This window comes from Perognathus longimembris, chromosome 12 (assembly GCF_023159225.1).
Source record: "Perognathus longimembris pacificus isolate PPM17 chromosome 12, ASM2315922v1, whole genome shotgun sequence".
NCBI classification, from domain to species: domain Eukaryota; kingdom Metazoa; phylum Chordata; class Mammalia; order Rodentia; family Heteromyidae; genus Perognathus; species Perognathus longimembris.
In genome coordinates this window covers 65,585,925-65,728,874 of record NC_063172.1, presented here as the reverse complement: position 1 = coordinate 65,728,874, position 142,950 = coordinate 65,585,925, and the positions used below count along the sequence as shown (strand labels likewise).

Genomic DNA, 142,950 nt, shown 5'->3' with positions numbered 1-142,950 from the left:
TTCAAAAATTGAAGGACAAGGGGCTGGGAATATGGCCTAGTGGCAGAGTGCTTGCCTCAGATACATGAAACCCTGAGTTCGATTCCTCAGCACCACATATATAGAAAAGGCCGGAAGTGGCGCTGTGGCTCAAGTGGCAGAGTGCTAGCCTTGAGCAAAAAGAATCCAGGGACAGTGCTCAGGCCCTGAGTTCAAGCCCCAGGACTGGCAAAAAATAAAACAAGTGAAGGCCAGGAATGTAAAGCAGGTTCCCTATGGGATGGAGGTACTAGTGTATGTGTGGGAAGAGGGAGCAAATGGAGAGCGGGAAGAAGTACATGTGGTCAGAATGCATTAGAACCATGAAGCTTGCTAAGTTTGGTTTGGGAAGGGGGAAGAAGGGAAGGAGAGACAGAGAGTGATTCTGAACAAGATACATTGCAAACATATATGAACAGGTCAAATTTAAGATCTCTTTTCATTTCCAGAACTCTTCATTGTGGTCATTTGATCTATGTTAGTTTATTTCTAAATTTGTGATTCTATTTACTCTCCTGGGACCCGTCTCTTTTGCTTTTTTTCTGCTGGATATCATGTTTCCGTGATCTCACGACGTCTGCCTTCTTGATTGACTTGGCAGGTGGGAGCCTATGTCGGATAATTTTCTAAAACACAGAGTTGCTCCCTAGATGTGTGGGACTTCCTTCTCTCTATGTGAGTCACCAGGCATGATGACATGACTGTAATCTCAGCACTCTGGGCCCAAACAGGAACATCGCGAAGGCAAGGCCAACCTGGAATACCTCCACAGTGAGACCTGGCTCAAGAGAAGCACTGTAAAACTCCAAGCCACACGCCTATGTTGGAGTGCAGAATTTTATTGAAAATGGCTCAGAATAGTGAATAGAAATGAAGTCATCTATGTTATTCAGCGAGCCTCTGCACACACTCTTCATAGGGTCCAAGTATCATTTATGTGTTCTTTGTTGTTACAAGCACATTCTTGACTAATTTCATATCTCCTACCGTGAGAAAAGAGTAACGCTACTGTTATTCAGTGCCTCGTTCTTGGAAACCTGTTGGCCCAGAAGCAATATATATATTGCTATTGTTTTTGTGGTGCCATTTGCTGAGTTCTGTTTCTATTATCCGTTACGATTGAATTCTAGCTTCCAGTGTCTCCCTCAAATATTGCTGTGCTTCACTGATAATGACCGAAAGTGCAGATCTTATCCCGAGTGTACTCAAAAATATAAGCAATACTCTTTTGTTATATTGAACTTATCACTCAGAATTGTATAGCCTGCACCCAGAGCAAGCTTTCTTCCAACGGTGTGTTCTCTTGAACTCCTAATGCTGTCATTGCTACAGCGCTAGAGAGTAATTCTTCTAATGTCGCGGCACTCCTGCCTGCCACTCCATGCCACCGGTGGAGAAGATGGCTGAAGGAATCGGAAGAGGGGCCTCGCTGCCCGGGGCGTCTGTTTTCTAGTCAGGGAAGGCTGAGGTGGGTATGGGAATGCACGCATCCTGTCGGTGGAGGCAGACGGGAGACAGCCACAGCAGAGTCTATTGGAGCTGTGGAGGGTGGAGTCTTGGGGTTGCAGAAGACTGCTTGTACGTGAGAGGGAGGTGACTACCTTAGCCGTCAGCCGTGGGGTCACCGTGAATACGGCATGTCTGTGCCACTCAGGCTGCCTTTGGGTGCTGGGAATCAGAGTGGTAGTCCCGCTGGATGAAGCCAAGAGAGAGCTAACTGCCTCACAGGCCTACCCGCACCGCCCAAGCCGAGGGCCAGCGGGGACTGTCCATGCAGAGTATGACACTTCTGCCGTGTATGGCTTGTTTCAACATGTCATGTTTGATATTGGTTAAGTGTCCCCAAAGGTCCATTTGTGATGTAAGCCTTGTTACACAGGGTGGCGTTGCTGGGGAGAGGCAGAAGCTTTCAGAGGTGGGCACACTGGCAGCTCCTTAGGCCAATAGAGGTGCACGGTGTTTCTTGTCTGATCCCTTTGTAGAGCTCCTGAGGGTTGATAGGAAAGGAGCATGCCTGCCTCTGCCTGTTCTCTGCCTCTCTTCTTTGTGTACGTCTACCATGATTGTCACCATCTACTGACCTCACAAGAGCCAAATCAACAGGGCCTGCCCATCCTAGGGCTTTGAGCCTTGGTAAGTCTAAGCCTTTCGCCTTTCCCTTTATAAACCAGCTACCTTGGGTAATGTTATAGTAATGCAAAGCCAATGCAGAGCCAGCCTTCCTTCCTTCCTTCCTTCCTTCCTTCCTTCCTTCCTTCCTTCCTTCCTTCCTTCCTTCCTTCCTTCCTCCCTTCCTCCCTCCCTCCCTCCCTCCCTCCTTCCCTCCCCTCTCTCCCTCTCTCCCTCTCTCCCTCTCCCTCTCTCCCTCTCTCCCTCTCTCCCTCTCTCCCTCTCTTTCCTTCTTTCTGGGGAGTCGTGGGGCTTGAACTCAAGGCCTGGGCACTGTTCCTAGCTCAAGGCTAGTGCTCCACCGCTTTGAGCCACAGCACCTCTTCCAGTTTTCTGGTGCTTAATTGGAGATAAGAGTTTCACGGACTTTGCTGTCCTGGTTGCCTTTGAACCCTGATCCTCAGACCTCAGCCTCCTGAGTAGCTAGGATTGCAGGCGTGAGACCCCAGCCCCCGGCCCTTTGTCATTTTTCTTTGATGTTTGATTTTTTTTTGTCACTTCAGCTTGATCAGATATGAAGCTTCTTGGCTTGACCCTCTAGCTATCTGTTCCCTTTCATCTTCTCACATCTTTTTGTCTTTACAGCCGGCTTCGAGCGCGCGCTGCGGCCCTGCTAACACCCGACGGTGGGGCTGTGACCCCGAACCCCCTCCTCCTGCCGGTCACACGCGGCCCTCGGGGGCTGCAGAGCACGCATGCACCGCAGGCCGGGGCTGGGCAGGCGCATCGGATTTGGAGGAAGGCGCATTCACGGGCGCCGTCCTCCCCCTCCACCTCTCCTTCCCCGGCCATTGCTCGGATGGCTGCCAGTCGGTAACGCGGGCTGGGTCTCTGTCCTGCTAGCACCTGCGGGAGTCCAGGCGTGTCCCCTGCCCGGTTCCAGCCAAGCCCCCCGGCCAGGGGTCTCGGGCGTGGGGTCCAGCCCCGGGGGAATCGGAGCCACCGGGGCAGCAGCCCTGCTAGGGGCGGCTCGGGGTTCACGTGCTTCCCGGGGGGGGCCCCCTCATTCCTCCTGACATTAGAACCCCGGTGCTTTCTCAATGCCCCGCTTTGCTCCTTCCCTTCTCCCAGCCTTCCTGTGCGCATCCCCCCATTTCCCCCTCTCCTCCCCGCCCAAAGGTTCCCTGGATCCATTTTTACATACGTATACCGAATACTGTGATTACATTTGCTCGCCCTCCTTTCCTCCCCTTCTGCACCCCTCCTTTTTCCCTCTAGGAGAAAAAGAAAGCCCAAAGCAAAAAGAGTGTCCTTGTTCTTGATGGACCTCGACGGATACATTAATCAAAATTTCCTTAATCCCCAAACCAGTGGCTACCATCTCCCAAATGCTCTATCGCTTCTGTGGAGCAATTTTGCTTTCTAAAAAGTATTCTTCTGGCCTTGTGACACCGTTCTTTGCACGTGTGTGTGCCTCAGGGCTGTGCATCATCTCGGAGCTCCTTTGCTCAAGGCTAGCACCCTACAACTGGAGCCACAGCCCCATTTCCAGCTTGTTGGTAGATTGTTGGAGATAAAAGTCTCACAGACTTTCCTCCCCAGGCTGGCTTTGAACCATCCTCTTCAGATCTCAGCCTCCTGCATAGCTAGGATTACAGGCGTGGGCCACTGGTGCCTGGCCGATGACACTATTCGTTTTTTATCTTGCTTCTCAGCTCGGTGTCTCCAGTGAGGACTACCAGCGATCCTCACACCGAGGTGGTCCTCTGGCTTCTCTCTGGCGCTTGTCTCTTCTTCCTCCATTCTCTGGGGGTCACTGAGACCCACAACTTCAACAGCTTGCTGGGAATTCCAGCTCTCCAACCCTTCCCCTTTCCTGCTGTCTCGGCCTCACAGTCCTACACACAGCTACTGGTTGCACACTTCTGCCACGGAAGGTTCTGATTGGAAGCTCTCTGCTTCCACTATTTCTCAGATAACTAATATCACCTTCCCATCCACAACCGCTCTCCTCCTGTGTTCACCATCTGTCTCGCTGCCCATGTCAGAGCCACAAGATTCATTGTGATGTCTGCCTCTGCCCTACCTTCTGCCTCTCCTTCTTCTTAACCATTTCTCCAGGCTCTGGCTTCTGTCTCCAGCTTATGCAATGGACTTCAGAGGAACACTAACACTGCTAACGTGCGTACCCGGGTTCCAGACAATGCACATACATCAACTCACTCAATTCTCATGACAATAGCCGCAGGCCTGGACTCTGTCTTCACAGGTGAAAAACAGGCGCAAGGCAGTCCAATTGCTTGCCCCGTCACATGTGTAAAGACTTAAAGAGCTGACATTTGGACCCCCCAAAGCAGGCTGCTAATCATTCTGCTTAATGGTTTCTCTACTGTGTTGGGCTGCTCTCAGTTTTCCTGAATTGGTCCCATAATTTTTTATGGACGCCTCTATTCTTCTTATCTCCAGTGTTGTGCTCGGCATAGTAGACACCCAACATGTTTCCTATCATCATGTTTTCACATGTTATCCATTCCGCCTTGCCCAACTAGCTTGAAAGTGTTTTCTAAAATCCATACCTTGCTGTGTCACTTCCCTGTTCAAAGTCCTCACTGTCCCTCCGATGCACATTTCCAGTCCCGGGCCCTTCGGGACTGACCCCCCATTGGCCCCTCCAGCTTTAGCTGCAAGGGCATTCCTCTCTTGCACAGCCATCCGTGAAGGACAGGATGGACACGTCCTGGAATCCCAGGACCTTGCTCACAGCTCCACATCTCTCTATTCAAAGCTGTGTCATCCTGTGCGTTGCTCTCTGTCCCCCTGCTGTTTACCTCCTCCTGCTCTTCCTTCCCTTAGGCCCGGCCCCGCCTCCGCCGGGGAGGACTGCTCTGGACCACGCAGAGTGCTCAGCACAAACGTGGCTTTTAGCATGCCTTCCTCCGTGAGCAGCGAATACTTCAAAGGCAGCAAGGAGCTTTACTTCTTCATCCAGGGAAGCAGCCCTGGGGACAGTCACAGAAACAGAAGTCACCAAAAGCCTTGGGTTGAATTTGTCAGGCGAGTCTGGACCGTCTGGAATTCCCTACGATAAGAAAACATGGCAAGACACTGTGATCTGCCCCAGCTTTAAAGATCCTACCAAATATTGGAGAAGTAAGAACTCTCACAGCAAAGACAGAATGCCAATCTGTTCCCTAGGCCTTGTCTCAGTGGTAAGAAAAAAGAATCATGCAAATGATGTATAATTGTTTTGTTCTCAGGATGAGAACTTGCTCCCCACTCACTATGCACAGAATTTGCATGCTGCTTTCTTGTTATTTCGAATAGCCAATTGGCAATTTTTGCAAAAAGGTACACATCAATTAGCACATCTCTATACAGTAAATATAATTTAGAAACAGGTGTGAGGCATACATCCGTCCCTAGCACCCCTAATCTTTCCAGGGCTCAGAGGTATGTGGAGGCTGGAATCCATTCTGCGGCTCAGCGTGAGCACTGTGGACAGCAGATTCTCCCCATAGCTCCCAGGAAGGGCTGCTAAGGATGGACAGACCAGGACGCCCAGTATGGTTGACACAGAAGAGGTGTGAGGATTAAAACCGAAGAGGAAATGTAGTAGCAAGCCGCAGAATGGTAACAGCCAGGCATGGGTCAGTTTCCAGGTGTGGTGCTGCAAATTCCAGCTGTTTGAGTCTTGTAGAACGCAAAGCACGGAGGGCAGGGCACTGTTCCCCACGGTCACAATGGGTGGTGCTGCTGAAGAGAAAGCCCTCTGGGAAGCATGGCGAGTGTACAGGGCGTGTTCCTTCAGAACCTTGGGACCCCTGCACCCCACCCTGGAGCTCAGGGGAGGCCTGAGTGAGGACAGCAAGAGAGAGATGCCCTCTGCTTCTCAGCTGGGAGATGTCATCCAGCTCACCCACCCATCTGTGCTGAGCTTCTGCATCTTCATCTGTGTAACATGAATACTAATTCCTACCTTCCAGCAGGGACCTAGGGTCAGGGACTAGAGACAAGAAGGTAAAGCTTCTGAAAGAAGCTGTCCTGGTGCTTGACAAATAGAAACGGAGCTCAGGGTCCCAAATTTCCAAGAGAAAGAAAAAGGTCTTAGTATCTGGGTTCTGAGAAACTTCCCCTCCCCTTTTAGCTCTCCACTGTCGACTTCTGATAAAACACCAGCCAATACAAATATGGCGGATTTTAAAATATATGTCACCAAAAATCCCAAAGGCCAATTGAACCACAGCACAGTTTACTCTTGGTTTCGTTCCTGCTTCTTTGTCCTTTCCTCAAAGGTGGTGCGGAACGGTATGGCGTCTTCTCTGACGCCCCTCGGGAATGTGATCTGACGCTCGGGTGCGTGTGAGCACCCCACCTTGAGCCATCCCATTCTTCTATTGCCCCTCCGACCTTGATTCCTCCTCCACCTCACTCTGTGTCAGAGAAGAGCTTCCGTGGGGTGGGTGGTGGATGTCCCAGCGCCACTGTGGACACGGTCAGGAAATGGAGGAACGAGGAGACTCCTTTAGAGAAATCCAGACCACCCAGCCTCACGTGGTGGGTGAAGAGCCTTGTCTTCCTGCTCCTCACTGAATGCCCGATGACGAGTTCAAGGGCCCAGAAAGATGGCTTTTAAGAAAATACGCAGTCCTGTAATCTTGGCTACTCAGGAGGCTGAGCTCTGAGGACTGAGTGGTTCAAAGCCAGCCAGGGCAGGAAAGCCTGTGAGACTCTTATCCCCAGTAAACCACCAAAGAGGCCAGAAGTAGAGCTGTGGCTGAAGTGGTAGCGTGCTAGCCTTGAGCATAAAAGCTCAAAGACAGCACCTACGTCCTGAGTTCAAGCCCCAGGACTTGTACACATACACACACACACACACACACACACACACACACACACACACACACAGAGAGAGAGAGAAAATAGTTCTGGACATGGTGGCTGTAGCTTGTAATCCCAGCAACTTGGAAGGTGAAGACTGGGAGGACCACATTTTGAGGCCAGTCCAGAAAACAAGTCAGTGAGACTTCATCTTAACCAACAAGCGTGGCATGACGGTGAGCATCTATAATCCCAGCTATGCAGGAGACACAACAGGCTCTCAGTCTGAGGCAGGGCTTAGGCAAAAACTTGAGACCCTATTAGAAAAATAAAACCAAGAAAATGGCTGGGGTTGTGGCTCAAATAGTAGAGCACTTGCTTAGCAAGCTCAAAGCCCTGATTATAAACCCTAGTGACACCAAAACAAATGAATATATATACACACATACATTTGCATATTTTCTATGTAAGACCAGTGGGGTGTTTATTCATACTTGAAAGATGTACACTTTAAGAAGCTAAGGGAAAGCTGAAGGGCCGTGGAAGAAACCGTATCTCGAAGAATTCTGTACAACAGGATGCACGTGAAATGACAGAGGAAATTAAGCCCGGGAGAAGACTGATGGTCCTGGTCTGGTCTCCTGAGGAGCCCAAAGGCCTCCATGCCCGCCTGCGGTGTGCTCCCCTCTCCTCCCACCCCCCCCCACCCCACCTTCCTCCATCTGGAGGGAGGACAGGCCTCCGGGGACCCAGCCAAGGAGACAAAGAAGATGAGGAAAAGGGGAATTTAAAAATGCGTGAAGAATTGAAGGATTCCTTGTTTTTGTTTTTGTTTTTCCCTTGAACAGAGCAGAGACTAAGAATGGATGGATAGGAAGGCGGTCTAGAAGCTGCAGGAAGCCCAAATGAGATCCCAGCTAAGTGACACGGTGGACACGCAGGTCAAATATGGAAATCGGACCTGTCTGTGGCCGACTCGTGGGACAACAGACGCTCCTAGCAGGAAAGAGCAGCTTTCTTGATGGTGCAATAAATAAAGGAATAGGCACGGACCCTTGCATTTTATTTTTCTATTAGCATGCGATGACTAGCTGTTTTTAACCCCTCCTTCAGATGCCAAATGATCCCTTGGAGTGCAGGTGTGCAGTCACATCAATACATGATTAGTCTGAGAATAGAATGGAATGCAGAAATAGAGTTTAAGCAAGGAGGCATTTACTAAGTAGAGAAATTAACTGATTGAATAATCCTCAAGTCAAAAGGACACTATTCCTAAGTAAAAAGATATCTTCATTTTAATAGACATTCTAGAATCTGAAAGAGTTATTTTGCAGCTGAAAGGAGCCAACAGTAGAGAATACACGCTATGTGATTTGTATCCTATCACATCATACGTATCATTCCGGAAAAAAATGCAGAACTACAGAGCCAGTAAAAGGCTTGGAAGCTGCCGGGGGATAGGAAGAGCCCAGGGAAGCTTTGGGAGCGTGACACCGTTCTGAACAGCACTGACACACGGCACATGGGATAGCGTGCGTTTGTCAAAATTCACAGAATGTACACCTCCAAGCGTGAAGCCCCGTATAGACGGTGGACTTCGGCTCATGATGGTGCATCCACAGATAAGCTACCTGAAAGGCAAGATGGCAGTGTGAAGGCAAAACGAAGACTCAAGATGGTACTATCAAGGCAAAACTGGTGAGAGCAGGCAAGAAAGAGTGGGTGGGAACGCTGGGTCCTCCGCTCCATTTTTGTATGAATCTAAAACAATTATTAAGAAGAGTTTATTACTGTAAAGTGTTCCTTAAGTTGGGTGTACTGGCTCAAGCCTCTGGTCTTCGCTACTTTACAATGGGAGATGGAGGGAGTGGCGTTCAAAGGCCGCCTAGGCACAATGCAGTCTGAGAGACTCCATTCGTCCTTGCTCTGTGGCTGTCACGGATGAGCCGCGGTCTCGGCCGCTGGCTGGGAGAGGGGGTGCGAGCCAGGCATCTCTACGAGACCCGGGAAGGAGGCAGGCCGGGTCTCTGCAGGCACTGGAGGAGGAGGATCGCCCCCAGGGCCCGCCTCTGGGTCACGTGAGATCTTAACCCCCCAAAAACAATCAAGGCAAAAAAGGGTCTGAAGGGATGGTTCGCGTGACAGAGTGCCCGCCTTGCCTTCGTGAGCCCCGAGTTCAATCCCTAGTACTGCCCAAAAACCAGCCAACAGACGGAAGTTTCTAAAATCAACAGGATGACTGAAAAGCTTGCGGTGTTGGAAGGTGAAGGCCTAATAAAGTGTTGGTTTTTTATTTCCTTCACATACAATTCACTAAGCACAGTAAATCCTGAGCACAGAGTTGGGCTCCTTGAAGAACTGAGATGAGGTTGGCTACCTTCGGCACTAACGATGCCCACACCATGGCCAAGCAAAATGAGTGTGTTGGGTGAGCGCTGGTTAGAGCCTAGGACCCCAAACGCACCATCTCATTCACTCCCGGAGACCTAAGGAGGAACAGGAAAGAGATTTACATTGTATATTGGTTTGACAAATAAGAAAATAAAGTTAGAAAATGTAAATAACTTGTTTAAGACTCTTATTCAATTAATATGTAATGGAGGCAGATTGCATTGTGACACTTCACAAGGCCACACTCAGAGGCCTACCCTTGGGAAGGAGTGACGAAGCTGTCTCGAAGAGCTTTGTTCTTAAACAAAATCTTCAAGTAAAACTATCAGAACAGATTCCGTTATGACCAGGAGTTCTGTGCACTCTTTGTTTTAGTCAGTTCAGGCTGCTATGACAAAATACCATAGGCTGGGCCAGCTTAAACAATAAACATTGAATTCTTACAGTTCCGGGACAGGGCTAGAAATTCCAAGATGGGGGCGGGGGTGAGAAAAAGACAGGGACAGAGAGAGGGGGGAGGAGGAGGATGAGGAGGAGGAGGAGGAGGAGGAGGAGGAGGAGGAAGAGGAGGAGGAGAGGGAGGAGGAGGAGAGGGAGGGGGAGGAGGAGGGGGAGGAGGAGGAGGGAGAGGGAGAGGGAGAAGAAGACATCAATTATGTACATTTTTATGAGGACACTAATCCCACTGAAGAGGATCTTTACCTTCATCATCTAATTATCTTCCAAAGGCCCACCAAATCTCCTCACATCCAAGATTAGGCTTCAACACAGGAACTGGGAGAGCATTCACATTTTCATTACATAGACTGTTCTTCTTTAAAAGCTGAATAACACTTTTTACAGAAGAAATCTATCCGATTAAGTAATTGTATTTCTCCATTCAAATAAAAAAAAATCCCATTATTGCAATTACTGTTTCTGAGAGGATAAAAGTACATTAGCAGATGGTAGGATTTTACAGCTACTTAGAAGTAAAGTGCAAAGGAAATAAGTTGGAAAGTGAGGGGCAACTGTAACTTCATGTGAATAAGAACTAAATGTCACTGCTGCTCAGATCACTTCTCCAATTTACACCAAGAGAAGGACGAAGAAATGCCCTTCCTTTCCAGACACACATTCGGCTCTCCTAATGACAAGGCCAGCTGCTCAGCTTCCTCCCAAGCAGGACACACCGTACATCACCGAGATGACAGAGAAGTGGGAGGTGACCCTCGCACGAGCGGAATTGCAGCTCACGGTAGACGCGAGCTGTGAAGCCTTGAAGAAGAAGAGATCTTCACAGCAGGCCTGCGGCCAGGCCCAGCAGCCGGTCTGGAGTCCCTCAGCTTCCACACGTTGGCTGCCCCCAGGCTCGGTTCGCCTCTGCAGACTTCTTTGCGTACTGCCTCTTGAATAATCCAACTTCCTTTTTGAATTTCCAAAAGCCCAAGGCAACCCATTGCAATGAATTTTCTAGAGCACTTCTGCCTAAGTTGATTCTCCTTTGCAAGGCAGGTGCATAGATTTCCACGGGGCTAAATTATTGTACAAACCAATACCTTTCCCCTGCTTAGGAAGCCGACAGACTCGACCCTTTCCCGGGTGGCCAGTGGGGGAGGGGATGGGGGGGGGGGCTCAGGAGCTCCTGTACAGTGTGGAAACCTTTCCCAGAGCCGCAGGCCCCAGAAGACTTGGGAAAGACGAACCTCCATATTCTAAGACTCTTTTCAAAATAAGCCATTTTTAGTTTTCTCCTAGAAGTAGTACAAAATTACCAGTAGCCCTAACCATGGACTTAAATGTTAAATGGTGAAGAACAAAATCATCTGGATTCTTCATGAAATGCCTCTGGACTGCTTATGCTTCTTCTTGTTTCCCAATTAGTCACATAATAAACGGGTTCTGTGGGCAAAACAGTGTGGGAATTTTGACTAATTTTTTTTTTGGCCAGTCCTGGGGCTTGGACTCAGGGCCTGAGCACTGTCCCTGGCTTCTTCTTTGCTCAAGGCTAGCACTCTACCACTTGAGCCACAGCACCACTTCTGGCTGTTTTCTGTATATATGTGGTGCTGAGGAATCGAACCCAGGGCCTCATGTATACAAGGCAAACACTCTTGCCACTAGGCCATATCCCCAGCCCCAAGTGTGGGAATTTTGAAACCCTGGGGATTTAGGACAGTGCAGACTAAGAAACAATTCTGCAGTAAAATAATGTATTTGACTTTTCTTTAGCTCTCTTTTTCCTTTGTAACATCAGTACCATTTCTCGGAGCTTTCTTCAGGAAATCTTTTTTCTGAGTCCAGTGATGGTCATGAATATAAATACGGAGTCAGGATGCTTGGTGTGATGGATTTCTTTCTTAGGCCCAACTATTGTCAGATGATTAGTTCTTGCAAATTGCCCTTCCTGAGAGAAAGTTCACACACATCCTTTTGCTGCCCTCCATCCATTATCTGGAGCCTAAAACAGAAAATTCGATGTATTATGATGTAAATAGAAAGGTCAGTCTTGTCTATCATGACGGGGAGCTTGTTAGAGAAGCAGAAACGTGGCCCCTTCCCTGTGCTCTGAGTCATCACCCCCTGTCTGTTATTCCCTAACTTAGGGAAAAACAAAGGGGCGGTGGCAACAATGGCCTCGCCACTTTCTGAGGAGAGGAGCTCAGGCGTCAAGGCGTGACTTCTACATGCCTAGAAGATCACTGAAAAGCCCTGCCCCACGCAAACCCAGACAGCCGCAGGGCCACCCACGGGCCGCGGCCTGGGCTCCTTGGCTGCTTTGGGGTGACGCTCATTCCGTAGGTGTCGAATTGTAAGAACCGGAGACTCCTACTCATTTTCCTCACTCACTCCCACTTGCTTTCTACACTGTGCTCAGAGGCATCTTGTCCACATTCGTTTGGATTTACCTCCTCCTCCTCCTCCTCCTCCTCCTCCTCCTCCTCCTCCTCCTCCTCCTCCTCCTCCTCCTCGGCAGCCTATCCAGTATCAATCCTAGGGGATACAGAGAGCAGGGGAAGCAAACTTCCACCACAAGGGGATCAGAGGACAGCAGCCAAGTGCGGCCAAGCAAGGCAGGGGATGCCTTGGAGAGGGTGAAGGAGGGAGGGGTGCCCAGTGAGCCCTCGGAGAGCCAGAGGAAGAGGCTGTAGAAGGCACGCGAGATGGGAGAAGCTCGGGAAGGAGCCAATCCAGAAGCCAGGAAGGGCTTCAGGACACGGAAACTCCAAGTGTTATCATGGGCTGGAGTGGAGACAAAGGTGCAAAAATAGGGCAGTCCCTGCAAGTCTATGCACAAGCTTCAGAGCTTCTCATCCTAGAGTAGAATTCAAATGCTTACCTATAAATAAATAAATACACATCTGCAAAATGGTATGGGTTGAACGGTGTTCTTAAATTCACCTGTTGAAGGCTTAGCCTTAGTATCTCAGAATGGACTGTATTTGCAGGCAGGGCCTTAAATGGGTACTTAAGGTAAAATTAGGTCGCCGGAATAATATGACACCAATATGACTGGTGTCCTTGTGAGAGAAGAAAGCTGGCATGGACAGTGGAAAGACTATGCCAAGACTGAGAAACAGCACAGTCATGACGAGCCAAGAAAAGAGGCCTCACAGGCTGGGAATGTGGCTTGGTGGTAGAGTGCTTGCCTAGCACGCATGAAGCTCTGGGTTCGAGTCCTCAGCACCACACAAACAGAAAAAGCCAGAAGTGGCGCTGTGGCTCAAGTGGTAGAGTGCTGGCCTTGAGCACAAAGAGGCTCAGAACAGTGTCCAGACCCTGAGTTCAAGCACCAGGACTGGTTGAAAAAAAAAAAAAACCAAGAAAGAAAGAAAAACAAAAAAGGCCTCAGGATAAACCAACCGAACTAGCACCTTAGTCTTGGATTTCCAGTCTCCAAGACTGAAAATAAACTTCAGTTATGTAAGCTACTCAGTCATTTATTATGGCAGCCCTGGAACACACCGACGCCTATTTTCCTTTCCTTTTTTTCCTTTCTTGCTAGGCAGACACTCTACCATGAGGCCACAACCCCAGCCTCGCCTCTTTTTCCTGAAACAAAACCATAGCTCCTGATCACGACTCTCGACTTTGGCCTTCATGTCCATCCCCAGGGGCGTGGGTCCCCATCCGCTCACCCTAAGAGGAAGGCCGCTGGGCAGCAAGCACTCTGTGTAGTTCCCAGACAGCCTGCGAAAATCAGATCCTTAAACACAAGGCTGCAACCACGCCGTACAGTGCATCCTCTCAAGAGATTCAAGGAAGATCTCCAACGCAAAAAAGAGAACTCAAGATACATGAGAACCTGACAGTGACTATGAATAAAGCAGACAGTTCAGGAAAAGAAAGAAAAGTTAGAAATTTCCTACTTGATCGTCTAAAAGAATTTGAGAGAATATTACATCAAAAATTAATAGCAGTTGTGAGAAAAGCATGCATACAGAACTAGATGATGGGAAATTGACCCCCTGTGGTCACTGTAGATGATTTTGGTACACTGGATATTGTATATATGCTTATCTGAACTAGGGAAGGGAAAGAAAAATGAGGGAGGGTGTAACAAATAAAACAAGAAATGTACTCACTACCTTATTATGTAACTGTACCCTCTCTGTACATCACCTTGTCAATAAAATTTAATTAAAAAAAGAAAAGAAAAAGTAGAACATTAAGACTAAAAAAATCCTTTAGAACGGTACAAAGAAATCCCTAAGAACAGTAGATCACTATATGTATTTTAAGGAAGTAAGAAGGTGTGTAGGCTTTCAAGAAATATTAATTAACTTTCTATAATTATGGATAAAAGATATATGAGGGTTGGAGAGACCACGGCAGCTAGACTAGAGTTTTAAAGCATGTCCTGGTAACATGAAGTTACTAAAGATTTGAGTAAAGGAGTAACATTAGATCTTAGGAAATTTCAGTGACTGCAAAGTGAAGAACAAGCCAAAGAAAAGAAAAAAAAGATGTTTGAAAATCCTCCCAGACAGTAGGACCCCAGAGTCCTAGCAGAAGTAGACAAATAAATACAGATGGCCAGTAGAGAAGATATATCTCATAGTAGAAGCCCAGAAAGAAAGAAAACAGAGAACTGAGGACATTAGCATAGAAACAATCCAAAGAATGGAGAGTAACATTATTTAAATTAACATTGATAAATTAAAAAATAAATCTGCTGGTTGTGGTGGCACATACTAATAGTCAATGAGGAGGATGAGGCAGGAAGAGTCATAAGTTCCAGACCAGCCTGGGCTACAACTTAATGAAGAGAGGAAAGAGGTAGGGAGAGAATGCAGTCCTAATATTTAATCCATCATCTATGAAACTACAAGACTGGAAGGGAGGAGTTGAAGGGAGGGGTAGGGAGGATGGCGGAATAGCTGAACCTATCATGATGCATGGTACTTACAAGTTGACATGCTGAATGGTAACAGCTCTCGATGACTATTTGAAGATAATAAAAATATAATGAAAAGAAAGACCCAAGCTTCGTTGGAAAACTTCAGAATGTGAACATTAAGAAGAGATTAAAAGCTTCAAAGGAGAGGGGAAAAAAAGAGAGGAACAAATTTGGGGCATACAAAAAAGAAGATGATATTGGATTTCTTAGCAGCACTGGACAGCAGAACACAATGGAATAATTCTTCAAGTTCTGGAGGAAAATTATAATTAGTATGAAATTGTATACCTTACTTCTGTTATTTAAACTGTTTCCAGAAATGTAAGAATTTGGAAAATATAACTATCAATCACGGTCTTTCTCAAAAAGTTATCTGAAGATGCACGCCAACAAAATAAAAACAGCAATCAAGAAAGAGCAAACGCAGTCATTATATCCGAGGTAGATTATGTGAGAATTGAGCTACATAATTTGAGGGTAGGGAGGAGAGGAGGAAAGAGGGGAAACGAAGCAAGAGAGGAGATGGTCACGATGCATTGTAGTCCTCACCTGATGGGAATGTAAGTGCTTTTGTAAAACGACTTATTTTATTTATTTATTTATTTATTTTTGCCAGTCCTGGGCCTTGGACTCAGGGTCTGAGCAATGTCCCTGGCTTCTTCCCGCTCAAGGCTAGCACTCTGCCACTTGAGCCACAGCGCCGTTTCTGGCCGTTTTCTGTATATGTGGTGCTGGGGAATCGAACCTAGGGCCTCGTGTATCCGAGGCAGGCACTCTTGCCACTAGGCTATATCCCCAGCCCGACTTATTTTTTTAAAAAGAATAAATCATGTGATTCGGGGGAGTGGATATTTAATGCAGGAAAACAGAAAAGAGAAGTTCTAGCAAGACATCCGTGATTTAATAGATTTTAAAAATAACTAGTCTTGGCAGGGTGCCAGTGGCTGGTAGCTTACACTGGTATTACATTCACATTCCTAGCTACTCAGGAGGCTGAGATCTGAGGTCCACAGTTGAAAGCCAGCCTGGGCAGAAACTCTATGAGCCTTTTTCTCCAATTAACTATCAAAAAGCCGGAAGTGGGACTGTGGCTCTTGTGGTAGAGTGTTAGTCTTGAGCATAAAAGTCAGGGACAACAACCAGGCTCTGAGTTCAAGCCCCAGAACCAACATCTCTCCCTGACACCCCAACACACATACACACAAAGCAACTTGTCTAAAAGCAACAACTTAGAGTACTCATGGAGAAGTCTCAAAAAAAAGAAAGCTCTAAATAGATTACATCATTGAAAATCCGAAAGCCATTTTGGAGACAAAATAAAGATAACAATTCTGGAAGAAAAAAAAACACCACAAAGTGGGGATATAAAAATGATTGTTGAAAACTGTAGGAGAAAATCAAAAGCAAGAAAAGAAGCGTAATCGGAATCCAGGGCCTTTCCTGTAATAAACAAGTTTTATACCGTCAATAATTAAAAATGATACTGTTTCTCAACTTTTTGAATCAACCTGTGGTCAAAGCATGGAAGACTTAATATCTAGACAAGCTACGAGCCCAAGGAGAGGAGAAGGACAGGGAGTTCAAGGTGCAGGGGCGTGGATGGAAGGCGGGCAGGACACGCGTATTCTCATCGCATAGTCTGGGAAGTGAGTGAAGGGATAATGTTTCTATCTGAAAGATCGTGAGACTATTCTGTGTGTATTACTTAAAGCTTCAAGGTGCCAGGGTGAAATGTAGAAGAATAAAAATCAGGTTATTAAGATGGTGATTAAGAGTGAGAAGTAAACAGAAATTTGGCACATTCCCTTGGGTCATCATGGAGCCAAGAAGACAGAAGGAAAGAAAAAAGAGAGGAAGGAAGGAAAGGGGGGAGGGAGAGGGGAGGGTGGGGGGAGGGAGGGAAGTGTTACTTAGACACAAGGGGATGTTCACAATACAATTTTAAATGACAAAAGGAGATTGCAGAGTTTTAAGGAAGGTTCGGCCAAGAGGTGCTTGCATATCTACTGTGTGGAAACTAAACAACTGGATCTGAGGACTCTTCAGAGACAGTCCAGACCCTACCATGCCATTTCCACAGCGTACCAGTAACTAGAACAGAATACAAGCTTTATAATAGAAGACATGCATGAATTTTAGACAAACACAAAGCACAGATCCTAAAGCTTTCACTTAAATAATTAGTGTACCAATGGGCAAAAATTGTATACATTTGTAGAGGATACCATGTCTTGATATATTTGATGCATTGTGAGATAGCTCAAGCAAGGTAATTAACATTCTTTCTCTCTCACACACCCAACTTTTTCCTGTGGTGAGAACATTTAAAATCTACTCTCTTTTTAACATGTAAGCTTTATAATAAGTTTTAAAACAGAGATTCATAACTAACAGTGCTATCTCAATTTTTAAAAACACATTATGAATTTAGGGAAAACAAGAAAACATTAAACACAATTATCTTTAGATTCTGATAGCCTAAGGGACTTTGTATTCCCCTACCACATTTTATCAGTAGACATTGCAGAACAAGATTTCACTGTGATATTTCCGTGTATGTATAAAACGTGCCCTCATCAAATACACCTCTGCGGTCTCTTCCCCTCCTTCTCCTCACTTCTTAAAACAATTCCGTGGGTTCCATCGCTCGGTGCTGGTACACGAGGATTAAGTGCTTCAGCCATATTCATCCCCGTTTCCCTCTACACCCCTCTGTCCCTCTGGTGTCCACCCCCAAGCAGAACTTGTTTTATATTCCTGTCCATCATTTTTAGGAACCACATTCTGCATAGGAAAGATAATGTGTGTTATGTGTCTTGTTCAGCCTGGTTTATTTTGTTTACCATTATGATCTCTAGCTCCATCCATTTTCCTGCAAGCAACATTTTATTCCTCTTTATGGCTGAATTATATTCCATTGTGTATATATACCACAAATCTTTATCTACTCATTGGTTGGAGGGAATCTATGCTGATTCTGTATTCTGGCTATTGTGAATAATGCTTCTAGAAACATGGGCATACAGGTGATCTTGACTGACTATGGACTCATCATTCCTCTGGATAGATGCCCAAGAGTAACATAGCAGGACCATATCAAAGTTCTATCTTTAGTTTTGAAAAAGAACCTCCATGCTGATTTCCATCTATACCCTATATTGTTTCCATATTACATTGTTATTGAAAAATGATTTTATGCAGAAAATAATCACTATTTTGTGCTCATGTTCTTGGACTAGGTAGCTTTTATAGGCCTTTAAACTGATTGGTCAATGACCCCTTCCATGAGTTATTTCTCCATCTGTGAGTGGTGGTTTTTAATGGGCTTAGACATTTAGTTTAGTGTATCTAGGAGACCACTGTAGTGTGGTTCCGGCACGTGCATAATAAGTTCAAGAACCTCTTTCCCCCTCTATACTTCATTTTAAAAAACATTTTTTGCGAGGGCCACGTGAGATGAAAAAAATCAAAAGAATGTTTTGTAAGTTGGAAATGAAATTAACAACTTCATATCATAAGATCCACTGGAAAGTAAATTTCAGTGTGTACACACAAAGATATTAAAGTTAGTGCTGGGGCATCAACACAGAGAATTTCTACATCCCTATGCCTTAGGAGATTTACCAATAGAAGGAAAGTCTAGGAAAAGCTACCCCATGGATTGGTGAGTGAATATGTTGCTTGATTTAAGATCCTTTTCCTCTTCCTCCTCCTTCTCCTCCTCCTCCTCCCCCCCCCCTTCCTTCTTCTTTTTCGCCAGCCCTGGGGCTTCTTTTTGCTCAAGGCTAGCACTCTACCTCTTGCGTCACAGTGCCACTTTGGGCTGAGGAATCGACAGGGCTTCATGCATGCTAGGCAAGCACTCTACCACTAGGCCACATTCCCCTAAGATCCTTCTCTTAACTTGCTCATGTGCCTCTACCAGAAAATGAAGTCCAAAGATAGTTTTTTACATAGTGTAACTAATACAGGCTGGTAATAGAAATAACTGGGTTCTAATTCTGTGGCAGTATTTTGACTGAGAGGTTTTAGGGAAGTCACTTAACTTCTCTGTTTCTCATTAAAACCAAACAATCTAATTTGAGTGCTGATTTAATGTGTCAAAATTATGGACCGCTATAATTTGTCCTCCAGGAAAACCCACAGCAGGGATTCAAGAGTGATGAGGTAGCTATATTAAAATCCTATCTCCTAGAGAGCTCAGAGAAAGACGGGAAGCAGGACGAGGGTTAGTCAGAGCTCACAAGTTGTTGTTTGTTTTCTCAGGGGGTTTCTAGACCTCCCTGATAAACTCCTGTCCACCTCTTTCTTAGTTCCTCTTTTAACCATTTACCTGCAACTGTGCCTTCCAAGTACATTTTTTGTCTTCAGATTGGTTTTGACCTGAACTCTGTGGATAAGGACAGAGAGAAGAAATCATCAAAGAAACTAAGCAGCCAGGTTGCCGGGGGCTCATGACTGTAATTCTAGCTACTCAAGGAGGCTGAGACCTGAGGATCTCAGTGCAAAGCCGGCAAGGGCAGGCTTACCTCCAATTAATCACAGTAAAGGCAAGAATTTGTGCTGTGGCTCAAGTGGTAGAGTGCTAGCCTTGAGCAAAAGGAAGCCAGGGACAGTGCTCAGGCCCTGAGTCCAAGCCTCAAGACTGGAAAGAAAGAAAGAAGAGAGGGGGGAGGGGGAGGAGGGGGAGGAAGGAAGGAAGGAAGGAAGGAAGGAAGGAAGGAAGGAAGGAAGGAAGGAAGGAAGGAAGGAAGGAAGGTCAGGGACAGTGCCCAGGCATAGAATTAAAGCCCCAGGACCAGGATAGAAAGAAAGAATAAAAGAGGAAAGAAAGAAAGAAGCTAAGCAAAAACACTAAGATACATTTCAATTTAAGAAAATAACTTCACAATAACAGAAACGAAGGTTCTGTCCGCCCTCTCCCCAACGCCCACCCATGTAAATCGCAGGCTTCCTCCAGAGGTGTATCCGTTTTCCTAATCATGGTCTATTATCAGCTTACATCTTCGTGGAACGCACTTTGCTTTCTCTGTATTCTGGGTGTGGTGGTCCCTGGCTGGAATTCCAGCATTTGGGAAGCTGAGTCAGGAAGATGGCGAGTTTGCGGCCAGTCTGGGCCACTTGGCAAGACCATAACAAACAAACAAGCAAACAACAATAACAACACACACACATTCTATAATGCAACACTCTTACTATGAGCTGAAACGTCTCAGGAACGGCCAGCATTTCTCTCCCTACCTTTTTTGTTTGTTTGTTTTTTGTTTCTAAGAGCAGTTGTGGATTAGTATAGACTCAAAATAGGAGTTGGAATATGTGTTACATCATTTGTCACATTATCTACAAAGGTAGCAGCAGAGGTAACCAGAAACAAAGAACAGGAGATTTCAGATAAACAATTCTGGTGGTTATGTGAAAGCTGAATTGAGTCACAGACACCCGAGTTTGTACCAGCCTCTTCAATTGCAGAATTAAAGGTAACTGCCTCCCACTTCTACGAGACTGACAACCCCAAGTCGGAGAGTGGTTTTATATGCTTAGCATTCCATTCTGTAGTGCTGTCAGGGAGCACTTACTTATGATATTCATGTGTAATGCATTCAAATCTGGAAGCAGAAAGGATAGAGAACAATCTCTCTCTTTCTCTTCTGAGCATTTGGAGGTAGAATAACTTTTTTTGTAGGCTCAGTATTTACCAATGAAAACATGCAGCGGGTTTGGGGCTCCTGTGATCACGCAGTGTGAGCCTTCTCCCACACAGAACAAGAAGTTAGAATTTAACGAGTTCAATCTCTCTCCTTAGGTTTGCACTGAGGAAACGTCAAAGAAAGATTGTTTAACGCACGCACCTCTGAGCGGCCCTCTTTCCCTTTAATTTATGAAGAGAGAAGTCCACAGTGACTGTTAGATGCTGGGAGGAGAAACAGGAGCAATGGGATTCTGGTTGAAGCTCTTCCTCACTGGAGCAGAAATTGCCATGATTTACATAGGGAATCTTTTTTTTAACTTTTTTTTTTTGTTTTTGCCACAGGTCCTTTGGAAATTTATGACATCATCATGGGCCATAGAAAATGATCAGTGCAGGCAGATGGGCCTGGGCAGTGGAGAAGTATAGCTGTCTGTCCCATCGTGCAACATGACTTTGCAGACCCCAGCATTTAAAAAAAGACCGGAGCTAGATGTCAAGAGACTTGCTGGTTTCCTCTCTGCAGGCTCACGCTGTTTTCAGCTGCTCTTGGGAGGGGAAAAGAAAAGGAGATGAAAGTAAAACCCAGTGACCCACACATCTATCTTCTGGTTCTTTTGTCTCTCCAGGCAGAAAGACGGCAGTAGTGTTTTTATTTCCCAGCAAAGAGGTCATTTCAGATACTGAGATGGTCCTGAGATAATTGGCCAGAGAAGTTAGGAGGAGAAAAGACTGGGGGTCCACATCACCCCCTTTAGCCGGTGGCCACTTGCCCAGCAGGACTGCTTCGGTAGACCTCCTTGCCTCCCGGGTCTCCTCCTCTCTCCTCTGTCTCTTTCCTGACCCTCCATCTGGCCTTCTGTAGTAAGGGGTCAGCATGTTCACACTTGGGAAATCTCATTCAAGAATTTTTGTGAATGGACAAGTCATAAGAAGCCCTTCCATTTTAGGGCTCGTTGACGTCACCCAGGAGGCGATAAATATCTGTTGATATAATTGGATGTGAGATTCAGTGTTGAAATAGCAAACCTCTGTCCCTCGCTCCTCGGCAGGCCCTATGATTTATGCAGGAGCAAAGGCAGCACGCAATCGAGCTGTCAAGAGAGCGTCAGCTTATTAGGCAAACGCTGCGTGCTTTCTGAAGAGGGTCGACACTATAAAATCCCACTCCAGGCTCTGGTGTGGAGAAGATCCGACAGTTGGAAGAGTGAGGAGAAAGAGACAGACAGTCACAAGGCGAGGGGAAACTGAGACGAGAGGAGGAAGAACACCTTCAGAACCAGCCTCGGAGCCCACCCTCTGCAGAGAGGCGCTGCGCCCCGGAAGGTAAGGGCCCACCTAGGCAGAAGGCGCCACCGACTCTACTGCAGCCTGGTGTGTGTGCGTGCGTGTGTGTGTGTGTGTGTGTGTGAGAGAGAGAGAGAGAGAGAGGCTGTGCCTTAAAATTACAACCACAACTAGGATGTGCCAAAATCAAACTTTAGACGGCTGCTCATCTTTACCTGAACTGCCAGTTGCCATTCACTGTCCGTATGAAGGACCCCCTGACCCCATATCCATCCATCCACGCATCCATCCACCCGCCCTCCATCCATCCATCCACCCCTTCATCCATCCCTCCATCCACCCCTCCATCTATCCATTCACCCACCCCTCCATCCATCCATCCACCCCTTCATCCATCCATCCCTCCATCCACCCCTCCATCCATCCATCCAACCCTCCATCCATCCCTCCATCCACCCCTCCATCCATCCATCCACCCCTCCATCCATCCATCCATTCACCCCTCCATCCATCATCCATCCACCCCTCCATCCATTCATTCATCCATCTATCCACGCATCCATCCATCCATCTATCCCTCCATCCATCCATCCGCCCCTCCATCCATTCATTCATCCATCCACCCACCCATCCCTCCCTGCATCCAGACAGACAGAGGGCAGGAGGGCAGGGGGCCAGGGGGGCAGGAGGGAAGGAGCTCTCCATCTGGATTCTGGCTGGAATGCTCCGAGGGGGACGGGACGGGCTCGGGGAAGTGCGGTGGAGACCGGGTTGGGGCCGGGGCGCTGGGGACGCGCGGCGTGCGCTGCCCGGGGAGCTTCAGCACCGCGGACAGCGCCCCGGCCCCGGGCGCCCCGGGCCCCGCTCTGACCGCCGCTTCCTTTCTCTCTCCTGTCTCCCCCTCGCCTCGCCTCGCCTGGCCTCGCCGCGCGCCCAGCCCGCGCCCCACCATGCGGCTTCGCCTGCTGCTGTCCGCGGGCGTCCTGCTGGCCGCCCTGCTGCGCGGCCCGCCGTGCGGGGCCCTGCTCCGCCGCCGCCCCGCGCCCGCCGCGCCCGCCGCGCCCGCCGCCCCCGGCGCCCCCGGGCCCCAGCCGCCGCTGCGCGCCGGCGAGGAGCTGCTGCTGCGCCTGGCGGGCTCCGCGCGCCCCGCCGCCCCGGACGCGGCCGCCCGCGCGGGCGGGGCGGGCGGGGCGGAGGGCGCGGGGCGGCGGCGGGCGCGGCGGGCGCGGGGCGGCGCGGGGCGGCGGCGGCGCGCCGAGGAGCCGCCCATCTCGCTCGACCTCACCTTCCACCTGCTGCGCCAGGTCCTGGAGATGGCCCGCGCCGAGCAGCTGGCGCAGCGCGCGCACAGCAACCGCAGGCTGATGGAGCTGGCGGGCAAGTGACCGCCCCGCGCCCGGACCGCCCCGGAGCCCCGCGCGCCGCTCCCGCCCGCTCCCGGCCGGCACGCGCGGGGGAGGCGGGGCTGGGGGGGGTCAGCCCGCAGCCCCGGGAGCCGTCCCCGCAGCCCGGGCCCCCCGCCGGCCGCAGGGACCCTCGCGGGAGCCCGCGCCCCCGCGCCCCGCGCCCCGCGCCCCGGGCGCCCCGGCCTCCCGAGCGGGCGGGCGGGTGTCTGGGACCAGGCGGGCCCGCGCTTTCACCCCACCGTCCTCGCCCGCGAACGCATCGCCCCCCGCCCCGTCCGCGGCCGCGGGAAGCCGGGGTTGAATTTGTAATAAACGCTGCCGAGGGGGCTGAGCTGTGGTTGGTCCTTTCCAGCGCGCGCGCGCCGAGCCCCTGCGGAGGCGCCGGCGGGGGGTGGGGTGGGGGGGTGGGGTAGAACCCGTCCCACTTCCCGCCAGCCTCGGGCAGAGGCCCCCGCCCCGCACTTGCCCGGGGCCCCCGCGCCCCCTCCCCCGCACAGGTCTCCCCTCCCCCCACCCCACCCCCAGCCCCTGAGGTGGGGTTCCCTCCTTGGGGACGGTTCCTCCAGCCTTGTCACTTGGTAACTGCACAACCCCCAGGGAAACAACACCTCAACCCCATCAGCCGTGGGAGGGAGGGACCCCCCCCCCCCAAGCAGACCCGGGGAGGTGGACAGACGATTGGGGAGCCTGGCAGGCGCCCCTGGAAACTGCAGGCCCAGGGCGGCCTGCTCCCAGGCTTCGCTTCGGCACTACACAATATGCTCTCTAAGCTATTTTTCAAAGATGATGGATGACCTCCTTACTTAAAATCAACTAGATATAACATTTAGGGAACTTTTTTTTTTTAAAAAAAGAATATATTAACTTTGCTAGCTATACAGATTTATGTCTTTGCCAACCCGAACTAATTTGAGTCTCAAATCTATGAACTAGCTTTACTGAGTAGTGCATCTTATTAGTTTTATGGCACATTTGTCTTTGGTCATTTAGTGATAGCTTTAAAAAACTTAGTTAACTAAGCAGTTTCTACTTCAAAATTTATATAGATGAAGATACTTCTTTCTTAGAGATTCTTGAAGTACCCTTGATTGATACAGTAATAATCTAATATGAAACACCGAGTGAATTGTAATTTTTTAAAAACAGCATTTATTTAAGAGTTCATACAGAGTAAAATTACACTTAGGTTCTGAAGGAGGCCTCATAGTGGAACCAGTGTATGTGTGTGTGCATGTATATATATATATATGTATATATATATATATATATATATATGCTCAGCCACACAGTTCAATGGATACAGGAGAAAGTAGGCAGTTCCTGCTAGAAAACCTTTCCCAATTAAATAGTTTATAGAATATCTAAAACTAAGGTTAGAAAAAAATGTCACAAGAGCTGTCCTAGGCCTTTGAAAGTGTCACCAAATTCAGAGGACATTTCCACCGAGTGACCTCCATGACGGAAAAGAGAAAAACTCTGCAAAACTTTTCACGGCTTTGGCCAACCACTCATCTTTTGTCCATGAACTGATGAACCAGTCACTTCTGTGGACACTGGATTCCGCTGCCCACCTGCCTGGTGCGGAGGAGACGGGGTGGGAACTGCTGTCGCCTGAGGAGAAGCCGGCGCCTAGGGGGGGCAAGCGTGCCATGCCCACTTTTCTCAACACTTGCCACATGTAACTGACACGCACACGAGTACACACCTACATGCCCTTCACGTTTCCCACACGATAAAAGCTTCGCCTAAGATCAAGTTTCTCTTCCCCCCCCCCCAGTACTTTCTGAAGCTATTTTTCTGAAAGTTCTTTTCCTCCACGCATTAGGTAAGTTCTCTGGAATTAAAGGTCTCTCTCTTCTTTTTCTCTTCTTTTCTTTTCTTTCTTTCTTTCCTTCCTTTCTTCCTCTCTTTCTTTCTTTCCTTTCTTTCTTTCTTTCTTTCTTTCTTTCTCTCTTTCTTTCTTTCTCTCTTTCTCTCTCTTTCTTTCTTTCTTTCTTTCTTTCTTTCTTTCTTTCTTTCTTTCTTTCTTTCTTTCTTTCTTTCTTTCTTTCTTTCTTTCTTTCTTTCTTTCTTTCTTTCTTTCTTTCTTTTCTCTTTTCTTTCAGAAATCCCGTCCAGAGGTGCCCCTCGTCATTTGCACCTTCTGAATGTCCCCTGGGCCAGCCTTGGGCATCTCAGCCAGGTAGACAGAGGCATGGCAGCTGGAATGGGCTTCATTCACTCAGGGAGTTCAGCCAGGAGAAGGAGAAGACGTGGCGCTCCGGCTCCGCGATGGGTCCGCTCCCGCCCCCGGGGGCTGCAGCCCGGGCCTGGGGAGAGGGAGGAGCCTCAGACCCGATCTGCAACGGGAGAGAATGTGCATCAGAGGAAGCGCGTCCTGACCTGGCGGGCTTTTCCCGAGGAAAATGACGACTACTACTATTATTATTAGATGGTTCAAAATCATTAATAGGGCATGGGAAGCAAGCTCTGGTTATCTTTGCTATGCTCAAAAGTCATGAAAGTAATTCACACTCATGATCCCCCCCCCCAAAGGACAATAGGAACACATGCACTGGAAGGAAGTCCTTGAGGAAAAGAGTCCAGTAGGTTCTACTTCTGACCGTCAAACGAACCTGTTCATGACTTACTGAGACGAGTTCTCAGTAAAATGCACAGGGATCTGGATTTAGAAAAACCTGCAGAATTTACAGACAAATCCCACTGGGGGTACAACTCTGATAGCGCGTGTGGCTAGCGTGTGTGAGACACAGAAAGCAGGCGCACTGTCCCCTGCTCTGTGAAAAGGAAGGGAACGAGGGAAGGGAAGAAGGGAGGGAGGAGGGAGGGAGGAGGGAGGGAGGGAGGGAGGAGGGAGGGAGGAGGGAGGGAGGAGGGAGGGAGGAATTAGTTTAAATGGCAATGCTATATGTATGGCATTATTCACATACACTCAATTACGAACTGTGTTTCCAAACTATAGATCATTAGAAATTTCCTTATTGTGTGATCACCATTGAGAACTCACACAAACTAATCAGGTGACAATTTCATTAGGAGATATATATCATATGAACACCATCGTATATGGTATCTATGACTGAGGGAAAATACACAGAGATAGATGATAGATAGATAGATATGTTTTTTTTATGTCCAGGTCCTGCGGCTTCAACGTAGGCCCTGGGCACTGTCCCTGACCTTCTGTGCTCAAAGCACTTGAGCCACTGCTCCACTCCCAGCGATTTGGAGGTTAATTGGAGATTAGAGTCTCAAGGACTTTCCTGCCCAGGCTGGCTTTGAACTGTGATCCTCAGATCTCAGCCTCCTGAGTAGCTACGATTGGCAGTGTGAGCCACCAGCACCCAGCTCATATCTATATAGCTATACTTTTATATAAGAATATATATCTCTATGTATATCATCTGTATTTATATCTATCTAACTGTTGTATAGATTTTTAAAACAAAAGTCTTAAGTTCAAGGATATCATGAAAGGCTACTTTTCTCCGGGCCAGGAGACACTCCGGTGTCCAGCAACATCACTTGTAATAGCCAGGAAGTAGAAGTGATCCAGTGTGTGCCCGTGGCTCAGTGGAAAAATAAAACATGGCCTACACATACAATGGAATATTGCCCAACCCTTAAAAAGGGAAATTCTCCTATCCTATCCTATTCTGTTCTGTTCTATCCTCACTCATTGTACAGACGAGCAAAGTGGGGCACTAACTCTATATGGAACTATCCCTGAAGATAGAGGGTAGAAGGTCATAGAGCTAGCAGGCACCTCTAGGCAGTATTTCACAGAAGCTAGTGGAGAAAGAAAATGTACCATACTGGGCACTGGCGGGTCACACCTGCAATCCTTAGCCACTCAGGAGACTGAGATCTGAGGATCACATGGTTCAAAGCCAGATCAGGCAGGAAGGTCTGTGAGATCCTTGTCTCCAGTTAACCACAGAAAGATCCAGAGGTGGCTTAAGCGGTAAAGTGCTAGTCTGGAGCTCAGGGACAGCATCCAGGCCCAGAGTTCAAGCCCAGGACCAGAAAAAAAAAAAAAAAAGGAAATTCTGACATGTGCTAGAACATGGACTTTGAGCGTCTCAGGTAACGTGAAATAAAGCCAGACACACAAGGACAAACGTTGTATTGTTCCACTTAGTAAAGTAGCCCAATATCATAGAGGCAGAAAGGAGAGGGCAACGATGCATTTCATATTCTGTATTTTCTTTCTTTCTTTTTCCTTTTAAATCAGGCAACTTCACATTCAAAGCTGAAGTTCCAAGTTCTCTAGGCAAGGTAGAAAGGTGTAGGCCAGAACTGCATGGAGAGCTGGGCTCACTGTCCTGGGCTGGGCTGCTGCCCCAGTGCCCACAACTGCCTCCCGCCCAGGCGCCTCCCCCCTCCCTCCTCCCTCCCCTCTGCCTCCCTCCCCTCTGCCTCCTGCCGCGCCCCCCCCCTCCCCCAAAGCTGCTCTCTGCAGCTGTCCCTCACGGTGCTGGGCCACGTTGCCAGCTTGCTTACAGGCTCTGCAGCCTGGGGGGGGGGGGGGTGGTCACCATGAAAGCCGCCCCAAATAGAAACGTGAGCTCAGGTTTCATCCAGCTGCTCTGGGCTCCCCATGGTCTCGGTGGAATGCTAGCATCTGCCCTTCTGGCCAGGACACCTTCCCTGTGTTCAAGTCCAAGTGATAGCACTCTGATAGAAGGCATTGCTGGGGATGGCCATGGCCTAATGTGGGCACCTCGCCAAACACCACGTAACCTAGTGATGTCCGCGTCTTGTCACGAGCGATGGGGGACGCCAGGGGGAGGGAGGAGACGCGTGTCTCGTTGCAGTGGATGCCAGTGAGAAACTGGGCTGGACAGAGCATCCGGTGACCGCTGCACGCTGCACGTGAAGTGCCAGGCTTTCTCGGCCTCGTCAAGACTCCTTGCACATCTCTAGTACAATCCATGCGCCTTGAAGGAATACGGGTGGGAAGACTCAGGCTAGACTTGAGGCTGCCAACTGGCCAAACACCCAGCACCCATTCTGCTCCTGCTGGGGCGGCTCAGTGAACCAAAGCCAGATGCTCGAAACAGGTGTGAGCAGCAATGCTGAGATCATGCTTAGAATATTTATTCAGAAAGAACAAACGCGAGCCATGGCCTGCTTCCCCGCCTGGCATTCCTGAACCTCGGGGCCTTGCACAGCTTGAGCATTACAGATTCCCGGCCAGAAAGGAACCTAGGATAGTCAGCAGTGGGGAGAAGCAACACGGGAGACCCCGTCTGTAGCTCTCAGCCAAGGGCCTTGGAGACCCAGCCAGGCAGCTCCACCAGCATCAGCAATGCTTTCACAGAAATGGAGACGTTTCTGCCTGGGACAGAACGAGCAGCGTAAAACACAGAGCTGAGAAAAGATAGGAGGGTCTTCATGATTGCCAGGGGAAGATGGAAACGGGGATCCTCAACCAAACTCAAGAGGAAAAATGCTAGCTGGGTGCCGTGGCTCGTGCCTAGAATCCTAGCAACTCAGGAGGCTGAGATCTGAGGCTCAAGGTTTGAAGCCAGCCTGAGCTGGCAAACAAACAAACGAACAAAATAAAAAGCCTACAAAGAAGCCAGAAGTGGCGCTGTGGCTCCAGGAGCAGAGCACTAGCCTTGAGCCAAAAAGCTCAGGGACAATGGCCCAGCCCTGAGTTGAAGCCCCGGACTGGAACAAAAAATAAAAATAGAAAAGGAAGGGAAACCCGCACGAAAAAGCATTCCCGCCACTCGGTCTCATTGATGGGCGTACATGATGAGTGGCCAAGGCGATGGATGGAGGGAGTTGCTGCCTCCTTCTGACAGAGAACATCAGAAGCCAGAACACCCGCCTCAGACTCTTCCTACAAGAAAATGGTGAATCCCCTCCTCCTTCCTCCCTCCTCCCTCTCGTCTTCTGAACCTGGAGGAGGAGGAAGCGATATATTCTATTTAGACCATTTCAAGCATGGCGTCTAGGAATTCACAAGGTAAGGCGAGTATCATATTATAGACGTCACTAGCATAGCCTGGCTCGTTTTTTTCTCAGCTACAGATCCAACAGCTATGTTCTGTGCATAGAATCCACGAGTGTTCTCACTCTTTCAGAAGAGAATTAGGCCCTCAATTCTTCACAGGGGCTCTGGAACCTTGGGTTAGGCTAGACAGGCCAAACAGGTTCTCAAGGGCCATGAGATATCAAATTAGGATTTCCTATGCTAGATCCAATTTACTGCTAGAGCAATTCAGACTCAGGAAGTATGAAGAACTTGCTAGAAGTATCCCTAAGGACAAGATATCAAGACTTGCTCATCATGCTCACAATAGAGCTATCTAGGCAAGGGGAAGTAGCTAGTGCTATGTGAACGTATGAAACTTGGGGCAGGGATGACCCACCACCGGAAGTCACAGAGACTTAAGTGTGGAATGCAATTGAAGGCTTAGATCCCTCCCATTTGCAATGGGCATCTACATCTCAGAAAGCAAGGCAGGCTTTCTGAGAAACCCCCACTTGTGCTTGGTGGGACTGTGCCAATCTGCCCCAAGTGGCGAGTCGGATCGGAAGAACACCTCATCGTCACACTGATTCTTGCCTCAGCCACATCTCAGATGCTGGCCTGGCCTCCAAGTTACTGTACACCCCACTCTGAGGGGTGGGGGGAGGGACCACGCCCAGAAGGTAGCAAGCTCACAGCTAGTCTGCAATCCTGAGCAAGCCAGGCCTCTTCAAAGATCTTCCTCTTCCTTCACTACAAACGGGAAGCTTAACGGCCCCCACTGTACGGGGCTGTTAGAGAGTTTAAAGGAGAAAACCTCCACATGAGAGACTCTGTACATGACGAAGCAACAGGTGCCCATTTGTTCCGTCCAGTGTGCACACCCGTGGCTTGCGCATCGGAACAGGGGTGGGCTGTCTGGTCTCTACCGTTCTGCACTGGGGGAAAAGGGAACTTTGTGGAAACCACTGAGATACACAAGTGAAGACATGAGAAAAATGCCACAAAATACGGGGCCCCAAAAAGGATTTGAGGTTAAATCAGAATAATAAACAATTATAAAGGACGAGAAGCAAAAAAAAAAAGTCCAACTAACCACATCATAATGCCATAAGAAGCCATAATAGCTTCTTAAGACCTCTCCCCAGAGCCTGTTTTCAGGGAATTGTTGAGCTGTAGGCACAAGTTACCCGGGACAATGAGTTCATCACATGGCTATGCACAAATTATATGATATTTCCCTCTTTAAAATGGATATATCCACTAGCTTCCTATTAAAGTGACATTTATTTAGAAGGCTATGTGATGCTGAGAAATGCAGCTTACTGCTTTCTTTGTTTCTACCTTTCTTCACCTTTCAGTAAAACCGCCAAATTGGCCAGTATTAAGCTGGCACTTTCCCAGCAGTGAAAAATTTCTAAAAAAAAAAAAAAAATAAAGCATTAACAAAATTTAAAAGCATTCAAAATGTTAATATAATAATCTCATTAAAACTAACATGCTAAAAACAAACCTTAGTCCCTCCTGTAATTTTTCCTATGTAACAATGCCCGTCCTTCATTATAACAACTTCTTGTCCTTTCCAGGCTATGAAATCCTGACAACATTACGAAGTACCTGTGGGTCACTTGGAGAAGGGATCAGTCCTCTCTCTCCTTTATCAGGCTGAAATTCCAGCACAGCCAGGGTGCCTGGCAAAGCAGCAGTTTGTACGCTTGCATCGCATTGTAAAACAAGAAGCATTTAGTCTCTGTAGAGATTCCAGTTGCATTTAGAGAACATAGTTACATTTCCAATCACTTCAGTTTGTCTTGGAAAATTAAATTGATCATTTCCAAGAACACAGGAGCCTATAGTCACATTCCTGGGAAATCAAGTTCCCAGTCTCCTGTTGATGCTTTTCAGGTGCAGCGTGATACCTTGTGAAGTTAATCCCACAAGCTTCCCAGCTCTCCAGCCTCACCATCTCTTGAGCCCCCATCTCTAGTGGAGTGGATCGTGTTGCCTGAAATCTGAATGCATGCTTTAGGCTCAAGGCCATTTGCAAGAAAAGGCTTTGACCTTTTTGCTGGTTCCACGGAGCAGAGAAGCAGAGCTTCCCAGTGACTGCCTCGCTTTGGAACTTTAGCACATTGTTCATCCCTGCGTAAGAGACGGAGAATATTGTCAAGGGGACTGAGTGTGTGTGGGGGGGAGCATTTGAGAAGGGTTCCGAGTACACTTCCTGCTGTCTTTCCAGAGTCTCAACAAAACCCTAAATAAACCTAGAGTCTAAATAAACCCTAGGCTTCGAGAAAGAAGAAGAATCTTTCCTCATATCTCTTATAACCACTGCCAGCCAACCTTTTGACCAGTTGACCCATTATTCTGTTTTCCATTGTTCCTTTCCTTTCCTTTCCTTTCCTTTCCTTTCCTTTCCTTTCCTTTCCTTTCCTTTCCTTTCCTTTCCTTCCCTTCCCTTCCCTTCCCTTCCCTTCCCTTCCCTTCCCTTCCCTTCCCTTCCCTTCCCTTCCCTTCCCTTCCCTTTTCCTTCCCTTCCCTCCCCTCCTCTCCCCTCCCCTCCCCTCCCCTCCCCTCCCATCCCTTCCCCTCCCCTCCCTTCTCCTCCCTTCCCCTCCCCTCTCCTCTCTTTTCCTTTCCTTTTCCTTTTCTCTCCCTTTCCTTCCTTCTTTCTGTTCCTTCTTCCATCTATTTATACTATACAATACCTTTTACCCGTTTAGAACTTTATAATTTCACAGACCTTTATGATTTCAGGGAGAACTAAGATGGCATGGTCTGGTTTTTCTTGGGGACACTTTCCCCGCTGCTTCTGTCTATAATAAGCTACTGGCTTTGACCTCCACACATGCCCTCTGCTATTTTAGGGTAAAGAGTGCTAAGGCTCTGTATCTGAGCTAATAATATACCAGATAGAAAGGAATTGGGGGCTCCAGCTAAGAGAAAAGCCACAGCCCTCTTCTTGTGGGCATGGGTCAGATCTTCTGAGTCAGGAGGACAAACCTAGTAATATAAGTCATTAGCCCATAACAGGGATGTCCTCTGAGGACAAGGAATGAACTAGAACACAGGTGTGTCATGAAAGTGTACAGAGATATTAGCTCATAAAACAACTTACATCCAAATTAAAACTAGGATCCTACCCAATGGTGACCAGGGATCATCTGGCCATAAAGCTCAGCTGAGTCACGTAGAAGTATCTCGATCATGCTGGCCCTTGCAGTGCTTGGCCCTGTGTGTGGATACGGGAAGAGGGAAGACGGACTTGCTGGATTCAGACCATGACCCCTACCCTACTTCCTGTCATGTCATCTGGAACAACGCCTTATGTACTGTAACAACATTCTCCTCCAGGCCACTCCTCTCCACCCTCATCTTCCTAGAGCTAGCTAGAAAACAAGTTCCTGTATACATGAATGAAGACTTACAGTACTCCTCCTGAACATTCCGTCACAAGAAGAAAAGAGGTAGGTAACGAGTTTTGTTTTAAGCAACACTTATCTGGGATTCAATTCAACAAGAAAATATAACAATTCTAAATATGACTTTCAAAATATATGAGACTAAAATGGATAGAACTTAAAGGGGAAATCAGAAAATCCACAGTTGTACTCAAAGATCTCAAAACTCCTCTCAGAAATGGATAGAACAGGTTGACAGAAAGTCAGAAGAAAAATAGTAGAACTGATTCCCGCCAATAATCAACAGTCTTAAACAGCATTTAATGAAAACTTCACCCAACAGTACAATAACATACTCCTGTTTTCAAGAATTTTTACCAAGGTAGATCATGTTCTGGGCCACAAAACAAATCTTAATAAACTTAACAGAATTGTGAATACATGAAGTATATTTTATATATGATAAGCACAACATATATATTTTCTCTCCATAATAGAATTAAATTAGAAATGAAACAAATGTCTAGAATTTAGCACCATTCATCTAGCTAGCCCATGGGTCAACAACAACAACAACAAAAACATAAGGTAAAGGGGAAAAGATTTTGAGCACTCTACCACTAGGCCATATTCCCAGCCCAGGGAAAATATTTTGAATTAAACAAAAAGGCACAAATCAAAACTTCTGGGATTGTACCTAAATCATTGATTAGAAGATGTACAGCATTAAGTGTTTATATTAAAAAAATAAGAAAGATATCAATCAACAAGTTAAGTTTTTATTCTAGAAAACTAGCAAGATAAGAGACAAACCCCAAAGAACACACAAGGAAGAAAATAATAAATATCAGAAAATACTGAAATAGAAAAGCAAAAATGGAGAATAGAAACAAAATCAAGCTTTGATTTTTCTTTAAAGATTGGTAAAACTAGTAAGGAGTCAAAACAATTTTGAGGCCAGATCAAAGCTGGAAAACTGTTCCTTTGTTTGTCAGCTTCTACGAAACCATGATAATCAAGGCAGGGGTGTGATCACAGAGACACAGATCCCAAATGAAGGGATCAATTCATTTCCAAAGGAAATCATAATCCTTTCAACAAAAACAAAAACTCGTTGCCAGAACAAGTGGATGTCTTTATTAAAAAAGGAAAAAAAATACAAAATATAAACCTTAATTCTTACGTATGTAAAATTTAACAAAATATTTTAGAGTTTACTTATGAGCTGAAATGATACAAATTCTAGAAGGAAGCATGTTAGTAAACCTTCAAGAGAACAACAAAAAGCACAAAGCAAAAGAAAAGGGTGATAAATTAGGCTCTATGTATCTATGTATCTACCTATCATCTACCTATCTATCTACACACACACACACACACACACACACACACACACACACACACACTTGAGAAAATGAACAGGAAAAGCCACACACTAGACGAAGATATTTACAAGGCGTATGTCTGAGAAGAGAGTTTTTACTCAACATGCATATAGGACTTCTAAGAAGACAAACAACCCAATAAAAAGTGCATAGAAGAAAGTGAACAGGTACTTCACCACAGAAAATATTAAACTGATAAATAAGAGGAAAAGTTGCTTAATGTCATTATTGGCAGGACATGAAAAGTAAAGCCATATATATTAATATATATTCTAATATATAAATATATATTCTTATATATACATATATATATTAGAATGTCCAAAATATACAAGATCAACACAACGCTGTTCTGGCTAGAATGTAGAGTAGCTGGAATTCTCCTACATTCCTGGTGGAAGCACAGAATTGAATTAATGACATGGAAAGAACTCTGGCAGTTTCTAATGAAGTTAACTGTACATTTATTAAATAATCCAGCAATTCCACTTGTAGGTATTTACTCAAGATAATTGAAAAGATAGTTACACAAAGACCTGTTTGTAAATAATCATAGCGGCTTTATTGATAACAGTCAAAGCGGCTAAGAATACAAGCATGCATCAAACGATAAGTGACAACTAAACTGCAATATGTCCACACTTGGAACACCACTCAGAAACAAGGAGAGTTCAACTACTGATATATGCAGCAGAATGGATGAGTTCTGAAAGCATTACTCTGAAAGAGAAAGGCCATTTACACAAGGCCACATACCTCCTGGGGTTCTTTTATGACCATCTAGAATCGACACAGTTCCAAGATTCAGTGATTATCAGAGGCTGAGTTTTGCAGAAGGCATTAACTGTATAGGCATGTAAGGGGATTCTGGGTGGTAATGGAACTATTTGGAATCTCAATTGTAGTGGTAGCGACAATGCTACCACGACCATTAGCGAGTGTCAAAACTCACTAATCCTCAATGAGTACATTTTAGAGTAGGTGCATCTCCATAAAACCATCCTTTAAAATAGTATACGTTTTGACTTCTTCCTCTACCTGATATTCTGTGACTGCCTTTAATGTGTATACTTTGTCTTTGTGCTAGAAGGCAATGAGGGCCCTTGAGGGAAACTTCGGGTGCAGTCACCATGGAGTTTATGGCATCTGACAGAGGTCAGGGTGTTTTCCCAGAGATCTGGAGATCAGTTTGAGAAATAGGGGTTATAAGACCGGAAATACATATTGAGAAATGCAACAGACTATTTCACTGAAAAACTATTTTATTTTTATCACCCAGAATGAGCGGTGAGTCCATCACCCTCTTTAATAAAACATTCTGGAACAAATAATGAGACTCTTAGTATGAGTCTTTTCCACCCAGTGTTGTATAAATAGATGAATCTATTCATGTGTTGGCTCTCTTCTCCTGGTGAGAGAACTGACCAGAGTCAGATACAGACTACAACTGAAGTCTTTTTCTTCTAGTTTCACTGACCTTTCTACTTCCCTAGGCATGGGCAGAGTTTCACGCAACTTAGCTGTCTGTTTTCAAGCTTAAAGAATGAAATGGGAAAAGGAAGTATTCTTTATTCCTAGAACAGCAAATAGCGAGCCTCTAATAACGTGTCTAGGTTCTCAACACTACAGCTGAGCTGGTGAAATGGCTAAAGTGTGACCGCTTTATAGGAGCCCAAATTAGGGAGATTTCAAGCCAGCGTTTCCATCTCCAGTGTTCTTAGTTGTCGCTGATGCCTGTGTAGGGCTGGGGTGGGGTTGGTGAAGCAGTGACCGGCAGGCAGCTGCCATGTGCGGCTCAACTGTCAGCCAGAGCAGCTGCTGAGTTAATCCACCGAGGCAAGAGACGTCGCTCTGGAGACTGCCTGGCTTGGAGGAGCTCTCAGCAAGTGCTTTGGACAGAGTCTTCCGCAGCTGGACACTAAGCTACCCTGACTGAAGAGGAGGGGAAACCGGAAGGTCGCTTCACTGCTGCTGAAACTACTTCTGCCCATTTTTTTGGGGGGGAGAGGTCAATTGTGCAGGTTGGACTTGGGACCTGGACGCTGTCCCTGAACTCTTGGCTCAAGGCTACAGCTCTACCACTTGGAGCCACAGCACCACTTCCAGTTTTCTGGTGGGTCCTTGGAGATAAGAGTCTCATGGGCTTTCCTGCTTGGGTTGGCTTTGAACTGTGATCCCCAGATCTCAGCTTCCTGAGTAGCTAGGATTACCGGTGTGAGCCACCAGCGCCCAGCTATCTGTCAGAATACCATCGCCACACATATTCCCAACGAAATGCCCAACTGTCTGTGGGGAGTGTGTGAGGGCAGGGGAAATTCCTGTGTTAACAGTCGGGTGTCATTTGTGGGAAAGCACTGTAGGAAGAGGAAAGGCCATGGATGGAAGGGAACTAGATCAAGCAAGGGCCAAAACCAAGCGAGTCCACGAAATGAGGCTTCACAGGGATTTCCAAGGGCAGCGGTTTTCTTTTTAATGTGTGCCTCCAAAATTTCATGTGTTGAAAACATTTTGCTTTGGCAGTACTTAGGTTTGAACACAAAGCCTCTTGCTAAGGAGGTGTTCTGCCACTTGAACCAAGCCTCCAATTCTTCAAAACGTCTTCAACTTCATATACTGTGGCTATGGGGAGTTAGGGCCTTTAAGAGGTAACGGGGACTGGATGAGGTCACGTAGGATACACAAGATAGCGCAACTGAATTTATAAGAAGAGAAAGCGAAACCAAAGCAAGTATGCTTTTTCTCTCTCTAGCTGTAGGGTGCTGTCCACTTACTATGACACAACACAAAGGCCCTCACTAGATCCTAGAGCCTTGTTCTTAAACATCCCAGCACCTAGAGCTCTCAGGTCAGTAAGTCTCTGTTCTTTACGCGTCACCTGCTCTGTAGTAATCAGTTATAGCAATAGCAAATGGTCTAGAATAGCAGTTAGTCTGTCTCACAATCACAGGATTGTTTCTTTGCGTGAAAGGTCCTTCCTCAAACACACAACTACGCAAGCAAGGTGCTTTGCAATAGTTAATGTCAATCCAGTGCAGCCAAGTCCCCGCCCCCAATCAGACTCCCTCCCCCCCCCCCCCCACCTCACCACCCAGGCACCGGGGACCCCAGTGCAGGTGACAGGGACGCGGTGGGTAGCAGCCATGAAGCGTGACAAGCCCCCTGCAGCCTCGGAGAATACGCGTAGGGTGACAAAGCCCCCAAGCCACATTCTCAGGAGGTCAACGGAACTCCGCAGACAATTATTCAGATCCACACTCTGCCCTGCGTGTTGTTTTCTCTCGCCTCAAGTTCGACCCCCGGGGCTCATGAATAAGGCTCTCGCTCCTCTCTACCACAAACGCTGCCAGGAGGCAGCGCCAGGCAGCTGAGCGGGCTGGGTGGAGGCTCAGGACACCGGAGGGCACCCAGACGCCCAAGGGGTTGTTACACGTGGGGGTGACCTTGCTTGCAGAGGTAGAGATGGGGCAGGAGCTCATGGAGAGTCCGCACCATTGCCCAGCAAGCAGCTGAGACAGCAAGGAAGTCGTGGTGGGAACGCCACGAGAGCCAGCGTTAGGAAAGGTCAAGGAGCCCGAAATAGCTGTGCCTTCCAGCGCCTGGGACCCGGGCCTGCTTTTGAGCTCGGGACAAAGACAGTGTGCACTTAGGCCAAGAGGGTCATTTACTCGAAAGTCCGTGAGGTCTGGATCTTTAAGGATGACCTTCAAAAGGCTGCTCAGAGCAGGAAGTCAGTCCCAAAGCCAAGCTCACGAGAGTCAGCGAGCGAGGCATGAGGTGGGTGAGTCAGAGACGGCGGGGTGACGTTCCGGCTGTGAAGTGTGCGCGGACCTTTGCCTGTGATTCCTCCAGAGCGTCACGGCACTCCTCTGGTGGTGGCTGTGCCCAGAGATCTCTTGCTCAGGGACTTCCTCTCTCTAGCACGACCCTGTAGAGACTGAGGGTCCAAAGGGAACAGAGGAGTGACCCAGTCCGTCAGTTCACTCACACGGACGGGTACCGCTTAGGACAGTGCTCCTGAGAGAAGCCATCCGGCCACCGCCTGGACATCACTGGACAAGCCGAGGAAACTCGGCTCCTTAATCCATGGTCACCTCGTCTGTTCCCAAGGGAGCCGGTCAGTGAGGCCCGGTGGCATTGAGCACGCCCTGTGGAGCTGGTCTTCTTTAGTAGCCATGTGGAAGGCTTGCTCCTACTGGATTACTGAATAATTGCCCACAGAGACACTGTTCCGAGCCCAGGCCCCCTCCATGCAGGGACAGATGATGGAGTCAGTCCTTCCGGGAAGAGGCAGGGGGGAATGGGCTGTAGGGAGCTTGAGGCCTTGACTATGACCCGTGAACACGACTTAAGGTGACTGAGCCTCAAGGTTTGGGGAGAAATTCATCTCTGGGCCTACAGAAGAGGAATATTATGGAAGAAACTACATGAGGATGTTAGTCAAGGGGAAAGAAAATAATTCCTACCCATTAGAGCAAAAATCAAGCACTGAATCTGACTCCAGATGTAGTGAAGTATAAGAAGAGCCAAGAGTGCTAGGCAGATTACTAGCTCCTGTGAGAAAACAAGAAGAAAGACCCAGGATATTATTGCAAATATAGTTTTCGATATCACTCAGATGGACTTTTTATTTTGAGTTGAAGACCTACTATGTGCTCTTCGTAGGGGAACTGCGGTACTGTTTTCAGTATTCTTACTCCTCAACATCCACTAAGTATAAGAATTTCTGGGGGGCAGGTTGGGGAGAGGGAAGGTGAGAGAAAAATGAGGGGTAACAAGTACAACAAGAAATGTACCCACTACTTTAAGTATGTAAATGTAACCCCTCTGTACATCACCTTGACGATAAAATTAAATAATAATAAAAAGATTTCCCATAAACATTCTGGAAATAATCCACCCACTCCACTTTTTAAAACCTACCCCCCCCTTAGAAAGCCTCCTTACACCAAACATTCACTTCTGCCCATTTTTGCATCTGTGAAAATAAATATCTGATACCAAACGATGCTTTCTTAACTTTCCAAAGGAAGAAATCAGTTCCTTTTATATTACGTCATCACACGGAGTCCCATTTCCACAGACACAGTGGGGTCACAAGTCATTTTTTGATCTTTTTTACACCATGCCATTCGCTGTTTACAAACCCGTGATGCCCCAGGAGCACAGAACTGCCAGGTTCTCCTCCAGACCCCCCCCCCCCAACACGGCACACTACCACGGGAATGCTCATGAGTCGGCAGTCACCATGAACATTCGTCCCGTGAACAAACCGTCACGAGATCTCGTCTAAGGACGCTTCGAGACATGCAACCACGTGCCTAGGTGTTCAGGGAGAAGACGCGGGCTCCCAGCCTTCCTTCCAAAGGCAGAGGAGAGGCATCGCGAGTCTCTCTCAGAACGGGTGGGCACCTGTGCTGTCGCCCCCAGAACACAGGCTTAGGAAGCATAGATTCAATCAAGCCAAGACTGGGCAGCCAAGCCCGTGAACACCAGGTTATTTCCCAAAGCCGATTTAAAATGACTTCCATCCTTAGGGGCTGCTGGCAACGCCATCGAAGCAGGTGTTAGCGTTAGGAAGCCCACGCGGGAAAGAAGAAAGGTCGAGAAGGGGCGGGTGGACCCTGCGTAGAGGAACCAGGGACCCGGTCACCAGTGCAGACAAAGCGGCAACCAGGTGTGAGATCGTCACGGGGGGGGGGGGGGGCAGAGTAAAGGCAGACTTGGTTTGCCAGCAGGAAAGGAAGTGTTGTTTCTATGTTGTTGCCCAGGGCCGTGGTTTCTCTGCGCCCCTTTGAGAGCCCTTCTCTCGCTTGCATTGGCCTGTTCCAGCAGGACCATAGAAGGCACGGGAAAGCTTGCATTGGCCTGTTCCAGCAGGGCCATAGAAGGCTCGGGAAAGCTTGCATTGGCCTAGTCCAGCAGGACCATAGAAGGCACGGGAAAGCTTGCATTGGCCTAGTCCAGCAGGACCATAGCAGGCTCGGGAAAGCTTGCATTGGCCTGTTCCAGCAGGACCATAGAAGGCACGGGAAAGCTTGCATTGGCCTAGTCCAGCAGGACCATAGCAGGCTCGGGAAAGCACGGAGAGCCCAGGCACGGGAAGCACGGAGACGCCCGGGCGTCCACACTAACCTGAGAGGCAGCTGCAGGTGGACTAGTGTCCTTACCACTCCCTGCCGCCCGCCCACTGGCGGGGGCTTCCGCCACTTCTGCCGACGGCACATTCGAATCCTCACAACCGGGAGACCCTGTGTGCCCCAGACCTTCACTCTCTGGGGTGCCAGGCGAGTGGACGGTGGCTTTCCGGGTCTGATTTTTATACCAGCTAGGGTAAAACAGGGGGTCCGGAGTTTCCGCCGCTGCAGGGGCTGGAGGGTCAGACTCTGCGGTCTGCGGTGAGCAAGTGGGCACCACCTCCCCCTTAATCAGGACAGACAAAGCGAGCAGTCAGAGAGGAGAAGAGGAGGGAGAAAAGCAGCTGACCTTAGAACACATCAGGCTGTAGAACTCTGTGCGCAATGCCCGTCTCAAGGGCTGACTCAGTTCATCCTGCCTTCTAGGCAGAGTGCTGACCACAGAGCCCCTCAGCCTGGAATCTGGCTCCTTTCTGGGCTTCTCTCTTGTTAGGTATGAAGCTCAGGAAGGTAGAGAGCAGAAACCTCAACTAAAACTTGCTTATAATGTATCAGATATGGGAGAACGATCAAACTACTGATCAAAATTAATTTTGAAATGTATGTACAGATTCTACAACCTTTTTCAATATAATGACATTGATCAAGATATATTATACTCATCACCTGGCTTATGGAATTGTAACCTCTTTGTACAACTACTTAGTAATAAGTTAAACAAAATCAATCGTCATTAACCCAATCCTCATTTAGTTACTACCCTTCTTCTGATTTCAGAGCAACTGGCATACCGAGAATTTCAAGATGCCAGGCAACATCAGTAATACTTAGCCTGAATTCCTGTGGGGAGAGCGTGGAATATAATTCCATCTCTGAGTCTTCCCTCTGGTGTTTTGTTTCTACGATCTCAGTGCATTCTGAAAGCAAGTACAAAATCAGGGCCCCCCTCTGGTGGGTTTGCACTGCCCCCAAACTCAACAGGATGGACCCTGTCTGAAGTATCACAAACTCAGTGCAGAAGCTTAGAAACTGGACAGTGACCTTCTAGAAACATAATTGTTCTAAATAATCCTGTCAGTACAACATCATATCAAACGACAGACACACAGAAAACTAGATTTCATCTGCTTGCCCACTGAGGGCAGAATAGAGCTGAACTGCAACACGAATGTAAACCGGTGTGATTTCTCCACTTCCTCTATTCGCTACAGAAAACCGGAAGCTCTGAAAGTACTTTTATTTCTCATCTTATACTATTTCTCACACTACACCTTGTGTCTACATTGACTAAGCAATGAAAAACAGATCAAATGGAAGTGACGCTGTGTGTGGGTCAAGTGGTAGAGCACTAGCCTTGAGCTGAAGAGCTCAGGGACAGCGCCCAGGCCCAGAGTTCAAGCCCCACAACTGTCAGAATTTAAAAAACAACAACCAACAGATCAAATTCCCAGGGTAGCAGCTATGCATTAACATGTTACACACACACATACATACACACATATACTCACACATACACACCTAAGCACACTCAGTTTCCACCCCAAAATTGCCTTTGCTTGGAGAGTTATAGGTGGAGCAATTGTAAGTGTTGCCAATCAGCTCTCACAACACCAAAGCTGTTGGGTAAACTAGAGGACATTTTTCTCTGACGCCATGATGGCCCTGACATCTTTTGTCACATAAAAATATCTGACATATACGTTTTTCTTAAGGTAGGAAAAAATGTTTAGCGTGTTCCGGAAGGAGGCACGGTAGCAAGGGCGGCTTGGGAACGGTTACCTGTGTCTCCGAGGCGGCGGGGGCAGGCGGTAGGACTGGAGATGACTCTGAAGAGCAAACCAGAAATGCATCTGGGGCAGCGTGGAGCTCAGCCGCCAGCTGAGCGGGCTCTGGGGCCTTGTCTACACTTCCCTCTTCTGATGAATCTATTGGAACGTTTTCTACCTCTTCCACGTCTTCTCCTTCTTCTCTTTCTTCTTCTTCATCTTCATCTTCATCTTCTAGTAAGGTAAAGGTGTTCTTTTTTCTTTTTGGCGCTAGTACTGGAGCTTGAACTCAGGGCCTGGGAGCTGTCCCTGAGCTGTGTCATTCAGGGCTGGTGCTCTACCACTTGGGCCACAGCAACACTTCCAGCTCTTTGGCAGTGAATTGGAGATAAGAGTCTTATGGATGTTTCTACCTGGGCTGGTTTGGAACCAGGATTCTCAGATTTCAGCCTGCTCAATAGTGAGGATGATAGGCTACCAGCCTGGAGTGAGCCACTGGCTCCTGGCCTAGGTAAAAGTATTTTCAAATGTATTGTGGCTACTGATTGAGCCAGCACGTAGAGCCCAGGCTAAGAGGAGCGATAGGGAAGTCTGCTCTCAGGCACTTGGAAATGTCCTGCAATTACTATCATGATCTACTGTCATTGATCTACTGATCTTCATATCCCCACAGGCAACACTGAGGGCAGATAGTATTAAGGTGTTTTTAAATTTTTCCTTGTAAGGATGGGCCTCTAAATTGGATACCCGTGGAAGCTGCTACAAATTCACAGTCTACTTAGTGGTCGGGCTGCGTGGCCCAGTTGGGGTGTTTGATCAAAGTTTGGGTCAGTATAAATTTCCTGGAGAGGGAATTCAGAGCTAAGGGTTAGGGATACATTTGTAATTCCTGAAGCACATCTGGATACATAGACCCAGCCTTGTCCAGGTTGTTAACAACTACTCTTCCGTGGTTAAGTTGATATACTACCATAGCTAGCCTGCGGGTCTTCTATGTTTTGTTTTTTAATTTCATCCTTAAGTTTGTTCTTAAAAACACGCTACATCACTGTGCGAACACTTTGTGTCAGGGTAAAGTTGACTTTGTCATTATCAGTTGTTGAGTAGTTGAGTAGCCGGGGTCAAATTCCTGGTAATGATATTCAAGCAGGTTTTATGAGGGACTCACACTTGTAATCCTAGCTACTCGGGAAGCTGAGATCTGAGCACTGAGGTTCAGATAAACGGAGGGACGCTTATCTCCAATTAATAAGCAAAAGGCGGGAGTGGAGGTGTTGCTCAAGTGGTAGAACACCAACCACGAGTGGAAAAACCAGAGCAGCAAAATCTTTAGGTCCTGAGTTTAAGCCCCAGTACTGGCACAAAACAACCGCAACAAAATAAACAGGTGTTATGGCATGAGAGCTATTTAAACTAACATTACTAACAAGCTATGTGATCCTGTAATGAAACAGAATTTCACACTGGATTACAATCCTTGTAAAGGATCCATTCTGGAGGTGATTCTGAATCCCCCTTTCCACCCATCCAACTCTTCTACAAATAGTCAAAAGAATAACAAACCTCTATAAAAATCAATTTCACGGATTATTTTTTCTTCCCTGTTGAGGTTGACTGTGAAGTGGTTCATAGTCTCGTAGCCGTGTTCTAGCTTCTCCATCTGAAATGCCTTTGATGCTTCTGAGACTCTGCAATAAAGACAGTTTGCCTTTTTTTTTTTGTCTCTGTTTTAAGGTATCCTTGGGTAAAATGAAAAAGAAAAATCTACTTTTTCCATAAAATAAAAATGACTTACTTTTGCAACAGGGTTTTTGCATTCTGTGAAAGCAAGCAGAAGGTAGGTTTATTATATTATTTTCATCAGAGGTGGTAGTGAGTCTTAATTCTTTCCTTTGCTGAGCCTGAGAATCTCATAGCTTGCTTTGTAAATATTATAGATAAACTACTGCTTTGTTAGAACCCTCTTCTATTCAGTGCCAAATAAATAAGTATGATAGATTTTTTTAAAGAAAAATAAAATAACAAAATGTAAACTAATGAAAATGTGATAACAATGCATTTCCAGCACCCACCTTTTGGGTTTTTTCTTGGACCTAAAAAGACTCACCTGCAGAAACACCGCCATTTCTGGCTCATCCATGAACTGGATTCCGGACTCGACCAGCTTTGTGACATTTTCCAAATGATCAGAGTACTTCTTAATGAGAGCACGGACATGTGCCAGTTTCTCTTCTTGGGTTCGGGTGATGGCTTGGGTCATCTCGTTCTTCCTCTCCTCCAGAATGCCGTACAGGTGATCAAACTTCTCACAGAGGTCCTGCTTCTGCTTTCTGCAGCATTCCTGTTGGTTGGGTTAGCTAACGTTAGAAAGTCTATTGTGAGAAAGTCTATTTTGGAGAAACTACCTGGACATTTTGGGAGATAAGAACATTTATATGTGTAGGAATTGCGATACTATGAAAGTATACCAGGGTTAGCAAAGTTAATCCAAAAATCTCATTACATTGTCTAAGTGGAGCGATGACTTTCCAGTCTTTTGTTCCTGATAAGTGGAGCACTTCATAGAAATTTGAGGAATGTTTATTTTATAATTTGTTTTGGTTATAGTGATAATGACAGGTTCTATTTTCTTCATGTGCATTTGAGGGAGGGGAGGGAGGGTGCTGCTTCCTGGTGTGCCTTTCATCTTCTTTCTCTGCCCCATTCATTTTTCTTCCTGCATTGGAGACTGGCTCCTCCACGTCAGTGCACAGGCTGCAGCCAAATCGCTTTTCTGATCGTAAATTCTAGTCATGTGATTTTTTTTGGCTATGGCTCCCTGTTACATAATCAATAACACATAACCTTCATAAATTGCTTTCAGGACACCCTGTAATCTATTCCCAGTTTTCTCCACAAGGCTCTAGTATTATCTGTGTCAGACTTTCTGTTCCCACAACCACTCGCTTTCCTTTCCATCTGTCTACAGTGAGTGGGAGAAAAAATAATAAAAATGTAGCCATTAAAATGGTGGCATGGTGACACTCTGGTCAGCCGACTATCTATTATTTTAGTATAAGAGTATCTGGTCCTCTGACACAAAGCTTCTTTTTGCAATTACATGTCTGTTCCCTCCTACTGCTACTAACATAGGAAGGCGGAAAAAAACTGTAGCCTGTTGGTTTTGATATTTCTGTGAAGGATACAAGGAAACAATGGCATCAGATCAGCATTAAAGGTTACCTACTTGCTTCTACAAACCCAGCCAGATACTGCCTGATTTCTTTTTCTTTTCACTGAAAGTTTCCACATGAGTTAGAAACAAATATTGCATTTGTCCTCTTCCAGTCATTTCAATAGCGAGAGTGTCATATTTCTTTCATATTACCCTTATTTTAGCCTACAACTTCAGCTTTTCACTAACGTTTCGATATGGTTAGCCTTGAACCTCAGTCCTAATATCCTTCTATGTAGGGATAATTGCTAGTATACCTTCTGTCTCTGCAGTTTCAAGGGCACAACTCCAAATAATTGTGGAGATGTTTCCAAAAGATTTCACAGGCTAGTCTCTCTCTCTCTCTCTCTCTCTCTCTCTCTCTCTCTCTCTCTCTCTCTCTCTCTCTCTCTCTCTCTCTCTCTCAGACAGTTTTGGAGCATTAGACACAGCACTAAGACATTCCTATCAGTCTCAGCTTGGGCAGGTACCGCGACAGGAAGATCCTAAAGCCGCTTTGGCCAATGCTCTTACCATGTATGGGCCACAGCTCTGTGACTGAAATAGAACTGAAGATAAACTCTCAGACACACTTTTGTCATTGAGCAGCTGCCCCAGACCCATTCATATCTCTACCACATTCCTGCTGCCTACATTGAGACGTGGTTCTACAAAGCTGTGGCTTTGTGGGAAATATGCGAAATATGCTATCTCAAAATGTCCTGCCCACGCTTTCCCGAAGGAAGCTGGACAAAGCAGGTACTGGAAGAAAGAACTATGTCAATGACATGAGCTCCAGTCTTCCATCTGTAAGGGTCTAGTTAACAAGAACTTGGAGAAGTCCTTTAAGTGTAGCTCCAAGTTCAAATGGGGCTTCCAGCATAGGCTGAAATTCAGCCCTTTCTCATTGCTCAGCACCTGGGGCTCCTGGGTCTACCAAACTCTTTTCTCCAATGATGGGGTGTCCTTCCATGTTGAAGAAGGATGTGTAGTTTTGTAACTCATGGCCTTACTAATGTGTACTGTTGAGGGCCTTGGGACGGGAGCGTTTCTGGGCTAGGTCAGAAATCGGTCTAAGCAAACTCCAGGAGGCTCGGGAAAGCCACAGAGTAAGTGAAGTTGATGTTTAGCTTGCTTGGCTCCACAGTAGGTAGCCAGCATGCTTTCAGGAAATGGGTAGTCTCCATCACTTGCTTAAAAACTGTATCAGGTGAGCTGAGTGCCCATGGTTCATGCCTGTAATCCTAGCTGCTTGAAACCTCTCGAGCCATCGGGGTTCTAAATCAGCACAGCCAGAAAGGAGTGAGAGTGTGTCTCCAGAAATAGCCAGTAAAAATGGGCTAATGGGTGGGGCTTAATTGGTAGAGCACCAGATGAGTGAGCAAGCAGGCCGAGCAAGTGCTAAGCTCTGAGTTCAAACCATGGCACCGGTGGGTGGGAGGCAGCGGATGTGAATGGCCTGGGATCTGGTTCCATTCGCCTGCATCTTTTCCTTCTGGAGGAAGCTGCTCAGCCCTGCTATTACAACCAACCAGACCTTGATGGGCTCCTGACACCATTTAAAGTATAAGACGCTGGTTCAAATGATGCTTCAGTTACGTAGTCAGGATACGGGTGAGCCTTCTAGGCCGACTTTAAACCTCTGCTGTGTGCCTGCCTCTGACCCCAATTTGGTAGTCACCAGAACATGGTGTAGGTAGTATAATGATCTCTAGTGTAAAGCGGACTATGCTGAAGCCCAGGAAGTGAACTCACATGCCCCGCCTCCCAAAACAAATGGACAGAGCTGACATGCCAACTCTGAAATCTGTTCTTTAAAACACATGTGTTCTATTGCCCTAAACATGAAGTCTCAAGAGTTTTGGCATGCTGAATGGAAAGGATTCGTTCGTGTACATTCCTCCTGCACCATCTATCAGAGACGAGGAAAAGCAGTTTGGGATTTTAAAAAACCACTTTAAAAAATGCAATGGATTTGTTCTTGCAAAATCACTGTCACATTTATTAAACTCATCACTTTGCGATACTGAAAAACGTTCCGTTTCAAACCTGCATCATTCATCTTGTAGTGGTATCCCTTCAGCATTCCTGCAAAAATGGGATTCTTACTAGGTCTGCCTTTTTGCTGTGGAGAGACACGCTATTCATAGTCTCCTCTCTGGCCTATCCAGTGACAGAGAATAAAGGCAACTGGTAAGGATGACAGGAGAGGAGTCATGTTTTCTAGGGATGGAGAATGAAAGTGAGACACCTCTCCATTATTCCCCGAAAAACCCAGAGAGATCCCAAGTGAATTGCAGCAGTGCCCTCTTCAGAACACCAGCCCTTCCCAAAACATCACCAGAAAGCACTCCAAGTCCACTCAGAACAGCCTAGAAGCCCTGGGATAACCTGAAACCCAGACCTCAGGGAAAGTCTTGGCTGGGCAAGGGAGATAAAAACACTCAAGGCTCCTTCACCCACCCCTAGCCCACAAGGCAGAGGGAAAATGCCTTCCCCCTTGGAGACAACTCGGGCTGTCCTTGTGCTATGATCACCTCCCTCTAAATTGTCCTCCTCATCGCGCTCAACACATGTCAGCTGCAGACATTATTTTAAGAGGCTGCCACAAAGCTCACAGTATGATTTACCCTAAACTCAGCAGTGCCTCATTCCCAGTCCTTTGCCAGGTGCGGCCCAGGCCGGGCCTGCAAGATGGAACACGCTTAGGGACAAAACTAGACACGTGCCCCAAGTGGGCGTAACTACCACAAGGAAATTGTTAGGGCCTTGGGATGAGAAGGAATTACAGAAGGGCAGTGCCCGCCCCAGGGACAACTCCATTTCTCGTCCCTAAGGAGTCCTTCACCAATCCTAAAAGATCATTCTTCAGTAACAACTCCCCCACCCCCAGGAACCACCAATGGCTACCCAGAAAGTGTTTCCAGGCAGATGAGAAGAGAGGGCAGGAGACGCGGAGGCTTTGTGTCCTGACTCCGGCTCAGAAGCCTCCCGCTGTGCACGCGTGGCTGTGACATCCAAGCCAAAGATCTGCTTTGCCCCCCATTGTTTTATCTTGCCGCCTGGCAAAAGGTGGTGCCTCTGTGAGTTTCCCACTGAGCAGGGGCGGACCATCCAGGAATTTCAGATGCGTAGGATAGCTCCTTGTGATACTAACCCCGTCCTTGGGGTGTCTTTAAACAGTGGCCGGGATCACCCATCAGAGACACCTATGGGGATTTGAAGCAGCCCCTACATCTCCAGAGGAGCCCTCTAAACAGATTAGAAACCACGGTGTAACCAGCCACTCACTCCTTACCTTACTGACGCTCCTTAAAAACATGTGAACTGTAAGAATACATGAGGAAGGCGTAGAAAGTCATTCCCAGCCCTCTACTGGAGTGTCTTAATCTTTTGATAATTTCTCTTCCTGATTGGTTTTCCTTCCATGAATATACAGCTTGATGAGAATATACATTTTCTATAGCGGTGTGTATGAATGCAGGTATCATATACCATACATATACATCTGTGCTTGCTTTTTCCTCATTTCAGAACAAGTCCCCAAACAGAAACCAAAAACGAAAGCAGTTGAACACCATTGTGTGTGTTGGGGGCGGGAGGGGGAGGAGAGAGAGAAAGCTTGGTTATGGGGATTTAACCCAGGTTTTTTATTTGTTTTTTTTTCCTAGGTGTCCTCCAGTCTCTCCACCCCAGACAGCAGATAGAAAAGGCCCTACCAGACCGGGTGCGTGCGTGTAGATTACCTCATGCACCCAGAGCAAAAGCTTCCTATTTATACACCCAAGACTCAGATGCTGTCCACTGGAGTGCTGATTCATACCCGAGGACTAACTGTATGAAATAATTCCTATTGTATTAAGTCATGACTTAATCATTTGTGTCCTAAAATGGTAAATAAATACTAAGAAAAAAAAAGTGTATGTTGTCCATCTCTGAATTTCTTTAGTTACTTCACCAAGATAAAACTTTGCTTCTAAAAACAGATCCTAGGGATTTAATCAGAGATCTTTTCAGGAATATGTGTGGAGAATAAAGGAGATTGATTTTCATGATGGGTAACTCTGAAAGGAGATAATTACAGATAATGTCTTGAAACCACCACCAGGATCTGGCCTTTGGCTTTTAATAGAATTTGCCTTTGGAATGGTAAAATAATAAGAATAGTTCGTATCTGGCAGGCACTCAATGTAGGCCTGGCGCTGTATCGTGATCATTTAGTTCCTCACAGAACAGAGGGAGAGACTCAGGCACTGGATGTGCTTGTAGTTACGTGAATGCATCTCTGGGAAACAATGCATAGTCCAAGCAGCAGAATGAGAAATATGGCACAATGCCATTTATAAAATTAATAGGCATGCATGCACACCGACAACACAAGACACATTTTATGAGAATACAGACCAACAGAACATCAACTATATTAGAGTGGTTATCTATGAGGAGGACAGCAGGAGCCAAGGATGGCAATGAAAGGAAATAAACCGAGAAGAGAGGTCTTGCCCAGCAACGAGAACCATGCCACCTAATGCTGCAGCCCTCTCCCCGAATCAGGCCGATCCTTCTCCTGTGGCTCCCCTAAAGCTGCCGTCAGGACTCAGGTGTGCAGAGCACTGCCGCACCCGATTTCCTAGAGCAGTAACTAGCTCCTCTTAACACCGGATAGTCACCAAGAAGGTTCATTAGAACAGCAACAACACCCCATCCTGTCCCTGGGAATTGATTTTTCTTATTGCTAACCTTTCAAAAGGAGTTGTCCGGGAACAGTACCACCTATAAGCACAACTGGAATAATTTAGTTAAACGCTGCCCCATGTACGCATGTGGTAAGTTCTCTGTATGTGCCGGGGTGACTGTCTCCCAGCTGTATCAGGAAGGAGGGAGTCCGGAAGGGAAGGGTGAAATGTTGGGACGCTTGGTGTGGACTCTTTGGGAGTCGCCTGACTTACCTCAATAGTTCTACAGGTGTCTTCCAGCTGGCTGATCACGCCCTGGACTCGATCATTGCTTCCCACGAGGACGGCAATGCCATCGCTGAGCTCCGACTGGTGAGGAGAACAGAGGGGCTTGAGATGGGAGGGGTCGCCTCATCACCGAGGACTGTGGACTTGGCGTCGCATGGTCCCCGGGGGGTCCTTAATGGAGCGCCTCCGGAGCCTGTGCGCAGCCCGCGGGACTCCACGCAAACTTCTGCGTCAGAACGCGTGTGTGTGGGAAGAACGCCACAGCTACCGTCACATTCTCACTGGAGACCGGGACTGTTAGAAACGCACAGCGCACGGAGCGGTCGCTGAGAACACCGCGCGTGAGCTCAGACGCTGTCATCACTGTAGGTGGATACAGTCTAAGATGTGACTTTGGGAATCCCCAAATGAACTCTTTCTCTAGTGTAGCTCAGGACCAGCTTTATTTGGGAGAATTTATATGTATATATTCATTTCACACACACACACACACACACACACACACTCATTCCTCTCCCCCCACCCCCCCCCAAAAAAAACCCTCTATGGGACTCCTGTGCTATCCTAATGTGTCTGCACACAAGCACTCGCTAGACCAAGTCACTGCGAATCTGCACTACCAGTTTTAGGAGAGAAATTTCAACTCAGAAATTCCTCTGTTCTTTTGACCCAGCAGGGATCCTAATTGCCCTCTTCCAAGGCAGACTCTGGGGGCGATTGGGGTATAGCACAGGGACTTGGGAATCTGCATTCTTGCTGCAACTCTGCTCTTAACTTCTCTATGATGGTTGTAATCAACTGGAACCCTAGTGTCTTGTATTTCAAGGGAGAGGTCTGGACCAACAGCACGGTGGCCCAATGTGTGACGGCCACGGAGCCCTATGAGATTAAAGGGAAGCTGCCTTGTCTAGAGTGGAGGAGTGGAGGCCCAGGGTCCCCCCCGGTATCCTTCTGGCCCCTCGATGGGTGTCCGGGTCTCTGGGGGAAGTCAAAACAGACCATCCAGCTCTTGCATGCTAGGGCTTGGGAATCAGGGGGATGAGGAGAAGAAGGAAGGAACAATCAAAGTTAAATGGAAAACTAAACAAATGCCGACATCTGGCAAACAGTGACCATGGTGACGACGAGCATTGCGAGGCTGATGGCAACGATAAATGGTGTTACTCAAGAGCTTGACTTGATTTCATCTGTGGTCTTCACAGTAAAATACTGGCCAAAGGTGGAACTGCTGATTGTAGCTGGAGTAGAGGATCTGCCTAGATTAACTATTCGAATTGCTCATTGTACGTGGAGCAGAGGAGCTGCTGAGGTTCTCGGTGCTAGGAGCTGCTCCTCTGCTGGCCCTGCAGCCATGTTTTTCTCTGCACCAGAGGGCAAGTTGGGAGAGCAGGTTGGTGATGAAGCTACGTCCTGGGATGAGGGCCAGGCAGCGCGCCTCTTAGCAAGTGGGCTAAGCAATACGCAAGTCGAGACGTAAGGATGCCCACAATGACTTGCCATTGTGATAACTCGGCCCTGCCAGGAGTGGGGGAGCAGTGGCCTGGAAGAGGCCCATGGGAAGCCGTTTGGGGTGAATGGCCCCACGTGTTCAGTCACTGAACTTTTGGAAAACAAAAAGTATTTAGTGGCTTGGGCCTGCCACCGAGCACTCCCGGTCCTCGGCGACTTTCAAAGGGCACCGAAATCGGTGGTCCCGCTGGGAGCTGGCGGCTCACGCCTGTCATCCTAGCTATGCACGAGGCTCAGACCTGGGGACTGTGGTTCAAAGCCAGCCCGGGTAGGAAAGTCCATGAGACCCTCATCTCCACTTTACCACGAAAAGCTGGAGGTAGAGCGGAGGCTAGAGTGTTAGCCTTGAGCACAGACGGCTCAGGGACAGAGCTGAGGCCCGGGTTCAAGCTCCAGGACTAGCAAAAGTGAACGGAAAAGGCGATTCTGTCCTGACCCTTAACTTGACCCCGGCATCCTCACCCCCCCCCCCCGCCCCCCAGCCTCCCCTCCCTCTTCCCGCAGGGAGGCTGACCGCGCCCGGAGGCCCTGCCCAGCCGCCCCCCGGTGCCCCGCAGCCCTGCGCGGGGCTCCTTCTTCCCACCCCGCACCCCGGGGAGCCGAGAGCAGCGGCCGGAGCAGCCCCTACCTTCTGCCTCTGGAACACGTGAGTCAGGGGAGCCACCTGGCAGTCCTTGTGGGCCCCGAACACCTTGCAGAGGGAGCAGGTGGGCACTTGGCAGTCGAGGCAGTAGATGTTGATGCGCTCCTCCTCGTGCTCCTCGCACACGGGCTGGTCGGGCTTCTTCTCTGGCCTGGGAAGAGGGGGGAAGATGAAGGCCCCACTGGGGCAGCGCAGAGACAGGAGACCGGCCCGGCCAGCCTGTCCCCGAGCCGCACGACCTCCAGGGTGGCTCTCACGCGGTCGCTGTCCAAGCTTAACTTCCCTCCCGGGCGAGTGGCGGCGGCTGCTGAATCTCTCACCCCTTGCTTGGCGTGGAGTGAAGAGGGGAAAGCACGCTGTGGAAATGTCACAGGTGGTCCTGTCGTGGCTCCTTTTCCCTGGGCAGCCTGGGCGCATGGCTGCGGTGAGCAGAGGCGGAGGAGGGCAGCTGCATCCGCCCTGCACACACTGCACACTGGCAGCCGCCGCAGGCGACACTGAATGTCCGCTTGCTACTCGGTGTCTTCCTTTCCACGGCACACTATCCGCCGCGAGCTGCCGCCTACAGCCCTAACTGGGGTTGGCTTGTCTGGGTGGCCACACAGGCCCAGAGGCGCCACGCGGTTGCAAATCAGTACACAAAGAAGATGTCTGGCAACCTCCAGCAAATATCAGACTTGGAACAAACACCGCCTGCGTGTTTTTTATGAGGGGAAAGTGGCCGAGTTCACAGCTAAGGTCTGGGGCAGGGTGTGCGGCCTGCTTCAAAGCATTCTCTCATTAACTGAGGCGCCTTGTCTGCCTTTGTAGTTAAACTGAGTTCAAGCTTAATTCCAGCCCAGCTTCTCCGTGTGGGAGCGAAGTAGTAGCTTCGGGTAAGTTACTCTTTGACCTTCATTTTTACTAGACTCGAGAAATCATTCTAAGTGTCTAATTCTAGGCAGAATAAACAGATATTTCACTACTTTTTTCCTGCTGAAATCCCACTGTCATGTGAGAATAAGGAAATGAAAAGGTACAAAGACAAAAGGTGAGCAAGATGACAGCAACATAGAGATGTCTACAAAGTGTCGTGAACTGGGAACATCTGGACAAGAAAAGTCGCCTGCTTGGTTTGTACCTTCGCCTTGCTAAGAGCCCACAGTGGGAAATGCTACAAGATGCCGGCCAACCTGAGCTGCGGAGCGCTGCAAAGATTTTATAGTCAGACTCTGCAGACACACGCCTAAGGTGTCCTGAAGCCAGAGTGTGAGCGAAATGAAAAGAAGTGGACCTTGTGCACACTGGGGAGGCTGCTTGAAAACAATAGAGCAAGCCAACAAAGTAGAAAACCTGCAAGCCAGGAAGCCAGGGGTTTGGCCCAAGGAACAATGAAGGAAATTGCCCAGGAGAAGGTGGAAGCGGCCAGGTGAGGACTCCGTTCTAGTCATCTACCGGGTGCTGGGAGTCAGCACACCATGTCTGCGATTGGTGAAAATAAGAAACAGAAGTATAACCACAACACACACATGCCATTGCTAATAAATCACAGGAAAACATCTAGAAGATTGACACGGGATGGATTTGGGAAGTGAGATTTGAGGGCATGAGAAAGTAAGGAGGGAACCGAATTTCTCATTACGGACTTTGTAGTACTGGTTGAATTTCAAAAAGTCCTTATGCGATTTACAGTCACAAAAACATTACTGATCTTTAATAGGATGACACTGCTGATAATCACCACCTCATGGGATTGTTGTGAAAATTAAAGAGTTGTACCTGATTCCCATGGAAAGCATTCTGAACAATATTTAGCACAGGGCACACAATAGTTTTACTTACTATAGTTTAAACTTAATTATTATTATGTTCACTATTAATATTTTTTGAGAAATTTTATTTGTTTATTTTTTCCTTATTTATTGTCAAAGTGATGTACAGAGCGGTTACAGTTTCATACATTAGGCCTTGGATACATTTCTTGTACTGTTTGTTTCCTCCTCCCTCATTTCCCCCTCCCCCTCCCCCTTTCCCTCTCCCCCTGTGAGCTGTTCAGTTCATTTACACCAAACAGTTTTGCAAGTATTGCTTTTGGAGTCGTTTGTCTTTTTGTCTTTTGTCTCTTGATTTTTATATTTCCTTTCACTTCCCTAGTTCTAATACCAGTATACTCAGTTTCCAATGTACTCAGATGAGATACAGAGATAGTGCGGGTACAACTATGTTCACTATTAATATTAACCTAATTAATTACCTTCTCTTTCTAACTTCATAAACTGTAGCTAGTTCAGGATGTACAGGATCCTAGATTTGTCTCTGGGTAGTCTCTATGAGGTTAGAGATGAGAGATAAGTAGTACCTCATAGTCCACTATTGGTATTTCTCCCTCGCCCCCCACCCACTTTCCGTTGACATCTTCAATCACTGGAGAGGGGCTTACGGCGCTCTGTATAGCCAAGGTTATTCCAGGGTCATCTAACGTATCCTGAAGCCCCACAGTTCTGGTATGCTAAGGCCAGACCCCAAGGAACAACTGGCTTTACTCAGACACCTGGCCAAACGCTCTGAGCCACTTGTGGTTTTGCCACCGAGTTAAAATGTCCCCAGAAGGCACGTCTCAAGGTGAAGAAACAGCACATGAAAACGTTGCTAATCATAAACCACTGCCCTTCTCCTCAGCTATGTACCTTATTGTTGAGATTTGGTATGTCATTTTTATGCTCTTTGCTTTCCCAGCCCCTGGGTACTATTTCTGACAGGCTCTACTAAGCTGATTTCACAGTTAAGGTAAGGATGTCTTGTAGCTTTACTAAGGCCACAAATTTCAACATCTCCTCTGCACTAGATTTTAATTCACATATTATTATTTTTTCATGTCTCAAGTTCCCACAGTGGTGAGCAACGAGACAGAAAATTATTACAATAAATAGAGCTGAAACTGTACAAAGGCTGTTCTGTGCAGGGAACTCTACTGGGTCTTGAAACAGTTGTCATGTAAATTCTTTTAAATAATTAGTTATGAATTGACTAATTTTTAAGAGACAGTGTGGGTATTTGCAATTTAAAATAAAATGAGCATATCGGTGCAGGGACAAGTACTAAGTACTTCTTAGGAGATTTTGGGAGCCAAGGAAACTGGCGGCCCTCATCTCTTCGATAGGCCACCAGCAATTATCCCTCGATCCCATCTCTATCCTGATGCTATGTAATTTAGCTTTGAATCTTAAGTGGATACTAATACCCATAATAAGTACAATAATTGCATGTTAGATTCATAGCACAGCTTTTCTTCTGAGAGTGCAAGGCTTGAAGCACCCCTGCAGATGTTCCATAAACACATGACCCCTAATGAGAAGCACAATGCGTCCGTTTCTGCACCATCTCCACCGTCCTAGCAAGTGCTATGCACTGGGCTGGCGTGGGTACGGTGGCAGGGTCCCCTCACGCGTGCCTTCGAGGGCTATATCCTTACAGGGTTGTCTCTAGGAAAGGAAGTGTGTAGCTAGTGTGGCACAAGGAACATGAAGATTTCTTTTCATGAATAATCGCATATTTCATATCCATCAGTCAACAAATGAATCCAAGAATAATCAGTAAGTATGATTTAGGGAACTGAGAAACAACCTAAACTACACCCCCTGCACCCCCTCTCCCCAGTTTCTCTAAATTGTAACTTTCTGAAGGCCAGGATTATATATTATATTATTATTATTATATATTATGGTTTTCAGATTCCCATCACCAATAGAATCATAAACTGTCACAGGATAAAAAAATGTGTTTTTAGCTAGACAATTTTAAAGCAATCCCGTGTGAACTAGGAACTGGATTATAAAGTGTTATAGTAGAATTTACCTGCTACGTAGGACCTGGAGCTACAAAGGACCCATGATCTGCAAAGCTGCCTGAAAGACCAGGCTTCCGCAGGAGGACAGGATAAGAGCTTTTCCAACATCACCATCTTGGTTGATGTGGTTGGGTCACTTTATTCCTAAGGGATAGGAAAGCATGGTACCAGCTCCTTTCTTTCCTTCCATGAGCAATTCCGGGGTCTCAGTGGAAGGCCTGACTTGGAAAAACCTCGTCCTAGGACGCAGTTGATCTGTGAGTGGCAGCAAGCCTTAGGGATCCGTGAAGAGAGACCCACACAGCACGGAAGGACGTGGCACTGGAAGAGCCCTTACCTGGCGGACTCCTGCTTGTAGATGTCAATGATGTTCTCCACCAGCAGGTTCCTCTGAAGCCCGTAGACTCCGTGCCTGTCCAGCACCACCTCATGTCGACAGGAGGGGCAGCGGAACCGGCCCCCCGAGGCCACCGTGGTGCCTCCTCTCGTGGGTAAGTAGGGGTTCGAGGCCTGTTCTTGCCAAGAAAGGAAAGAGGAATTGAGTCATGCCACTGTGAGCTTTCTCTGAAACGTGCTTTGACCCTCTGTGACTATAAGCAGCGGGAGTCTCCACGTTGCCCTTGCCCTACCATCATCCCTCAGGCTTTCCTGCGAGGAGTCCTGGAACCCGGGCTGAGCCACGGTCCACGGCCATGTGCAGGGCGCCATTGCTAACACGGGCCATTTCCACCCGCGGTGTCCATAACCTCAGGTTCCAATCAACACTCCAACAGGATCACACCAGGGGCCATCATTCTAGTTCCAGTTTTGAAATATATTCGATGGTTCCGAGTTATTCAAAACAAATACCATCTCCAGAATTAAAGCACATTCGATAGCAAGGAGAGGGTTGACCACAAAACACAAAGAACATCGTATAAGGGGAGGGGGGAGGGGGAATGAGGGAGGGGGTAACAAACTATAAGAAATGTACCCAAGGCCTCACGTATGAAACTGTAACCCCCTGTACATCACTTTGACAATAAAATATTTAAAAAAAAGCAAATTGTTTAAGTAAGTTGAAAAGAAATGAAGCCTTAGAAGGTTTTCTAGAAGAATTTGACTTCCACCTTGGGCTGTGGGTTTGGAAATGGAGCAAATCGCCCCCCCCCCCCCGACTTCCCCACAGCCCTACCTGGAAGATGTCACTGGCACACTTGCGGCACAGGTTGTGCTGGCAGGGCAGAATGACCACGGGTTTCGAGAACATCTCCAGGCAGATGGGGCAGATGAGCTGCTTCTCCAGGTTGTCCATCGTCTGTTGCTCTTTGGACAAAGTCTTGTAACTCAGAGACGTGCTCATCTCCCGGCCGTCCTGGGCGCGCTGCGGGGAGAGGCTGCAGAACGGCTCCTGTCCGTGCTTCCTGGAAATAATCCCCCCGACGGTCCGATCGAGGGTCCTTCACCTCTCGCTCGGGGAGGACATGGTTTCAGGCCCTGCTTCCAGGGCCGAGGGAGCTGTTTTTAGCAGCGCAGGGTCACGTGGCCAGGGGCTGACTTGTCCATATAAGCCAGTGACAGGAGGATGGATTGTGACAGGTGACACGGAACAGCAGTCACCATTCCTGGCCCCTGGAGTAAAGCGAGTGGGGGGGGGAGGAGGGGGGATTACAAACCCCATTTAGACAGGGGCTTGGGCGGGTGGAAGCTTCCACAGTTGTCAGCAACATATGCAGCCGTGCTGGCCGGGTCCCTGAGCCAGGCTGTGGGCAGGCAGGCGGGAAGAGCGTGGTGACAGGCAGCTCCAGGAAGAGGGGGAAGGCGGCCCCAGAGTCTCCGTGCCATGCAAGCCGCTTCCAGCTGGAGAGTGCGGGGAGAGAATCACCCAGGGTAGCATGATAGCACGTTCCGAGGTGGGCACAAACCAAACATCATCGAAGTAATAATCCTGCCCAAACGGGTAACTGTCTAGAGAGCCTAACTTCACAGTAAATAGTTCATCCTCGTGAGAGTCGTGTTCCGGGTGGAAATCCCAATTTAAAAGCTGAATGCAAATCCTTTCATCATACAAGTGTATCCAAGCCAGGCGCCGCTGGCTCACACCTGTAATCCTACCCACTCGGGAGGCTGAGAGCTGAGGATCACAGTTCAAAGCCAGCCTGGGAAGGAAAGGCTGTGAGACCTTTCTCTCCAGTTAACTAGTTAAAACCAACCAACAAACAAAAAAAGCTGCAAGTGGAGCTGTGTGTCAAGTAGTAGAGTACTAGCCTTGAGCACAAAAACTCAGAGATAGCACTCAGGCCCCAAGTTCACGCCCCACGACTGGAACAATTAAAAAAGTGGACTCAAAATTTAAAGAAGTCCACTAGTAAATGATCTACTGTTTTTTAAGTTGCGTACTAAAATCTCAGTTCACTTTTTTCTCTTCTACATTACTTCTTCGCTACTGTTGTCCATCAAATCCCTTCCACCACACATAAAAACAGCAAAAAATGACAGTCTTAAAAAATTCAATTCAGGGCTGGGGATATGGCCTAGTGGCAAGAGTGCCTGCTTCATATACATGAGGCCCTGGGTTCGATTCCCCAGCACCACATATACAGAAAATGGCCAGAAGGGGTGCTGTGGCTCAGGTGGCAGAGTGCTAGCCTTGAGTGGGAAGAAGCCAGGGACGGGGCCCAGGACTGGCCAAAAATTCAGTTTATAGCCATAATCTGTAATGAGGTAGTCACTGACACAAAGATAACAGACCAACAGTTTCACTTGGCCATGCATTAGGTGACAGCTATCCACGCTTTGGACAACTAAAGCGAGGGTGGAACCTTCCCATGCCAGTGTTTGATCCCCTTCTGAGATACCTGTGCAGTAGACCCTTCCTCTAAGGTGATTTTTTTTAAAGGATAGCTTACCTAATCGTTTCTGATATTGTTGGTCTGCTCCTGAATGAAAACACAGGATTCTATGTTTGCCATGGTTTTGTAAAACAACTTTCATCGATATGTACTCTATTTAGAATGTCTAAATCAGACGCGAAGAAGAACGAGGAGGAGGAGGAGGAGGAGGCAGAGGAGGAGGAGGAGGAGGAGGGAGGAAGGAGGAGGGAGGAAGGAGGAGGGAGGAGGGAGGAAAGAGGAAGAAGGAAGGAGGAGGAGAGGAACTCCATGCTTGTTTTTAAGGTAACGAATTTGCGTTCTGTTTCTCTATGATTTTAAAACCTTGACCAAGAATCCATTCTGCTCACAATGCCCCGTGTCTCCTCCCATTGCCAGTAAAGGGAGGGGCCCTGTGACTCGGGGCGTGGGATCTCAGTCCTGTGTGCACAGACCACTATTGACGAGCTAATACATCTATCACCGAATAATAGGTGATTTGTATTCATAAACCTTTGGGGGATCTTTGGAGGATTCTCTTAGCGTGTTCAATAGTTATGTGGCGTCTATAGTGAAAATGGGAAGTGGTGAAATTTTCTCACTAAATTACATCTAGTCATCTAGCCTGGGCAGTTAATTTCTATTTGTCATGGAGGTGTAAATACACTACAGGTGGTATTTTCTGGACAAGTTTCTACCATAAAAATAAAAGACATTACAGTCTAAGGATTATCTGCCAGGGATACCAGAGGAACAGAAACAATAGCAACATACACACAAGTGTAATCGGAATTTATTAGGTTTACACGATCAAAGCCTGGCTAGTCTCATCATGGTTGTCTACAGGCTGGGATATTAGGGCAAACAGTAGCTTCTCAATTCCAGAAGCTGGAAGCCTCGGAAACAGAAGGAACTGTAATGCAGCCTGGGTCTGAAGCTCAAGGCCGGGGAAGCTCTGGAGAGTTGCCAGTTGGTACCGGTGGAAAGGCTGGAAATCTGGAGACTAATGTCGGGGGCGCCTGCAGCAGCTCAAGTCGTACTCATCCCAGAAGAATCCCCCTGAGCACAACGGGCGCCCTGCTTCCACTTTTGGCTCATCTGCGCCCCTAGCCTAGGTCATGGTGCCCCCTACACCCAGGGCGAATCTTCCACTCTGTTTGTTGACCTGGATGCCAACTGTCCCTGAAAATAAAGACTTTCACAGATGCCCCAAAGTGTGCTTTGCCAAATGCCTAGGCAGCTCTCGATCCAGCCAAGTTGTTATCCAAGACCAACCATCACAGCCCTTAAGATCCTAACGCATATCACAAGTTACTCAATGACATGGATAAACGCTGATACAGGGATTGCTAGGCTGCTCTATTATTGGACACACATCAAGGTATAGTTATGCAAACCTAGACGGGGTTGTCCACAATATACTTTAGGCTATATAGTACAGACTATTGTTACTGGACTACAAAATTGTACAACATGTTACTGTATTGAATACTGTAGGCAGTTATAACACTATAATAAGTTCTTCTATATCTAAATGTAAGAAAGGTACAGCACATTACAGTAGAAGAGATAAAAAGTTGTAACTGTGTGTATATGTACATAATATATGTGTATGTATATTATATGTTTGTATATATATGTGTATATACATATATGTACATATGTATATGTATATATGTACATATGTATATGTATATATACGTATATATATATATCATGAAGAGAGCTTGTGGGGCTGGAAGCAGCCTTGGTACATGACCAAGTAACTGATAGTGAGTGTGAAAGGTGTCATCGCACACTGCTGGGGACCTTATCAACACTGGACACCGTAGGCAGTACTTAGTGTGTTAGAACAATGTCTTCAATAAGAAGTTGACCTTCACTTACTGTAACTTAAGCCACTCCGCCAGCCACTATTTTTGTGCTATTTCTGAGATAGAGTCTTGCTGTAGGCCTGGCTTGGCCCAGACTGCATTCTTCTATTTGTGCTTCTCATTTTCACTGGAATAGCAGCCACAGGCCCCCTCCCCTAGCCAGTAGTGGAAACAGAGTCTTCTGGACTTTTATGCCCAGGCTGGCCTTGAACTATAACCATCTGAACTCTGTCTCCAAAGCAACTAGCATTATAGGCTTGAGCCACCATATCCCACAAATGCTTTCTTTCTTCTATCCTTATTCTTTAAGTTTTTCTGTTTTTAGTTTAAAATCTTTTTCTTAAAAAGTAAGACACAAACATGCACACATTAGTCTAGATTTCTTTATGCCATAAATGTGCATCATGCATTTCATGTTACATTATGATGGCTGAGCTATCATTAGATAATACAATCTTAGGGGAATACTGTTGAATATGCACTCGGGTCCTTTGCTGAGTAAAATGATGTTGTGTTGCAGAGTCGCAGAATATCGCATTGCCTATTCTAATAGGAAGAATTCTTTCCTTCATTTATTAGCCAGGTACTGGTGGCTCACATCTGTAATCCTAGCTCCTCAGGAGGCTGAGACCTGAGGATAGTGGTTCAAAGTCAGGCCAGGCAGAAAGGTCCGAGAGACTCTTCTCTCCAATTAATCACCCAGAACAAAGCCGGAAGTGGCTCTATGGTTCAAGTGGCAGAGTGCTAGCCTTCAGCAAAAGAGCTCAGGGACAGCGCCCAGGCCCAGAGTTCAAGCCCTGGGACCCCCCCTGCCCCCGGGTATTTATTGGGAGCCAGGCATTGTTGCTGTGCTTGTAGTCCTAGCTGCTCGGAATGCTGGGATCTGAGGACCAGGGTCTGCGGGCAGCCTGGACAGGAAAGGCGGGGAGACTCTTATTGCCAATAAACCACCCAAAAGCTGGAAGTAGCGCTGTGGTCGAGTGGCAGAGCGCCGGCCTTGAGCTAAAAACCTCCCAGACCGAGCCCTCAGTCCAACTTCAGGACGGGCACCAAGATACAAAGCATCCACTCAACACCGACCGCGTGTCCCCACGGGAAGACAAACGAGACGCGCGTCACCATCCCCAAGGGGCTGGGTGTCATCCGCGAGCCCTAATCAAAGCCCAGGCGGGAAGGGCTGCAGGATTCCGGGTGGGGGCGGGAGGGAGGTGGTGTGGACCAGGGTAATTTTGAAACCTATCTACTTAGGAACCCAGAGGGGTGGCCCTGCAGCCCGGGCGGGGTGGAGGGGGGCTTTCCAGGGGAGGTGGAGAGGCAGACACAGAGGGCAGGCGTGGGGGAGACCCGGGGGGGGCAGGCCTGGGGGTCAGGGCACACTGCGTGGGGGAGACCGGGGGGGGGGCGGCCGGGCGGGCCTGGGGGTCAGGGCACACTGCGTGGGGGAGACCGGGGGGGGCGGCCGGGGTTGGGGGTCAGGACACACTGCGTGGGGGAGACCCGGGGCGGGGGGGCGGCCGGGTTGGGGGTCAGGGCACACTGCGTGGGGGAGACCCGGGGGGGGGCGGCCGGGTTGGGGGTCAGGGCACACTGCGTGGGGGAGACCGGGGGGGGGGGCGGCCGGGTTGGGGGTCAGGGCACACTGCGTGGGGGAGACCCGGGGGGGGGCGGCCGGGGTTGGGGGTCAGGACACACTGCGGGTGCATCCGCAGGCCGGGACTACTGGACGGGAGTTTTTCACACGTAACAAGTGAGACACTGGGAGGTCATGACCCGCGCCCCGCCCTGATCGTGCACGTCGGGGGTTGGTTGGGCTGACCTTGCCCGGTGTAGGGTGGGGACGATGACTGCGGTGACCTGGCGAATGGCCACACGGGAGGCTGGCCCCCAAAGCCCCGGGAAGGAACGGGGGGGGGGGGGGATAGCACTCTGGGGGGGGTGAGGTAGACTCCACAGGGGACTCAGCTGTGAGCCACCAGCCAGGACCCAGGAGGCCAGAGGGCGAGTCAGGAGGCTGCTCCCCCCCCCCACTGTGTGCTCTGGGGACACGGCTCCACCCCGCCGGACGGGGGAGTGGGGTGCATCACTAACTTCGCATGTGCAGCCTGCGAGACACGAGTCTCTGACACAAGATGGCGTTGGACACAGGCAATGATCCCCAGATGATCCCGGCGTTGTCGGCGGTAGACGCCCGGGCTGCTCCCCCCTCCCTTCTCGCGCGCCCTTGCCGTCCAGCTTTCTCCCGGCGCGCTCTGCAGCAGCTGCCTGGGAAGGGGATGAGCCGAGTCCTGAACCTCCGGGCTGCCCCCCACACCCCCGCGAGCACACCCCGGACGGGTGCGAGCACAGCGTGCAGAACCCACGGAGCCCGGTGCTCTGCTCCAGGAAGGAGCCGGGAACTTCAGGCCTGCTTCGTCAGAGTCTAGGACCCAGGGACCGTGCTGGAACTTACTCGGGGCTCTGCGATTTGGAGTGCACCCGACATCTGCAAAGCCGTGGAGACCAGCACGGTGACCCGCGAGTCACCCCCCCTCCTCCTTGCGAAGGTCCGGGGGACAGGGCTGGGCAGCGGTGGACGCGGCCGTGCTGGTGGGGTTCGAGTCCCTAAGAACACGTGTAGGCATCTAAGTGCATTTGCTATGAAGATAGACCAATCAGCTAGGTACTGGTGGCCCATGCCTGTAATCCCATCCTCCCAGGAAGCTGAAATCTGAGGACTGTGGTTCAGAGCCAGTCCAGGCAGGAAGAAAGTCCCTGACACTCTTATAATCGACTAACCACCAAAAAACTGGAAGTGAAGTTGCGGCTCAAATGGCCGAGTGCCAGCCTTGAGGGAAAAAGCTCTAAGACAGCACCCAGATCCCGAGTTCAAGCCCCAGAACTGGCACCCGCGCGTGTGTGTGTGTGTGTGTGTGTGTGTGTGTGTGTGTGTGTGTGTGTGTATAAAAAGAGAAAGATTCTGAGATTCTGACCTTTTAAAAACTCTAGCTTCCAGACTAAATGGAAGCAGCATTCGGGGGTGGTAGGGTCAGCTTGTATGAAAGGCTCAGAGCCTTGCAGAGCCATCGGCTCTAAACGACCAGCAAGCGGGCCAGGCTTCACAAGTGAGCAGCACAGCCCCGCCCCGCGGCCCTCGCTTGCAACGTCATCAGCAGACTTGGCTCCTGGGTCCCAACGTCTGACCAACGAGCTACAAATGTGGCTTTCATTCCCATCACCCCCGCCCCCCTCACTTCTCCCAGGTGACACAGAACTCAAGCATGGACGCTAGCTACGATCTTATGAGATGAACAAAACACCAAAATCGAGAAGACAAATGAAGACCAGAGAAAAGAAGAACACACACAGAGCCAAGTCTGGGTTCCCAAGTGTGAACTCCCTGTCCTTGCCCAGGAGAGTCACACCATACCAACTTCCCCACGCTGCGAGTGTCACCTCCACTTTTGTGTTCAGAACTTTTATCTGTTTAGGGATCAAGTCACCGACCATGGGACTTCACCCTGGCCTCCTCAGGGACTGGGCACCGTGACAGGGTTCAAAGCTCCGACATTGTAATCATATGGCTTGCACTCTGTCTTGCTCAGCCCATCCTGAGTTATCTTATTAACGTGAACTATCAGGGCTCCCCAGGAATAACAAGGACGAGCCCGTCATTGAGGAAACTCTAAGGATTTAAAAGCACCCTTCCAGAGAGCTTCAAACAAAGGCCAGCAAAATTATTTTATTATCCAATCAAACCTGAATGTGTTCTTCATCTTGGGAAGGGAGAGAAGGGGATTCTACAATCACTTTATTTCTATGTGAACACAACACATATAATAAACTCGTACTGAGTACTGACTGCTTCGAACAATCGTTCTAATAGGCATTATTATCACCCTGCAACCAGCTGTGGGTGAGCAAAATGGTTGTCCACGTCATAAATGATGCTGGAGACTCGGAGATAGCCTTTCTACTACGGAGCCCAGGATTTCTACCATGAAGCTAGGCCACACCTACACAACTAGAATGACACTCTACCACAGAATTTTCTGTGATGGTAAAAATATTCTCTATCTATGTGGTCCATCCTGGAGATACCCACAGCTACTGCGTAATTGGAATGTCTAGTGCAACTAGGGGATTGATTTTTATGCTTTGGTTAACTTAGACTTATATTTAAGTGTGGCTCAAGGGAGTAGAGCACCTGCCTAGCAAGCAAAAGGTCCTGAGTTCAAACCCCAGCAACCTTCTCTCCCAATATACTTAGATGGAAACATATGGCGAATGGCCACTACACTAATGACCAGCCCTAGAGCATAAGATATGAAAAAAAAAATGTCTGAGAAGGATTCTCTACCAGAAGCCTGAGGACTCTTGGTGGATTCTGCACTCTCCACCTAGGGTAACATCAAGCCTCATTAACCTCAGGTGATTAGAAATGCACCACCAATTCTTTGCCCTGTCTTTCAAATTAGGCTAGAGCATTGTGGATACAGAAGAATTAGAAAAGCCCCAAAGAGTCAGAAGATCCCAGAATCGCCTTGGCATTTCCTTTGGCCTCCCAGCGCTCAGAGTATATTTCCAAAAAAGTATTTTCTAATCATTATTTGTCTTAAGAATTTACAACCTTATAAGTTACTGAAACAAACCCCAAACTCTCTAGTAAGAAGGCATGCCATCACCTTTATGTCAAAGATCTGATTCATGACAGCTACAAAAATACTTAACAAGGGAGATCAATCTTTCCAATTTAATTGTCTATTTGGCAAGAGGCAGATTTTGAATATATGGTTTAACTTTTTTAATGAAAATGAAACTTTAGAAAATTGAAAATCAGAAAGAAATGAAGTTAGAAAGCACTTAGCAGAAGCTAACACTGGCACCGCTTTCATTAGATAGTTTGCAAACTTCTGATGAAAGCTTTTTTAAAAAAAATCTTAATTATTGTTCCTTCAGATCTGTTGTCTATAAATTTTATATCATCATAACTATCTCAGAGGAATGTTTGAAAACTAACATATTGTACTTTCCTCTGAACATTTCTTGGCATAATTCATGTGTAAGAAATAAAATGACAAAACCCTCAAGTAGTAAATACATTAATCCACGGTTATTCCAGTGGTGTCTGTCTGAAGTCCTTACTTTGTTCTAGGCCCACACATGCCCCTAAGTTCCCCTAAACCTCAAGGACTTCTGACTGGTTTCTCTGAATTCACTCTTGCAAGTCATGTTTGCATGTCACTCCTTATATTTTAAATCTGAAGAGAGAATTTGGAAAAAAAAAAAAAAGAATGATGTTGGAGGTGGATATGACTGAAGTTCATATATGCATATATGAAAATAAAACAATGAAACTCACTAAAATTGAATAAGATAAAACAAACACCCCAGTACTACTAAAACTAAAATAATCCCACAAACGGTCATATTATCCTTAGGCAACGTTAATCGCTGCGAGGTCTGACACAATCTGTCCCCTGCTTCTCTCATTCTCCAAAGAAATAGGATGTGAGTGAAAAATACAAGCGATATAGATGAGTTTTACATTTTCTTTTTTTTTTTTTTTTTTTTTTTTTTTGGCCAGTCCTGGGCCTTGGACTCAGGGCCTGAGCACTGTCCCTGGCTTCTTCCTGCTCAAGGCTAGCACTCTGCCACTTGAGCCACAGCGCCGCTTCTGGCCGTTTTCTGTATATGTGGTGCTGGGGAATCGAACCTAGGGGCTCGTGTATCCGAGGCAGGCACTCTTGCCACTAGGCTATATCCCCAGCCCCGAGTTTTACATTTTCTAACTGCCACATTAAGACAAAAATCTAAAAGGAGGGGCTGGGAATATGGCCTAGTGGTCGAGTGCTTGCCTCGTATACATGAAGCCCTGGGTTCGATTCCTCAGCACCACACATATAGAAAAGGCTGGAAGTGGCTCTGTGTCTCAAGTGGCAGAGTGCTAGCCTTGAGCGGGAAGAAGCCAGGGACGGTGCTCAGGCCCTGAGTCCAAGGCCCAGGACTGGCAATGGCTTGTGCCTATATGTAACACTAGCTACTCAGGAGGCTGATATCTGAGGATCTACCCAACCCGGGTAGAAAGAGTCCGTGAGACTCTTCTCTCCACTAAGCTACCAAAAAAACCAGATGGAGAGCTGTGAATTGAGTGGTAGGATGTTAGCCTTGCACAAAAGAAGCTCAAGGACAGTACCTAGGCCCTGAGTTCAAGCTGCAGGACCAACTCCAAAAACCTTTTTTAAAAGTCCCAAAAGAATCAAATGAAAATTGTATTTAATTCCTAAATACCTAAAATACTACTATCCAACGTGTATTCGTATTTCTAAAAATGAGATGCTTCTAACGCGCGGTCCTCCCAGTGGCTTCGCTCGTTCTGTTGTAGTTGCTGAGAGTCAGATGGCTCCCTGCTTTGGCTCTTGATCTAAGGGGGAGGCCACCTGCTCTTTACCATTGAATCATTAGCTGTGGGGTCTCATCGACACCGTCTCCCCGCTGATGAAATTCTCTTTTTCAAGTTTTTTTTTTCTTTTCAAGGTTTTAGCAAGGATTTCTTGTAGTATGGCAGGGTTAAAGTGGAGAGAAAGAGAAACATTGGCTGCTCACCGTGCAGGAAATGGGAGTTAGACTCTCTCCCATTTTCAAGTTTGATGACAGTTTTTAAAATCAGGGATGGATAATGAATTTGGTCAACTATTCCATTAGCCTGTTGAATACAGTAGATTCCATAGTTTTTCCTGTATTCTTAAGTGTCACTCCTTGTATTTTATATCTCAACTGGAAGAGAATGACGCTCTCCACTTCATCCTGGGAATCACCCAAGAACAGTGGTTTGTGAAGGATGAAGTGGTCTTGTGTCCTGGAGTAAATTCTACTTGGTAATCATGTTTTCCCTTTGCATATAGTGTTAGATTTAAATAGGCACGTTTCTCCTTGAGAAGTTTTTCATATCTGTTCATGTGGGATCCTGGTTTATGGTTTTCTTTGTCCTTACTAGCTTTGCTTAGTTTTGGTATCAAAGTAACGTTGACCTCATGAAATGAGTTGGGAAGAACTTTAGTTTTCTGGAAGCATTGGTGTATAGTCACTTTCACTCCTTCCTTCCTCACGTGTTCAATAGAATTCACCACTGATAGCACCTGGGCCTCGTGTTTTCTTCCTGGGAAAACTAAATACATTAATACAGAAAAAGTACTGAGTATTGAATAAATATAAGCGTAATTTTTAAGTCATCTATAGCTCCAGCTTAAAATAGTATTAATCTCAGAAAATACTGTAAAATTTGAGAGGAGGAGATGTCAACTAGTCATTACTGTTAACATTCTAATTTACTCCTAAGCTTCGGGTGCGGGGGGGGGGGGGGGGCACTGCTCACACGGTGAGGCCGCGTGGAACCCCGCCTCCCGGCTTGCACGCATTGCTCACACGGGGAACCCCGCCTCCCGGCTTGCACGCGTGTCCCGCGGCATCACTCACACGGGGAACCCCGCCTCCCGGCTTGCACGCGTGTCCCGCGGCATCACTCACACGGGGAACCCCGCCTCCCGGCTTGCACGCGTGTCCCGCGGCCTCGCTCACACGGGGAACCCCGCCTCCCGGCTTGCACGCGTGTCCCGCGGCCTCCTCGGGTGTCCGGCACCGACCCCCCCCCCCCCCCCCCGCCGTCCGCGCCGGGAGGTCGCGGAGAGGCTGGCTGCTCGGCCCTCGCGCTCACTTCGGGGCGCGTGTTCGCGTGGACTCGCTGTGGCGTGCACGCACGCCGGGCGGGTTCCGACAGCTCTTCTTGTGTGTATATATGTGTGTGTGTGTGTGTGTATCACGCTCTCAACTTCGCGGCGGCTCCGCCCGCGCCAAGCGCTCCGCCCGCCCCGCGCGCTCTGCCGGCCCGGCGCCGCAGGGCAGAGTTAGCCGCGGAGGCCGGGGGCGGGGCCGGGGCGGGGCTAGGGCTGGAGCGGAGGACGGAGGCGGGGCTAGGGCTGAGGCCGGGGGCGGAGCTAGGGCTGGAGCGGAGGACGGAGGCGGGGCTAGGGCGGGGGCGGGGCTAGGGCTGGAGCGGAGGACGGAGGCGGGGCTGGGACCGGGGGCGGGGCTAGGGCGGGGCTGGAGCGGAGGACGGAGGCGGGGCTAGGGCTGAGGCCGGGGGCGGAGCTAGGGCTGGAGCGGAGGACGGAGGCGGGGCTAGGGCGGGGGCGGGGCTAGGGCTGGAGCGGAGGACGGAGGCGGGGCTGGGACCGGGGGCGGGGCTAGGGCGGGGCTGGAGCGGAGGACGGAGGCGGGGCTAGGGCTGAGGCCGGGGGCGGAGCTAGGGCTGGAGCGGAGGACGGAGGCGGGGCTGGGACCGGGGGCGGGGCTAGGGCGGGGGCGGGGCCGAGGCCGAGGGCGGGGCCCGGGCTGGGGCTGGCCGGCCGCTCCCAGGCCCCGGCTCAGCCCGCCTTCCCCGCGGCTGAGCCCCCTTCCCCCAGGCCCTCCTCCCGGCCCCGGCCTTCCCCCCGGGCCCTCCTCCCACCCCAGCCCCGGGGCCGCTCGGCCCACTGGCCTCGGCGGAAGCGGCCGGCCCCGAAAGCGAACCCCCCTTGCCCCTGAGCCACCCGCGGGACGGCTGCGCGCGGGCCGCTCGGAGCGGAAGAGGCCGTGGGCTCCGAACTCCTGGGGGTCCGTCGGAGGGAGGGGGTTTCCTTTCGCACGCCGCGCCCCGGGCGTCCCGGGGCGGGGGGCGGGGACGGGGAGGAAAAGTGGAGGATGCGGGCATCGATCCCGCTACCTCTCGCATGCTAAGCGAGCGCTCTACCATGTGAGCTAATCCCCCGCGCTGCGCACGCCGGCGGCGCGCGGCCTCTAGAGCAGGCGCGGCGTGGCCGCACCGGGCGACCGGGCGGGCGGCGGCCCCGGGGGCAGCGGGGTCCAGGGTTCCCCCCGGCCCTGCCCCCCACGTTCCCCGCAGGCGCTCCCGGCGGCGCCGCCCCGGGCGGGGGTAGGGGGCCGGTGGGAGGGTCTCGCGTCCCGCGCGGTGGCCCGGCCCCAGGGGGAGACGCGACGCGAGTGAGGTCCGCCCGCGATGGGGGGGTGGGGGGGTGGGAAGGGGGTGACTGCGACTGGGGCGCCCCACGCGCGGCTCAGGAAAAAAAAGAAACCACCGTCTCCTTCGGGCCGGAATCGAACCAGCGACCTAAGGATGCCTCTGGCGGGGAAGCGCGCTACAGTCCTCCGCTCTACCAGCTGAGCTACCGAAGGGACGCGGGCGGGCGGGCGCCGCGCCGGGCCACACGCCGCCGGGCCGCGGGCGGGGACGGGGCCGCGCATGCGCACGCGGCGCCGAGCTCCGTGGGCGGGGCGGGGCCGGGCGGGGACGGGGCCGCGCATGCGCACACGGCGCCGAGCTCCGCGGGCGGGGCGGGGCCGGGCGGGGACGGGGCCGCGCATGCGCACACGGCGCCGAGCTCCGCGGGCGGGGCGGGGCGGGGCGGGGCGGGGCCGGGCCGGGGCCGAGCTAGCCATTTGGTGATTCAAAAGTCCCGGTCAGAGCACGGCCCGTTGAGCGACACGTCAGCCCGCGTTTGGGGGGGCTTCTGGAGAAGTGGTCACCCTGTCTTGAGGCGCCCGCATTCCCTGCCTTTGAGGAGATTTCCTCCTGTGTCGTCCGGTAAACACGTGGCCCCCGAGTCCTGGCCTTCCTGGTTGCAGGGCGACTTACAGCAAAGACGAACACAAACAGAGGCGGAGGTGGCGCGCTTGCTTCCAGCTTCCGGTTCACTCAGGGGCTCCGCCGAGGAGCCGGTGCTTCGAGCATGTTCCTTCTACCGATGAGCCACGCACCCCATTGAGCAAGGAGTCAGGACCGACGTGGGGCACATCAGGGGAGATTATCTTTCCCGAAAAAAGCGGATTTTTTTCAATGGTAGCACGACTAAAAACCTAGAAAGAGAACAGAACGTGTTCCTTTTCTCTCCATAACATTACATATTTGTACAACACATAATGTACATGTATATAGTTATAAAATATGTATTCTATATAGCCTATAGAGAGAATACTACATTTATATGTTAGCATATGTTTACACAATATACATAATATTATGTTACATAATACATATTCTACATTGTATTAATCTACATGGACTGTAGAATGTGCATAGAGCCCATATAGATTGCACAAATAACATTACTTAGAATCTATTATATTTAGAATCCATATTATCTCATTTGAAACATTGCTAATGCTATCTCGTTTTTTATAGTATGGCCTAAATACAAAGCCAACCGAATGTGTCGCAGTTTTGAGACATCGCTGGCCAGCTGTGATCTGCCCTGCGCCTGCTCGCTCTCCTCCTTGTTGTATACGTTCATCCCCTTTTGGAGGGTGAGGGGCACAGAAATGGTGGGACAAAGGGTGAACAGATGCAGCAGTGATATGCACCGAACACTTTGGTGAGAATGAACTGTGTAACTTGCGAGTGGGGGCGAGAGGGAAAGGTGGAGAGAGCGAGGGAAGGGAGGACACCGTCCCGGGAGAACCGTGCTCGTTGTCTGACATGGCGTAACTGGAACCCTCTGGACACCACCTTCGCAATAACTTGTGTTGCAGAGCATGTGCGTCTCTCCCGTGTCTGTGGGACCCCAGCTGCAGCCGGAGGACCGGTGGAGCCGCAAGGAAGCGTGCCCTTCCCCATCCTCCGCAGAAGGTGATGCTCCCCACCGCGGGAGCAAGCCACGCGAAAGCCTGGAGTCCATGCGCAAGGCCTGGAGGAGCCAGCCCAGCCTCCCGGCCCCCACTGACTGCGGGGGGCACTGGAGCCACAGGAGAGTTACACTGATTCACCACCAAGTGTTTCACACTTTCTACGTGCTCACCACTGTTCCAGAGTGGGAGATGCAGCCCTGTGCAAGAGTGTGCAAACCTCACTCCCGACCCAGCAGGTAGACCAGGGAAGCCAACCAGAGGCACGCGCGGGAGCCAGCACAGTGAGGGCCGGAGAAGACACAGCGCGGCCCGCCCCGAGTGCGGAGGGTTCGATCCTCCTCACAACCACAGATTAACCCACACAACCAAGAGCAACATAAACGCCTTCTATGGAATATGTCCACAAACGCACAAATTCCCGCACACATCCTTTCTTCCAAACGGCAACAGCTACTAAAGTTCCTAAAGTGAAAGTTTGCCGGGCAGTATTTCCTTTGTACTAGGAAGCAATAATGATTGCCAATTTAGTAGTCTGACTGAAGGATGATATATTTTTACTAATGGAAACTTCATAAATTGTACCTTATTTTTGTACAATGGAAAAATTGGATATAATTTCACATTTATTATTAATAGTTAACATTTAAAGCCATGAAAAGATTTTGCATCTCATTGTCTGAGCGACATTGAAATGCCTTAATTTTTTTGTATAATAGCAATCTTCTCATCTTAAATTTATGGTTTCAGAATAATGGAACCGAACATTAACTTGGATTTATAGACCTATGATATTTGCTTCAAGTAAGGGACAAATTTAAATATATTAAAATGTACTAAACCAGTATTTTGACAAGCCATTGTATCTAACTTTACAGAATTCAAATGTATAGAAGTTAGAACCAGAGGTGCGTCAAACACAAACAGAGCTTAGAGTCAAATTACCTGAGTCCTGGGCTCAGGCTCTTGGACTCCCCTGGCCCCCCAATTTTCCCATCTGTAAAATGGGAAAAATAATAGCACTGACCTGAGAGGGTTATTGTGAGGATTACATGAGACAATTTACACTAAGAGTGTTGACTGGCCGATCGTAAGCATTATACAAAAAGCACAATGTTATTTTAAAATACGTGAGAAAGTTTTCTGAACAGTAAGCATTCTGGAAGGTTATGAGAAGAACTCTATGTATTGAGTTAAATAATAACCATAATGATGTGTGTGCGTGCGTGTGTGTGTGTGCGCGCGTGCGTGCGCACGCTGATCCTGAGTTTGATCCTGGGCTTGGATGCTGTCCTTGAGCTCCTTTTGCTCAAGGCCAACCCTCTAACCTGAGCTACAGCACCACTGCCAGCTTTTCCTGTGATTTACTGGAGAGGAGAGTCTCACAGACTTTCCTGCCCAGGCTGGCTTCAAACCATGCTCCTCAGCTCTTGCCCTCCTGAGGAGTTTGTGGTAGCATGTCCTCCCCCATTTTGATTTGACTGCCTCCATCCTAGGTCCTCTGCTCTTTCCCCCAAATCAGGTGGCCTGGCCTGGCCACAATTGTCAGCCTCCACAGCAGTCCTGAAACTGCCCACATCTCCAGCCTCCAGCCGAATCATCGGAATGCTGTCCGCCCAGGTCTGATCACAGCCGCTGACTGTCTCTGGTGTCCAGCAGAGCCCTCTCCTGCCCAGAGTTGAATCCTCCCTCCTCTAGCCCCTTGACCATAGGAGATACCACAGCTGCTATTTTCTATCCCACCAGAGCTGGCCCGTCAGCCCCCACTGACAATAAGCTCCTTTTGTTGTTTGTGACTGTATGTCCACCCTGTGTGTCCACCCTGTCCTCTGGTAAATGCTAAAGAGAGGATTATATGCTCTTGGAAGACGAGAACTGTCTGGGAAGGAGTTGGTACAGGGTTGATTTGAGGATTACTTTATAAGAAGGGCCAGTAGAGTTAGAAATAAAACCAATCTGAAGAGGCAGATATAGGACAGCTGTTACTATTACAGACTACAAGACCAGCTTGCTCCACCCCTGACTAACTCAGTGATCTGGGTCAACTTATCTTTCTTCTGGTGTAATTTCTTAGTCTGGTTGTTGGAAGCATTAAGTGAATTAAGTATTAAATGCTCAGGACAGCATCAGGTACCATGCACTATGACACTGGCTATTCATTTCGATTTATTTTGAATTTACTAAGAAATCAATCTTTTCTCAGCACACATAAATGCACCTGTTATCTGAAAGTCAACAGTCTCAAATCTTTCATTTGGAGGGGTAGAATATGGTAGAGAAAGGGAAGAGGAATAAAAAGCTAAGAAATGCATAAGATAAACAGGAAAGTGAATTACTTTATTTCCCATAAAAACAACTTTACCCTTTCACTTAGAATAACATGTCTTTCCTGTGGGGGTAGCTGTAAGTTTGGTTTCCTAGTGCCTACGTGTTACTTTAAAAAGACAATATTCATGCCAAAGACAGGGATGAAACTTTTTTAAGGAAAGCATTTTGATTCGAAACCACTATGCTAATAAATTAATGAAAGCAGACTTTTTTTTGTATTACCTGATGGCTTCCACTTATTACTCTTAAACCTAGTTCAATGTAGGTTACTCCTCAAATTATAATAAACAAGTGAACATGCCAGTTTAAAAGCTAGTTCACCCATGCATGGCCAAGTAGATGTTTTTGAAACTGTAAGGTAATCTTGGGATTTCACTCTCCAAATGAAAATGTTAGGTCTGCCTGAGAAAGATGGCCCCTTCTCCCTGCTTTCTATCCACTGGAAAGCACACAGCCCTCTTCTCCCCCTTTCTCTTCTCTCCATTCGAGACTACATGTGGGGCTGGGAATGTGGCTTAGCAGTAGAGCGCTCGCCTCGCACGCATGAAGCCCTGGATTCAATTCCTCAGTACCACATACATAGAAAAAGCCGGAAGTGGTGCGGTGGCTCAAGTGGTGGAGTGCTAGCCTTCAGCAAAAGGAGGTCAGGGACAGTGCTCGGGCCCTGAGTCCAAGCCCCAGGACTGGAAGAAACAAACCAAAAGACTACAGGTGGCTGTCCTTAGAAGTTCTCACCAGCACCCTGTAACCCAGGTACCTGGCACCCCTGGTGGCAGTGGGAGGTCCCCTAGGCTCTGGGGTCACCTCCTCATCCTCTGAGGTCACTTCCAGCCGAGCGGTTCTCCTAATGAACTCTTCTGAGCCATGCGGGGATCTCCTTTCGGCCTGTTACAGAAAACCTTCACGAAAACTTTCTCCAGATTCTTCTTTCCCACGAGTCTGACAGTAGATCTCTCAGGAGCGGGGATATCTGGACACCCGTGTGGACTCCTGGGAAGTGAAGAACTGTGGCACGGCACAGTCTCGCGGTGGTCTCGGGAGGAGGCTGGGCCGGGTGGGCTTTCAGCACTGAGCGGCGGGTGCTGGGGTCGTCAGCTGCTCCAGAGCTCAGGTGGCAGCCCAGCCGTGAGCAGGATGTGTGAACAGCTGTCCTATCATGGCTGATTTGATTCTAGAGGATAGGCCTGGGGCAGCGTGGTAATTCCAGAAAGTCCTGTCACCTCTATTCATGTGCACTGGGCATACGGACAGCTCCATTTGGAGAAAGACATTTCTCAGAAATGGCATCCGTTGTGAGAATGAACTATCTGAATTGGTATTTATTAGTTCCCTAGTTCGTGTGTAGCACTGTGGAAAGTGCAGACATAAACGGACCGAAAATCACGGCTCGTCTCACTCATCTACAACTTGGCAATGGATTGCTTTAACAGAATCTGCTTGTATAGGATCTGACCTAAATTGCTAGCCACTTGTCATTGAGAACTGAGGGAATAAATGAAGGTGAATGTTTCTTCGGTGCCCGTAGAAGAAGGGAGGACAGGAGAGGAACTGCGAAGCAAAGGAACAAAGGAGAAAATGAAGTTAAATAGACTTGGGCTGAGGAACCGGAACAGAGAGGAATGGAGGAGGAGGAGGACCGTAGAAAGCCAATCAATGAGACGCACTCGCTGTGTTGAAATCCTACTTCTCTGAAGGCCAGAAGTTGACGTGGGCCAAAATGAGGTGTGGGCAGAATCGTCTCTCCGGTGGCCCTCATGGCGGCATCTGCTTGTTCTTCTGTGGTTCCATCCCCCCTCCCCAAGCAGTAAAGCTGTCGCCTTTTCAAGATTCGTGTGATCACCATCGTCCTGACTGAATAAAGCAGGACAACCTCTTCCTGCTCACATCTGGAAAATCCTGTCTTTTGATAAGACTCACAGTGCCGGGGATTGCAACATGGACATCTTGGGGACAGTTTCATTGCCTGGAAGAAGATCATGCAGCCTTCGTCGGAAAGTTCTCTGTACGGCAGAGGTTCAAGCCAGGCGCTCGCTAGTGTTTGCAGTCTTACCCTATAGATACATTAACCTAAATATCACTCGTTAATGTAGAGCTAGAACGTCCGTTTATCTCAAAAATGAAAGATCCATATTTCAAAGATAGATATTTTGGTAAATGTGAACGTATATGTATACTTTTTTTCAAAATTATGGCCCAGTGTAAAACTACAAGAACATAAATGGATGGGTGTGTGACCGGGGCGGGCAGCCCGGGCCCCAGGATTCAGAGGAGCCCTGTGCATTTGGCTGTGGTGACTCTGCCAGAGCTGGAGGTCGGCATGTCACTTCTTTCCTCGAGGCTTCTCTGCTGAGCTGATAGGAGTTCAGAATAATCCAGGTGATTGTGAATGGCAACACCCGTTGAACCCCCACATATGATTGTGTCACCCTGTCTCCTTTGTTTCTTGATAGCTAACGGGCATTCTGAATCATTTCATTCATTCCCAGACACGCACGTGCTTGGGGGTGCCACACACGATTGCAACTAGAGCGCGGCCGTCTGTGGAGAACTTGGACCAGCACCCCTCTAGGAATTTGGATCCACCGTCTGATACTGATTCTGATTCTGCCTTCTTCTCATTAACCACATGCGGGCCAGCTTTCTGGGCAAGCTGGAACGAAGCCGGAAATTCCACGTGGGAGGGAGAGGAGGTAAGCTTTGTGATTTGTAAATTGCTGTTCAGAAATAGCTATTTCTTCCAGATGCCAAGTAGTATGTGTTTGTTGAGCAGAGGGTGTAGGTGCTCGCTGGTTATCTGGGCTATGGATGCAATGTCTTTATGGGTCTTGCTGAGTAGAGTTTATATGCCTAATACACATTCACCTGTATCTGCAGGGCCATGCTCGCATAAAACCATCCCGTATTTGTTAAACACTTAACTTTCCAGAAGGTCTTTTGCCTCGACTATTTCATCTGATCTCCTGGCAACTCACAACAGTCGGGGCAGATATGCAATCAGAGTCATTTGATTTGGTTCCAGGGGCCAGTGAGATAGAATATAAGGTTAGAACCAGTTTTCTTAACTTTCTAACCAATGCTGTTTCTACTTCATTATGTAGGGGGAAAAATCCAGTCACTCAAGAGTTTGAGCAGAGTTTTAATAACTTTGGAACTGTCAGAGCTGTAACATTAATCTTCACTTACAATATATATTTAGCAGAAATTGACTATAATTGGAGGGGTAGGAAACAAAGGAAAAAAGAAGATGGTATTTCATGCAATATTATATAAAAATATAACAAGATCTTGAAGCTGTAATATTATATAAAGAACTAAGAAAGACTCAGAAAAAAAACTAAACAGTTTTGCTGCTATACTGTTTTAGAAATAATACATGCTGCCTTCCACAAAATAAATTTGAGAATTAAGAATCAAATACAGAGAAAACTTCTGAATTTAAGTTTCCCAACATACACATAGCTGAGCATTTTTCTGATCATTATAATAAATTCCACCACAAATGGAGTGAAATATCTTTAAATTTAACTTTACAGAATTTAGAATTCTACCTCCTGCCTCCTGTGTTTTTCTTTTTTCTTTTTTTTCCCCCTTACTTTGATTACTCTGGGCCAGTGATACAAAAATTACTTTACTCAGAACATGGTCTACACACTAATTGGAGCTGGTCCAGTCTCTCAGGGAATTTCTGTGTAATTTATAAGATTTAACCAAGTTGGAAATTTATTTATTGTTGTTGTTTTTAGAACCAACCAACCTAAAAGCACATACAAAATCTGTTTGTTCCTGGATTCATGTGTCAGTTTAAGTAAATGTCAATTGCTTAGTCTTCTAAAATATACTTTTAAAAAGAATGCAATCTGTCTGGTTTTTTGCTTGTTTGTCTTTGGTCGGTTGTGGGTCTTGAACTAGGCTTGTGCGCTGTCCCTGAGCTCTTGTGCTCAAGGCTAATGCATTACCATTTTGAGCCACAGCTCTACTTCTGGTTTTTTTGATGGCTAATTGGAGCTGAGAGTCTCATGAGACTTGGACTTTGCTGCCCTGGCTGGCTTTGAACCACAATCCTCCCATCTCAGCCTCCTGGGTAGCTAGGAGGACAGGCGTGAGCCTCCTGCGCCCAGCTCGCAACTCGTCCTTTGCATCCTCTCGATGGGCCTTCTGGAATCTTTCTGTAATCATCGTGAATATGGACAACGAAGTAGCGCCACGTAGAAAAGTCCACCTAACTTCTCCTCTGTGTGTGGCTGGTATCATCTGTGCAGAGGGGTGTGTTGCATTGTGTGTGTCGCTGGTATCATGTGTGGCAGAGGGGTGTGTTGCAGTGTGTGTGTCGCTGGTATCATCTGTGGCAGAGGGGTGTGTTGCAGTGTGTGTGTTGTTGGTATCATGTGGCAGAGGTGTGTGTTGCAGTGTGTGTGTGTGTTGTTGGTATCATCTGTGGCAGAGGTGTGTGTTGCAGTGTGTGTGTCACTGGTATCATCTGTGGCAGAGGTGTGTGTTGCAGTGTGTGTGTGTCGCTGGTATCATCTGTGGCAGAGGTGTGTGTTGCAGTGTGTGTGTGTGTCGCTGGTATCTGTGGCAGAGGGGTGTGTTGCAGTGTGTGTGTCACTGGTATCATCTGTGGCAGAGGTGTGTGTTGCAGTGTGTGTGTGTGTCACTGGTATCATCTGTGGCAGAGGTGTGTGTTGCAGTGTGTGTGTCGCTGGTATCATGTGTGGCAGAGGTGTGTGTTGCAGTGTGTGTGTGTGTCGCTGGTATCATCTGTGCAGAGGTGTGTGTTGCATTGTGTGTGTCGCTGGTATCATCTGTGGCAGAGGTGTGTGTTGCAGTGTGTGTGTCGCTGGTATCATCTGTGCAGAGGGGTGTGTTGCAGTGTGTGTGTGTGTCGCTGGTATCATCTGTGGCAGAGGTGTGTGTTGCAGTGTGTGTGTGTGTGTCACTGGTATCATCTGTGGCAGAGGAGTGTGTTGCAGTGTGTGTGTGTGTCGCTGGTATCATCTGTGCAGAGGGGTGTGTTGCAGTGTGTGTGTCGCTGGTATCATCTGTGCAGAGGGGTGTGTTGCAGTGTGTGTGTCACTGGTATCATCTGTGGCAGAGGTGTGTGTTGCAGTGTGTGTGTGTGTCGCTGGTATCATGTGTGGCAGAGGTGTGTGTTGCAGTGTGTGTGTCGCTGGTATCATCTGTGCAGAGGGGTGTGTTGCAGTGTGTGTGTGTGTCGCTGGTATCATCTGTGGCAGAGGTGTGTGTTGCAGTGTGTGTGTCGCTGGTATCTGTGGCAGAGGGGTGTGTTGCAGTGTGTGTGTTGTTGGTATCATCTGTGCAGAGGTGTGTGTTGCAGTGTGTGTGTCGCTGGTATCATCTGTGGCAGAGGTGTGTGTTGCAGTGTGTGTGTGTCGCTGGTATCATCTGTGCAGAGGTGTGTGTTGCATTGTGTGTGTCGCTGGTATCATGTGTGGCAGAGGTGTGTGTTGCAGTGTGTGTGTGTGTCACTGGTATCATGTGTGGCAGAGGTGTGTGTTGCAGTGTGTGTGTCGCTGGTATCATCTGTGCAGAGGTGTGTGTTGCAGTGTGTGTGTCACTGGTATCATCTGTGGCAGAGGTGTGTGTTGCAGTGTGTGTGTGTGTCACTGGTATCATGTGTGGCAGAGGTGTGTGTTGCAGTGTGTGTGTCGCTGGTATCATCTGTGCAGAGGTGTGTGTTGCAGTGTGTGTGTCACTGGTATCATCTGTGGCAGAGGTGTGTGTTGCAGTGTGTCGCTGGTATCATCTGTGCAGAGGTGTGTGTTGCAGTGTGTGTGTCACTGGTATCATCTGTGGCAGAGGTGTGTGTTGCAGTGTGTGTGTGTCGCTGGTATCATCTGTGGCAGAGGGGTGTGTTGCATTGTGTGTGTCGCTGGTATCATCTGTGCAGAGGGGTGTGTTGCATTGTGTGTGTCGCTGGTATCATCTGTGGCAGAGGTGTGTGTTGCAGTGTGTGTGTCGCTGGTATCATCTGTGCAGAGGTGTGTGTTGCAGTGTGTGTGTCGCTGGTATCATCTGTGGCAGAGGTGTGCGTTGCACTGTTACGTGGCTGAAGCTTCCTTCTCTCTTGGACTCCTCCTGGCCTTCCTAGCTTGTGAGGAAGGAGGCCGTGGAGCCCGAAGGTAGGCTGCTAGAGCGTACATCATCCCGTGCCACTTTGCTACCCCTGGCAAGCGGCTCCAAACGCGTTCCTACTCGTTACTCATTAAACTAAACGTGTTTTATTAGGAATTCTACTAAAGAACAAGTCTCCATACTGAGAAGGGTGTGTAGTAATCATCTTTCTCTAACCTTAAACTAGAAAACAAGTGTGTGTGCACGCGCAGCGCCTCCGGCCCGCCCTTCCCTTCGGCCGCCTGCAGGCCTGGCTGAGCCACGCCCGGGGACGGGGGGGGGGGGGCTCCCCGCAGGCCCCCCACATCAAGAGTCGGTGCGGTAACTTCGTGCTCCCTCGCTGATCAGCTGTGTCTTCTCGTTTGCGTTTGGAGGCTGGAGAACGACTGGAAAGTCCTCATCTGAGAAGAAAGAAAAGTGAAGCAGTGAACGCCCTCTTAGCAGGTGCTCCCGTGGCGGGCCGAGCGCAAGGGGACGACGTGTCTGTGGACATACGGATGGGCAAAGGGACCCAGTGGACCGGGGGCTGAAATGCCTACCCTTCGAGGGGGAGAAGACGACCTTGACGCTGCCCTTCAGTTCTGCCCTCACCATTCCCTTGGCGGCCACCTGCTGACCCCCGACTGCCACGTACAAGGGTGCAGGTTTGGAAGCTACACAACGCAGGGCGCGTTCTTGGCATGGACAGCAAAAGCACTGTCCGCACGAGGGGTGCTTCCTAGAGCTCTGCGGCCACGTTGGGCGCAAGAGTCAGGGCCCGGGGCCTGGCTGGGCGGCAGGGGAGCAGGAAGCGCTGCACACGAACCCAGTGCCCACGGTGGTAAGGCTCTCCCTCACTCTGTACGGTGTTTTGTGTGATTTCCGTTTGGGTGCTGAGTTCAAGAAGCTTCTCTGAACATCTAGAATGGCATTTTAGTTACGTAAGTTAACAGACCAAGGTTTCAATACCAATGTATTCTAAGATATCCCAAGAGGCTAGCTGAGAGCAGGCCAGAGCAAGAGGCGCTCCTCGATGTCTTCCAGGAGCGGGGCCTCCCGTCGGCCCAGCTAGGAAGAATCTTCTAAAACTTGCAAGACATTTGAGGAGGGAGGGCGGAAACAAAGAGGGGAGAGAGCTAGGAGCAACCACAGAAAACCTAATGACCTCAGAAGGACTTCAGCTACTGCACTTATCAGACACAGAACATAAAATAATTACATGTGGGATTAACATACATATTATTAGCATTATCTGATATAGTCTGAAGTTAGGAAAAAGAATAAGTAAAACACCTAAAATTGTATTTCACAAGATCTGACCTTGGCGCTGAGCGTCAGGGTGCACACCTGTTGTCTTGGTCGGGAGGTTGGGAGCTGGAGGAGGTTATGCTTCAGAGGCCAGCCTGGGCAGAAATGCTGTGAGACTTCATCTGAGCCCAGAGCTGGGTGCAGCGATGCGTACTTGTTTCCCCAAGGATGGTGGTACCAGGCATCCCCAGGCAGAAAAGCCTGCAAGACTCCATCTCCACGGAGGGAAGCGGAAGGCAGAGGCGCCCGCCTGCAATCTCAGTGATGACTAGAACCCTAGAAGTAGGGGCCAAAGATCCTATGCTAACAGAAGAAAGACTGGAGGTGGGTCAGCCCAGCACGCACAAGGCCTAACGAATGCATTTAATAGCTAAAGAATTTGTGAAGTACAAGACAGCTCTGAGGAGACTGACCAGATTGTAACACAGAGACAGAAAGAAAATAGGAAACAGGCCAAACATGTGAAGGATAGAAGGTCTGCCTTCTTATGAATTTCTGAGATGAAACAAAGTAGAAAGCATGAGATCGGTTTCCACAGATCCCAGATCCAAGAAGCAGCCAGAATGAATGAAACAGAAGCACATATTTGAACAATCTCAGAGACAATAAAAAAAAAACCCTCCAAAGACAGTGGTGTGAAAAACAATCTTCTCAACAAATGTGGAAGCCAAAAAGTATGTAAAATTATATCTCAATATGCTTGAAGTAGATACCTATCCATTTAAAGTTGTTGAATACTCTCAAGTTTACTTCCTTTTTAAAATGCATGATGTATAATAAAAACAATAAAACAGAAATTTTGCCACCAGTAGACCCAATTTGTTTGTTTTTATTTTGGTGTGTGCCGGTCCTGGGGCTTGAACTGAGGGCCCGGGCACTGTTCCTGAACTTTTTTTTTTTTTTTAACTTAAGGCTAGTGCTCTACCATTTGAGGCACAGCTTCACGTCCAGCTTTTTGGTAGTTAATTGGAGATAAGAGCCTCGTGGACTTTCTTGCCCAGGAAGGCTTTGAACCACAATTCTCAGCTCTCAGTCTCTTGAGTAGCTGGGATTACAGGTGTGAGCCACTAGTGCCCACCTGAGTCCACCCAAGTTAAAAGGGAGAAAGGAAGTGTTACTCGGGAAGGAGGATGATTGCCAGTGGAAGAGTTGAACCATAAGGAGGAATCAGCAGAGGTGCACGGAAGTCAGGCCAGTCCAAGCAGAGCACTCTGGGTAGGAAGACATTTTGCTGGCTGGTGCCCATCTTGTTCCTTCTATTTAATGTGGAGGAAGGGGGTGTGGAGGAGGCAATTCGTTTCCTTGAGAGGGGCTAATGTTTCCATGAAGACCTTTGATCCTTCTCTTCTGCGGATTCATCCATTTGTTTCCTAACGCTGAACGCTAATCTAATGCGAGGACAGGGACCGAGAAGAAAGAGTAGCTCTTTAGAATTAACAAGGTGGTCTTTCCTCATGTGGTTTCTGTGACAATCGCCATCCTGGGGGCAGAACTAGGGAGGCCCTTTCAGAAGTCCCGAGTGTTCGCCCTGTGTGGTCCGCAACCATGTACACGCACACCCAGCTTCTAGATAGCGACCCCAACCCTGGGTGGCCAAGCAGAGCAGCTGGAACTCACCCCCACCCGCCCCCCGGGGGACTCTGGATTCAGCACCGAGGGAACCCGGCACCTTCCTTTCCAAAGGCAATAGTAGAATGGACTCTCAGAACTCAATCCGTGCACAGTAACATTCTGAGCACCAGTGAAGCTTGTTCCGCTGAAATAATTCTGCCTCTGGAAATGTTTCTGCTTGATAGTTATTTACGGCTTTTGTTCACTTGTTTGGATTCAAGCTTAGTTTTGTTATCTATTTATATTTAGCATCTATTGCACTCATGTAAATATGGAGTAAGTATTATAAACTATTTCATTGCTGGGATTGTGGGTGTTATGCATACATTTAGGACTGCAATTTTTTGGTGTTTTTGTATTGTAAAATAACAGCTAATTTAAGCAGAAACAAGAGAATTAAGGGAGGCCTGTGCATTTTAAACACAAATGTGAAGCACTTGTATATAAATAAAAGTAAATACTATAATACAAACTCCTTCTGAAATAAAATAGATCTGGTTTAAAAAAAAAAGAAGGAATAATCAGTAAGGATAATAGTAAATATGTGAGTACAACCCAACAATTATTGGCTGTATAATACAACGATAATAATTTATGAGGCTTAAAATGGAGATGAATTAGAGTAGTGTATGTCAGAAAGGGGGTGAACATCAGAAACCAGGCCAGTAGTCCTAGCTACTCAGGAGACTGAGATATGGAGCAGTACTGTTCAAGCCCAGCTTGGGAAGAAAAGTTTCCAAGACTTCATCTACATAATAAATAACTAGCAAAAAATCTAGGCTAGAGGCATGGCTCAGGTAGTAGAGTATAAGTGAACAGAAGGCCCCGAGTTCAAACTCCATAGTAGAAAAGCAGTAGAGAGCAATGATCAGAATTTATGTGTTTAAAAACTCTTACATTATTCAAGAAAGTGACAAAGATAAGAATTAGTTGTTGTTTTGTTTTTGTTTTTGTTTTTTTTTTTTTTGGCCAGTCCTGGGCCTTGGACTCAGGGCCTGAGCACTGTCCCTGGCTTCTTTTTGCTCAAGGCCAGCACTCTGCCACTTGAGCCACAGCGCCACTTCTGGCCGTTTTCTGTATATGTGGTGCTGGGGAATCGAACCAAGAGCTTCATGTGTAGGAGGCAAGCACTCTTGCCACATTCCCAGCAAGAATTAGTTTTAAACTAAGTATGCACGATCAATTTCCAAGGTAACTCTAAAGGAATATAATGAAAAAAAATCAGAGGAGAGCAATAAGACAAGAAAAACTGTTTCAACAATCTTAAAGAAAGAAAAGGGAAACAGAAGAAAAAGCATGTCAATTTAATGATGATTATAATAATAACACTAACAGAAAGCCTTGCATAGCATTTATCAGTGCCCAGCACTGTTGGCCACAACAGTAGTGAATATGTGAACTTACTTCATAGTTATGAACCAGGGTTTATATTACTATTCACTGTACAGATGAGAGTACAGCATAAACAGCCCTGAAGACACACAGGAGGGAGGTAATAGAGATAGCACTTACTTCTAGGCAGTATTTCACAGATTTTGTTCTCTTAAACACTATTTCTATGCTGTTTTCCACAAAAACAAAAGGTAGTGGAGAAAATACAAACATATCATGCTGGCTGATGAGACCTGAAGATTCAAAGCCAGACTGGGCAGGAAAGTCTGAGAGAATCTTATCGCCAATTAACCACCAGAGAACTGGAAGTGGTACTGTGGCTCAGCAAGACAGAGCATTAGCCTTGAGCACAAAAGCTCAGGAAATGTTCCCTGAACTCAGCTCCTGAGTTCAAGCCCCATGATGGACCAAAACAAGAAAAAAAAATCATGAATTATAATAAAGACCAATGGGCTTCAAACTCCATTTAAAAGAGAAATATTATCAGAGTGAATTTAGAATGCGAGCTGTATCCTTTGTTGCCCACAACACACCAACAAAGAAAAAGATACCTGAAAATGAAAGGTGGAACTATTTATCATATGAAGATGAAGGAAAACCTCATATATTTTTATTTTAATAAAAGGAAAAAAGCAGTGTCACAGCCAGAAGACAACAAACTACATAATAACAAAATGATTGATTCACTAAGTATTCATAAAAAAAAATCACTTTTCAGACAGTCTCATAGGGTAGCTTAGGCTGGCTTTGAACTACAGTACTTGTAGAAAAATGGTCTTAAATAATTTCATACTATAAAAGTAAAAGAAATAAGTCGGTGGCTCATGCCTGTAATCCTAGCTACTCAGGAGGCTGAGATCTGAGGATGGTGGTTCAAAGCCAGCCCAGGCAGGAAACTCTGTGCGACTCTTATCTCCAATAAACTACTCAAAAAAGGAAAAAAAAAAAAGCCAGAGTGTCTCTGTAGTTCAAGTGGTAGAGTGTTTGCTTTGAGCAAAAAAGTTTGGGGCCAGTGCCCAGACCCAAAGTTCAGGCTACCAGACTATGCAAAAAATAAATAAATAAATAAATAAATAAATAAATAAATAAATAAATTTAAGAAAAAGAGCAACAGAATAAATAAGAAATCCTTTAATCATGTGGAAACAAATACCCAAGAGAATTAGCAAAACCAAGCATTGTCTCTGAGAAGACTAGTAACAGTGTTAAACACTGTGAGGCGTTTTGGTGTTTTGTTTTGTTTTTTAAGAAAACTTTAAGAAGACTTTTGTTTGTGAGATAAGGAAAGATTCCTTAGTTAAAACACAAAAATCACCATATAAAGGCAAAGATGAAAGATTTGAATGCATTAAAATAAAGACCTTTGGCTCGTCAATAGAAACCACTAAGATTGAGGTACCAAGTTTAAGTGTTTTCCTAACTTGTTCTTTAGGAGAAATAGGTATGTCCTTGGACTTTCACTTTTCTGTACCAATTTCAGAGTCAGTATTGTTAAGTTTCCTAAGAAAAGTTTGTTAAGGAAACCTTTGGGACTCTTGGTAGAATCAAGAGGAGCTGTTGGACAATTCAGTAGAAGTAACATCTCCTAAGAATTTGAATCTTTTAATATGTGACATGATATAGCCTTTCATTTATTTAGTTTTCTTCACTGGCTTTTATTAAAGATATAACCTATATATAGTTTTGGTTGCACTTATCCTAGAATATTTTATTGAGCTTTACACCATTACCAACCAATTGTATATGCACTAAACTGAGAGGATACATCTTAGACAACCATAACCAATGAAGAATTAATAACCAAAACAAATCAAACAAAAATACAGTAAGGAAAAGATAATACTTTTTAAAAAATCTGCAAAAGAGTTGAATGAGGATTTTATAAAGGAGAAACCCAACAGGCATGTGAAAAGATATTCACATGTAGAAGCAATCAAAGAGATAAAAGTTAGAACCTCATATTTATGATTTGACCATATCATCTTTGTCAGCAAAGATGTAGATCAACAGAAACTCTCAACTGCCCATGGGAATACAGATTCATACAACAGAATTTCAGAACTACTTGGTGTTTTCTAATAAGTTGTGACTGTGTAAACACTTTCCTAAGGAATTCCACCCCAATGTACAGGACACAGGTACAAGACCATTCCTCACAACACTGTTTGTAATGGCGAAACTGGCGGACACCACTTGAACGTCCCTCAGCAGTAGAATAAAGCAGAGATGTGCTGTTAGAATGGACAGTGAAAATTAGTATTCACAATGTGAATGAATCTCAGAACTATTGTAATGAATGGGGAAATCAAGTTAATGAAAAATATTGCATATAAATCCACTCATTTAGGGTTAAGAAATGTGTGAAACCAAGCAATATAGATATAAACAATATTAACAATACCAACAACAATAGTAAGGAACAATTACAATGGAAAGTAATTACTGTTCTGCACAGCATCTGCTTCATTTAATTCTTTGCTGAAGCCATTCACCGAGCAGCCTGCGACTCTACCGGCCTGGCCTGGCATGTAGAGCACCATCGCTGTCTTGCCCGCCAGGATTCAGGGACAGACAGCCACATAATCACTCAAACCAGAGCTCTGCATTTCTCAATCCCCTGTTCTGTACTTTTCCCCCCCATTCCTAGGGCTTGCTTGAATTCTGGGCTGGGTGCTGGCCCTGTGCTTCTTTTGCCCAAGGCCAGTGCTGTACCCCTTGAGCCACATCCAGCTTTTTCTGAGTAGTGTGTTGGAGTCTCATGGAGTAGTGTAGGAGTCTCATGGACTTTCCTGCCTGGGCTGGCTTCCAACTGCAATCCTCAGATCTCAGCCTCCTGAGTAGCTGGAATTACAGACGTGAGCCCCGGGTGCCTGGCTTGTATTCCTCATCTTTTAAGTCTGCTTCAACTCTGTATTTGTGTATTTAGCGTTGGTCACCAACCTCCTCTGTTAGATTGGAAGATCCAATATACCAAGCATCAGGTAATTTTTTTTCTCTAACCCCTGATATACTGTCAGGCAAATATCCAATGCTCGATCAACATGTTTCTGTTGAGAGTTTATTTCAACCAATCTGTGTAGTAAATTGCTCACTGAGGCTTGGAAGCCCAAATGAAAGAAATGCAAGTTCTTCTTCTTCTTCTTTTTAAATAGGGTTCTGTTGAGATCAGCGCTTACCTATTTTCACCTTGACGTGTTACGTAGTTGGGGCCGGCTTCAAGCTGGGGATTCTCCTGCTTCAGCCTCCAGGTGCTGGGACTGCAGGCATGTGCCGCCCCGCTTAGCCTCCAGCCCATTCGAGCTGCCTTGTGGGGACCGCGCTGCACCGACTCCCTGCCCTGTGGTTCTGGTTGAGGCCTTGATGATTCTTGCTTGAGATTTTCAGAGAAAGAGGCAACACCGGCTTCTGGGTTTCCAGCATGCCCCGCCGTCTACTGAGTTCAGAAACGCGTTCCCTTCGACTGGAGGAAGGGGGTAGAGGCTGAACAAGGGGTGGGGGAGAGAAGGGAGCACGCATTCACTTTCTTCCCCAGTGCCCTATTCCTAGGCAGTCAGATGCGCGGGGTGCCGAACAGCAAGTGAAATAAATGTCTCCATGTCTGGGCCAAGAATAAGCCGCCATCTGGCGGCTTCTGCTCCATAATCGTGAATTTATCTTGGTTTAGTCCAGGTGAGTGGCAAGAACAGTTAAGTAGTCCACAGATTTTTCTGTGCATTGGATCATGCATTTTTTTAGAGCCAAGGTCAACAGTATAAACATCACCTTCAGATGGAAAATGAACTGTGTAACTTGTAAGGACAGGGGGAGAGAATGGAGGAGATTGACGCAAGGAGTGACACTGATCAAGAAGCATTGTACGCGTAACCTGACTTATGGAATTGTAACCCCTTTGTACAACTACTTAATAATACCCAATTTAAAACAGAACAAAAAAGAGGAGCAGGATTCTGATGCCACAAGAAATTCTTAGAATTTAGCTGGGAGTTTGGGTTGGGTTTACTTCATTGGTGCAGCTTAGAAGAAAACAACAACAACAACTAAGTTTAACCCTTTTTATGTTTGGTTTGCCAGGATATTCAGAGATAATTGGTTCCAGTTTAAGCTGTTCTGTGTTGTTTTTCTCTGTGTATCTGTCTGTCTGTCTCTCTCTCTCTCTCTCTTACACAGGAGAATTCCACAACATGTTTAGAGAGTGTCTCAAGATGGTCATAAAGCCTCTCAGCCAGTAGACTTCTGACTTCACTGGCCGTCAACTAAAAAATCTAAATGGTCTTGTTTTTAATATACCATGTAAGATGTCACAAGGTGCAGCTCCTAATTCAGTAACATGTGAAAGGAAGGGGAATTATTTGGTGACCACTATCTTTTGCCTTTCGGGTTTTAATTCTTCAAAGACCAAGACACCCTCTCTCTTCCAGTTCAATTTTGATTGGCTCACAAGAACAACAGAATCTTCCTATGTTTATAAGAACCCATTGAAAGTGTATTTTTGTTTTGATTGTTTCACTGTCCTTGCCAGCAAGTACTGAAGATGCGGGAGCTAAAGTTCTCTTTCTTCATCCTCAAATGTAGGAGCTGGAGGACACATTTGGCCTACTTAGCTCAAACAAAAACCTGCCATCTTTCACTCAATCCTACCCTGCACCGCTCCCAGGGCCTTGCACAGTGGGACATCAGCAAAGAGTAGTTCAAATCCAGTCACAGTCAAGAGTAAGCATGATGCCTGATAAAGAAAACATCTGGATGCAAAATCAAACCTGCTAAACCATCTCAAGATACTGAAAAACATTCCCAGTAAGTAAGAGGATGAAAGGGGGGAGTTGCTACTTTAAATCATAATTGTCATAAGTTGAGAAATATTTATAACTTTCTAAACAAAAGTAAAATTAGAAATAGTCACCCAATTCAAATCCAAAATGTACTTCTCTGATTAGCCCCCGTTCTTTTCTCTTCTAGGTTAGTCCACTAAGACATAAGAAGACAAAGTGTTAAGTAATTTACATTTATTCCGGAGAGAGGATTGCTTAAATGAGTTTCATTCTACTTTGTACCTTGACGTTTCTAGATGAAAGAATGAATAGTAGAGGAAAGGAATGCTGCAGTTTATTCAAATCCATGCTCTTGTATGAAAAATGAATTTTCCGTCGGATTCTTCTTACACTGGTTAGATCTCTAAGCAAGTAATGGAACTTTGATGCACAATGAAGATAAACCCCTGGCTCGGCCTGGGCTGCCTTAGGCCTGAGAAGCCTTTGACTTTCCTCTCTGCGGCTGATTAGGTAAGGATTGTGGAGTACACCCAGACTTGGTACTCTTCCTCTGAATGGTGCTGCTTTCTCAGTCCATGCATTGAGGGTTCACCTCCAACCAGCATCGATGACAGGACTGTTTCTTCACGAAGGCAGCCGCACACGCCTGTGGGGCCCTGCTCCTTCTCGCTCATTCCACCCCACCAGGATCAGGAAGAAAGTGAGGATCCCACAGAACCTACTCTATGTTCTCTGGGGAATACGTGTCTTTGGTGAAGCCAGCCAAGGTCAAACCTGCTGCTGGGCTACTTCAGCGTGCTACAGAAAGTGAAGCGAAACAACAACTAAAGAAAAACCCTCCTGTCTCTTCCATGTGGGCAATGCACCCTTATTCTGGAAAACAGACGCCCTCCCAGACAGCCAACTGAAAGAATTGCTTGTAGCTGAGTCAGTGACTCATTGTTGCCAGGTTTGGGTACAGTTCCTGGGACTGGAATGGACCAAATGGTATTTGGGTCTCACTGAAATAGAAATCTCAGGACATCAAGCTCCAGAGACTAGTAAAGTCTTCCATGTGCCTGTTTCTTGGTTGGTTGGTTGGCTGGTTTGGGGTGATAATAGGGTTGAACTCAGGACCCTGCCTTCAGCCCTCCAGTGGCCAGTTATTTGCAAATGGAATCTTGTGGACTTTTCTGCCTGGGCTGATGAGGAACTGCGATTCTCCAGATCCATCACACTTGCTATGCCAGTCCATTCACCGAAGGCACATGAAGCTCCAAGCCAAATGTCCTGGCACGTGATATTAATGTGTCAAATGCTTCTTACCAGATAGTATTAGCTGTTGTAGGCGCAGCATGGTTTAAAATGTGAAAAATGATCTGTAGAAAATTCTTCTAAACCTTATATCTCCTATACGTGAAGTAAACTAGGTAATTTCCCCAAATGGGACAATCTCTAAAATTTAGACATTAACGATAATAAGTTGAAAAGCTGAACAGAAATAATAATAATTCACCAACAATAAAAACAAAGTTTCAATCAAATGACTGGAGAAATGATTGTTTAAATGTCCTAATAAAAAAGGCTATAACAAAATTGCTGTGATATGAGAAGGCAAAGAATATATAGCTGTAGAGAAAAGTACCAGTGATACGCTAGGCAGCTAACTACATAAAAATTACTTTTCTAGATTTTGTAATACATGTTATATTTATGTTTTTAAGCTTGGTAATTGGTCGTGCCAGTCCTGGGACTTGAACTCAAAATGGGCTTGAATTCAAGACGTGGGCACTGTCTCTTAGCTTTTGTACTCAAGGCGAGTGCCACAGCTCCACTTCTGGATTTCTGGTGGTTAATTGGAGGCAAGAGTCTCACCCTTTCCCACCTGGGCTGGCTTCAAACCACAATCCTCCGATCTCAGTCCTGAATAGCTAAGATTATAAGCATGAGCTAGGGGAGCCTGTCAATTTACCTTTCTTATTTAAAATTAATTTCCTCTTTCAGGCTTTACTCTTTGTTCTTTTTCTTAAATCCATCTTCCCAAATTGTGTGAGTTTCAGGTTCCAGAGACTTGAATCATCTTGCACCGGAATTTTCCGGTGCTTAGAAGCAATTCGCAGGCGCTCCTGTTGGTGAGGATGCTCGCGACAGCTGGGGGGCTGGGATCTGACCTCCGTGGTGGAATGGCGGCTGTGCTTGTCAGACAGTGAGCGGCTCAGATTTATCACCAACCCCTCGGCAAGGAGAAGCCCCGGGGGGAATTTGGCAAAGAGTCTGGATTTCTATTCCAGAACACAAGTCTGCAGAGAAAGACTGTCTCCTGAAATGACCTGCTAGAGCCTTGATCCCACGTCAAGGAGGACCTTGAGAGCTTCTTGTTTGGGGTTTTTTTCAGACCAGTGGGAAACATTGGGTTTGGACCACCTGGGTTCCGTTGACCTAGTTTTGAGTTTTTCCAGTATAAAGAAAAAGTAAAGCTCACCCCAGAGGCTGAGGAGAACGGTATTCTCCTGCCTCACTGTCCGTCCCGTCCTTGGCTGGCTGGCTGCTGTCTGGTTTGGTGTGTGCTACAGGAGACCCCTCAGCAGAGCTGTGCACGGTCCTGTTACAGTTCATGTCCCTCCCGGAGCAGCTGAGATTCACATCCTGGGACTATCATTCGTAGGCAAATTGTGCCATGGCCACCAGCCCTTTCCTAAAGAGGCTTTTCCATGCAAACAATCACTGCATGATATACTTATTCATAATCCTGCTGGCTTGTTCTTTTCCTATGCCCCCACACAAAGATTAACCTGCCCTTTTATACCCTAAGTGAAGCAAAACCAATGGTTGTAATTGTGTTTTGCCATGAGTTCTCAATGTGGCTCCAAGAGAGAAAACAAACAAACAAACGAACACACTGGCCCATACACTTGGCCTGGTTGCCAGTCTGGCTATTCCCCTAGCAAGAGGCTTCTGTCCTCCGGACCACTGTGTGACAGGAAATTAAAGGCACATGGAAACCAGAAGCTGGTGGCTCAGGAGACCGAGATCTAGATAAAGGAAGTTCAAAGCCAGCTCAGGCAGTAAAGTTCACTTGATACCATCTCCAAAAGAACTAGCAAGCCTGAGACCCTGAGTTCTAACCCTGGCATCACGGAGACAAGCCAACCAACCCAAGGCACATGAGGCTCCATGTTCTAGAACTTCTACTTCCACCAGATCAAAGTAGCAGAGTCCATTTCAGTCCAGGGAACTTCATCCCCCAATCCCAGAGGTGCTGGTGACAATGGGCCACTGTGTCCCCACTACCAAGTGCTTCTTGCTGTTGGCTGTCTAGTGTGGGGGGAGGTTGGAGGGCACATTCAAGAACAAAGTATCCAGAATAATGGCGCATTCCCAGGGGGGAGGGGGAGGGCATGAATGTTTTGTCAGCACAGTAGAGCAGCAAAACAGCAGGTTTGAGCCCAACTTGTTTAAATGAAGACACGTATTCCTCAGAGAACAGAGAGTGAACTCGGTGAGCTCTTGGCCTTCTTTGCCTTTCTCCCTTCTTTGTTTCTGGGCAGAATAAACTTTGAAGATGCAAAATTCCTGGGTGTCCCTGGTAGTAAAGACATGGTCCCATTGTTGATGCCACTTTGAGGCTAGCCCTGAATGTGTGCACTGAGGAAGTTGCTGCATTTCAGAGGAAGAGTGCCCTAGTCCAGCTCGAGTCCCCAAATCAACCCTTGCTCAATCCAAGAAAGAGAAGTCAATGGTTGATAACATTTTTAGGTCCTCTCCTCGCCTCTCCCCTGTCCTCTTCCCTCCCCCCTCCATCTCTCTTCTCTCTCTCTCTCATCTCATTAATAGCCTAAGGCAGTCTGTAATTATGGCGTGTAACCCAAACTGGCCTTGAACTCATGGTTATTCTGGCTCACCCTGCTGAGTGCTGGCCTTCTAGCCTTGTGCCACCAAACCCAACTCTTCCTTTCTATTTGCGTAGAGATCCCCAAGGAACAGGTGGAGATCCATTCCTGAAAGAAATTTCTACCTTGGTTCTCGGGCCATGGACATGTCACCCAAACCTTTCTGCTTGCTTTGTACTTTCAGAATATTGCTTGCATTGTGCTTGCTTTACGCTGTCAGTGTATTCCTTGATTTCTTTCTAATAGTGTCACAGTCAGCTTTGCTTCGGGCTGACACGGGCATTTCTTTAACTTCCCCCACAGTGCTGGCTGTGCTGACCTCAGCCAGAGCCCTGCGCTTGGCTGCCGATTGCTGTATCTGTAGTGGAAGTGTCTAGTCAGATCTACGAGGGGCTACCGAGCTCGTCCCACCTTTTTCCATGTCGCTCTTGATCTGTTCTTCCAGGTCCTCCGGTGACACATAGCAGTCCTCTTCTGACGCAGATGATTTGGGCCGGCAGCGTCCACAGCAACAGTTACAGCAGCAACACAGGCAACAACAAAAATAGCAGCCTGTCAAGAGGCCAATGATGGTGAACAGGGTCTGGGCAGAGGCAAGGCAACATGGACGAGAAAGGGGACAGGTCTCAGAACTCAGGCCTGCAAAGACGCTCCCCAGACACTCGAAGGCATCTCAGTGTACCCCCCACTCATCCTTCTGCCCCGCAAGAACCACTTGTTCCGTCTCTTGGAAGTAATCTTCCTGACCTGTCTGTGTGTGGTTGCTAAGAGCGGAGAATCCCGAGTTGGAGACCAGCCTGGGTTACATAGTAAGTTTCAGTCCAGCCTGGGCTGCACAAAGAGAAGCCACGTCTCCAAACATAGAAAGAAAAACAAAGCAAAGCACACACAAAGAAAAAGGAACAGGGAAGGAAAACATAAAAACACCAGGAAAGAACTTTCCTCACCACGTCTAAGGGAAATTAGACCCAGAGGAAATAAGCACTGAAGTTTGGCCTTGCTCATAGTAAAGCAAACCAAAAACCAACACACACAAGTGAAATGATCACGCACGTGGTTTTGCTCAGTGGAACTGTACCTGCTCACCAACACCAGCGCTCTGGGGCCCGCCCTCCCTCCTCCGCATTTCTGCCAGTCACCAAGTCCTGCAGTGGCTCTCTTCATAATCCTCTGCGTGATCTTCCCTCTACCTCTCTGCCAGCCACAGGGCTTTGGAACCGCTTGTGTCTCTCCTCCGGACACTTCAGCAGCCTGCTAACTGGCCTCCCTGGCTCCCCTCCTGCCCTCCAGGTATCCGCACTATGCAGAGCACCTGGAGGAAGCCTGCTGCCAGACAGGTTCCCCTATCAAGTTCCCACGCACCAATCCCTCCACTTCTCAGGTACAGCCAGACTCTTGAGAAGAGTGTTTTGGCTCTCACCAGCACAGGAAATCGCCGGGCTCTCCATACGGATTCTGCCAGACATCCCTCTTCCATTCCCCAGACACCTAATAAATAACCTATCTGCTGTCTAAGACTCATCTCAAACGTCGGTAATGTCGTTTTGATCCTACTCTGACAGTTATTCCCTCCTTTGTGTCTCATTTTCTATTGCACCAATTTCGACCTTGACACTTTAGAACACAGACCATCAGCTTATAGATCTGTGTCATTGTGCTAAGTTGTGAGCGTCTTGAAGGCTGGATGATTGTACATTAGTATAGTCAATCTTCCAATCCCTTGTGCCCACCACTCAGTGTCTGGTAAGCTGTAGGCTCTCAATTATCTACTGAATTCATAAATATACAAAAATAATCACTACAAATAAGAATACAAAAATCAAAAAAAAAAAAAAACACAAAGCAAATCGAGCAGGATTTCCCCACAAACACATAAAAAGGCTGCCCATTAAAAAAATTTTTTTTTTTTACTATAAGACAACATAGATTTCATTAAGTTCAACGAAAGTTGCTGATCTTCAGTTTGTACTCCTGGACACCATATTGGAGGCAGCAAAGTACATTTTTGTAGCAATGTGTAAAAAAATCCAACCACTACTTGAACTTAGAAGAGACCAAGCCTAAGATTTGTAATTTTAAATTAAGGTAATAACCTTATAAAAACTTGAGCTTACTATCATTCCTTAGGAAAAAAATACAGAACTGAACTGTTTCAAATACAGTCATTTGGTTGATAGTTAAGATGCGGCTAAAGTGTGTACCCACCTTGAAGATGGAAACACATCAAGCCTTTCTTTTGAACGACATATATTCAAAAATTGATGTTCCAATTCAAACTGTACAATAAAAGCATATCAAAGTCGGGCACCGGTAGCTAGCTGATACTCAGGAGGCTGAGATCTGAGGATCACAGTTCAAAGCCAGCCTGAGGCTGCCCATTTTTTAAAAAGGAAAAGAAAAAAAAAAAGAAACAAGAGTTCGCTAGACTTTTCCAATGTGAAATCCTAAAGAACCCATTTTTTGCTAATTAAGCAAAATGATATTAGAATTTTATGAAAAATATACTACTTGGAATATAGAAGTGGCTTGTACATATCTACAAGTGGAATCTAGATTTTTATCTAAGATAAAACTCAACTCCTCTCTTCGCTAGAACTGAATCCAGATGTTACTCTAAGGAGCAAGGGAGATCAAAGATGAAGGTCGCCCATTTGTATCTGTGCTTCTGCAGTGAGAGACAGGACTCTGCCGTTCACCTGCCCCATCCTGCTTCCTCGCTCAGGACTTTGTTTCCTCCAGCCCCAGGGATGGGGTCAGCCCCAAGTACGGGGTGGAGCCCACTTCCCGCGGGAAGGCCTTAATCTCGCCTCGTAGTATTTAGTCTTAGTCTCTTAGTCTCGCCTCTTTACTATGCTGTACATTTTCACCATCTTAGATGGATCACTCTGGAAGGGAAGCTAGACGTGGCCCTCATCCTTTTCTCCTAAGCTCTCCTGCGAACACCACCCTCAAGGCGTTTCTCCTCCCTTACCTGCATTTGGCCTTCTGGTGTTTACCATGCAATTGTCACATTGGTCTCTTCCCTGAGAATCTCTTTTCCATTCATAGGATGCTTTGTCACTTAATTATGTCAACAAAATGCTTACCTTTTGTGGGACAGTCCTTGCTTTAATCCCTTGTCATGCCAGACCAAGTACATAACAGATTTTTTTTTTAAAAAATTACTTTGGGCAGAATCTGAATTTAGGGCATCATTCTTGTTGGATAGCAAAAAGCACACATTTTTGACAGTGCATTCATTCCTGTGGTATATACTGAATGCATTACTGCTACGTTCCAGGCCATTCTGATGGGTACCATGGCACAAGCAGAAGAGAAGAGAAGACATATTCTTTGTCATCGTTTTTCATCTCTGTTGTAAGACAAGGTCTCATTCTATAGCTCCGGCTGGCCTCCGCCTCTCATTCTCCTGCCTTGGCCTCCCTACAGGCATGCCCGCCATTAGCATTCCCTGCACATCAGGGCCTCAGCCCCTTCTACTTCTTCTCCCTGGGCAGCTTGTAGCTCCCAGCTCCATCAGCGAAGGCCCTCCACCCGGACCTGAAGCCCCTTCCTCCCCTAGAACTCTCCTGGGATAGGAGACAGACCTAGCTGTGCGTGCAGAGGACCGCCCACCTCTCGACCCTGGGTGGGGACAGGCTCCGCCATGCCCCCTCTCCATGGGGACGATCACACCTCGAATGAACCCCCTTATAAATCTCCCTCTCCTGGGATGGATGCTTTCAATCACCATGCCGAGCTGTAGCCTTATTTTTCAAAGAGAACAATCAGCAATGCTTTATCTCTTTCCGACTGAGCACATCCTGCTTGTCTGTAGGAATTTTGGTCGATTCCATCAAGTTCTTGGGCAAGGAAGCCAGTTTTCAGCTTGATGCAGATAGGCTGCGCTATCCAGGCAGCACCTGTGTGACTGTCTGGGGCTGAAGACATGGAAAGGATGTCCGCCCGGAGGGAAGGTTCCCGTACAAACCCTCAGAAGTCCTCACTGTCACCAGACATGACATTGGTAGCAAGCACACCCATTCCAAACTCCCCATCCACTCAGCAGACATCTGTGGTGTCTGCCCCAACCCCCAGAAGAGTCTGGGGTAGGATTTTAGAAAGCAAGTGGCATTTTAGTGTATACTTTCTCTCCCCACTTGTATATGAGAACATAGTCCCATCTCTTCCTAAAGATACCTCCATTTAGCAAGACTTTGAAGAAGAAAGAGCCATCAGAATACTGCTGAACATAAAACCCGCCTATTTTTTTCCTGGAGATTTTTGCTTTTAAAAATTATTAGGAGTGGGGCATCACCAATGGCTCACCTCTGTAATCCTAGCTACTCAGGAGGCTGAGCTCGGAGGATCATGGTTTGAAGCCAGCCCAGGCAGAAAAGTCCCCAGGAGACTCTTATCTCCAATTAACCACTCAAAACCTAGAAGTAGCTGTGTGGCTCAAGTGGTGGAGGGTTGGCCTTGACCACAAAGAGGTTCAGATACAACACCCAGTCCCAGAGTTCAAGTACCACAACACACACACACACACACACACACACACACACACACACACACACACACACACACAATTGTTAAGACTTATGACAACTTAAAAACATGCAAACTGTCTGCAAACTATGCAGACCATATATATATATATATATATACACACACACACATATGGACTATGTGTATGGCCTATAGGTATGTATACTTTCACCAGAAGATGAAGCAAGTAAAACTCATAAACAAATATAAAAGTTTTCGCCAGACCCACATATGGTAAAGATTTCTAGGAAATCAAACAAATTTGCTCTCCAAAACTCAGTTGCGATTGCACTTAGTCCGTCATCATGCTGCCTTTCTCTTGAACAGACATCCCTCTCTCTTTTCTTCCCTCTCCAACTCCGTTGCCCTCCACTACTTATTCCCCCCTCCCCAAGCGTTTCCTTTTCCACTGCTCATAACAGGCCCCAGAGAGCCCATGACATCACTACCACTCATTCTCCTGCGTAATGCTTGCTGATGTAGCTTACCCTATAGATAGTACACAGCTAAATTTGTCCTGCAATAACTTATTAAACCATTGCCACGCTAATAAATTATTTTGGGTTTTGAGCAGTGAGTCAGCTCTTAATTAGTCACTCTGGGAGAAAGGGAGAGCAGTCAGAATTAACCTGAAGCTCCAAACTCAAATATAATTAATGTCTAGAAGTACTGAAAGTCATTTTGGATTTCATAATTCATGGATGAGTGCAAGCACAAATGAGCCACCATTTTTTGGTGGAAGGGATATCTTGTTTTAGTTTTCAAGAGTGTAATGATAAGAAGATGGATCTTTCTATGATGAGGTCTATAAAAATTTGAATGAAGGGTAGATGATGTAGCTCAGGGGTAGTGATTGTCTAGCAAATGGGAGGCTCTGGAGGCCCTGGGGAGAAGGGGGGATTAGGAGTGAGGAGGAGAAAGAATAAAAACGGAATAGAATAATAATCTTCCAGGAAACTGTTTATGAGGGGAAAAAAAGTTGTGATTCACCTTTGCCCACCAGCTTGATAGCATGAAGTAGGTATTGACATTTTCTTCTCCAAATTGCTCAGCCACGTAGAGCCCGAGAGATCCGTACTTGTCGTAGATGTTTCTCTTGGTGGCGTCGGTGAGTATTGTGTGTGCGTTGTTGATTTCTTTAAACTTCTCAGCAGCTGCCGGGTCATCTGGATTCTTATCTGGATGATGTTTCAGGGCCAATTTTCTTTTAAAATTAAAAAAAGAAGGTGATGAAAGGTGTTATTTGACAAAACAACAATGTCATTTTAGAGAGTCGGGATTCATTTATACATCCTTTATTTTGTGTCAACACTGTGAATTGAGAAGCTTTACAGTAGGGGTGATTTAACTAAGACAGACGTTTTCATTCAATGATATGCCATGTTCTTAGTGTGCAGAAACAGTCCTGTTATCTCCCTCCGCCTGTCCTCCAGAGGAGTCTCAGTAATGCTGTAGCTGTTGCGCCTGAGACATTTTACTATTGGCAAGTACGTGAGTTTGTGTTCACCTGGAAGCTGTCAGAACCCCGTCCCCCCCCCCCCCAACATACAGGGCTCTTTACAAGGCAGCATCAGGTCGAGTTTACACACTCAAATTCTATTCAGAACCAAAAGAGTTTCCCAGAATGACAGAACGTCACACCACATATTCTAAAAGTAACATTCAAGCATAAAAGAAAAAAATCCAATTTATATTCCCTTGAACAAACAACATGACCCCTTCACAAATCTTCCACAGGTCATAACTTCCTTTTGTGTTTCTAAACAAACACTCCCTATGTGCTTAAATGTACGTTTGGCCTCTTTCCAAATAGATCTTCCATTTGAAATATTGTAAGGAAGGTAAGGCCCTTGCTCCTCTGTGAAAATAAAGCCGGCCCCAAGGGGCATTCACGTGCTTTTTGTTTTATGGGTGCAGACTGGAGGGGTTCTTCATTCTTCAGTTATACTCAGGTATAAGAGGGGGCCTGCATAGCGGATGTAAGAAGTCAGCTGTATAGACTGGCTTGTGGCTTTCTTTCAGTCCCTAGAGACCGTTTAAGTAATGCTTAAAGTCATACTCAAAATTGCTGTTATCATATTCAAAATCTGTCCGTGCTACCTATTTTTCTGCTACAAAGTTGGTTTTATGACTCCTAGTTAGAAATTCCGTATGGCTCTTCTTCATGCTGCCCCATCACAGATGGACAAAAGTACCATAAGGAAGTGGCACTGTGATTCAAGTAGCAGAGCACTAGCCTTGAGCTGAACAGTTCAGAAACAGCGCCCAGGCCCAGAGTTCAAGCCCCATGACCCCCCCCCCCAAAAAAAAGCCACTCAAAAGTACCATAAGCTTCTGTTTATTGTATTGGTTTAGATAGGTTTTGTATTAATTTGGTAATAAAAGCCCAGAATTAGTGCAGAAAAGTAAGATTTATCTTAAAAATCAATCTGCATATGTTTTAGGAACTAAAGTAGTACTGTTTAAGAAGTATTCAAATAGCTGGGCATCAGTGGCTTACACCTGTAATACTAGCTACTGAGGATACTGAGATCTGAGGATCTCAGTTCGAAACCATCCTGGGCAGGAAAGTCACTGAAATCCTTACCTCTAGTTAACTAGAAAAGCAAAACCGAACAGGAGCTGTGGCTCAAATGGTAGAGCACTAACCTTGAGGAAAAAAGCTCAGGAACCACACTAATTCAGGTATTGGGACCAGAAGGGAAGAAGAGGGGGAGTAGGAGAAAAAGGAACAGGAGATGGAGAGGGAACGAGAGAGAGAGATGGTATATGAATATGACATATGGATATTTAAACAGCCCAACATTTGGATACTTAGAAAGCACCAAAATGTTTGAAAGCATATATCATGGTATAGTGATGATTGTAACTCTAGAATAAATCATAGTGTATTAACCATTCAACCTTGAGATCAAAACAAATTAAAATAATACTCCATTTTAAATGTGTTTAATCAAAACTTTTAAAAAGCAATCTTTTGCTTTTTTCTGCACTCTACCACTAAGCCACATTCCCAGCCCCAAGGAGAGGAGGGTTGTTTTTTTTTTTGTTTGTTTGAATATATTTAAAGTCTTCCAAATGGGACCATTTGATATCATGTTTGGGGCATGCAGAATTTGTGAAGAAGTATTAGCTAATAGCACAAAATGACTTCTGTCATTCAAAAATTTTTATGGTATTAACTTTACTATATTACTTGTAAGTATGTTATAAATACTAACTCATCACTTCTCACAAAAACCCTGCCATAGGCATTATATCACAGATGAGGGTAATTAGAGGTGTTACGTATCTTGCCCAACATTACACAGTTAATAAATAGAGCCGGGCTTTGAACACAGGCAATCTGACGCTCTGCTACATGCTCTTCACCCCCACTACACTGCCTGCTATATTTCTATTTTTGAATGAAAAGAAGTAAAGTACACAGAATGTTTAGCAGGTCATTGTGAAGACTCGGCTTTAGTCTGCATTCCATCGGAGGCCACGTCAATGTTTTGATAAGAATGATGTAGCTGGCCTTAGCTTTAGAAGGAACACTCAGTCTGGGAAAACACAAAATCAAAAGGGAGAAGACTCACGTATGCAGGCAAAAGACCACAATGGTTTGGAGCATTATAGTAATGAAGGACACAGTGAGAACTGGCTAGATTTCAGATCTATTGCGAGGCAGCTGGTGGAGTGTAAGTGAGGTAGAATGAGGATAGCTCCAAAGTTTTGGCCTAAATAACTACAAGTTGTGGATTACTGTTTAATTAGCAGCATGGATGATTTTTTCTTGTAGTGGGGAATGGCTCTGTTCTGGATGATGGAAGATACCTATTTATTTCCAAAGAGTTGGGGGTAGAAAGATAGGAACCTGAACCTTGGGAAGAATTACTGTAGGGAATGTACACTTGGCAGTTCTCAGCAAGTAATTGATATTCAGAACAGTGACACTGCAAAGCTCAAGAAAGCAGATCCAAGGAGTCCAGGGAGTGAGCTTTGGGAAAGGAGAACTGAAATCAAGATATATCGTATTCATAAACTGCTTTGTTACATGGCAACCCCACTGTACAACTACCTAAAGACAGTAACAAAATAGAACCAGAAAGAAAGGAGGACCAACAGGGTGTGGTGGTGCGTGCCTGTGATCCCAGCACTTGGGTATACTGAGGCAGGAGAACTAAGACTCCAAGGCCATCCCGGATTCATAGTGAGATCCTGATTCAAAAAGGCAAAAAAAGAAAAAAAGGAAAGATCAACTATGTAGAAAGACAAAATTGGAGACTATGAAGTCCTAGGATCCAAAAGAAGAAACTGTTTCCAAGAGGAGAGGAGTTTTCGTTTGTTTTTTGTTTTCCCAGTCCTGGGCTTGGACGCAAGGCCTGAGCACTGTCCCCGGCTTCTTTTTGCTCAAGGCTAGCACTCTACCACTTGAGCCACAGCGCCACTTCTGGCTTTTTCTGTGTATGTGGTGCTCAGGAATCGAACCCAAGGCTTCATGCATGCTAGGCAAGCGCTCTACCGCTAAGCCACATTCCCAGCCCCAAGGAGAGCAGTTTTGATGTCAAATTCTGCCCATTGGTCATGTCAGATGAAGACTAGGAAATGGCCACTGGATACAGAAATTTGGAAATCCTTGGTATCCTTCTCACACACACACACACACACACACACACACACACACACATCTTTATTCGATATTCTTATTTGTTTGTGTTTTGCTCTGTGCTCAGTGTGGTCTTTGTGCTTCGTAGGCAGGTGCTGTCTCTACCACTGAGCTAACCCTCAACCTTGTAGGTCTTCTCACAGAGAAAAGTAGAGCAGAAAAAGAAGCAGAAAAGAAAAGAGGGAACTAGAAGGCAGCAACCCAAATAAACAGTGTCTTAGCTGCCTCTCAGGGTTCCAGGTCAGTCTTTGTTTGTACCTTTGCTTGTTATGAAAACTATACAGATTATTTACTATTTTCCTTGAGCATTTGTAAGCTCCAGGGACAACTTTCATTTTCTCTGCATAGTTGACAGTTCAGGGTTTTGTTTCCTTCAATGACTTGCCCACCACCCAGTTGGAAAGGAAGAGAATTGAAGGGAGAAGCGTACCTGAGCTATCATGCCATGATCGTCATCAGAAAACCTCAGGTAGACTTGTGAGGCCTGGATTTTGAATGGTAGAACATTTCTGGAATCTTCACTCTGTGCCCAACACTGGTTGCTTTCTCCCAAAGAGTTTTTTTTATAGGTCATATCTAAGCCAATCAAATGAAAGGGCTGATATTGTCTCAATGGGAAGAAATTCCTAGAAAATGTCCCTTTACATATATTGCTTTGTTTCCTGGGTCCGTTTCTAGACTGATACACACCACCACAGACTCAAGCCTGAGAATTCTGGCTTCCTGTCATTTTTCAAGCTGTTTGGATCTCAGTCAGCTCATGAGGGCAACTCATTTATCACTGCCTGCTAACAATGGAGTTGTCAGATTTGGAGGGCTGGAACACCTCCATTTGTAATGAATCCAATTCCTGATCATCACCAGCATTTTGACTCCACTTGGCAAATGCTCTTGGCTCTGAGGAAATTCTGGCAAAGATGGAGAGGAGAGACAGCTGCCAAAATGACAGAAATGCTCAAGGAGGTCATTGCTCAGTGTCCTGCCTTCCTGAAGATTGTCTTAGAGCAAGAGAACACATAGGGCATTTGAGGTTTAATGAAGTGTTTGGAAGATTTTAAAATAGTTACTTGTTCATTGGAAAAAATATTGTTCATGATGGGTGCTAGTAGCTCATAAACCCAGTTACTCGGGAGGCTGAAATCTGAGAATTATCGCTCAGAGCTAGCCTAGGCAGAAAAGTCTATGGGACTCTTTTTTTTTTTTTTTTTTTTTTTTGGCCAGTCCTGGGCCTTGGACTCCGGGCCTGAGCACTGTCCCTGGCTTCTTCCCGCTCAAGGCTAGCACTCCGCCACTTGAGCCACAGCGCCGCTTCTGGCCGTTTTCTGTATATGTGGTGCTGGGGAATCGAACCTAGGGCCTCGTGTATCTGAGGCAGGCACTCTTGCCACTAGGCTATATCCCCAGCCCTATGGGACTCTTATTTCCAATTAACTTCCCCCCCCCCCCAAAAAAAAACAGCTGGAAATGGAACTGTGGCTTAAAAGATTCTAGCCTTGAGCAAAAAAGCTCAGGGACAGCGCCCAGGCCCTGAGTTCAAGCCCCAGGACTGGCACACTCAAAAAATAATGTCTGTCATTTATGATTTTAAAAGTGATTTAATTGGAAGGCCGAGGCAGGAGAATTATTTTATTATTCAGTTTTGTTCAGTTTTTAATTTTGCTTTTAACTCTATAAAATTTAATTAAATAATGCAATTTACCTTTAATACAATCAATGCATTAAGCCTACAATTTATGATCATATATATATATATACAATTTAATGCATTTAGCTTAACTGTACTCATGTCTTAACAAGTAGCATTTTTCTGGTTCTTTTCTAATTTTTTCACATACTTCATTATTTCTCCCATGATTATTATTTTATTTTTGAGACAGGGTCTCACTAAGCTACCCAGGCTAGTTTCAAGTTCCCTGTTCCCCGTCTACACCTCCTGAGAGCCAGGATTGCGGGGTGAGCACCACCCGAGGTATTTGAAATTCTACCTTCTACTTCTCACATGCAGAGGAACTTTCTAGTCATTTTGAAAGTTTTGTTCTCTGGCTTGATTGTATTGGGTTTAGAGAAAATACTTCTACTCCTGAAGTTCTTTAAAAATTGAAACTTGCCTTATGGCCCATTATTTTTATAAACGTAATATCATAAAGTACTGCACCTTTGTTTGTGTCATGTTTTTGCTTTGTAGTACTTCTTGTTTCTCTCTCACTTGCTCCTAGCTGTTGGTTTCTGAGACAAGGCTTCACTCTGGCATCGGCCTGTTCTTACAATGACTGAGCGACCCCCTCTGGCCTCCAATGCTCGCCTTTCCTGCCCCGGCCTCCGGAGCCTACGTGACCCCCGCTGGCCTCCAATGCTCGCCTTTCCTGCCCCCGGCCTCCGGAGACTACGAACCACAAGGAGCACCGTATCCATCGTCTCCTCTGACTCTAATAAAGCGATTGCAAGCTGGCTTTTGGTAAACAGTTGCATAGAATGTAGTTGTTTCCTTCCTATTTTCTTCTATATCTGAAAATTATATTAGTTTGTTTGCATATTAATTTATCTATATAATGACCGTACTGATGTATTGTGTGTGTGTGTGTGTGTGTGTGTGTGTGTGTGTGTGTGTGTGCGTGGTGCTGGACATTGAACTCAGAGCCTAGTGTCTGTTAGGCAAGCATCCAACCACTGAGCTAGCTACATCGCTAACCTACCCAAATAAAATTTAAATAGAGCAATATTGCTATTCCAAATAATTCAGCCACCATGTATTTTAACATAATGTCTGCTATTTTTCAAGTTGAATCTGCCACTTCATTATGTTCTATTTGTCCATCTAAAATATATTTTCTTTCTCCTTTCTTGCTATGGGGATTGATCCCTTTCCATTATTCTATTTTTTCCTCTGTCAGCTTGGGAATCATGGTGTTTTTCTTTATTATTATTATTCTTTATTGGGGTCTATAACAGTTAAGACTGCATCATTGTGCCAAAATACCTCACATGAATGATTGACAGGTGGGGGATGTATTTTAGCTATGGTTGCAGAAGTGTCACTGCTTCCTAGCAGTGAAGGTGTGGCAGAGCAGAGCTGTATACCATGGCAGGCAGGAAGGAAAGGAAAGAACCGAAGAAGAGGCGGCCACGGTGAGACAACCCCCAGCAACAACCCCAGTGGCCAACTTCCTCCACCGAAGGCCCAGCTGCCAATGGTTTTCCTACTCCCAACAATGCTGTCAGATCATGAATTCATCCAAGAGTTAGTCCACTGTTCAAGCCAGAGCCTCCAGGACCTAATCACTTCCCCAAGCAACCAAGTCCCCAATACCTAAGTCCACAGGGCACATTTCGTATTTGAAGCAGAACAGGGTCCTTTTAAAGACTACAAAGTCTTTGTCTTGTTTATTTTTACATTTTATCTTTAAGTAATTGTATAAAGACTGTTCCATTTAACAAAGCAGTCTGTGAATACAGTGCCTCTTGATCCATGTCGCCCCTTCAACCTTCTGACCCCCTTGGACCCATCCCTTCCCTTCTCTTAATTTCACGGTCTATGCAGTGAATTCCTGACTGCAAGCTCGCCCACCTCTCCCTGGCCAGCCTGATGTCAGTGTACTTCTGTCTTCCTCCAGGATAATGTAAATATCTTACAGCAGTACCATTGTTACTCCTAAGTGAATTTATGTGTTGCTGAGGCCACATACACCTTAGGGCTTGAACTCAAAGCCTGAACTCTGGTGCTCAAGGCTAGCGCTCTACCACGAGCCACAGCACCACTTGAGTAGTTTATTGGAGATAAGAATCTCATTGACTTTCCTGCTCCGTCTCGCTTTTAACCACGATCCTCAGATCTCAATCTCCTGAGTAGCTAGGATCACTGGCAGGAGCCATCGGCCATATACTTCTGGTATATAATTAGGAATGGTATAGCTGAATCACGTATACTCTTATTTTTCATTTTTTTAAAGCAGCTCTATACCGATTTCCATAGTGGCTGGATGAATTTCCATTCCTATCAACGGGATTCCTTTACCTCCCTCCTTGACCATAGCCAGCATTTGTTATTTTTTGTTTGTCTTGGATGGATGGAATCTCAGTGTTGTTTTGATTTGAGACATGTATTTTGAATTCTCTACAGCGTTTAAATCCTAAAAACTATTATTTTGTGCAACTAGCCTTTATTATTTTGCTCAAATCAGATATGTGTAAGTGCATTCATGTATTTGTAATTTTTTTCTTATGACTAGTTCTTTTCTGCATCTCTGACCATCTATCTGATATCATTTTCCTTCTGCCTGTCAATATCTCCTTTGATAATGATTAATTCTCACAAATATGAAGCTTAAGATTACATTTAACCTTTAACTTAGGAAGGTATTTCCCCTAAACAGAGAACTGTGGGTTATCAGTTATTTTTGTTATTAAAGATTTCAGTTCATTTATCTACTGGCTTCCACGATTTCTTTTGGAAGATCAACTATAAGTCTAATTGTTCATCTTGGAAGATAGTTTTACCATTTTTACCTTTATAATGTGCCTGAATACATTTATTTTTATTTATTTTGTTTGGCTTTTATGGGGCATGTGTGGGTTTGTATCTTTTATAGACCTGGAAAACTCATCTTTTTTTTTTTTTTTCAAATATCTTCTCTCCTATTCCCACTCTCTTTCTACTGTCTTTTAAAGACATTACTAATGTAATTAATCTTCATGATGTTTCCTTTTCACATTGTTTTGTGTTTGTTTGTTTTAGAAGTTATTTTGGTAACTTTCTTTGGATCTATCTTCTAGTCACCTTCCTTATCTACTAACTCCAACCTTTAAGTTGAATTTGGCTGCTTTATTGTCTTTTTTTTTTAGTTTAGAACATGTTTCAAGTTTGAAAATTTTAGATTTCCCTGAAATTTTTCAGTTTTGTATTTTACCATTTTGATTGGAGCTTATTTTTAAAACTGTATCTGAAGGGGCTGGGAATATGGCCTAGTGGTAAAGTGTTTGCCTCATTTACATGAAGCCCTGGGTTCGATTCCTCAGCACCACCTATATAGAAAAAGCCAGAAGTGGTGCTGTGGCTCAAGTGGCAGAGTGCTAGCCTTGAGCAGAAAGAAGGCAGGGACAGCGCTCAGGCCCTGAGTTCAAGCCCCAGGACTGGCAAAAAACAAAACAAAAAAACTGTATCTGAAGTTCCCATGAGTCCAGAAAATCATTTCTCCTGGTTTTTGTTCTTGTCTTGACTCATACACCTAATTGTCTCTGTATGTTACTGTATTTTTAAAACTTGTAAAGAAACGATTTGAGGCCTAAGATGTAATCTCACACTAGAGAGCATTTCTATTTCCTACTTCTAGATCTCAAGAGACCTTTTCAAAACTGGGATCATCTTAACCCAAGATAAGGACTTAAAATCTTCTTGGCTACCATGTGCTTCAGAGTTTACTTGTTTTTATGTGGCTGCCATTCCTCTCTGACAAGCCACGGTAGACTTTAAGATTTAGTAACTGAAAACTGGCATTAGAAAACATTTCCCAGTTCTACTTGGCATTGGCCAGAGAACAAACTTCTAAGCTAGCTTCGCGGCGTGCCAGCCCTGTCTGAAACCGGCGGTCAGCTGGAGGGCTCTGTGCCCTCAGTGTAACGCCTTCACCTGGTTGGTAAGGATTCTAAACAACAGGCCGGTTGCAGGGGGTCAGGTTTGGTAAATGGTGGCTAACTTGAAGCAGATTGCAAAAGCAGAAGCTGCAATACCTTTTTTTTTTTTTTTTACAAAAAGCACCACTTCTGACACATGGGTTAAAGCTGTGAGGTCTGAGAGCCAGCCTTCATTCACAAGTTTTACCAAGGACATGAATGTCAGGGAGAGGACCAGCAGAGTGATTGTGGATGTCTTGCTTCCAGTTTGTCCTTGCTTTTGCTCAATGCAGTTGCAAAGATACATTCTCACTGGGTCACTGTTCAAGCCTTTTCTCCTTTGCGTGTAGAACGACTTCAAGTCTGACTGGTCTTTCAGCTTCTCTTCTCCCAAATCATAGGCCGGTCATCAATAATTCTTTACTCCCGTGCTTTTCAGACAAACCTTTTCTTTCAGGTTTTCTAGTTGTTCTCAGCAGGAGGGCAAACCGTTGAAAGTTGCCTAGTCGGTGATGAAGGAGAAACTTGGGATTCAGAAACTCTTACCATTTATGCCTATTTTCTCTTCTTTCTACTATGAGTCTCTCCAAGGCTTTCTACCACCGTTGTATAAATGAGCCAAAGATGGCCTCTGTGTATCGGCCTCAGGTTATTTCTTCACTGCAGCTGAGACCCATTAGCTCCGAAGCCTGCCAAAGCCAAAGTCAAACTTTTACATAGCCAATTATTTTAAAAATAGCCCAAACAGATTTTGAGCTACTTTGCGGCTTCCTGTTTCCTCCTATGTCCTGTGAGATCTCATGCCACATTGAATGGCCATTGATAAGACAAAGCCTTTGAATTTTGTGGGTTTTTTTTTTAAATATTTGTATTATCTTTAAGTAGCTGTGCAAAGAATTAGCCATTCACTGAAGCGGTTTATGAATACAGTAGCTCTTGGTCAAGGTCGCCTCTGTCAACATTCCTTCCCTTGCTTATCTTCATTTTAGGTTATATATTGAATTATCTTGCCATGTAACAGAGCAGTGAATGCGCACGATGCGTGGTGATCTGCGTCATCACCTTGACAGCTGCAGGTGCTCTCAGCCCACCCCTCGTCTGGTTTGCTCAGTTCCACGGTGCGCGCGATGACTTCCTGCCGGCACTCTTCCCCCCTGGCCCGTCACTGTTGGTCTGCAGACCGGCCGAGCCCCTGCGGCCCTGGAAGCTCTCACACCCGGGACTCTGGCTGTGCTGCTGAGGGCGGCCGCACGGGGGCACAGCCCTCTCACTGCGCCTTGCACTTGCCTTCCTGTCCCGTCTGCGGGACACCTCCCTAGGTTGTCAGTTTCTGGATGACCTTGGGGACCAAGGACATCCCAAGGATGTCTCTTCTCCAGCCCTGTCCAAACTCTGCACAGTAATGCCCCTTGTCTATCACCGCCCCTCCGGGGCAGACTTGCCCCTCTGATCCCAATCCCCCCCGCCGTCTCATTCGTTCCTGTCCGGTCTCTCTCCCTGCAGGGAGCTTTGGTACAGCCTGCTGCTGACAGGACGCTGGAGCAGGCTGTCAGGAAGCTCCGGGAAGCAGCATTCCCTGGGCTGCACGAGAACACGGTCCATCCCTCGTGGGGACAGAAGAGAAAGGCTATGGCGTCATTTGGCTTCGAATTGCAAATCATGATGGCAAAGCTACCCCTGCTGTGTGCTGATTCTTTCTGAAACACCTGCTAGCACAATGTCCGACTCAAGTGCGAGGACGGCCAGGACCCTACGCAGGCACACACAAGGCCGGTCACACGGTCCACCCTCTCCTCACCCATGCCAAGGGACCGCCGAGCCACTCACCCCCACAGTGGGTAGAGCGCCCCTGCCTTTCTGGGATCCAGTGTCCCGTGTGTGATTGGAGCCAGATGCGAGGAGACAACTGCTAGAACCCTCCGCCTTGATCCGCTCCAAGGCCAGGGGCTTCTCTCCTACCCAACGGCTTGGAAAGCCAAGTGCTGACCCCTGGTGGTGGCTGAGGCGGCGGTGCTCCTGACTTGGTCCGTGTGAGGTCTTAAGGTGGAGTCCTAAGTACAAGAATTCACAAGGCGGCTGTATGCAGGGGCCACACCTACGATCCCAGCCCTCCGAAGGCGGAGGCAGGACGGTTGCAAGACCAACCCGGGCTCTATCAGGAGATCCCTGCCGCAAAAGTAAAACAAAGAGCTACACAGTCAGCGACATTCCATCTTTTTAAAGATGTAGGTGCCAATTGGTAAAACCTTAGTTTAATTTTCTAGTCACTATGATTCTTTTTGTGTGTGTGTGTGTGTGTGTGTGTGTGTGTGTGTGGTTTGATTACAAACCAGGTATTTATTCTTAATAAAGAGGCCATTTGTACAAACGCAGTCATGTGTGTGCCCTCAGTTAAAGTATTCTGTATGGCAGTCATAGAAGTACTGTGCAGGGAAAGAGGACCCAAAGTTTCAGCACCAGTAGTCACGGGTGAATTCAGGCAGCTACAAGGATCTCTGTGTGCCATACTGTAACCCTGCGTACCCCAATATCAACAGGTATAGCAGTGCCTGGCTCAAGCTCCCAACACAAGCTTGTGGGCCTCTAGCTTTGATGGGTTTCTTGGGGAGGAGACTGACATTGGTATTTTGTTAGGGCAGCGCACCCCCTAGGGGAACTCTGAGTGTTAAGAGGCCGTCAGCCTGGGCTGTAGGAGACACTGCTCCATACTCCTCAGCTTGCCCCCTCAGCTCTCTCTGAACCAGAGCTCCCATCACTGGTTCTGCCATTAGCAGGCATGACGTCTCTGTCTCCTGCTGGTTCTAGTCCAAGCCCCAAGGCTGCACAGTGTGGCCAAGTTCTGAGCAGGCCAAAGGCGCTCAGTGTCTCTGGCCTTCAAAGGTTTCACCTTCATCTTCAGATAGAACTTTAGGTCAAGCTCTCACTTAAGTGCTAAACTCACTTTTTAAACCTTAAACTCACCTTTTAAACACTACCTGACCTGCTCTTCTAGACCGGAGTCTCATTGGCTTAATCTTCGTAACTTTACAGCCTGACTCTCACAGTCAAGCACCTGAATGTGACTCAAATTATCTATTTCAATTCTTTAGACATTCTGATTTTCTGTCACACCCTCAAGATGACGACTCTGGCTACCCACTAGTCCCACTCTCGTCTTTGGAGTGACCACGGTGCTGGACAAGATTGTCCAATTGTGCAAAATGGGAACACTAAAGACACGCTATTTCGCTCCTCAGCTGCTTCCATGTCACTTGCCAATCTTTTTGCTCAACTTCAGTGAATTTCCTCTTGTGTTTCCTAGGACAAGTGTTCAATCTTACAACACCCCTCGATTCCTCTCCCTCATTCACTCACCCTCTCTCAACAGGCAACTTCACTTTTTACTTTGAAATGATAGAATGATTGTTAGAAGGAGACAAGTTCTTCCTGCTCCCCTGTCTCCTCTAGCATTTTCTTATGTAATTACACCTATCTGGAAACAAGAAAAGTTCCACCTCTGTAAGACTGATCCTGACAGTGTGTCCATCTCACTGATCACTTTTCTCAATCATGATCAATCATTGATCCAACACCACTGTCTTCAGTAATGTCTCCATCTTGCTCCTCCTCCCCAGGAAGTAGACAAACTCATTGTCATAGTTTAAAAAGGAAAACATTTTGCTGGGTGCCAGTGCCTCACGCCTGTAATCCTAGCTACTCAGGAGGCTGAGATCTGAGGATTGCAGTTCAAAGCTAGGCCAGGCAGGAAAGTCTATAAGATTCTTATGTCTAATTAATCACAGAAAAAGCTGGAAGTGGAGCTGTGGCTCAAGTGGTAGAGTGCCAGCCTTGAGCAAAGGGAGCTCAGGGGTAGCTCTGAGGCCCTGCATTCAAGACCCAGGACCAGGAAGGGGAAAACATTTTGCCTTACCTCTCTTTTAAGCTAAAAGTCTATGAATTTTTCTCTTCCTTCTCAGTGTCCATTCACTTTTCAACCCACTGTAACCTGTCCATCATATCCTGGCTGCAAAATCCAATGGTTCATTGTTAGACCTCTTACACTTGATCTTTCTTCAAGCTTTGATGAATGCCTCCTCTTCTCTGAGCTACTTGGACAGTTCTCCATTCCTCTCTTGCCTCGTCATGGAAGCTAGAAATAGGAAGTGCAGACCTGAAGAAAAGTCACTGATCACAACGACCCTAGGAATGACAGATTGTTGCTACATGAAGAATGAAGGGCAGCGGGTGGAAAGCTTGATCTAGCAAGAGGAACGCTATACAGCCCACCAGAGAGATGACTCCAACGTGGCCTCATGCACTCTTCTTTTCAGTGGAAGGTTTTAGAACTCAGGAAACAAATTAGTGCCTGATAGAGATTAATTTCAATTAATCTTGTGGGGTTGAATCACCACTCTGCCTTGTAAATATTTACAACCCTTCTATTAACTGTGCGTTCCCCTGACATTTACACTTTATTCAGAAGCAGCCTCTGTGTTTACCTATAATTGCTAATAAAGATGGGTGAAAACACCACAGATTGGGGTTGCCACAGAAATGAGACTCTTTCCTGTTCCTTGTGGAAATAAAATGTGTCTCACTTTGGTCTCCTCTGAGGCAACTCACCTCTTTAAATTTGGAAGGAAGTTTCCAGAAAGTTCCAGAAAGTGACACTGAATGAAATAGAAGAATCAACCAGTGAGTCCCCTGATGTCCTGTGACCCAAAGTAGTTTGTATTTTGTCAACAGGGAAAGAATAAGCTTACCCATGAGGCACGGCAAGAAAGAGTTAGATCATTATGTACTTTCCCACTAAGTAGATTAATATTTTGTGAGAATCTTATACCAGGCATGTCAGAGAAAATAGGCATGGCTTTGTACATTGCAATTCTGTTTCTATCTAGATATATACTTGTCAGCATAAACACTGACTAACATTTATGTTGCACATGTCATTTCCAATACTCAAGACTCACATTCTGTAAACGGGTTATTTTCTACTGTATTATCCAAACGGTCACCTTCTAATTACTGTTTACTTGAAGGTCCAAGAGTCTTATCCCATGCATTTTGTCCCCCAAAATGAAGCTAGTGTCTTTCTTGGACATCTTCTCCTCTTCTTCCTGTGCATACCATGCCATTCACCAACATGACTGCACAGATTTGAGCAATGATTCTGAAGAGCTGAGGAAAGAATCGAGGAGGAAAGATTTCATTTTTGCATTTGGCAGATCTTGGCATGCTGATAGGGCTCAAAGTGCCATCGGAGACCCACTATGTCTGCCTTTAAGGATTCATGGAGTAGAGGAGGCCGATAGGAAAATGAGAATCCCAGAGCCCTTGAGGCCCTCAGGACACAGAGCAGGTGGAAGGTGCTCTGGCTTCCAAGAAAGATGATCTGCCAAAAGCCAGGTGCCAGTGGCTCAGGCCTGTAATCCTGGCTACTCAGGAAGCTGAGATTTGAGGCCAGTGGTTCAAAGCCAGCCCAGGCAGGAAAGTCTGAGAATCTCTTTTCTCTAATAAACTACCAAGAAGCCAGAAGAGGAGCTGTGGCTCAAGTGGTAAAGCACTGGCCTTGAGAAAAACCAAATAAACAAAAAAAAACTCAGGGACTGTGCCCAGACCCTGAGTTCAAATCCAATAACAGCACAAAAACGAAAGACAAGGAAGGGAGGGAGGGAGAAGGAAAGAAAGAAAAATGAAAAGGTCCTATGTCACAGTTTTTGCAAATCATCCCTTCCTAAATGCACCTAAATGCCTTGTTACTCATCGTGGGCATGATATTTGGGGTCACCCTTTCTCTGTCATAATTCCCTCAAGTAGAGTCTTACTTTTAGATTCAGCCTCTCTTAAAATAAGCTAAAGATGCATTATCCTCTCAACGTATTAAACTTGGTAGCTTAATATTTTCATAAGCTTAAATAGACACAAACATAATCCTCATCACATGCTACAAACATTGGCATATCAAAATAAACCAAGTCTGGAGTCTGATGCTGGTGGCTCAGGCCTGTCAGCCCAGCCACTCAGAGGCTGAGATCGAAGGACCGCAGTCTGAAGCCAGCCCAGCAGGAAAAGTCCCTGGCAGTCTTATCTTCCATTAATCTCAGAAAAAGCTGGAAGAGGAGCTGTGGGAATTTTCAGGAGACCCAAGATCTTGAGTCATTTGAAAAGCCCTGAGACCTGAAAGCCCCTCATTTCAACACAGCCACCATCTCTTCAATTACCCAATTGCCCCACCATTCATTAGTGTCTCTCTCCTTCACCAGCTTCCTCAATTAGCTTCCAAACTCAAATGTTTTGTGGATGCAGAGATACTTTAATTAGATGACAAAACATGCCAGTGTCAAGTGAAAGAGGAAGCTGTAGCTTTATCTTTTATATCAGAACTATAAAAGAGTAACTTAAATGAGGCACCTTCAGACAGTATGCACAGGCAATATAAAATGAACAGTATTTGCCCGTCTCATGGAAGCTCTGGTAGGGATTAAGAGACTTGGCCTAGCAGCAGGAACATTGGATTTAGTGAGCCTTAGACTTGCTACCTGGTAGACGGATGGTGTTCTGGGGTGCTGAAAGCATGCTGCTTCACTTGGTGAGGGTCCCAGGGACGACTCACTACCATGAGTCGGTCTCTCACGCTGAGATGTGCCACTTGTGATCTTGTGATACAGACCCCAACTTCACCTTGCACCAGAGATAAATAGGTTTCAAACAGTAGCACCCAATGGCAAGCTAGTTTTAGACTTGTAAAGATGACAGGGATTATTTGTTCAATCACAATAGTTCCTGGTTACTTTTACTCTGCTTTGTTTTTTTTTTATCAAAAGTTTCCCATATCTTAAAAAAAAACAAAAAACTGATCTCATTTCTTTTTACAAAGGGGCAAGAGCTTCAGTACCTGAAAGGCTGACACAATAAAGGCCTTCCTCTTGTCATCTCTTCTTGCTGTCCTTTGAGGTCATAGAGAACTCCAATGTATTAGCTACTTAACAAAGTAGAGTCTCAGAAAATGTAGAAAAGAAGTTGCTTTGTAAATTCTATGATAGCTTTATAAATAGGCACAGAAGTGGCTAAAGCAGGCCTTTGAATATTTTATTAATGGTAATTCTCTTAAAGAATAAAAGACTAGGGCTGGGAATATGGCCTCGTGGCAAGAGTGCTTGCCTTGTATACATGAAGCCCTGGGTTCAATTCCCCAGCACCACATATACAGAAAATGGCCAGAAGTGGCGCTGTGGCTCAAGTGGCAGAGTGCTAGCCTTGAGCAAAAAGAAGCCAGGGACAGTGCTCAGGCCCTGAGTCCAAGGCCCAGGACTGGCACAAAAAATAAATAAATAAATAAATAAAATAAAAGACTAGAGGGGCCAAGAATGTCCTTCCCAACTATGTACTCCCATCTTAGAGGACGTTTTCTCCTTTCCTGTCTGAAGAGTTGCATCCTACACCCTTTTCAGTTGCAGGAGAGAAAAGGGGTGATTTCAAACCTCAGAGACGGCCAGGCTTGAATGAACACAGCTCTAGCTGGGTCCTTTGAATCCTTGCTCCAGGGACCTGAGCTCCACCCGTGCAAAACTGGGAAAGAGAATAAGAGCCAAGATTCGTCTTCTTTCCTCCCTTCCCCTCCCCTCCCCTCCTCTGGAACAGTAGAGTTCCCCTCTCTTCTCAGATCAAAGTTGGTTGAAAAAGCTAGCCGTTGCCAAGGGTAGGTGGCTTTGTGTGTCATCCTAGCCATGCAGGAGGCTGAGATCTGAGGACCATGGTCAAAGCCAGCCCAGCAAGGAAAGTCCAAGAGATCCTTATCTCCAATGACCATCAAAAAGCCAAAAGGAGAGCTGTGGCTCAAGAAGCTTTCCAGTATTAAAAAAAAACGTTTTTCCCACTTCGTTCTGGCCTTTGTTAATTCAGATGAGAATTGCGTCATCATTCAAATTGTCAGAGGACACCTATAGGTGAGTGTCCTTCCTCCCCAGCCTAACTGCTTAAAGGATTTTTCCTTCGTTTTTAGTTTTTTACAAGTTTTTTATTGTGTTTGGCATAGATTGCTTTGGGTTTATCCTCTCCGTATTGCCTGTTTTTTGTTTATACATTTTATTCACATTTATTTTTCATTTTTAGTGTGCTCATAGAAAATTAGAACACCCTAAGCAGGAGTTTAATAGCAATTTGTGTAAGCAAAGTTCCATTCCATCTCTAAGCTGAATTGGTCAAAGCTTCTCTAGTATTTACAAAGCGTGATAAACAGGACACTAACAGCCATTGCATCTGAAGAGCTCCCTTTTTCTCAAAGACAGCATTCCTTGTCAAAGCATTCATTGTCTTCCGTAATCAAAACCATAGCACAGTATAAACAGTCCATTACACCAACCACAGCTTGGTTGAGCTTAAAATATGTGTGTGTGTGTGTGTGTGTGTGTGTGTGTGTGTGTGTGTGCTTAAAAAGTCCCAAGTTGGCTGCAGTTTTACAAAAATGGACAGGGTGGAAAGTTGAAAACCTCATGTGCTTCTGGATATTGAGATTTCTTTTGTGCACTAGTCCCAATTAAAGATGCCTTGCTAGTTATACACACTTACATTTTATTAAGGTCATAAACAATAAAGTCTATACAACTTGTAGTTCTACTTTATCACTGACCGGTACAGCTAACAGGAGATAAGTGAAAAGTTGCTTTGGTTTAAATGTCTGTCTGCTTTTTTTCTTCCTTTGTCCATCATGGGGCTTGAACTCTGGGCCTGGGTGCTGTCCCTGGGCTCTTCAGCTCAAGGCTAGCGCTCTGCCACTTGAGCCACAAGGCTTCTTCCAGTTTTCTGCTGGTTATTTGGAGATAAGAGTCTTGCAGACTTTCCTGCCCAGGCTAGCTTTGAACCACGATCCTCAGATCTCAGCCTCCTGCGTAGCTAGGATTACAGGTGTGAGCCACTAATGCCCCGCCTGTCTGCTTTTTGAATCTGTACGTTTATATCTCTTGTCAAGTGTGAGTTTCAGCTATTCATTCTTCAAGTACTCTTTCAGTTCTGTTCTTTTGCTCCTCTTCATCCAAGATTCTCATTTCACAAATCCTGAATCTCTTGTTATTGTCCCAAAGTTTCCTTAGACTGATTTTCTCTCTATTGTTCATACTGGGTAAATTCTATCGCTCCATCTTCAACCTCCTTGATCCTCTCTGGCATCATCTGTAGTCTACTATCCATCTCATCTAGTTAGTGTTATTATTTTTCACTTCTGAGTACATTTAATTTTCTTTTTCACATTTTTTACTTGTTTACTAGGTTTCCTACATTTTTGTTTGCTTCAAAATGATTTGTAACTGTTGGCTGAATCTTTTTTACAATGTTTACTTTGAAATATTTGTCAGATAATTCTAGCATCTGTCTCGTGTCATTATGGAAGTCAGATGATGGCTTTCTTGTTTAAGTTGTGATTTTCTTGGTTCTCTTAATGGGTGATTTTAATTCCATGGTGACATTTTGGCTATTATGCTAAGAAACTCTGGCTCTATTCCTAGGCTAGGAAACTCTGCTTTTTATGGGACCCTGTGGGTCCCGTCCTATTTTCTTGGTTAATTTCACTGGTAGTCTAATTTTTAGACCCCTTAGTGATATTTTGGTCTATAAGGTTTGCCTCTGGCCTCTGAGCCTCCAGGTACCTGGTGGTAGTATTTGAGGAGCTGAAAGGAATGTCACAAAGCTGGGTGCCTTTAGGTTAGGTAAAGGAGTCCCCAGCCTGCAATAACAAAAAGCCTTGCTGAGTAGGTGCCTGTTGTCATAGAATCCCCTGTATATTTAATGTGCTGTGTTAGATGAGGTCTACAGAGAGGAGAGGGATATATCAGCTTGCTGAGAAAAGAAAGTATTAGCCTTCTTGCTATTCTGAATAGTTAATCTAAGGTTGCTGGGGGACTTTTGATCAACTTGGTGGAAACACAAGGCTCCCTGGAGGTTTCTAGATTGGGAGTTGGGAAAGAACAGGTCCAGGCCCAGATCACTCGTGAGGGTTGCCTCTGTGTTGTTTCTTTGATGTGGTGTCCCTAACCACTTTACTATCCTGTACCTGTCACAGCCTGCTCTCTGTCATCTCTTCTATTTTTTTTTCCCCCTAGGGATTATCCAGGAGAAATAAGTCTACTCAGTCTTTCCAAGACTAGCAGGTCTCTATATGCTCATGTATGCAGAGGATGTCTTTAGAAGGGTATGCAAAGAATTGATGGTATTGTTTCCCCTGAGGAGGTGACCTGAGGAATAAGAAGTAAGAGGGAGACTTTCTTGTATACATATTTGTATGTTTTTATTTTAATCAAATGACTATAGTATCTACAAAAAATTTAAATACAATATAAAGAAGAAGATGCCAAAGCTGAGCTCTGGTGGCACCCACTGAAATCTTAGGTATTCGGGAGGTTGAGATCTGAGGCCCATGGTTCAAAGCTAGCCCAGGCAGAAGCAGCCTTGAGATTCTTATCTCCAAGTAACCAGCAAAGCCAGAAGTGGCGCTGTGGTTCAGGTGGTAGAGCGCCCGCCTTGAGCAAAAAAAGCCACGCAAGAATGTGAGGCCCTGAGTTCAAGCCCCAGTACTGGCACAATAAGTGCACAAACAAAGATACAATAAAAGATATTTTCAGAAGAAGAAAAAGAAGCCTTCTAACTCAACCTTATTTTCCACAGCACAAATCAAGATTATATGAGAGGTCAAACTGTGAATGGATTCAAGAGTTGGTAACTTGATTAAATTTCATTGAATTTTAATTCCACTATGTTGTCTCTGCTTTGATCCAGATCTCGGAATATAAGACTAATCCCCTCGGTGGGTTACACTGCTTCCTCATACATTTTGAATAACTTGCAGAATACAAATGTGTAATTTAGATAGAAATAGATGCTTTGGGAAGCATACTAGTACCCTAATCAGCTGAAAAAATAATATTTGTATGACATTAAAACAAAATTAATAGCAAGACACCGATTCCATGGAAAGACTTACGTTGTAATTATTAAACTTGCAAACAGTCCAGCATAATTAATGACTCAATTAGGATATGACCTGGAATTTTAACTTCCAAAATTAATAAGGACAGTTAAAAGTCAAATTTGTAAAGTCAAGTGAGTTTTAAGAATTGTCAGGGCCTTGCACGGGTGGCTCAGGTCTGCAGTCCTAGCTACTCAGGAGGCAGGAATCTGAGGACTGGAGTTCAAAGCCAGCCCAGACAGGAAAGTTCATGAGACTCTAATCACCAGTGAACCACCATAAACACAGAAGTGGAGCTGTGGCTCAAGTGGAAGAGTGCTAGCCTTGAGTAAAATGTTCAGGGACAGCAGGCAGGCCCGAGTTCAAACTCCAAGACAGGGGTGTGCTCGAGTGTGCGCACATGCACGCGCACACACACACACTCACACACACAGAATTACAAGGAAGTCTGGCATGGTTTTTCTGGAGCATTTTCGTAGCTTAGGACATAACTGCTGTGACTGCTATGTAGACTTCAGCCTTCCATTGGCTGAGGACCGGGCCCCCCACCTCCCCAGTAGGGAAAAAAATGATAAGCAAACACTTTCCTCTCTCTAGCACCTGAAGGGAGATAGAAGCTACAAAGCTGGCATTGACTTCGGCCAGACCCCACTGCTTTCACAGAAAGTACGTTGCATCGCAGTCATTTATGCTTCAGTGCAAGTCTCTTGAAGGCATTTCAGGCTCCATAGTTTCACCACATGGTCAAATTCAATTAAAGCCAGAGGATGTGCCATTACTAGGTAAAAATAGGTGACTCAATAAATATTGGTGGGCTAGTGATTCAGAAAAAAGCAAACCCAGAATCCTATCATATTCCTTTATTTATGGTTTATGATAAGGTTTATTTACACCAAAATCAGACATGCCATGTAAAAGCAGAAGCATAAATGTACTAAGATAGCAGCTCATATTTTTGTAGTGGTGTTCCTAAGAGAGGCTTTTTAACCATATCAGGTAAATATTTTTTAATTCATAAAGAAAATTGCTAAAAAAAATTTTGCCAGCTTCAACATTTCAAACTTCCATAACCTTAATTTTTTCTATAATAAATTATTTTGCATTCAATGTACGATTCTTTTAAGCTTCAGCTAGAGGGATATTTTTATTTTTCTCAAGTGTAGCTAAAGTAGAATTAGACTAGATAGACATGACGCATCAAGGTCAGGGCTTGAATAGAGTATCAAATCCACTCTAGTGGCTGTGGAGAGGGACAAATCCACTCTTACTGAAACACATCCTTCTTCCAGAATCACTGATGCTATTGAATGTGAATTAAAGCACTGCGATTGGTTGTGGTTGGTTCTCTCCTTTCCTCTCGTCTGCTCTCTCCCACCCTTCTTCTGCCATAGCCAGACTGATGGATTCATAAAACGATTGCCATGTCTGTCTATTCCTAATTGCCTGTGTTGCAGATGCGGACACCTGGGGTCCAAAATTCAGACTCCTTGGTGTCCACAAGAAGCTTATGTCTAACCGGAGCCACTTGCCAGCCATAAACCAACCATCACCGCGAGCTGGGGAAAGGTCACCCTTGCACCTCCTCTGTACCTGTAGGTTTTCTTGATTTCTTCGTTTGTTGCTCCCTTCTGCAGACCGAGGATTTCATATAGAGCTTCTCCAGTTGTTGACAGGGTCCGCTGCCTTTGGTTAGGGACGTTACTTTCCATTTTTCCCAGGCTGCAAAACCAAAGAAGGAAAAATCATGATGACACACACTGGTCACTTTCAACCTTTTGCAAAATGGCAGTCTGAGGTATCTGTATGTGCTAGCTACAGAAAGAAAAAGAGGAGAGAAAAGTATCCAGACATGAAAAAGGAGAGTTTTGAGTCTCAAGGCACCAAAGTGCACAAGGGGTCCCCCCAATGGAGAAAGAACTTTGCCCAAAGCAAAATGTGATCTACGTGATTCAGAAGTACTGAGAGTCAATCCTTATCACTTGCTTTGGTTTTCTTTGTGTAAAAGTTGAATACATTCTTTTTGGCATATTTTCCAAATATGCTAAATATTTTAACAAGCAAAAGAATACTCTATGTTCTTCTATCTCCATTGGACAAGTCATGGATCAAGCGTGTTTTGGACACACTGGATTCAGTACGTTTTCTCTCTCTCTCTCTCTCTCTCTCCTCTCTATGCCTCTCTGTCTCTGTCTCTGTTTCTGTCTCTCTCTCTGTCTCTCTCTCTCTGTCTCTCTCTCTCTCTCATTTTGGTGTTGGTCCTGAAGCTTGAACTCAGGGCCTCGATACTGTCCCTAAGAATTTTGCTCAAGGCTAGCACTCTTGAGCCATAGCTCCACTTTTGACACTTTGGTGGTTAATTGGAGATAAGAGTTTTATGGATTTTCCTGCCCAGGCTTGCTTCAAACCACACCCGATCCCAGATCTCAGCCTCCTGAGTTGCTAGGATTACAGGTGTAAGCCACCGGTGCCTAGCTCTCTATATTTTTTTAAGTTTTTATTATAAAACTGATGTACAGAGAGGTTACAGTTTCATACGTTAGGCATTGGATACATTTCTTGTACTATTTGTTACCTTGTCCCTCATACCCCCCTCCCCCCTCCCCCTTTCCCCCCTGAGGTGTTCAGTTCACTTACACCAAACAGTTTTGCAAGTATTGCTTTTGTTGTTGTTTCTCTTATTTTACCCTTGGTCTCTCAATTTTGGTATTCCCTTTCAATTTCCTAATTCTAATACCAGTATACACGGTTTCCAATACACTCAGATAAGATTACAGCGATAGTGTAGATACAGTCACAAGAAGGTGATACAAGAACATCATCAATAGTAGAAGCTACAGATACACATGGGACGTTGAAAGTAGTTACAACTGTGATATAACAATTGTCTCCATAACATGAGTTCATTCCACTTAGCATCATCTTATGTGATCATAAGGGTATAGCTATTGGGCTCCTGTTATCCTCTGCTGTGACTTGCCTAAACCTGTGCTAATTATTCCCAATAAGGGAGACCATAGAGTCCCTGTTTCTTTGGGTCTGGCTCACTTCACTTAGTATAATTTTTTCCAAGTCCTTCCATTTTCTTACAAATGGGGCAATGTCATTCTTTCTGATAGAGGCATAAAATTCCATTGTGTATATGTACCACATTTTCCTGATCCATTCGTCTACGGAGGGGCATCTGGGTTGGTTCCAGATTCTTGCTATGAGATTTTGTCATTTTCTAAAACATAGTTGAATCTTGAGGCTCTTATGTAAAGTGAAATGAACCAGACACAAAAAAACAATTGTCACAAGCTATCATTCACATTTGGGATAAAAATAATTGAGCCAAAAGAAGCAGAGTAGAATGGAGGTTACTAGAAGTTGAGTTGGGTTGAAGGGTTGGAGCATATTGGTCAAAAGAAATAGAATTTCAATTAAAGAGTGTCAGTTTACGAGCTCTACTGTGCAACTTGGTGATTGTAGTTATCACGAATTATTCCTGAAACTTGACTTATTCTTACCACAAAAATAGATAAGTACGGGAAATAACGCATATACTAATTAGTTAAATTCAGTCATATTTCAAAACATCATTTTACATATATAGATATAGATACACCATAACTATATATAATTTTTGCCAGTTAAAGTACTGAATCAACATAGATTGTGGAATTAGAGATCACCTAGGTCAACTTAACAAGTATCTTTTAGGTCATTTTGGCTAGAAGCCATTAGGAAAGTCCTGAGAGTCAATTAAGTCTCTGTTTTTCTGGGGATTATTAGATAGGTCTCCATGGCAACAAATGTTGTCTTCGAGATCTGCCCCAGCCATACATATTTCAGTTGAGGAGGCCAGGAGTGGTCTCCACCCAAGTCATACCAACTCAGATGCCTCTAAAATTGTATTCATAACGAAGAGCAGTTTGAGTAGTGTTGGCTGCTCTGACATCAAAGCAGGACCTGACCAGCAGAGAGCAGTAGCAGAAGGCAGTGCTACAAGTGGAGCTCGGGCCTCTGACTCCAGTTGCTCTCAGGTCCTTGTAATTCTTACCCTCCCATAATGCATCAGACCCCTTCTGGGTTGAGCCAATAACCTTCCTCAGTGTACAAATTAACACACTTAAAAAAAAAAAAGAAGCCTTTGGTCACTATTAGCCAACATTCCTCATTGTCACATTTACTCTGAATTAAACACAAGTGGCCAGTTCTTAACCACCTCTGAGCCAGGATACTATAGTGTAGCTATTCTTAAATCTCTGTATCTATTCCTTAAATTGGACTTCTAGGTCCTTGAGAGCTGGCCACCGAGTTAAGAGAAAGAGTGACTCATCTAGGTAAAGGAGAGAGCTATTCTGGAGAATTAAGGACAAATCGAAGTACAGACAAACAGGTATCTTTGCTTATTGACTTTTCTCTATATTCTGCAGCCATAACAAGTAGTTTCTGTTTGAATTGGTCTTTCCTTGTATAAGAGACACACCATGATTCCCATGGACCAACAGACAGTCTTGAGATACATTTTTCCTCCTTTGGAGGAAACAACCTCTCCCTAATTTTTTTTTTTTTTTTTTTTTTTTGGAAAAGTGATGTACAGAGGTATTACAGTTACGGAAGTAAGGTGATGAGTACATTTCTTTCTTTTTTTTTTTTTTTTTTTTGGCCAGTCCTCGGCCTTGGACTCAGGGCCTGAGCACTGTCCCTGGCTTCTTCCCGCTCAAGGCTAGCACTCCGCCACTTGAGCCACAGCGCCGCTTCTGGCCGTTTTCTGTATATGTGGTGCTGGGGAATCGAACCTAGGGCCTCGTGTATCCGAGGCAGGCACTCTTGCCACTAGGCTATATCCCCAGCCCTCTTTTTTAACAGTGCTACCCCTCCCCCATTTTCTCACTCTTCTCCCCCAAACCTCTTCGCTTCCCAAATTGCAAAGTTCATGCCTAACATAGTGCCTAGTGAGTATCGCTGTTGCATTGGTTGCATTTTCCCACCGTTTCTGTGATTGGTCTTCTCTTGCCCTAATCAGATAAATTCATATATAAAACAAAGGGTACAGGAATCAAAAACAGTGACAATGGGGAACCAAGGAAAGGGAAATAAAAAGAAATAACTGCAAACAGTAAAATAACAAAACCTCTTGTTTCTATTTCTTGGAGTTCATTTCAATAAGAATCATTTCATATGGTCATATGCACATAGCTATTAAGCTATTGTGGTCCTCTGCTGAGACTATCCTAAACATATTCTAGTTCTTGCAAATGAGGGAAACCGGGGCCTATGTTCCTTTGGGTCTAGCTTACTTTGCTTAATTTTTTTTTCAAGTCTTTCCATTTCCTTACAAATGGGGCAATGCCATTCATTCTGATGGAAGCATAGAATTCCATTGTGTATATAGGCCACATTTTCTTGATCCATTCATCTATTGAGGGACATCTGGGTTGATTCCACATTTTAGCTATTGTAAATAATGCTTCCATGAACTTGGTTATGTGGGTAGGTTTAGTTTGACATTGAGGTCATTTAGGTAAATAAATGCCCCAGAGTGGGTTGCTGGGTCCTAGGGAGGCTCCATGTTTAGTCTTTTGAGAAACTTCCACACTGCTTTCCAGGGTGGTTGAACCAGTTTAGAGTCCCACCAACAGTGTAGTAGGTAGGGGGTCATAATGTTCGACAAGAAATGTACTGAGATACATTTTTACAAGGCAGAGAGGTACAGTGTCCACACCAACAGTATAGAAGATTTTCCTTTTGTCCACATCCCTGCCAAAATCTATTATTATTAGTTTTCTTTTTAAATTTAATTTTATTGTCAAGGTTTTGTACAGAGGGGTTGCAGTTACATACGTAAGGTAGTGAGTACATTTCTTGCAACAGCAATACACACAAGATAATGGAAATGGGTGGAATTAAAACAAATCATGTTGAGCGAGATAAGCCAAGAAAACAAAGACAAATGGCGTATGGTCTCCTTGATATGCAGGTGTTAGATTTAAAATGCAGTGAGATATAAGAAACAGGACTCAAGATACCCATAGACAGTGAGACCAAAACAGGACAGTCTTGGGAGAAAAGCACCAAATTGTAAGACCCAAGCACTTCTTCACATATACATAAAGTAACTTACAGACTGAAGAGAACCCCAAAGATAAGGAAACAAAGGACCTCTTCTGAAATTGTCCTATTATTTTTTTATGACTCTATGTTCTTTACCTCATATGTAGCGTATGCTAAGCATATCTGAGGGAAGCCAGGAAGAGGGCACAGAATGAGTGGAAAGAGGGTGGGGAAAAATACAGCAGAGGGTCCATCAGCTACACTGGTCATGGGTAAAAATGAACTAAGCAGCTCAAGGACAGGGATGGGAGGGAGGGAAGGAGAGAAAGGGAAGAGATGATACCAAACCAGAGGAAAGAAATGTACCTATCACTTGGTCTAGAAGAAATGGGTTTGTTGTTAAAGTTCATAGAGTTCGTAAGCTTTGTAGAGTAGAATGATGATTTTGATCATTGCGAAGGTTAAAATGTGTACTGTGAAAGATATGTCGTTACTTAAACTCAATAGAAAATCATAACTAAACAAATTAGAAACCCTGATAATAGACAAAGCAGGTGCTGTACTTTACTATCCTGGTAGTGAGGTGTAGTCCTCGTGGCTAATAAAGACTCCTAGCCCTTAAAAAGAAAAGAAAAGAAAAGAAATGACTAGGATAGCTTTTAGCAAGGCAGAAAGGGTCCGTTTCCACACCATGATTGCTGTGCCCTCTGACCTTTGACCTCCTACTGGGGTATTGCTGCCACTATTTCAGGGGGGGAAAGATTTGCAAGTTCCCGAGGATAATTTGCTAAGCTGATAACAATAGTGATAATGAAGCAGGATGGACTAGGGGAAAGCAAGGTATGGGAAGCTTACAGAAAATTCAGGAGATATTTGTTCATCTACTTCCCTTAAGATTAAGGGACCAAAGCCATTTAGGGGAAAACGAGGAAGGGTGGCCTAGGGAAAATGAGATGTGGGAAGCTTGCAGCAAATGCAGGAGATAGTCATTCATCTACGTCCCTTAAGATTAAGGGACCCCAGTGGTTTAGGGGGAGATGAGACAGGATAACTCGACACAGAAGTGGCATTTTTGCTTCAGAGACAGACAACAAGATGCATTTCTCACCCCCCAAGAATTCGTGGATGCCTTCCTGAGAAAAACGCTTCTCCCAAACTTAAGCATCCTCTTGCCTGAAATGTAGAGACCAGAATGCTTTCCTCATCTCAAGGACACGGATCTGTTTCACGGCAGGATGCAGTCTTCCCTGGAAGGAATGACCCCACCCCCCACACAGAAACACGGAAAGTAACACCAGGAGGGATTACAGCAACGCCTCTCTTTATGCCTTTACCATACAAATACCCCTCACAGCCAAGTAGCTGTGTGTGTGTGTGTGTGTGTGTGTGTCTGTACACGCATCTCCCTTTCCAGAGCACCCACACTCTGTCAGAATATGCCCCTGTCTGTCTGTCTGTCTGTCTGTCTGCTTGCCTGCTCATCTACTTCTTACTTACTCAGTAAAGCTCTGCCACATTCCCCTACCATCATAACCTGTTCAAAAATTCTTAATCTGTAATCAAAGTCAAGGACCCTAAGTGAAGTGTCTGTACTTCTAAAGGACATGTCGATAACTGTCACTTGTGCCTGGTGATAGTAACACCCACAGAAGACAATTCAGTGATTTATTCAAAGCCGGGGGGGGGGGGGGGGGGAGGGGGAAGGGGAAGGGCAGTGTGCCAGTCTTTAGGGAAGTTGCTGCAGTAACCTCAAGTCTAAGAGAATGATTCAGTAATGAACTTAGTGTTCAGACCTAACCCTCAGGTATCCAGTATGGAGGTGAAACAGAAGAAAAAGGAATCTTGCAGAGGACAAGGGTCTGTTTGGGAACTAAGCCATTAGAAGTCAGACACCCAGCACTGTGCTAGCACATGTTAGGTCTTTGACAAGTGTTCTTGGTTACGTGGGAATGTGCAGGGCAGCTTCACAAGAAGGCCAAGAGTGATCTGCTAAAAGTACTACTGCTTGTTTTTTTGCAAAACGTTGGTACATATTCTTTCTAATGTGGCACTCATGTCCAAGTTTAACTTTGGGGCCCACGTGGACTTGGTGGGAAGTGACTCTCTTGATCCTGTCATGGAAGACTGGTAACTTTGGAGTCTGCAAGGGGAATCACTGTGTAGCGCAAAAAAAAAAGTACAACCTGGCCCTTGTGGCTCATACCTGTAATCCTAGCTACTCAAAAACCTAAGACTCCAGAAGAAAAATCCATGATACCCCATTTCCAAAATAATCAGCATAAAACAGGGCTGGAGGCCTGGCTCAGACAGTAAAGTATCAACCAAGTAAGCAATCTGAGTGGGCTGAGAGACCCTGAGTTCAAACCCTACTACTTGCAAAAAAAAAAAAAATTAAAAAAAAAATCAGCCAGTGGCCTGGTCTATACTGTTCAGAGTCTTGGTGACAATTTTTTAATGACATTTTTAAGCTTTGAAAAAGTAAAAAGATGTATGGTTGAGCCAAGTATTTAAGAACTTCTGCAAAGAGGCCAATTTGTAAGTTGTATAGAAATAATAAAGATTCCTGGCCCCTGGGTCAAAACTGCCTGAGCTATGTCCACACCCAATGCCCGAATCAGCTACAGAAACCTCGTCACCTTTGTCCTTCAGTGAGTTCTTTTAGTTGTGCTACTCGTTCTCTTTCTACCATGACATAAATACTCTTCCCTGACCATTCTCAAACTTGTGGTCCTCTTTTAATTTTCCCAGAAGGCTAGGGTGCATTAGGTTCTGCATTGGTGTCATTTCAGATGATTGGCCCAATAGGGGCTCGAGCCCAGCCCTCCCAGAGAGCAGCTCTGGAAGCAGCTCCAGACGCAGCTGCGGTCTCACAATCATGCTTCTTCATCTTTTGCTCCTCCGTGTAGAAAACACGAGAAACTCACACCCATAAAGACACCACAGCCAGCTATTCTTTGGCTTAGGTGAATTTTCAAGTCATCACGTCCTTTAGCAATTGACTTGCATTGTAATTTATTCCTGCGTAGTGAAACCTAGTAGCTTACTCTTGTTTCATGGTGGGGAATGTTTGTTACATTTCCTGCCTTTGCTCTATCACCAAGATATTTCTCTTTAGACAGATACACCTCTTAATGAAGCCAATTCTTTAAAAGTCCATCTGTGGTGTATTGTCCGGAGAAGACAATTGGTCAATCGTTGGCCAATGCAGTTAGTTATAGTTAGTTAGTGATAGTTAGTTGTTGACTGCTTCTATAGACTGAAACACAAAGGGAAGGAGGACTGGGCATTTGCTCTGCAGCAGGAATGACATACTTTTTCTGTCTCCATGCTGGGCTAGAAACCAGACTCTTCATACATTATTGATTTAGATGACATTAAGTCTTGGATTCGATACACCAATACATTGAAAGCTTAATGTATGAAAACAAAGATATATCCCAAGAACATAGCAACTACAGAATGGTGCCCAAAACATCCTATAATAATCATTCCTAAATAGCCTCAAATGGAAAAAGGAGCCATAACTTCATTTAATTAGTTACATAAAATGTAATTCTTATCAATTCTTTACCTGCAGTCTTTTGGATTTTAATATTCCTATGCAAAATTCAAGTCTTCATTACTTATTCATGGTACCTCATCTATAATCCATCCCATAGGAAAAAAAATATTGCCATGCAAAATCATTAAGTAATTTAATTTTGGTCACCCAGCACATAGTACTCAATCTTCTGGTCTTAAAACTATTTCCTGGTTGCATCATTATGACATTCATACTGTAATTTCGTGAAGTGTTGCCCACTAGGTAGTTACTACCCAACCATGTATGGCTCACCTGTTTCTAGGTAGTAATCAGAACTGAGAGAAGATACCGTACCTTCATGGTGACAGGCCATGGACTCAAAATGAGTATTTTCTTTTATAGAACTCACATTCCAGAGATGGTTACAAATGCTATTCTATAAATTTTCATGTGGAAATAAAATTTTCCTTTCAAAGTAAAAGAAGCTGCATCACTCTCTGTTCTGTGAACTTTTTAAAACCAGAAAAACATGCCTTTCTTAGCAGGATCCTGTCATGACTGAAAAAATTAAGGTGGACAAGGACATTACCCACCCCACGCAACAAATGTGCGTTTAGCACCTGTCATTCAGGAAAGCAACAACACACTTGCCCATTGGGATATTACCCCCTGCCTGGGAATCCGTTCGGTGGACCAAAGTCCCCACAATACAAATAATTACCTTAAAGCTAAACACACTTCTGCCATGTTAATCCTATGTTCAAAAGAAATCACTCTTCCTAATGCGATTAGTGATTTGCTCTTTGAAAACTGTTGTCTCCAGTTTGTATATAAACAGCGGCTTGAAGATGGGGCAATTCAGAACTGTTACAAATAATCCCACGGTACCTGTGCCTAGGATTCCAGTGCGGATGCCCCGGGAGGAGGACTTGTGGTTTTCAACCGATCGGGAAATGGATGTGCAGAGACATAGAAGGCAAGCAGGAAAGAGGCTTTTCCATACCTGTTCCACGGTTTCAAAGCAAACGGCTGCCCCTTCCCATCATTCCCTGCAGGGTTAAGCAGGTCAATGGAGTGCAGTTACTTCTCATTTGTTACTCTATCAGCCAATGGGTTATCCCTCTGGAAAACACAACAGAGAGAATAAAACATGCATGACCACACAGTTTGCTATTACACTGCATCCAAGGATACCAAAAATAGGTGCCGTGTCCGCTTCTCTTCCCTCGCGAGCCTGTGCCTGGCTCCGATGATGGCGTGGGGCTGGGCTTCTGGAGGACGCTGTGGTGAGCTCCTGAGCTGTATGGGGCAGTCTTCAAATGTTATTTTTTGGCTTAAGGCTAACTCTCTCTGGTTGGTTTAAAATTGCTAGAAAAATCATGCAACATTAATAAGGGAGAGACTTTAACTGCTCACTGCATTAATTCAACTTTGCATGTGTGTGTGTGTGTGTGTGTGTGTGTGTGTGTGCGCACGTGCATGTGCATGCCAGTCCTGGGGCTTGAACTCAGGGCCTGGGCACTGTTCTTGAGCTTTATTCCTCCCTAAAGGCTAGCACTCTACCACTTGAGCCACAGCTCCATGTCTAGCTTTTTGGTGATGAATTGGGGCTCTGAGGTGCACAAAGTTCCCTGCTTCAGACCTGGAGCCATCAGACCTTCGCCTCCTGATTTGGGGTGTCAGCCTCCCGGGGCCAGCTAATCCAACTATGTTTGTACCTTCCCACCACCCCCTGCGCTCCGTCAAGAGACACTGCAGCTCTGTGGTTTAATCTCTAGCTAAAACAATGCTCAAGCTCGTGTACAAGAAAACCACCAGAGAAAACCGTTCCTATCGGGTCAAGTAGGATCTGCCAACTGAGAAGCGGGGGAGGAGAAGGGGTTCCCCCTGAGTTGGGCTCCCCAGCTGGCCGTGGGGTCTGGAGTGCTGAGTGGAAATGAGTCACCAAGCCCACGGCTCCACTGTGTCCACGTTGCAGAACACTTTTGCCTCAAGAGGGCGGTAGTTTTTTGGGTCACAAAGAATAAAATACTGTTTCTCACGGCTGATTTCTAGCCAAGAGTTCAGGAAGCAGTCCATTATCATATGGAGAGGTAAAATAAAATAAAATAAAAACTCTGAGGCTATTCAAGAAGCAACTAGTCAAGCTCCGGCGACTGAAGAGCAGTTCCCTTTAATGAAATAAAACAAGATATCGATTTTTTTTAATTGCAGGACATTATTGGAGAGCAAACTCAGTGCTTCATCACTGAGCTTCATCTCCAGCCTTTGGTGTGAGATGGAATCACCAGGTATATCTCAGACTGTCCTGCAATTCAGGCCTACGCTGACCTCAAACCCCAGGTTCTCTTGTCTCTGAGTGCGGAGAATCAGGTGTGCTTGACTAGGAGCAGTTTATTTGGTATAGAGATAAGAATATGGGTAGGTTTTTGTTTTCTTTTTCAGTTTAAGAACAAGCATTAGTAGTAAAGTCTATTTTTGCACTACTAATTATTATTCTTAAACCACTACTTTTTAAGTACTGTATAAACCATTAACTTTTAAAATAAGTATTGCAAAACTCTAAAATGGAACTGTAACTGTTTTGTTGTTGTTGCTGCCACTGCTGGTGTGTGTGTGTGTGTGTGTGTGTGTGTGTGTGTGTGTGTGTTGTGCCAATCCTAGGGCTTGAACTCAGGGTCTGAGTGCTGTCCCTCAATTCTTTTTTTTTTTTTTTCCCTCACTCTACCACTTGAGCCACAGCTCCATTTCCTGCTTTGGGGTAGTTATTTGTAGGCAAATATCACAGGTTGACTTTGACTTGTGATCTCAGGCCTCAGCCTCTGGAATAGTTTGGATTACAGGCATGAGCCACGAATGCCAGCTTCTTTGGGTTTTACGGAGACTCCATTGCATAAGCATGAGCAGAACCTGGTGGGCAGCTATATGGAAATGCGTACGATCCGGTGGCACAGACTGGGGGCGGGTGGGGGGGGAGACCAGCAAGACTTACCCATTCAAATACTTCTTGAAAAAAAATTAATTCACTTTATTGTCACTATAAAGGTTATGTACAGAGGGATCACCGTTACATGAGTCAGGGAATGAGTACATTTCCTTTCCTACAGTGTCTTCTGTTCCCTCCCTCCCTCCCAATCCCTCCCTCCCCTCCCCACCCAAGAGTGTGCAGTAACTATGTTTTAAAAGAAAATACAATTTCTTCTTCACCTATTCATGGACACCAGTTATACACCAAACCCAGAACTGGGCTGAGTGCTAGAAACTCAATAGTGAATGAATGAAAGCAAGCCCACCCCTGGGCTCATTATTGGGTCACAGAGCCAGAGGCCTCCAAGACAGGCAGGTAATAATTAGATAGATATGAAAGTGGAGACTTGGGAGATGGGCTACGGAATGATGTAAATCAGTGAACAGAGACTAGACACGGCTTGTGAGCAGCTCCTCCCATCCGCACGGCCGGAGCTGAGTCCCAGGTGGGGAGGCGCTGGCTTTTCCAGGCGTGTGGAGAGGAACTTCCCCTCGGCTTCTGAAGCGTCTCAGAGGTGGGCCCCTGAAGACTTTCGGGGTGCTGGGATGGTGCCCCGGGGGGAGGCGGCACCACAGCTGTCAGTGCCACTGACCACGGCTGGTTTGGTCACTGTGACGTCACTTTGTGGGGTTCATTCCCCCTCTGGTGGTGGGGTGGGGTTGGGTAGGCTTGGCTCCGTGTGGTCTCATTTTGTAATGCTGGTCACAGTACCGGGGCCTCGCGTGGCCTGGCAAAGGCTGTGCCACTCCCCTCACTCCCCCGCCATGCCATCCCTGCAGCCCTCACAGGGGTGGATATCCTGGCAGGGGTCATTGAGAGTGTCACCCGTGTCACCCGCTCTCAGGGGAGGAAGGCCAGGCGCCTGCGGATGCTGTGACGGAAGCAGCTGTCAGCCGATTGTCCCGGCTGCTCCCAGACAAGTCACACACTGCAATCGCTTCCGGCAGCTCCCAGACACCGTGGACGTGCTTCAAGAAGGAACACTGGGTATTTGGAACCATAAGGACTCTTTGAATGAATTGTTCAAAAAGAAAAAGGATCCCCCTTATGTTTTATAATTTCCCAAATTTAAACTATGCCCCTTCAAGGGAAGCTCCAAATGAGATGACATTTTCACGTGCCCAAGTCTATTGCCATGTGGAAAGTATAGAGCTAGAGAGGGCCAACGGGGGAGAGCTAGACGGGACTCTCCCTCGAATCACCCAGGGAGACTTCGAGAATCTTAGTGTCCAGCCCCCACCGCCTCCCACGGCAATTATCCCAAAGCAAATGTTTCTGACATGGGCTGGGCTCTGGCATCTTTCCCTGGGAAGTTCCAGAAAGTTACCCGGTTAAGAGCCACGCTTCCCCCACCCCCCCCCCCACTCCACTGGAGAAGGGCTGGCGCAGAGGGCTCTTCAGTTAAGTAAGGCGGAAAACACCTGCCAACAGGCAACTGTGGACCAATTTTCCATTGCCTGGGTTTCCTAAGAAAACATTTACTGAAGAGAATGGCATCCGTGTGATGAAACACCAAATAAAATTTCACTTCACGTAGTTTCACTCAAGGAGCATCCAGAACGAACATTCCTGCCTCTTAGACTTTCAACAAGTCATCCTCTTACATACGAACTCTTACAAGTGGCGCCGTGGCTCAAAGTGGTAGAGCGCTTGTTTTGAGCTGAAGAGCTCAGGAACGGTGCCCAGGCCGAGTTCCAACCCGTGACTGACCCCCCCAAAAAAGTTAATACAAACTCTTTTATCTCTCTGATCTTTACAAACTATTTACTATGATATACTGAGAATGATTAGGAACTTTTATATATACAGATTGTTTTAAAGGGTTAGTTTGGGGTTCTCCTTGTCTCCCCAAACCAGAACCCAGCACAATGGAAGTGCATTAGAGCTGGAATTGTAATCCTGATAGATTATATCTCAAGTCTTACAGTTCATCACTAGGGTGACTGGAAATGACTCCCTTATAATCATGCAGTGCAAGGTTACATACTGGGTGTTTGGGGATTCAGAGGTGGTGGTGGTGATGGTGGTGTTAGTACTAGTGATGGAGATGCAAATAACTAACACTTAACTGCATTAGCTCATTTAAGCCCTACAAAAGTACAAGAAATAATACATATGAACACATAAGATGATGCTAAGTGAAATGAACTCCACATTATGGAAACAAGTGGTATATCACTGTAATTATTTTCAACATGCCATGTGAAACTGTACCCTTTTTTTCCTCTCATATTCCCTTCCTGTGGTTGTCCCCGCACTATCACTGTATCTCATCTGAGTACCCTGGATACTGTATATACGTGTATTAGAACTAGGGAAGTGAAAGGGAATACCAAAATCGAGAGACAAAGGATAAAAAGACAAACCATTCCAAAAGCAATACTTGCAAAACCATTTGGTGTAAACCAACTGTACAACTCATGCGGGGAGAGGGAGAGGGGGAAATGAGGGAGGAGGTAACAAGTTGAACAGGAAATGCACTCACTGCCTTACATTCGAAACTGGAACCCCTCTGCACTTCACTTTGACAATAAAGGAAAAAAATAAAATAAAAAAGAAACAATGCAATTTCTTTTTATAAAAACAGTTTAATGGCCATGCACCAGTAGCTTACCCTAGAAATCCTAGCTGCTCAGGAGGTAGACATTGGGCTGGAGGGTGATGGGGGTAGAAGGGGAGTTGTAAATGGGAAGATCATGGTCCAAGCCAGCTGGAACGTAAATCGAGACTCTCAAAAACCTAACCAGAGCAAAGGAGCAAAAGGGAAAGGGTCGGAGCATGGCTGATGCAATTGAGCAGCTGACTAACAAGTGTGAAGCCCTGAGTTCAAGCCCTAGCATGACACTCCCCTCCAAATACTGTCTTGTTTCAAAATAATATCGTGCTCCACTGTCCCCTAATAGTCTTAAGCTCCCACTCCTCTTATCAACGACCCTGACTTGCCTTTAGCAAGAATCCTATTAAATCTGCTAAGCCATAATCCTTCCTAATAGGTCAATAATTTTCATCTAGTGACTCCATATCTCCACCTGGACTATAAATTCTGACTGGCTTAAACTATACTTGGAATGGAGACCAGTGTTCATACTTAGGTCTCTTTTCCACTATTACAATAGCTTCAGAATGAAACCTGTTTAATACTACTTGAAAAAATAAAGATGAAAGTGAGTTGATTTTATACTCGTTTCATAAAGTAGGATATAAGAAGGATGAATTTCCCAGGGTCGCCAAGTTGGGTTTTGAAACCAGGCTGTCTGTTTTCCTAGCTAACACGCTGTCTCATTACAGAGTTACTTGAGGAGCTTTTAATTGCAGAGAACTTCTGCCTGTTTTATTACCTGTCTGTGACTGAGACAGGTGGCAAATGTGTTAAGTCCCAAGATAAAAAAAAGAAGCGACGACTTTAAACCAGGAAGTACCCCAATACGTGCCATTCACTAATGAGGTCTACCCCGCAGTCCAGTGTCAAGGGCAATATCTGTTTGGTTAAGTAAATCTTTAAATCTGAGAACTGTGTTACTGAAGAAATATTGACTGAAGCTCGTCCCCTGCTAGGAAACGTAATATGTATTTTGCATGTGTGAAATTTACACACCTTGCTGCTTGCTTACGGTAAGCAATTGCTGTCATAAAGCAAGGCAACTTTAGGTCTGACAGATGTGTTTATTTGACGAAGTGTCTGCGGCCTGTACCTTGGTCCATGATTGCTCTTCTCTGTTTGCCTTAGCACAAGAAGGCTCTTAGTCAACTAAGAAAGACACAAGAAAAGGACTCCTGAGCTCAGGGCCAAAGTCCCTTTTAATAGGACTTCAATGGCAAAACGATATTATTCTGAAAATTATCATCTGAATGTGGATAAGGAGCCCATGAGAGAGTTCACAGAAACCATACAGAGTTGGTTTTGAGTCCTTGCTAGTCAGTTTCGCAGAACTGGCCTAAAGATGCATATTCATCTTTATTCTAAATGAGCCTTCTTTCAAATGGAGCTTTCCCAAGATCTACACTGAAAAGGAAATACTGAAGATTCCTTCTGGAGAAGAACAACTGCATTTATATCACAAGTCTATAAATCTCACAAGTCTATTACATAGTCTTTGATGCCTGATGCCTACTTAAGAGATGACCAGTTAGGTGTAGTCCGTGACCTTTCCCAAGCATGCGCAATTCACATTAGCTTCTCAGATGTGCTGCTGCAACTAGCGTAGGTGCCCAAGGATGGAAATGATGGCCTAAGCCCGGTGGCAGTACTCACACCTGTAACCCTAGCTCCACAAGCTGAGATATCAAGCACAGCCAAGATAGGAAAGCCTGGGATACTCCATCTGTAAAATAACCAGCCCAAAGCAGGACTAGGATGTGCCTCAAGTAGTAGAGCAGCAGCTATGACCAAGAAAGTTGTGCAAACACGAAGCTGAGCTCAAGCACCAGCTGAGGAATAAAATGTATGTGCAATGAGTATGATTCAGCATGAAGAAGAATGAAATGATATAATATGGAGGAAGTAGAATGGGACTAGAAACAAGAGAAATAAGTCAGACTCGCAAAGCCTAATAGCTAGCACACGTTTTCTCTCCTATGAATAATCTAAACCAACAAACAGACATACATGCGCAGTGAGGTGATTTGCTGTCACAGAGGGCAATAGAGTGCTAAATCCAACTGCTGTACATTCCCATTGCGTTGATGTATAAAACGTCATGAGCAGCTCGAGGTGTAGCTCAAAGGGTAAAGCCCCTGCCCACCAAGCGAGAGCTCCGCGCTCAAACCCCAGTACCACAGAAAGAAAATAACGTTTAAGTATTGAGCAAAATGTCATAATGAACCCTATTATTTTTATAAAACAAAAATAAGATAAAGAATTCTGAGAAAAGGAGCAAGAACAACAAAAGGCAAGAGGAGCTGAAAGATGGCGGGGGAACACAAGTGCTCTGCTACCAAGCTGTTCATCCATATCGTGGGACATGAGACACGTGTGTGCCTGTCCTGGGACTTGAACTCAGGGCCTGGGTGCTGTCCACTCAAAGCTAGCTCTCTACTGTTTGAGCCACATCTCTAGCTCTGGCTGTTTTCAGTAGTTTATTGGAGATAAGAGTCTTGTGGCCTTTTCTACCAGGAGATGGCTTTGAACCTTGATGCTCAGATCTCAACCTACTGTGTAACACTAGGATCACAGCTAGCCTCCAACTCCAGGCTAAATAGGAGAGTTTTAAATGACACAGGGACTCCCATCCTTCTCGCACCCTGTCCAGGGCCGGCCCACCCTCAGCACCACGACCACTGATCTGAAGAGCAGGGTGGTTCTCTGCCTACCTCCAACACCCTCCCCACCCGAGGAACCGTGCCAGACACAAGGCCCCAGCATCCCCAGGGGCTCTTCCCAAGGGCATTTCAACTGCTAATGGAGATGATAATGGTGGTGGCACACTTTTGCCTCATTGTGTCAATGTTTTCTCTTTCAAATAGGCAGCCAGGCCTCCCTACATTGCAGATGACTCTGGTACAGCTTTGACGTGCGGCCTCCTCTCCTGCAGTGTGCGTGGTTGTGTGTACAGCTTTGACGTGCGGCCTCCTCTCCTGCAGTGTGCGTGGTTGTGTGTACAGCTTTGACCTGCGGCCTCCTCTCCTGCAGTGTGTGGTTGTGTGTACAGCTTTGACCTGCGGCCTCCTCTCCTGCAGTGTGCGTGGTTGTGTGTACAGCTTTGACCTGCGGCCTCCTCTCCTGCAGTGTGCATGGTTGTGTGAACAGCTTTGATGGACGTGCAGCCTCCTCTCCTGCAGTGTGCGTGGTTGTGTGTACAGCTTTGACGTGCGGCCTCCCTCCTGCAGTGTGCGTGGTTGTGTGTACAGCTTTGACCTGCGGCCTCCTCTCCTGCAGTGTGCATGGTTGTGTGAACAGCTTTGATGGACGTGCAGCCTCCTCTCCTGCAGTGTGCGTGGTTGTGTGTACAGCTTTGACGTGCGGCCTCCTCTCCTGCAGTGTGCGTGGTTGTGTGTACAGCTTTGACCTGCGGCCTCCTCTCCTGCAGTGTGTGGTTGTGTGTACAGCTTTGACGTGCGGCCTCCTCTCCTGCAGTGTGCGTGGTTGTGTGTACAGCTTTGACCTGCGGCCTCCTCTCCTGCAGTGTGCATGGTTGTGTGAACAGCTTTGATGGACGTGCAGCCTCCTCTCCTGCAGTGTGCGTGGTTGTGTGTACAGCTTTGACGTGCGGCCTCCCCTCCTGCAGTGTGCGTGGTTGTGTGTACAGCTTTGACCTGCGGCCTCCTCTCCTGCAGTGTGCATGGTTGTGTGAACAGCTTTGATGGACGTGCAGCCTCCTCTCCTGCAGTGTGCGTGGTTGTGTGTACAGCTTTGACCTGCGGCCTCCTCTCCTGCAGTGTGTGGTTGTGTGTACAGCTTTGACCTGCGGCCTCCTCTCCTGCAGTGTGCGTGGTTGTGTGTACAGCTTTGACCTGCGGCCTCCTCTCCTGCAGTGTGCATGGTTGTGTGAACAGCTTTGATGGACGTGCAGCCTCCTCTCCTGCAGTGTGCGTGGTTGTGTGTACAGCTTTGACGTGCGGCCTCCCCTCCTGCAGTGTGCGTGGTTGTGTGTACAGCTTTGACCTGCGGCCTCCTCTCCTGCAGTGTGCATGGTTGTGTGAACAGCTTTGATGGACGTGCAGCCTCCTCTCCTGCAGTGTGCGTGGTTGTGTGTACAGCTTTGACGTGCGGCCTCCTCTCCTGCAGTGTGCGTGGTTGTGTGTACAGCTTTGACCTGCGGCCTCCTCTCCTGCAGTGTGCGTGGTTGTGTGAACAGCTTTGACCTGCGGCCTCCCCTCCTGCAGTGTGCGTGGTTGTGTGTACAGCTTTGACGTGCGGCCTCCTCTCCTGCAGTGTGCGTGGTTGTGTGTACAGCTTTGACCTGCGGCCTCCCCTCCTGCAGTGTGCGTGGTTGTGTGTACAGCTTTGACGTGCGGCCTCCTCTCCTGCAGTGTGCGTGGTTGTGTGTACAGCTTTGATGGACATGCAGCCTCCTCTCCTGCAGTGTGCGTGGTTGTGTGTACAGCTTTGATGGACATGCAGCCTCCTCTCCTGCAGTGTGCGTGGTTGTGTGTTCGGCCTCGGGCAGGTGCCTGTGTGACTCGACTCTACGTAGTCTCAGTCCTCCGGCCCCCCACAGGGGTCAGCCCTGCCCTGCCACCCCTGCCATAGGCCCTCACCATCTGCCCAGCCTTCTGTGCCCTCCAAATCCCTCCTCCTGAGAACCTGTCTTCTGAGAACCTTCCAGAGTTTTCTAGACTGCAGAAACCATGTATGTTCTAGCACGGGTGGGAAGCGGTTCTGTGAGCACAGACACCACTGTCACAGGCCCGTGTCACCAAGGCGCTCTGAGGCTGGGCAAGAGGACCCGGCCTCTGGGGTCACCCACCATCCCTGAGCGCCCCCCACCCCCGGCAGGCTTTGCTAGGAAACCACGCAGCCACGCGGGCACAGGAACAGAGGAAAGCCTTCTTGCTGCAAGACCCCCTCTCCCGAGAAAAAGTGCCAGCTGCTGTCTGAGGCCACCCGGGTAAGCTGCGAGGCTGGGAGGCGGACACGCCAGGGTGGACGCGGGGACCGGGGCTTCGTGGCGGCCAGGGTTGATGTCCACTGCCCACGTGAAGGATAAGAAGTCTGCAGCTGCCCCAACTGGAAGGTCACTGTAAGCAGATCCTATTGCAACTGCCCCAAAGGAGTGCCATCGGGAGGGGCGGGGAGGGCCGATCACTTACTGACTGTCCACATGCGTCTAGTGTGGCCCAGGGGAAGAGCACGCGACGCTACGGGAAGGAAGCTTACTGGGCCAGCGCCTCCTCTTCATCCTCTCAGAGACCAAGTGGAACAACTCGGTGAAACGAGCGTAAGGAATTGACCCTGGGACACAGTCCAGTCCACACCTCTACCCCCTCATCACGGACTGGAAGTCGACCACCTAGAGGGGTGGGGGTAGATGGGACGCAAGGGGCAAGTGTTTCTACCCAGGTCTCCATGCTTCAGGGTCCCAGGCCTGGACCTCCTTCCTACAGGAAGCATCAGACGCCTCCTTCCGACTCAGGTGTGCCAGTAACTAGCGGCTCAGGAGGCTGAGATCTGAGGATCGGAGTTTGCCGTCTGTGGGGCAGGAGACTCCCTGAGGCTCTTATCTCCAATTAACGGCCCACAAGCAGGAGGCGGAGTTGGCGATCAAGCCGGAGAAATAAAATAAAAAGCTAAGAGACAATGCCCAGGCCCCAAGTTCAAGTCCCCACACAAGCACAAAAGGAAAAAAAAAAGAAAAAAGAAAAAGCCTTCTTTCTCTGTAACTTTCTCGGAGGCCTAAGCAAAAGATTCAGTTGAATAAAATATTCCACGGAGCCCCAAAGCGAAGCAGCCCTGCTTTCCACGTGGCTGTGTTGCCCTCTGGTGTTCAAGCGAGAGGAACTGGAAGCAGGCGCGCTCCACCTCCATGGAGTCCTCGCCTCCATGAGCCCGGACTCGGGTTCTTCCCATACACCGTACTGAATACGCATCAAAGTATCGCTCTGCTGTATGTCTAGGCGCATGTGTGTGTATGTGTGTGTCTCAAAATGTTGCATTTGTTTTAGAGAGAACAATAAAGATGTCGAGCCCTGTTCTGGAAGCTTCCATCTGAAGGGAAGGCCTTTTTAGCAACTCCTACGCCTAAGAAGATCACAGGCGCATGTCCACGAGACGCAGGTGTCAAGAAGCAGCCGTGATTGAGCGCTCACCAGAGCCCCCGTGCCCTGAGCCCCGAGACTGCGGCCTCACCAGAGCCCCCCGTGCCCTGAGCCCCCGTGCCCTGAGCCCCGAGACTGCGCGCTCACCAGAGCCCCCGTGCCCTGAGCCCCCGAGACTGCGTGCTCACCGAAGCCCCCGTGCCCTGAGCCCCGCACCAGCGAGTCGCGCTCCTCGGGGAACACGCACGGACACGCACGCGGGGCGGCGCTCAGCCCTGCTGCATTCGGCCCAGCACCGCCCGATGGGGGTGAGCCTGAGCGTGACTCCGGCCAGTCCCCTGCCCCCGGCGCCGCCCTCCTGCTCGAGCCGGGCACACGCTCTGCCCCCCCCCCCACAGCCAGCACCCCCCCTCCATGATCCTCCAAAGCGCCCTGGCACACGCGCACCCTCACACGCTCTGCACCCCCGTTCTCCGCTTAGATCCCCGGGGTCCTCCGTCCACTGCAGCTGGGCGCCACGCCCCCCGCTGCTCATTCTGCACACGGTGCACCTCGCAGTTCCCAGCCCCAGATCTGCCGGGTGTTCCCTCCCAGATCGCCACTGTAACTCCCCACCTCCCCTTTATGTTTACCCCTCCTCCCCCTCCTCCCCCTCTTCCTCCTCCTCCTCCCCCTCCTCCTCCCCCTCCTCCCCTCCTCCCTCCCTCCTCTCCCCCCTCCCCTCCTCCCCCTCCCCCTCCCCTCCCCTCTTCTCCCTCCCCTCCTCCCCCTCCTCCCCCTCCCCTCCCCCTCTCCTCCTCCTCCCTCTCCCTCCTCCCCTCCCCTCCTCCTCCTCCCCTCCTCCTCCTCCTCCCCCTCCTCCTCCTCCTCCCCCCTCCCCTCCCTCCTTCCCCTCCTCCTCCCCTCCTCCTCCTCCCCCTCCTCCTCCCTCCTCCTCCTCCTCCTCCTCCTCCTCCTCCTCCTCCTCCTCCTCCCTTCCCCCTCCCTCTCCTTCTGTTCTCTACCATTTGAGCCACAGTGCCACTTCCGGCCTGTCCTCTTGATGGGGTACTGAGGACTCAAACCCAGAGCTTCGTGCGTGCTAGGCAAGCTCTCCACCACTGAGCCACACTCCCGGCCCACTCTTCCCTTAGCAATGCCCTTTCCCCTGCCAGCTCCTCAGCCACACCTCCACTGCGTGCTTCCGTGGGATAGACGCCCCCCACCTCCCCCCCCACGCACCTGTGTCCTGTCCCCCGAGACGCGGTCCTGTCGGCACCCTCTGTGCGTCCTGGTGGAAGCTTTCAACCATCTTCTCCCGGTCTCCCCACTTCTCTCACTCCTGGCAAAAGCCAGTGCAGCCTAAATCCCTTCCATGAGGGCTCGCTTGACCCACCGCCAGCAGGAACGGGGTCCTGGCAGGGCGCTTCCATCTTAGGAAAGGAGAAGATGGCAGTCAAGGGGGCTGCACTGTGGACGTACTGTGGATTTTGTTAGGTCCTCTCCCTGAGGGCTACATGCAGATGCCCCCACCTCATTAAGTCTCCACCCAGTTACCTGGGTAACCTGCAGACCTGGAGGCAGTTACCTCCCCTTTCCTGAGGTCACCTCCTAATCCACCTGGCCACACCCTTGCCCCTGCCCTAAATAAAGCAGGGCTGGGTGGGGGTCTCTCTCTCTCTCTCTCCCTTCTCTCTGGCCATGGATCACCTTGGCCACAGGCCAGCAGTTTGGTAATAAACTTTCTCTCCTGCCTGAATACCGCGTGGTGTTCTCCTTTACCGGCTACCTACTTTAAAAACCTAACATATATGGTGTCGTGACTCGGATGGGGCTTAAGAGTCAGGACAAGCGGAATTCCCCTCTATTTTTCTTCTTTTTCTGGGAGTATCCCCAGTCCTGACGGCCCTTTTTCCGCGAACCGAACTGCTGCGAGTAGCCACGCGGCACTTTTCACTAATACCATTGCTGACCTCCACCTCCACCTCCACCCCACTGTCTACCCCGGTGAGTGAAACTGCTGCTCGCTCGGGTTCTCTGCTGCTCCGTCCGCCGCTTCTGCCGCTTCTGCCTGCCGCTTCTGCCCGGTAAGCTCATCCACTCACCAGGCGCCTCCCTCCCGTGCTTTTTGGGTTGTGCTTCACAGTCACACCCGAGCCGGGACACTGCTAGCACGCCTCTTGACAATGTGGCCTGCTCGAAATAAGACTCTGCTAGCACGCCTCTTGACAGTGCAATGAGGCCTGCTCGAAATACTCGCTCAGATACAGTTTTTGCCACTGCAATGGTAATTGGTTAGAAGTCACTTATATTCAGGCTCTCTCTCTCTTTCTCTTTTCCTCTCTTTCTCTTCCTTTTTCTCCCTCTCTCTCTCATCTTCCTGCTTACTTGGCTTACTTTATAAAATTCCCAAGTCGTACCATCGTTGTGTGCCTTGCTCACAAAGCTGCCTCTTTTCACAGACCTCTGAAACTGAGGCTTGACCATCAATGTGCTTTGTCAGCAAAGATATCTAAAAGTTCTTTTCTCTAGCATTGACCACGTGGTGGATGTTGGGTTTAACAGTCCATCAGCTCAGGCGCCATTATGCCATGCCACGTGTTCTCTATTAGTGTGTTTGTGTCCTGCCACCCCCCTCAACATGGCATCCCACTGGAGTTTATCAAATATGGTTTCTTCATTTGATAATCTGAAAATTGTTGTTTGCTAGCAAAATTGTTTTTCTAAACCAACCACCTGGTTCTAAAATATTGGGCAAAAAAAAAAGAAGTCATTTACTATTGGAATTCCAAAAGAGTCTACTGCTGAAATTCATTTTTGCATGCTGTAAAACCTATGTGCACAGTGTGTATGTCTGTGTAAATGTCATTAGTTAGTATGTCCATCTAGCTATATATCTGTGCTAAAACTCATCACATCTACTGAGTTTTGTCATTGCAGAATTCTGGCAAGTATTTGGTTAGTTCTTGACAAGGTACAGGTAAGCTCTAGTCCCCTTGGTCTCCTTGTTGTTTTAATTGAAATCAAAAGGGGCTTTTGTGGCAAAGACTCCTTGGATTGCAGTTCGAAGCCAGCCAGGGCTGAAAATCTCTCTCAAACTCTATCTCCCAACTGACCAGCGAAGAGCCAGCTGGAAGCATGGCTGAAGAGACTTATCTCTTACCAGCTAAATGCCAGAAGTGGAGCTCAAGTGGTAGAGTACTAGCCTCGAGCAGAAGTGCTCAGGGACAGTGCCCAGGCCCTGAGTTCAAATCCTGTGAATGCCATCGGGGACAAGCCATCCCAGCAACAAGCACCTAGATC

General features: G+C 46.8%; 3 protein-coding genes, 1 long non-coding RNA gene and 2 other non-coding genes across 6 annotated transcripts; 2 read left to right on the top strand and 4 right to left on the bottom strand.

Annotated features, from left to right (window-relative positions):
- Window positions 1-22,639: 22,639 nt before the first annotated feature.
- Crh (corticotropin releasing hormone) lies at window positions 22,640-23,074 on the top strand. The gene is made up of 2 exons (XM_048358674.1): window positions 22,640-22,729; window positions 22,931-23,074. Exons 1-2 carry the CDS (start codon window positions 22,640-22,642, stop codon window positions 23,072-23,074), a joined length of 234 nt encoding a protein of 77 aa, XP_048214631.1.
- A 2,086-nt stretch (window positions 23,075-25,160) lies between these two features.
- On the bottom strand, window positions 25,161-57,366 carry Trim55 (tripartite motif containing 55). Its single transcript, XM_048358692.1, has 10 exons — window positions 57,074-57,366; window positions 56,237-56,409; window positions 52,059-52,224; window positions 49,907-50,002; window positions 43,872-44,105; window positions 43,560-43,582; window positions 43,328-43,452; window positions 41,778-41,998; window positions 39,997-40,284; window positions 25,161-25,434 (listed from the first exon to the last, which is right to left on the bottom strand). Exons 1-10 carry the CDS (start codon window positions 57,239-57,241, stop codon window positions 25,309-25,311), a joined length of 1,620 nt encoding a protein of 539 aa, XP_048214649.1. The 5' UTR covers window positions 57,242-57,366; the 3' UTR covers window positions 25,161-25,308.
- Window positions 57,367-69,331: 11,965 nt separating this feature from the next.
- Trnaa-agc lies at window positions 69,332-69,404 on the bottom strand. The gene has a single exon. It is a non-coding gene; the product is annotated as a tRNA-Ala (tRNA).
- A 332-nt stretch (window positions 69,405-69,736) lies between these two features.
- On the bottom strand, window positions 69,737-69,829 carry Trnay-gua. Its single transcript has 2 exons — window positions 69,793-69,829; window positions 69,737-69,772 (listed from the first exon to the last, which is right to left on the bottom strand). It is a non-coding gene; the product is annotated as a tRNA-Tyr (tRNA).
- A 10,209-nt stretch (window positions 69,830-80,038) lies between these two features.
- Window positions 80,039-129,064, bottom strand: Dnajc5b (DnaJ heat shock protein family (Hsp40) member C5 beta). Its single transcript, XM_048358760.1, has 5 exons — window positions 128,950-129,064; window positions 119,978-120,106; window positions 98,181-98,394; window positions 93,075-93,246; window positions 80,039-80,136 (listed from the first exon to the last, which is right to left on the bottom strand). Exons 2-5 carry the CDS (start codon window positions 120,094-120,096, stop codon window positions 80,042-80,044), a joined length of 600 nt encoding a protein of 199 aa, XP_048214717.1. The 5' UTR covers window positions 120,097-120,106; window positions 128,950-129,064; the 3' UTR covers window positions 80,039-80,041.
- On the top strand, window positions 86,785-106,880 carry LOC125360715. Its single transcript, XR_007212796.1, has 3 exons — window positions 86,785-86,920; window positions 101,501-101,509; window positions 106,869-106,880. It is a non-coding gene; the product is annotated as an uncharacterized LOC125360715 (long non-coding RNA).
- Window positions 129,065-142,950: the final 13,886 nt, after the last annotated feature.

Coding starts and splice junctions, on each gene's coding strand:
- Crh (XM_048358674.1), top strand. CDS start 22,640: ATGCGGCTTCGCCTGCTGCTGTCCGCGGGCGTCCTGCTGGCCGCCCTG. Junction 22,730..22,930: donor CCCTGCTCCGCCGCCGCCCC/GCGCCCGCCGCG, acceptor GGCGGCGCGGGG/CGGCGGCGGCGCGCCGAGGA.
- Trim55 (XM_048358692.1), bottom strand. CDS start 57,241: ATGAGCACGTCTCTGAGTTACAAGACTTTGTCCAAAGAGCAACAGACG. Junction 43,583..43,871: donor AAATGGCGGTGTTTCTGCAG/GTGAGTCTTTTT, acceptor TTGCTTTCACAG/AATGCAAAAACCCTGTTGCA. Junction 43,453..43,559: donor GCAAAAACCCTGTTGCAAAA/GTAAGTCATTTT, acceptor TCTTTATTGCAG/AGTCTCAGAAGCATCAAAGG.
- Dnajc5b (XM_048358760.1), bottom strand. CDS start 120,096: ATGGAAAGTAACGTCCCTAACCAAAGGCAGCGGACCCTGTCAACAACT. Junction 98,395..119,977: donor GAAATCAAGAAAACCTACAG/GTACAGAGGAGG, acceptor TAATTTTAAAAG/AAAATTGGCCCTGAAACATC. Junction 93,247..98,180: donor TATCAAGCTGGTGGGCAAAG/GTGAATCACAAC, acceptor GCCTCTGCCCAG/ACCCTGTTCACCATCATTGG.